The following is a 142,834-nucleotide window of genomic DNA, read 5'->3' as shown; positions in this document are numbered from 1 at the left end:
TGTTCTGGCTAAGGACACTTCAGAGAATGGCTTTGCATCCTTTCCCATCCTAGCTAATAGCCATGGATGGACCTATCTTCCATTAACTTATCTCACTCTTTTAAAAAAAAATCTGCTATAGTTTTGGCCTTCATAACATAGTCTGGCAAGCAGTTACACAAGTTTACTGTGCATTCTAAGAAGAAATCATCTTTTTTCTTGTTTTAAAACAGCAATTAAATAGATACCAAAGCCGAACCCTGAAGTAATTAATGAGCTAATTCAGTTTAAACTAAATGGAAAGATAAGCAAGAACAGCTCTGCAATTAGGGTGCATCTGACGAAGCAAGACTGCCCATGAAAGCTTATATCCAAATAAATCTGTTAGGGTACATCTATACTTGCTCCCTATCTCAAGATAGGGATGCAAATGTGGTGTACCGAAATTACTAATGAAGTGCGGGATTTAAATATCCTGCACTTAATTAGCATAATCGTGTCCAGGCTCCATTTTGAAATCATGTCATTGCAAAATAAAACGCCTCAAGAAAACCCTTCTCTCGAAATAACTGTTACTCCTCATAAAATGGAATAACAGTTTATGGGGAGTTACAGTTATTTTGAGAGAAGGGTTTTCTCTCATCACCCAGACACGATTATGCTAATTAAGCGCAGAATATTTAAATCCCGCACTTCATTAGCAATTCTGGTACACCACATTTGCATCCCTGTCTCTAGATAGGGAGCAGGTGTAGACATATCCTTAGTCTTTAAGGTGCCACAGGGCTACTTGTTGTTTTTGTAGATACAGACTAACATGGATACTTGTTATAATGAAAGGAGCTTGGGGTAGAGATGAACATAACTGAGGAATTAGAAGTAGAAATTACCACTTCAGATGTGGAAGTCAAACTCTAACAGCTTAATGGGACTGAATTGGGGAGATAGAAGAAAATAATCTCCAGCCAAGATTATCAAAGAAACTGAGACATGAAATTACAAGACCGACAGCAAGGATTTTCAATGTATCCATAAACTTGGGGCTTGTACCTATGACCGAATAATTGTTATTACAGTACCTATTTTTATGAGGGGGGAAGGGCGGGAAGTGATCTGTAAACTACAGACCCGTTAGTTTGATTTCAGTTGGATGCAAAATCTTAGAATAATTTTTGAAACAGAAAGTAAGTTAGTAAAATGGAAAGTGGGATAATATACAACATACAGGCAGTCCCCGGGTTACGTACAAGATAGGGACTGTAGGTTTGTTCTTAAGTTGAATCTGTATGTAAATCGGAACTGGCGTCCAGATTCAGCCGCTGCTGAAACTGACCGCCAGTTCTGACTTACACACAGAATCAACTTAAGAAACCCAGGTGTCCCCAAGTCAGCTGCTGCTGAAACTGATCAGCGCTGATTCCAGGAAGCCCGGGGCAGAGCAACTCTGCCTCAGGCTTCCTGTAGTCAGCGCTGGTCAGTTTCAGCAGCGGCTGACTTGGGGACGCCTGGGGCAGAGCAGCTGGGGTGCTGCTGGGTTGCTCCAGTAGCACCGCTCCTCGGCGCTACTGGACCAACCCAGCAGCACCCCAGCTGCTCTGTCCCAGGCGTCCTGATTCAGCCACTGCTGAAACTGACCAGCAGCGGCTGAATCAGGACCTGGGGCAGAGCAGCTGGGGTGCTGCCGGGTTGGTCCAGTAGTGCCCAGAGCGGGCACTGCAGGACCAATCGGCAGCGCCCCAGCTGCTCTGCCCCAGGGTCCAAAAAAAAAGCCTGGTCTGCTGGGGGAGGGGGGGCACTCTATCCGCACCCCCTCCCCCCCCAGCAGACCAGGGACACAGGGAGCAGAGCAGCAGCGGCAGCGGGGTGCCGCGCCTCTGAGGCTTTGCTCTGGCAAAGTCTCAGAGGCGCGGGACACCCCACGGCTGCGGCTTCAGTCCCGGTGCCTGTGGTCTGCTGGGGACGGTCCCCAGCAGACCACAGGCACCCGGACTCAAGCGGCAGCAGCGGGTGGGTTCCCACGCTTCTGAGGCTTTGCCAGAGCAAAGCCTCAGAAGCGCGGGAACCCGCCCGGTGCCCCTGGTCTGCTGGAGACGGTCTCCAGCAGACCAGGGGCACCCGAGCAGCTTACGAACGGGGCTTTCTCCCCCGGAGCTCGCAGGTAGCAATCCGCTACCTCGACCTCTGGGGCGAGAAAGCCCTGTTCGTAAGCGTGGATCCTACGTAAGTCAGGGACTGCCTGTAGTTCTACAAAAGTTAGATCTCACCAAACCAAGCTCACCACTTTCTTTGAGAAGATAATTAATGTTTTTAGACAGAGGAAATGCAGTAGATGTAATCTACCTGGATTTTATTAAAGCATTTCATACCATTGCACATGGTAAATTATTAGTTAAATTGGACAAAATGTGGATTAGCACAAGAATTGAAAGGTGGTCAAGGCCAAGGGACCAGTTAAAGGGGAGTCAATGAGGAGTCATAATGAAAGGTAAACTGTCAGGCTAGAGAGTGGTTATAGTGGAGTTCCTCAGGGTTCAGCCTTGGGATCAATCTTATTTAACATTTTCATTAATGATCTTAGCACAAGTGGGAAAGTGGTAATAAAATTTCCAGATGAAACTAAGTAAGGGGTATTGCTGATATGGAGGAGAACTGGCATGTCATACAAGAAGATTTGGATGACCTTCAAAACTGGAGTAATATAAATGAGATGAAAAATAAAAGTGCAAAGTCTCACACACAGAGGGAAAAATGACAATAGGTTATTGATTATTTTAATTTATTTCTTTAAAATCCTTTAAATTTTAAAAAAAGTGATTTAAATTTAAAAAAATCCATTTTTTTAAATAATCTATTTTTATCCACCATGGCGGGAATACAGAAAAGCAGGGTTTTGCTTAACCTGTCAACTCTCAGTTGAAATAACCTCAGTAAGACAAGGGCTGGAATGTCAGAGCACTGCAGAAGAAAGGGGTGGGTACAAGTCTAGCTAAGAGCCTGCCTGCACACCCTCAACAAGAGGCCTCTGTAAGAGTTGTTCAGCCTGTTTCTCCCCATTGTTCAAAGACTAGAACTAAATAGACTTCATCAGGAGCCTGTTTTGTTATTTTAAATTGCTCAATCAGAACTGAAACTACTTGTGATAAAACTGTTTCTACCCTGCCTGGAAATCACTGAGAGCTGCAACCACTTGTGGTGAGACTGTGTTTCTGCCCAGAGCTGGTGACCCAGTGACTGATGGGCAAAGGTCACAGAAGACAGGCCAGTGGTACCAGAAGGTGACTGACAGTCACCTGGTTATTGAGTGGCTGGAGAGATGTTACATGATGGCAAGAGAGAAGTGTGAGCAGCCAGCAGAATGGCTGGTGGAGAAGCTTGGTGTGGAGGTGGCTGGCAGCATGGTGGTGAAGAGGCTCAGTAAGAGCAGTGAGCAGGCAGCTAGCAGGCGTGACCAGTGAGTGACCAGCAAGGTGACTAGCAGCGAGGAGCAGTGAGCAGGTGCCCAAACAGCAGAGTGAATAAGGTGTGTTGAAATCCCGCCCCCCCCCCAGGATGGCAAGTGAGCTCTGTGGCTGCACCTCTGAACTCTGGGTCTGCACTGACGGAGGACAGCAACTGCGAGTGGGATGCAGAGAAGAGTTGGACATGTGAAGGGGACTTTTGGGTTACTGGACTTAAGAATCTGAGAGGAAAAGGACATTGTGCAGCCTATTGAGGTGGGACTGTTACTCATGGTTTTGTTTATGAACCCTGTCTGTGGTGTTTTCCCAAATTAATGCCAAGTTACTTCCCTCCCTTTTATTACAAGTTTCTTTTCTACACTCAGACTCTGCTTGGGAGTAGGGAAGCATTGCCTCTCAGAGGCACCCAGGCTGGTGTGTGAATTTCCCAGGTTCCTGGGTGGGGACTCAAGCCAGTTCTGTGTTGGCTGGATGGAGAGGAACCCCTAGATATTGAATCCAACCATGGATGCTGCTGGCTTCATCTGGCTTACAGTTTTGTTTAAAGGATTCCTTGTTTATTCTCATATTGTTAGCTATTTAGGCCAGTGTTTCTCTTAGCCTTTTTAAGGTGTGATCCAAAGTCCATTGAAATCAACAGAAAGACTTTCAATAGGCTCTAGATTAATGCCTTACCAGCAAAAGTTTGTGTTCCAATGTATTAACCTTCAGTGGGCATTTGTTCCAATTTGATAAAGCATGCTTTTCCAGACGACGTGTAATACTGCTTGTTTCTCACTTTTTCAGCTTCCTTTTTCCCCCAGGTACAGTACTCGTATATCTGTGACATATCTTACAAGATGTATTATATCCAGTTCCCTAGGTGAGTCTGTGGCTCTTCATTTCCACATGTTGAGGGTTCATCAGATGTGAGACTCAGGTATTTGGAATAGAGAGACCCCCCTCTGGACGGGGTTACATTGCAGTGACTTTGGTTTAATCCAAACTGGCACCAACTAGGGAAAGCCCTCAGTTACACTCAGTCCACTTCCAAGCAGTAAAGTCAGAGGCAAAATGCAGGACAATGTAGCACTTTAAAGACTAACAAGATGGTTTATTAGATGATGAGCTTTCGTGGGCCAGACCCACTTCCTCAGATCAAATAGTGGAAGAAAATAGTCACAACCATATATACCAAAGGATACATTTTTTTAAATTGTATCCTTTGGTATATATGGTTGTGACTATTTTCTTCCACTATTTGATCTGAGGAAGTGGGTCTGGCCCACGAAAGCTCATCACCTAATAAACCATCTTGTTAAAGTGCTACATTGTCCTGCATTTTGCTTCAGCTACCCCAGACTAACACGGCTACATTTCTATCACTAAACTCAGAGGGTGTGTGTACACAGCAAAATTATTCTGGAATAATGGCTGTTATTCCGAAATAACTATGCGAGCGTCTACACAGCAATTCCGTTATTTCAAAATAATTTTGAAGTAACAGATGGCTTATTCTGACTTCTGTAAACCTTATTCTACGAAGAATAACGCTTATTCTGAAATCATTATTTCGGAATAGGGGCTGTGTAGATGCTCCACTTCTGCTATTTTGAAATAGCCCCTCATCAGGTCCATTCTAAGTTATTCCTCCTGGGGCTCTAAATCAAGATAGCACGTCTACATTGGGGAAGCCTGCCTCGGACTCATTTTGAGGCATCCCTGCAGTGTAGACGCGCTATTTTGAAATAAGCTATTAACAGCTGCCTTCTCCTTTTACAGGTGCTGAGCCTAAACGGGTTGAGTTACACAGAATTAGCTCACAGCCTCCTGAGCTGCGGTGGCAGAGCCTCCTCCCAGGCATGTCTCAGACTGTAGGGCTAATGGGGCTTCTCCAAGAGGTGAGAAAAGCCTTTGAACACCCAGTCATAGAGCAAGTATTCCTTCCAGTTGGTTCTCATGTCCCATAGCGATATTTCAGCCAATTTATACTTGTGGAGCAGAAGTCACAGACCATTAAAGCTGATTTCTCCTAGAGCCCATTTGTGAGTATGTACCACACTCTAACTATGTCCTAGACCTGACCAGGCATTAAATCATGGAAGTTGAAGGTGGACAGGGCTCCAGTCAGTCATCTTGCCCAGCTTCCAAAATAAAGATGTACATAGTAAATCTTTACAATGCTGGTGTTGGAACTGGGTCCTACTCATGCCCAGGGTGAAACTGAAACATAAGCACTAGGGGCTCTTGCCTTGAGTGTGAGTTTCTGGAGTCATGGGACTGTATCAGAACCTCTGCTTTTGTAACTAAGTATCCAGTTCTCATGGCTATGAAGAAAGCTTGAAAATGGGAACCAAGCATAGCCAAGTACAGTGGCGTCTGCTTGAATTGCAGAGAACCTGCAAAACAATAGCCTGGCATACACCCAAAGAGAAATTGTATAATCTGCACCAGCCACCATCTGGTCGTTTTTCAGCATCAGAGCAGAGTGAGCTTTCTTTGGCAGGAAGAGCAACACCTTCATTAATCCTCTCAAGCACTTCTTTAAAAAAATAATAATAAAGAGGCAAAAATGTGTAAAATAAAGGGAATTGGATTGTATTTTATATCCCTAAAGCTAGAAACATTTGTATCAAAATATTTACAATGACTGTAGAAATAAACACTTACTCTGTCAAAGAAACAGCCGCGTACAGTACTAAAATATGTCCACCGAATTAACAAAGTCTATATGGAAAGAGAATGTAACAGAGAAAGCGTGAAAGAAAATACTGTTCCAACTAACCCTGCACCCATGAATTTCTTGTTGCCACCGAGCTCTAATTTGTGGACATAACCACAGTGAGTCCTGAGGCCTTGCCACTAGCAATCTCCATTTACTATTTAAGCTTTCCAAAGGGACAGAAATGTTTGGATTGGATACCCTGATGCAGACAGTAACTCTATTCCTGCAATTATGACACAACAATGCTATTTTTTTCCCAAACAGCCTTTTGTGTGAGGATTTCCTTGTATAGGCATTAATTAATGAAGCCTCTCAACACCCCCGGGAGGTAGGAATAACTAACATCATTTTACAGATGGAAGAACATAGTCACAAACAGGTAAAGTGACAGAGCTGGGAACAGAATGCTGGATTCCTGATTCTCAATTTCCCCACTTCCCTCTCCCCCCCTTCTAACTATTAGGCCTTATTTCTTCTGCCATTAAATGGCTCTTACTTTGAAGTGACTGACATTGACACAGTGGGGTTTGATTAATGACCCATACAATGAGGAGGAAAAATCTATTACCTACAGATAGTTATAAAAACCCAATTCAGTGTTGAACAGTGAGATCCCACAAGCCTAAACAGGCTGCCCCAGGGATCAGCTTGGAAAGCCCCTTCAGTCCCGTGGCTTATAGAGCACATGCATCACGAATCTGGCTGTTCATGGCTTCATAGGGACTCCCTGAGTTCTTCATCATGCTGCTGTGTTAAGAGATACACAGCCAACTATAGTGGAGAGACACCCCCCACCCCACCAGATTACTCCCTGGGGTGGATACCGCTGAGTTATAACTGCATCCTCTGTTACTATAATCCTTGCCTGTCTCCTTCCTTCCCTCTCTCCTCCCATCCCTCCACCTCTTCCCCAATTTATTCATGGGAATTAGTTTCTTTCTTAAGTAGGAAACAGGATGGCAATAAATTTGCAATGATAATATTTGTTAAAATTTGAAGTTTAGTCTAGTTGGGCTGTTTCCAGATATAATGTCTTTAACCTTTATAAAAATGTAACAAAAAGGGCCTATCCCATTGTTCTCTTAGGCAAAATGTCTTATCCCACACTGCCCCACCCACAACACATGCTATGGAGAAATAGGGAGGAAGGGGGAGGAAGGAAGATGCAGCTCTCATTTCCTTGATGTGCTGCCAAGTTGGTGATGCGGAGTCTGGTGGTTCCTTAAGGCACAGCCCAACTTTGCGAGGAAGGAGAGCAGCATCTGGTGACAAGGCCATTTGACTGTAACTTTAAGGCTCAGGATCAAGGAGGTGCTGGCTAGACAGGAGCTGTTTCTTGCTCTTTGGTGGATTCATTTGTGGTGGGCTTTTTTTGGTGTTATTGGCCAAACAGTTCTTCCAGCTGATTGATTCCTCATCTTCCCCATCCCCAATTCCTAACCCTCCCCCAACTCCTTGAACTCCTCTCAGCCTTATTTCTTTCTCAGGACAAGGTAAAGGATGCCAATGATGAAGCTGAAGCAAAAGCAGATCCAGGCCAGTATGAAGGAGTAGCCATGGTGGTAGGCAGGCTGCGTGAAGTGCGGTGGGAATCGGGCGGTGTAGATGGAGACAGCAATCAAAATGGACAACCCTGTAGGAGAAGAGGAGGGAAGAAAGAATTGGAAGATATTTGAAAACCTGAATCATTTCAGGACATTGCAGATACTGCAGTGAGTGATATTGTGGCATATGCCTGATGAAGCTGCCCTCCTTATGTTTATTACTGTGGGATTTGTGGGAGCCCACGGTTGTGCATTGTGGTAGGACTGCTCGTTAGCACTGTATGCTAGTTTTTTGGCATAGGGTTTCTTAAGAGCACAGGCACTGTGCATCCTGGTTTGGTACTGGACGGTTTCTGTGGAGTATAAGCTGGAGATATGCTAAGGTTACTGTAGTTATTCAGATTCCAGAGTTGTGGGAAATGGTATAAAAATGCAGCTTCTGGTGTACAGGGGTGCTGTCAGACTTGCCGGTCTCTGGGCAAAATGTAGGAACCTGGTTCTGTGCTCCTGGAAGGGGTGAGGCCTCAGTGGAAGGGGTGGGGCTGGAAAGCAGCCAGCATTTAAGGTCACCTGGAGCTCAATGTGGTCCCTCCTCCCCAGCCATTAGAGCTGCCTGGACCACTCCACACAGCGCTCAAGCAGCAATTCAAAGGGCCTGGGGCTGGACCTGCTGCTGCTCCTGCAGTAGCAGCAGCAGTGGCTGGGAACCCTGGGCCTTTTTAATCTCTGGTCCCTGGGACAACTGTTCCTTTTGCCCCCCCTGTTGGTAGGCCTGCTGGACTATTACTGTTGGCTCCCTCAGGAGTACTCAAGCTGCACCTACTAGTGCAGGGGTTTTCAAACTCTGGGTCGTGGCTGAGTCATGGCTTGCAAGCCACTAACTGGCTGCAAGGCGCTTTGTTTATCTGCACCTCCACAGGTACAGGCAATCGCAGCTCCCATTGGCCACAGATCACCGTTCCTGGCCAATAGGAGCTGCGGGAAGCAGTGCAGAGCAATAAACCAAACTGTAATCTGAAATGGAGAGTTAAATTGCCTCTGGGTGCATCTAAACTTTATGTAAATGTCTGATGCCCTCGGCCTCCAAAAGTATTAGGGATGAGCGGGAGCAGGATAAGAGGACTTCCCCTTTCACCACCTGAGGGTATTGGCAGTTTGAAAACATTATCACCGATCCCTGTTCTTTCTTGGAAAGACCCTGTTGTGCTCCAGACAATGGGTTGTGAATAACCAAGGCAGTGACTATGTTTCTGAAACAACCTTTTTGAATTTTACTGAACTGTGGAGCAAGATACTCTGGAAGTGTATGGTTTATGCAGTGGAGACCATTCTGCCCCAGAGCGGAGTCAGTGATAAAACCTTCAGAGATTTTGATAGGGCCCACTGAATCCAGAAGGAGGTTTACTAAAGCAGTTTGCAGACAATGGACACGGCCATCCCAGACAGTGTATACTACCATTGATTCCAGTAGCATTCTACTGGTACAGTAGTAGGGTTGATTGCTTTAATATATATATATATATAGGCTGTGTCTAGATTGGCCAGTTTTTCTGGAAAATCAGCCGCTTTTCTGGAAAAACTTGCCAGCTGTCTACACAAGGCCGCTTGAATTTCCGCAAAAGCACTGACTTCCTACTGTAAGAAATCAGTGCTTTTTGCGGAAATATTATGCTGCTCCCATTCGGGCAAAAGTCCCTTTTGCACAAAACTTTTGCACAAAAGGGCCAGTGTAGACAGCTGAGATTTGTTTTCCGCAAAAAAGCCCCGATCGCAAAAATGGTGATCGGGGCTTTTTTGCGGAAAAGCGCGTCTAGATTGGCCATGGACGCTTTTCCCCAAAAAGTGCTTTTGCGGAAAAGCGTCCGTGCCAATCTAGACACTCTGTTCCGAAAATGGTTTTAACAGAAAACTTTTCCGTTAAAAGCATGTCCGGAAAATCATGCCAGTCTAGACGTAGCCCTGGTGTGCGTGTGTGTGTGTGTGTGCATGCACACGCATGTGCACATGCACAATGGCTAGTTTGAAAATGGTAAATATTTGCAAAAGAAATGTAATCATTTTGATTTTTTCAGTTTTTTGAAAACTGAATTTTTTATGCTAAAAGTGTTTCAATTTTCAGTTTTTCAGTATAAAACTAGAAAACTTCAAATGAAAACATTCAACAAAAAATTCCTTTTAGGAAAGAGCTATTTTTTTGTTGGAAAAGTTTTGAGGGACACTTTTTTTCAGCCAGCTGCATAAGAATGGGCCAACTTTGGGGAGTTATGAGAGTTGTTGCCTCTCCCCCAAAATAACAGTATATGTTGAGGGTATGTCTACACTACAGTTTTTTCAGAAAAACGGTCATTTTTCTGAAAAATCTTCACTTACATCCACATTGCAATTGCGTTCTTTTGACAAAAAATCGAAAGTACAGAGGGGTTTTTCCGACATTGGTAAACCCCTTTCTATGAGGAAGAAGCCTTTTTCCGAGAGCTCTTTCAGAAAAAGGTGTGTGTGGATGGGGAAGAAGGAGTTCTTTCACAAGAAGAGGGAAGAGGAAAAAGCACAGGTCTCCTGGTGGCCTCTCCGTTCGTAGTAATTACAGCTTAAATGCGAGATAGCACCCATTCAGTGTGGATACACTATTTCAGAAAAAGTTTTTTTGGAAGATCTCTTCTGGAAAAGCTTCTTCCGAAAGAAGCCTGCAGTCTAGACATAGCCTGATAATAGGGAGGCACAGTTTAAAGGTTTGGATGCCCTCAAATAGCTTGAATCATGGCTACCGTAGGCAGGTCTCCCCCTTATATTCAGATTCCTTTCCCAGAAAGCCACACCCTTTCCCTGTGGTGCCCAGCCGTTGTTCCTGCCTCTCTCCACTGCATGCAATCCCCAGATCACCTGGCTTTCAAGGTCACTTGACTACTGGCTCCAGCAGCTGCCGTGTGGGAGATGGGGAGGGAAAGGGGTGTGTGTTACCTATGCACCCACATGAATGTTTAAGCCTTTTAGTAACACGACACACAGAGATTGGACTTACAGCAAATCAGCATGACGGCTCCGGTGATGTAGAAGCGTTTTCCTTTCTCCATGGTAAAGAGCTGCACCACAAACATGACCAATGAGATGAATGAGAAGATGATTGACAGGATCATGAAGGCTTGCACTGCCTTGAGGTAAGCTGGAAACATAGAGGGTTGTGGGGAGAGAAAGAAAGAGTGTGTATGTGAAAACACTATCAATAACCGTACCACAATGTATTATAGGGCTTCAAACTACACGTCATATCACGACCTAAAGAAAATATCTCTTACACATATCCCCTTCATTGAATGATACTGGAGAGCAGCGACTTTCAGTGCAGCTTAGCCAGAGTCCTGTTGAGTTCTTGGCATTTGCCAACCAGACCTGAAATGGAACAAAACAGTCATGTCAATCTTTTACTCTTGACAATTCTGAGAATGATTGTTCCAGCCTATCAGCTGATCTGGCCTAAGAAGAACAATGACTGCTGGAAGCTTCTGTAGCAATAAAACCTTGACTGAGTGCATGGAACTCAACAAAGACCTAAGGTAGTCTGGGATAAGAGATCTGAAAGACTTGAGATCGTTAGATGAAAAAGAGAGGGTTTTTTTTGAGGCGGTGGGAGAGGGGGACTTAATTACCAAAATATAGTGAAAATTGATCTTAGGTTCCTTTCTGTGCTGCCCTGTAATGTGGCAATAAGGAGCCACTCAATGAAATTAAAGGGAAGTACACTAAGAACAAATAGCATATTGAAATATTTAACCTGTGGAACTCACAGTCACATGAGGTCACTGGATGAATATTGGCTGAACTTTGAAAAGGCCTGGATGATTTCACATTTCTGTATTATTAGCTAAGGCAGCTAAGATGATAAGAGAAAAGCACATATGCAGTGGGGTACATCTCTTTTGTGATCACCTGCACATTGGGGTTGTTAACTAACGATTAATTTACTCGACTAGTCGATAGGCACTTCCTCATTCCTCCTTCCTCATTCCTCCCGTTGGGGCTCTTGTACATTTCAAAGGAGGAATGCGGAACTCCCTGTGCAGCCCAGGGCTAGTCCCAGCGGGGGCTTTTGTGCATTTCAAAGCAGACGTGCCAGCATGGTGCCTGGAGTCAGCGGGGGCCTTGGCGTTTCAAAGCAGCAACACATGGAGCTGACCCTGGGCTCCGTACAGTGCTGCCCCTTTGAAACACTGTGGCAGCGTTTCAAAGAGGCAGCGCCGCACAAAGCCTGGATACTGGCTTTGTGTGGCGCTGCCGCTTTGAAGTATCCCCTCCCTCCCATTTTGCTGCCTCTATCTGATAGAGGCAGCAAGGGAAGGGGGGATCGACTAGTCGACTAGTCTAGTTTTTCTCAGGCAGAAACCCTTAAGGGTACTCAAGAGAAATCTAGGGTGTACATCAACACAACTGAAATTTGGAGAAAACTGAATTTTTGTTTTAAGTTTTACAGTGCTTTATTGTTTTTGTACTTTTTACACCCAAAAATGTGTGGCTATGATTACGTTTTTTAAACAAATGTGTTACAATGGTAGAAAAAAATTGTGTGTGTCTGAAAACTATAGGTACTGGGGGTATTTATTTATTTATTGGAAAAGGGGTATTTTCTTTAAAAAAAAAAAAGGTTGAGAAACACTGAACTAGTAGACTGACTTATCGATAGTCAACTAGTCCTTAACATCCTTACTGCACAGTGGGTGCTCACACATGCTGCAGCTGTGTTGGCTTTGAAACCATTTGGGAGCAGTTTCAGTGTCTTGAATGGAGACTTAATTCACAAATGGAGGTGTCCTCAGAATAGGTGGACACTTGATTGAAGGTGGCAATTAGCTGGAAGCCGTGATGTGTCAGGAGCATCACACTGAAGCGTGAAGCTTTGAGTTTGTCATTGGTACGATGACCTCCTTAGGGAACTCTAGACTTTGCATATAAGTTTGCACACTTCTTAAAATGCGTCCAATTTTCTTTCATTAAAGACCCTAACTCCTCTTTTGGCTGCAGAGTCTACTAGGTGGAGCTGTCTATCTAGTTCTGCTGGGCCAGCCTCTCTAGACCAGAGGCTCTCAAACTTCATTGCACTTCGGCCCTCCTCTGACACAAAAATTACTGCCCCAGGAGTAGGGACCAAAGCCAGAACCTGCCCAAGTCCCACTGTCCCATTGTGGGGGCCTCACCGCTCTGGGCAGGGAGGGCCAAAGCTGACACTCAAAGGTTTTAGCCCCAGGCTGGCTCCTGCAATCTGAGCCCCACTGCCCAGGGGCTTGGGCTTCACCCTGGGTCCCAGCAAATCTAAACCAGCCCTGGCGAACCCATTCAAAGAGGGGTCCTGACCACCAGGGGGGGCAGGATAAACTGAGAGTTCACTGGGGTTTCTTGTGCTTTTAAGCTCTGTGTCTTCTGTCTTGTTGGTTTTCAAGTCTGCCCTTTCCATGTCGTTTGGGAGCTCTAATGTTCAGACAGGAGCTGCCACAAAGGGGCAGCATAAACTAAAGCACAGGAACCAGCTCTGTGTTACATAAATGGTGGTTGTTGCCTGTGCAGGTGAAGTCTCTGAAAGTCAGGAAAGCTCGTCACGTTTATTAGGTTCTGAAATTTGAAATGGAGCTGGCAGTGTCAGGAAGAAATTTCCCCTTGTGAGACAGGATTGCACACTGAGTTCCAATATGGAGTTTGCACTTTCTTTTGAACGATGAATGAACATTTTTTTGAGACAATATGCCCAACAAGATGGAGCACTGGGCTTTCCCAGGAGGTTGTTTCTGTTGGTATTACAGGGCACTGGACACAATGCACCCCTACCCCCATTTGCACTAATGTGACAGTATTTTTTCTTTAACAAGGATTTTTTTTAAAAAAAAATTCACTCAAATAAAGAGTTTTCCTTTTTGACTTAGTGAGTAAGAGCATGTTGGGAATAATTACCTCGACAGTAGTACCTTGACACCAAGCAGAATTTTTATCAGTTCTTTCCAGCTCAAGAAACTCTCCCCTGGAAATCTTTTCTGTATTCACACTGCTGTGAGTTACTTGGCCATTAGCCCAACAATTTACAATCACAAATCCCTAGCAATAATTGGCCTTTTTGTGCAGTATGGATATACTTTTGGATCACATGCTCTGTGTAATCTGGGGAATTTTCAGTGCATAAATTTTTGGCTGCCATCTACTGTAATCTGGTAGGAGATGAACTACATGTGTTATATAACTTTTTTTTCTCCTAGGTTTGCTATAATACCTTGTAGAATGTTAGTCACCTGTGATCAGTTATAGTCACACAGCCCAGCTGACTTTGGTGGCACTGCATGAAGTTATGTGAGGGCAGAATGCAGCCAACTTAATATACCTATTCCTTGGCCATAGGTGGCACTAATCTGCTCCGAAACATGTAAAACTGGTGCAGCCAATGAGATTAGAGTATTATCCAAAGAATCTTTATTTTTGTTTCTTTTAAATGAGATGCCATTATGTGTCAGGGAATGTGGAATGAACTGTATTAGTCCATTTTCACTATTTGGGGTGGGAGTGTTTTGGTGGTTGCAATTTTGCAGTATGTTTATAGATCAGTTGCATATTTCTGTTGCTATAAAGTGCTTTTGGTTTGGGCAGGGACCGGTCCTTATTTGTGTTGTGTGTAGTGTTTTAGCAATGAATGCTACCAATAACTGTATTTAGTTTTTCTCAGATAGCTCATAAAACACCTTTTAATTTCAGAAAGAGACAAGCACCCACCCTATAATTATACAACAGACTGTCTGGCAGATGGGATGATAAATTTGAGCTCCAAACTATCCTCCATTAATTTCACTTGCTCAACTAGTTCTTGAGTGGGGCGTGTACGGGTGTTCCCAATGCCTACTAAAAATTATGGGAGTGGAAATATCACCTTGAAGCTGCCTTTGTTTGAGTTCAAGCCTACGAGCTTTTCTGTTCACAGGGTGGCATCTAAATTAAAGTGGCTTTTTTTTTGTTTTGTTTTGTTTTTTTCAGAGATACATTTATTTCAAGGGAGTTACCCCACCATCAAATTGGAGTAACACAGCCATGAATCAGGCTCCTTATGGTTTCTGAGTTGCTCCTTTGCATGTTATGATTTATTGAAAGAGGGTGTCCTAATCCCTTAGAGGCAAATTAAGGTTTCATGGGGCTCTAGGCCAGAGCAAGTGTGTGTGTGTGTGTGGGGGGGTGCCTCCTCATGTGTTTTGCCTGAGGCCCTGTCCCCATTCTACACTTTCTGACTGTGGCTCCACCCACAGCCCACACTGTTCTGCCCCTCCCCCTGTGGTCCTCCCCCTGTTCCGCCCATGGTCCCACCCTATTCTTCCCACCACCATTGTCTGCAGCCCTCTTTTTGCTCCTTTCTCCCTCCCCACCCCCCATCCAGTGCGGCCTCAAGACCAGAGAAGCTCTGGCATTCCCACCACTAGGTCCCAGGGCCACAGCAGGGAGTGAGAGCTCCTCCAACCTGGCCCCGAAGTTGTGTCAGGAAGCCAAAGATCCTCCAGTCCTGGGCTACAGCTGGGCTTCAGGTGCTGGGGCGTCCCTTGCTGCCTGGTGCTACTTCCCCTCCATGCCTGCTGGAGGTGGGACACCCATGTTTCCAAAGTTCCCTGGTTGTCAGGGCCCCTGGGCAGAGGCTCCATGTCCCCACTGGCTAACATTTGCCATGGTACTCCCTAAATCTGGCAACTCTATGGCAGATCCTTTCAATGGTGTCTGAGGTTCATAGGGTATGTCTACACTATAGGACAAAGTCGAATTAAGAAATGCAACTTCAGCTACATTAATTGCATAGCTGAAGTCAAAGTACCTTAACTCAGCTTTTGGCGCTGTCCACAGAGCAGGAAGTCGAAGGAAGAACACTCTTCCTTCGACTTCCCTCGCTCCTTGTGAAAGCAGGACCGGAGTGCCCCTCTCACTTGGAATTAGCTGTCTTAACTAGACTACTAATTCGAACCCTGGAAGATTGACAGTGGCTGCTTTGATCTTTCTCTGTAGTGTAGACACACCCTTCCGTGTGGAAGAGTTGAATGTTCGGCATCTGAAGTCTATCTGGGAGACAAGGTGGGTGAGATAATATCTTCAGCTTCTGTTAGTGGGTGAGGCAAATTTTCCAGTTGCACAGAGACTGAGATAGCTCCAACCAGACCATCTTGTTCAGAAGCAGGATTACTTACGTTGGCAATGGTGGAGACAAACAGCATGATCACAGTGGCAATGTGGACCACAAAAATACCAGCCAGTAGCACCAACATCTTGGCTTCTCAGTCGTGTGTGGGAGGGTCTCAAATGCAGATGAGTCTGAGGGGAAAAAAGTATTGGAGAAGAAATAAAGGTGGGTGCTGGAATCAAGATTATTGTAACAATAAACCAGTATTTACATGGCTAAGAAAGTAGACAGGTTTGGTCTAAACCCACCTCAGAAACATTGGCCTTGTGTTAAAGAATGTTTCTAAAAATGCTGGTCACAGCACCGCCTGTCCCCCAAGCAAATCAGCCAGAGCAGTCAGAGAGGCTCTGTAGCCAGTCTTGTGGGAAATGCAGAGCAGGGTTTGAAAATACTGTGAGTAATTATTTAAAATAGGCGGAATATATGTCTGACCATTAATAAGGTTAGGTACAGTGCAGGGAAAAGTGATACTCCAGTTTCACATGCCAGGAAATTGATCATCTTGCCCTCTGGAGCCATAGACGTCAGCAAGGATTTCCTTTTCCTCATCCGCCACCCGACAATAGTGTTAGTCGGTTAGCCTGGTGTGTTATGAGTTGGTAAGGGCAGAGATTTGTCTTCCTCTGACATGGCTGTTTTGGGCACTTTTGGAGGGAATATAGGACTATGCAGGCTGGTGGTCTGATCTGTTTTGTTAAACGAGAATACCAGAATTGAGGAACCTCTGGGCTGCTCTAGAGGGAAAGAAAACAGACTGCTGCATTAGTGGCTTATTGGTTGGATCTGATAGGGTGGGAGATGGGATAACTGGAATCAGTGAGCAAGGATGGGTAAATGACGGGGTAAATGGATCAGCATTCATGTCATGCTACTCATCAGTACCCAGCCCAGGTTGGGGAAGTTAATGATTTAACCAAGGGAGCAAAAACGGTGATGAATCCTGGTCATGTGCCACCAGAAGCATGGTGTGCATATGCTAAGAAGAGCTGGAGTGCTTTGCTCAGATCCTTTATTCCTAAAATGGAAATGGTTGCCATTTCCTTAACACCCGCCGCCCCTCAAGCATTGGTTTGTAGTAGGGCTGCTCCTGATTTATTTTTAAATTCAAAGAAATCTGCTCCATATAGTACTGTGTGAAGACACCTTTCATGTGTAATGCCTCTGATTCCTTTGCTTTGCTCCCCTATATGCAAGAAAGACTTGACACTCTGTCGTGTTTCTAATGAATATGTGATTTAAAAAGAAGAGAGATTTAAGGATTAGCATTGGTGGGTTCAGACTACTGTAAACCAGGCTACTGTTTTCTTTACTGAAATAATAAAATCAAGGGGCAGAAGCATGATATTGAGGACAGAAGTGGCAAGTGCAGAGCATTAGAATTTCAGTCTAACCTACAGACAAGGCATTTATCAGTATTTTGTAATTAGAGCCACAGAAATAAGACACAGCAAAAATGTGTTGGGCCCTTTCGTTTATCTTCTTTGGCCAGTAGAACTGCTTCTGAAAATGTGGAGGTTAAATAAATGGACTAAATTATTGTCCTTCCTTCCCTCTCTCTTGTTGCTAGGTGAGAGCAGTGTCAAACACCTGCTTTGTATTTGCAGTTACTCTGGGCCAGGTGAGTCAGGTGAAGAATTCAGCTGTAGCTTTCTGGAGGGGAGCAGTGACAAGGCAATATAGAACACGGCAGCTATCTTTTTAAATAACGTTTGTCATACAGAAAGGCTTTTTAGAGTTACACAAATGGCATGCATTACTCATATACCCCACCTTCCTCACGTCTTCCCCTTTGCCTAATTGCAGCCTTGTGCGTGAGAGAGCTGCTTTTAAAGATTACGAGGTGGCATTTGCACTGTGATGATACAATTTTCCCACTCTCTCGGGGCTGCCAAACTTTCCGACTTGTTTGCCATTTGTCCAAAATCGGCATTAGCTCATAACCAACAGGAAATCCCAGAATTACAGAAACTGGAGAACAAAGAACATGGACTCCCAAGTGCTATTGGCTGTGAGAAATCATAGCTTCTTTGCTTCCTGATTTCAGATATCTGTGTATGGTGATCCAAACTGCATTCGTTTTCTTTACTGCCATAACACATAGGAAGTCATTACTGCAGGTCTTCACATTTTTTTCAACTAGAAAATATTTGTCATTGGAAAATATAATTTAAAATATTTTTGGGGAAAGTTTTTTTTTCAAGTTTATATTTGTTAAAGGACATAATTTTTTAAAATGGAATTTTTTAAAAAAATGTCACCTGACCAAGCTAAGTAGAATATTCATTTTAAAAGTTTCTTTTGTAAAATCTTGAAAATAACTGAACGATACCTTTCCATTATAAGAATGTTCCACCCAAAATGAAAAATACCCTCCAACCAAACCCAATCCACCCTACCCCAAAAGAATATCACTGATGAAACAGTCAAACAAAAATTGATTTGGGAATTTTCATTTTTTGTTTGTTGTGAATTTCTTTTTTCTGACCAGTTCGACTCACATCTAGTGTGCAGCTCATGCTTAGTCCTGGCTAGGTCACTTTTAGCATTCCTGTTTCCCAGGTAGGATGGCTACTATCACTAGACATGCTACCTAATGTGAGCTCCTCGGGGAATGTCAATTTGTATTTAGCTTTCAGTCTTTTATGACCATCCTCTCTATTCATTGTACCTGTGGCCCATTCAATATACAGTGAGCTCTGGGGATAGGGGAGAGCAAAATAAAAGGTCTTTTCCATTTCTGAGTGTGCTACCTGTGCTTTTCTTCTCAAGGCACCATAGAAAGTGCCTGGGTTGTTCTGCAGGAGTGAGGCATATGTCTCATCAGCAGGGCGGGGTCACATTGCTAGAGCAACACATGTACAGCCTTCTCCCTTCCCCCCCATCTGGTTGCAACTGGAATTGGAGTTTATCCGGCTTTTATTGCGCTGTGGTTCAGTTCCAATGTTCTTGGAGTTGCCAGTTTTTCCATTGGCTCATCCGAAAGAATTCAAAACTTCAATGACTTAAGCCTACAATTGCTCTGTATAGAGCCTGTCCTTTCCAGTGCTGCCTCTTGAGATCTGGGGTGGTGTCATACCCAGGAACTAGAGCCTGTGAAATTCTCAGGAAACCCTCCAGCAGCCCCCTGCAGACCTTTTATGATGGGAAATCAGGGCCTGGGCCTAGGTGAATGGGTAGAATGGTTACAGGAAGACGCCAGACTTGAAAAGAGAAGACATGAACCCACCTGCCTGGCTTTCGCATTGGATGGCTTGAGACGGAAGAGAGACTTAGTACTGGCAATGGTAGATGAAGAGCTTCCCCCACGCCACCTCTCCAAGATCATGGATGGAGTGAATGCTATCAATGCATAGCATTGAACAACAGCTGATATTCCCATAGCACTTTTTGTCATGACAGATCCTAAATTGCTTTTACAAACTCTGTCCATATGGGGATCATTTCACCAGCTGCTGCAAGATAGCTTCTTCTAGGGAGAACATAGGGGTTGGTTCATAGCACACAGCACTGCTACACAACAGTTTAAGGCGGGAAGACAATCATATTAGATTTTTTTTACCTTAAAAAAAAAAGTCACTTGCAGAGAGCATACACTTCTTTTGGGGGAAAAGTCATTGAATTCAAACCCAACTTTCTGGCAAAATAGCTTGGATGGAAAATTTTCAACCAGCACTAGTTGCCGCCTTGGATTGAGTGCACACCAAAGGGACAGATACCAGAGACAATGGCACTAATCAAGGCCAGGAGTGTTTGGTAACGAAGGTGAAGATCTGAAGACTACATCAGAAAACTGGATGGGTCACCCTACAGCTGGTACAAAGGAATAGCTCTGGCACCAGCACATCACTTAAAGCAGATCTGCATTGGGCAGTGCTAGTTAGGGTATCACCACAATCAGGGGGCTCAAGATAGAGCATCACCAATTGCAGATTCGTGGAGCTGCTGCACAGGCCTACTGTAGGTTTACCTAATATCTCAGCACCCCAACAGGCTGTTTTGTCAGGCCCTGTGATGCTCACATGCTGTCTCACAATGGATAGACTCAGTTGTCATGGCCCAAAGATGCAAAGGTCATCCTGCCTCGGTGAGATGATTATTTGGTCCCACTGAAAGAGTTGGTGGCTCCACAGATTACAAGGCTAAACGTCATAAAGGATCCATTTTTCTCTCTGGTCTGCTTCTTGTTTCAGATCTAAGTAAAGCCAGAGGCCCTGTTGACACAGGGCTTATACATCATTATGTGATGGTAGTGTAATGCTGACAGACCCTCACTCGTCTGTGTGAACTTTGGACCTCTGGAGTTTAGAACATGAGCTTTTACTGCAGGAGCTAAAAGCCAGCTTTCTATTAGCTAAGGCTACAGTGGTCTTGGAGCCACTAGATGGGACAGTGCACCACACCCTGAAGATGTGTGGGTTACAGTAGCATGCACAAATCAGACTTTGAGATTCTGCTTGTGATTCACCAGCCTGGCTCAGTTTGCAAATCAGGTGCCTTTTATTAAGATGTGGGTCTATTGCCAGATTTCCCAGCAGAGAGATCTCTTGGGAGTCTGTCTGTACATGTGCTTTTGGAGACTTTGGTTTAAGGGGTGTGATTAAAAAGCCTGATTAGTTGCATAGGTTGGCCTTACAATAACTAGGAGAGATATGCCAGCCACTTCCAATTATCTGATAGGTGTAAACATAAAGGAAAGAGTGGAATTGCACAGCATGGCCCAAGGGATTCTAACTGAGAGTGATGGGATGAAATTAAGCAAACAAATATTTTGGCTGAGGATGAGGAAATATTTCCTAGTAGTGAGGTCTGTTAGGCTGTGGAGTATTCTCACAAGGGAAGTGGTGGAAGCCCCATTGCTTGAGTCACTTATAACTGGACTGGACAAAGCCTTGGAGAATGACTCCAGGGAACAGTCCTAGACTAGGAAGAATAACAAAGATGATCTGACAGGGTTTTTCCTCTGTGTGATGTTTATGATTCATTTGAGAGTGGGTGAACCTCTCCCTGCTGAAGGCAAGTGCTGAGAAATTGGCATTTTCTCAGGAAGAAAAGCCCTGGAGCGTCAACCCATCTGACACCCTCAATAAAAACTCCAAAGCTCTCTTGGAAGGAGGGAGGGGAATAGAGAGAGAGAGCTGCCTGAGGTCTAGCAGGCTTCCAACAGCTGGAGGAAAATGGTGTAAGGAGAAAGGGAGGGGCTGAGTGCTTGAAAGGGGAAAGGAGAAAGACCAGGGGGGTGTAAGGAGAAACCAGAGTGAATGTTTCAGTGGCTTAGTGAGTGGTAAAGTAAGACATTCCATTCTGGTACTTCAAGAGAATTCGGGAAATATGGGTTGGAGCATTATGCATTGCACTACGTTAAGAGTCTCAGGCTTTCTATTCCTAAAACTGGTTAATTAAAACAGTAAAATGTTGGGAGAGCCTGGAACTTATCCTAAAATAATGAAAAGGAACACAGAGAGAAAAGAGCATGTTTAGACATGTACAATGGATGGGCTGGAGGCTGTATGTGTGTGTGTGTGTGCTGGCATGCACATGTTTATTTCTCTGCATGTGTCTCTGTGAGTCTGCTTGTGACTGCATGTGTGTGTATCTAGCATGACTTCTCTATGGGTGTGTCTGTGAACTTACTCGCTTGTGTCTTCTAAACTTTTTTTTATTTTTTACGTGCTCTGTGCCCCACAGGGAACTTTGCTTGAGCAGCTGATACAAGCCCATCTGTGTGAGTGTATCTGAATTTTGCTGCATGCGGATGTGTATGTCAGTGCATGTATTGTAGAAAATGGTTTACAGTCATGATCCCGTTAAACTGTCCATGAGTTATAGTACAGTACGCTACTATCAAAAGACTGATAGCGAAGCCTGTTGGAACACCATTCTGTTTTGTAGCCTCTAGCCGGAGGGGGGTGGGTAGCTTTCCCTCCAATTGTTCCTCTTTTTAAAAAAAGGGAAAAAAGGGGTAGGAGGACGTGAGGGCAAAGCCTGGTCTAATAGGGAAGATCTTTGTGAAACTTTTCTTCAAAGAAACTGAATTGAAAGAGAGAGAGAGAGAGAGAGAGAGAGAGAGAGAGAGAATGAGAGTGCTGTATCCTGGTCAGATGACCTCTCCTTTCCCCCACTACAGCAACAGTTTCGAGATCTCTGGAGGGCCATAGACTCAGTTGTAGAGTAACACATGTGCCCTGGGCAATTTGGGAGCCACTGCAGCAGGAGTGCTGGAATCTGTGTAAAATGGGCAGCCCCTCCCCGAGGCTACTATGCCCATGTTAAAAAGTAGGCGGGCATGGCCCTTTGACTTTTAAAAGTGTGTCAGACTAAGGCCAAGTCTACGCTGACACTTTACAGCGCTGTAACTTTCTGGCTCAGAAGTGTGAAAAAACACCCTCCTTCCCCCCAGTGCAGCAAGTTACAGCTCTGTAAAGCGCCAGTGTGAACCAGGCTACAGCACTGTTAGCTACACCCCTCATGGAGTTAGTTTACATTGAGCACTGGGAGAGCTCTTGCTGTGGTCACGCTTTCATTTAAAGTGCTCTTGCAGCTGTGCTTCGAACTGTTAAGTGTAGACAAAGCCCATGTCTTAGGGGTCCATGGAAGGTTCTTGGTACCACAGAACAGTGGTTTTCAACCTGTGGCCTGCAGAGCCCAGGGTAGTGTGCACAGACTATGCCTGTGATTTCCAAAGGGGTGAGCACATCTCTATTACAAATTTTTTAGAGGTCTGCAAATTTAAAAAAAGGTGAGAACTGTTGCTGTCACCAGAAAACCTGCCCTCACGTGCCCGTTTAGATATGGTGCCATCAAGAGCTGCTGAGTCTAAACTCTAGCTAAGGAAAGATTGTGCTGGCTAAAGTGCAAACTGTTCGCTAGCCCTCTCTTTTTCTAATATCCTCCCCCAATGTCAGAATAAGGGGGACATGTAGAAACGAATGGTGATTTAGTTTAGAACAAATTCAAGTGCATTACTTCATTATGCAGCGTATATGTCACTGCTGCAAGAGGTCATAAATGCTGTTTGTAAGAGGGCTGGGAGTCATGAACAATAATAACACGCACAGTTATTTGTAACAAAGGTAATTAGATCTCCTGTTCCCAGATTATAAACTGATTTCCACAAGGGTTAGGAAAGAATTTGTGGCATGTCTGATTAAACATGGCAAATGCTCTGCACCTGGATGTTTGGTGCAAACTCCTAGCAGTCAAATGGCAGACTTCAGCACTGCAGGTGATTGCCAAAGAAGGCAGCCGCACCTTACCAAACCCTTGATCGGCTTGTGGCTTTTTTGTCCCCCTCCCGAGACTCTTTTGCACTTCAGTCCCCTTGTCCTGATTGCTCCCCCCTTTCCTTCCATGTGGCGTAGTCTGTCCCTTGAAAGGGGCACAGCTCAGATATAACTCAGTGATGACAAGTGCTTGGACATTGGACTCCAAAGGTGTTGCTTTAATAATGCCCCAGCAGACTTTGGCCTGAGTGAGCAATGTGGGGAAGAAAAGGTGCTTGGCTCATGCACCTTCTAATCAGAAGGTGTGTTCCGGTGTGTTCCTACAGCACCAAAATAATCACAAGGGCAGCCTCCCTAGAGCTATCACTGAGGCTTGAAAGTAAAACAAGGTGTGGGCACCTGGATGATGAGGTCCCAGAAAACCTCCCAATTGATTTGCCAGCAAAATAAAGCAATGTGCATGAGCAAGCATGGCCCATTGATTCTGCATCTATCCCCGGAATGTCATGGTTCAATCATGCACTTCAACGATTCCTTAGACCTGTGGTGTCCAACATGCTAGTCACTAGCCACATGTGACTATTTGGCCAATTGAGTGTGGCGAGTTTGCTATAGCTGTAACCATTATAGTGGCTACTGCTTTGGAACTGGTTGGACACCACAGCATTAGACTCTTACTGTGGGGCTCTTGTCTCCTTTGCTGCACAAATCAGGATTCCTCTTTGGTGGGGAAAATCCTATACCTCAGACTGCAGCTTGACATACAGGACCATGCCTTCAAGAGGGGTGGGGTAGAGTGGGAAAGGCGGGGGGAGGGGAAGAGGCTGAATCTTCTTCATCTGGCCTGCAGTCCTTCTCTACCACGAAAGTGAAACAAAATAAAATAGGCCACACTTGATAAAAGTAGGAAAGCTGCTCTCAGAATGCCCTCTGCTCCAATGTGGATGAAGCTACAGCTTTGCGGAGGATTTTTCAAATGCATCATGGAAGTTAGTGTTTTGCATCTTGGTTGCTATAGCAGCTGAGTTTGTCTTATGTTCCAAAAGCTCATGGTTCCAGAGTTCATCTGGTTTCCAACTGGGGTCAGGAAGGGATTTGCCTTCCCTCCGTCTCACCCAACTGTATTCTGGGAGAGTTTTAAGTTTTGGGCTTTTGGGGGGGTTTTTTTGGGGGGGGGAGGATTTTTTTGCCTCCTTCCTCTGAAGCATTAGAGGTGTTCTGGTTGAAGATGGGACACGGGATAGGTTGAGCCAGTAGGGCTCAGAGGTGGCTCTGAGCATTTTCTCTCTCTGGTGCTTGGCTGGCTGATTCTTGCTTACGTGGTCAGGGTCTAGCTGATTGTCAGATGTGGGGTTGGAAAGGGATTTTTCCCCAAGTCAGAATGGCAGTGACCAGGAGCATTGTTTTGCCTTCTTCTGAAGCATGTGGGTGTAGGTCACTTGCCAGGGTTATCTAGATCTCTTTCACTTAATAATTTCAGGGGCTTCTGGGATTTATGCACCTGGGTCTCTCCTATTCTCTGCCTGTGGCATGTAATAGTCTAGTCTCTTGTAATATGTTGGTGGTTAGCATTAGTGAGCAGGTTCTGGGTCCTACTGGTGGCCTGTGATATCTAGGGAGGCAGGCTGTACTCCCTTCTGACCTTAAACACCATTAGTCTATGAGGCATTTTTCACAACAAGATTTATAGAAATCCAGCCAGCAGCTGCCATCTCATCCTGTTGTTCCTTCCAAAGGTAGTCTCAGAGCCACAAGCGTTGTCAGAAAAGAAGTGACCGGGAATGCTTTGTGCCCTGAAAGGAACTTCACACGAGCAGGCAAGATGGTGGTGATATGTCTGAAGAAGAAGCTCATTCAGCACTCTCTTGTTTGTTTCTGTGAGCACTTGAATTGAAGGGAAGATCCTTGAGAAATTAGGGATCCATCTTCGAATGGTTGGGATGGAAAGTGAGCCTCTACCTTGGTCAGGAGGAGGTAAAGCACCTCGGCTCTGGATCCCTCCTGCCATCAGGCTTTTGCCATGCTGGAAAAGTAGGAAGACTAGTTCCTGTGACCTGCCTTGCATTAATTAGCCTCTTTGCAGAAGAACAGAAGTAAGACAGAAAAGTAGGGAATGAAATTCTTTTAGTACTGGCCTGCCTTTCCTTCTGCTGCTATTCAGGTACAAGGTTACACTAACATAAATGCAAATGTATCTACTGTTGAGAAAGTCTTAGGTTTGCCAGCCTGTGGGAGATGGCCCCCCATGGGTATTTTAGTATAAACGCCCACCATTTGGATGCCCATTCTGGTTTCTTAGCACATTGCACATTGGGTACAATGCTTGGAAGATAGTTTCTGCCCAGCAAGCAGAGGGAATTTAGGGCAGGATTGGAAATCTGCCATTGTGCAAGAGACGTATGACACGTGGCCGCAGGGGAGGCAGTGTTAGCACAGAGCTCACTTGTCCTCAGTATGGAGAAATTCAGGCACACATATCGAGGAAGGCTCTGGCTGGCTGCCAGGCCGCAGTGCCATGGAGTCATGCAACACTTGCAGCCGCCTCGTGGACAAAGTTAAGGACAGAGTTAGGTCAGAATGTCCCTGCACTGGCTCAGCTTAGCCAAACATATGTCTAGATGGCAGCTGGAGACAGCTTCCTGGCAGTGGCTGAGAGACACGCACGAGCGCTGCTGGAGCCAGCGTGCAGCGAGGCCATTGGAGCTAGTCCCTTGAGTACAATCCTGCCTGACCCCCAGAGAACCGCCAACTCTCCCGGACCAGATGGACCAGACACATCTGTGGCAATAGCATCCAGTCTGGGAGAGTTGGCCGCCCAACCCCGTGCAGCGAGCGTAAGCTGCTGCTGCGTCCACACTGCTGGTTTTACCATGCTCGCTTTAGCAGAGCTCTCATGTGCCAGGAAGCATCTTCTCGGCAGCTGTCTAGACATACCCTGAGCTCCCTTCCTCGGGGCCTTGCTCGAAATACCAAAGAAGCCAATCAGCTGCATTTCATTTCCTTGAATTGGGTCTGTCATCCAGCTTTGTAAGTAGAGCCCATGCTCCAGTTCAAATCCGCCAACAGCAACAGTACTGTGTGGTCACGCCCTTGGATCGCTTCTGAATGGAACAAGTGGAAGGCCCCAAAGATACTCCTGGCGGGTGCTACACAAGCTGAGAAGACCTTGTGTGCACAGCTCACTCTGCTCAAAGAGGGAGAAGTGGGGTGTCAGCCACCTCTGTGGCACTGTATCCCACTTGTCCAAAATCAGAGGATTCTCTGTGGGGCCCACCTCCCTCAGGTTTTTCCATGGGAGGGGCTCAATTCCCTTCCTTATGAGGTCTGAAATTGTATGAACAAAAGGTACAGACTGTTCCCTGGTCAGTCCCACCTGATGTGCTGCAGGTCACACAGAAACTGTACAAAAATTCTGCAGGACAACCTAGGCAGAGGCGACTCCTACAGGACCTCTGGAAGAGTAAAACAAGCAGGATTCATTCCTTTCACTTGTGTTCCCTCGCTGAGTGTAGACGGTCTTTTACAAGAGGGGATGTTGTTCAGGGATTAAAAGGCTAGGCTGCCATTTTGGAGATCTGGCATTTCTGGGACCATGGGTATAATCTCTTTTGTTTTCCTGCCCACCTTGGTCTGTTTAGACTATAAGGTTTTGGGGGGCAGGCACTGGTCACGGATTGTGTCTAGTGGTTAGCACACCAGGATCCAGTGTTGGTTATGGTTTCTAGGCATTACAATAATAGAATAATAATTACTGCAAGACACTACAGCATGCAGTGGCATTACTACCCTATTTTGGGCCATCACTCCAGCAGCATGCAATTCGGTATCTTTCAGCAGGGCTGCTCTGCATTGTCATGTGAAATAATCTGCATTGAAGCACAGGAAAGACCTCTTTTCAGTCTTAGTGCTTACCCGCCCCACCTCGCAGGTGTTTGTGCAAAGTGTGTGGGTGGGAGGAGGAGGGTAAGTCTGGCACATTTGAAATTTTTTTTGGCAAACATTTCCGATTGCTGTGGAGGACACGTAAGGGGACAATGGAGCTACTCCAGGGATGAACAAGGCCCCATTTCTTCAGGCACACCATGTCCCACGCCCTTCTCAGCGTGTTCAGAAAAAAACCTTCTCTCGCCTCACTGCAGAGATGTTGAAATAGGGCACGCCTAGACAAAGCCACTCTCACAAGCGCCTGTGCAGGGAGTACCAGTGCCCTCCAGCAAAAGGCTCTTCAGCTTTTGTTTCCTTCCTGCAGACTTTCTCAAATCATGTATTTTAATATTAACACCACCAAAGGACTGCACTTACACTCCCAAAAGTGCCTTTCCCCTGGAAGGCTCTGTAAGAGCTCTATAGACTCCCTCTCTCTTGGCCACTTCACCCTCCACTGAAAGGCAGCTGCCTCTTGGGTGGAAGGCAACAGTTACAAATGTGCACATCAATGGGCTAAATGCCAACCTTCTGCAGACAGGCTGAGAATTAAATGGGAGTAGCGCAGATTTGAAATATATTTATGGGGAAATGAGAGAATTGCTGAAGAAGGGCGCTTAGTGTGGGAGGAGGGAGGTGTGGGAAATTTGCCAGTTTCTACAACACTCTACTTCCCACCAATAGCCTTCCACCCTCATTTATCCCCTTTATCTTTTCTGTGTCTCTCTCCTATTGTTTGCAACACTTCCCTTGTCTTTCTTGCTTTTATTCTCATTACTCCCAACCTCAAGGATTTGGCTGCCAAGAAGGTGTAACGTAACATGCAATTGCATTGTTCATATGTCTTTGGTTAGAACTTCTGGTAAGCTTCACTCTCACTAGCTAGGATTCTAAGATGTCCCCTCCCAGCTCTGACTTGAGTTGTGCCAACTCTTTTGCCTTCACAGACTTAAAAGTTTTCATTATGTTTTAAAACCACTGACTTGCTAGCCACCAATGAAATGAGAGAGCTTTGACATACACAAACGCAGGAGGGAAATCTGAAAAAAAAAATATCAAAGGACAAAGTCTGATCCGAGTCGAGTTGGTGTAAATCTGAATTAGCAACATTGATTTCAGAGACCTGCCCTCGACTCCAAAGCTTGCAAATGTGTCATTGCACAAAAATGTGCAAGCAACTCCCTTTCTCCTCACTGCACAGAAGGTTCCGCTGTCTCTCTCTCTCTCACACACACACATACATACACACCCTCAAGGCAATTGGCAAGAATAGCGTTACCTTAGCAAATGGTGTGCAATTGCATTCAGACCCTGTAATACTTTCTGTTGGTGCCTTGGCACAATGTGTAGTAGGATTGCAAAGCAAAATATAAAGGTTTAAAGTGTAGCCATGAGTGGGTCCCACTCGGAGGTATAGAGAAGCATGGGAATGAGGTAAAAGTGAAAAACAGAGCTGTGAGAGCAAAGGAATGGATGATACCGAATAGAGAAGGCATTGCAAAGGATTCTGTGAAGCGGTCTTACCCTGTCGTGGGGCTGGTTCTGGCACCTTTAGAAGAAGGAGCTTGTTTTGCCTGAGTCCTGCCTTCTCGACGTACAGCGCTGCAGTGGAGGGAGTGCCCTGCCTGCCAGGAGTTATAAGTTTCCCTCTGCTGCTGTGTCAGGATGTGCAATGGGGTGGTGTCTTTTCACTGCGTTTTAAAGGAGTTTCTATGAATCAGTCTAGTTTAAAGAAAAAAAATTAATAAGCTACGCCCTGCTTTCTTGGCAGCATGTCAAGAGTCACTGGGAGGAAACCAGCAATTCAAAGAGCTCTCTTGTGGAGTTCTGTCTGACTCAGTGCAGTCCAGAGACCACAGCTTGGAAAAAGGAACGACACTCATCCAGATGAGTAAGAGGAGGCGCCCAAACAGCAGCTGTTTACAAAAATGGACTTCTGGTTACTATTTTTTTTTTAAAATCTATAGTTACAAGTGTGGTAAAAGATACAATGCACTCAAACAAACAAACAAACAAACAAATGCCCCGGCCTAAGGCGTGGCAATGCTTGAGTGAGTCACTGCTCACCACACCCCTCTGCCACCTTCAGGAGAAGGAGGGCTTTCTGACAGGCACTGAGGAAAGGAAGACGGATCACTCCTGCAGAATGAGACTGGACGAGCCCTTTGGAACTATACTATCCAGTCCAAATCCCCAAATGGCAGTCCTGGAAGCAGTGAACACCTGTTTTCTGATGGGGGTGGTTTGCCTCCTTGTCTCTGGGCAAGAATGACAGAGCAGGCCAGAGGGAGAACTAAAACATGGAGACAGATTGAGGTTCTGCTTACTGAGGATAATACACTCATCACACTAAAGACATCCAAAAATACAGGAACACTTTTCCATGGCTGAGCTGCCTTGGTGCTGTTACACAGTTAGTCTGGGGAAGTAGAGGGGTCTGGGTGATGGTGAATGGCAAGGAGCATCGTTAGCACCCGCTGGGCTTCTCTTCAGCACCTTCCACTTGTTGCAGTTGGAAGCAGTCCAAGGGCGTGACCACAAAGTGCTGTCACTGTCAGTGGAGGTGTGCTGGGGCTCTGTTTAGAAAGCTTGCAGACAGGCCCAGTTCAAGGAAGTGGAATGTAGCTGACTGGCTGCTTTGGTATTTGGAGATGGTAAGGATGGCACCCGTACAATCTCTGTTGAAAATGTGGCCCCGTTATGAAAGAGTTGGAGAGCCTCTGCTTTAAGGAATAAGCCTGCGTTTGCGGAGCAGAACAGTGACAGATAAGATGACTGGAGAAGGCTTTCCCATCTCTCGTGACCAGGATGTTGGCGTATTCTCTTAAAAAGGAAGAAGGTGCTTTTTGAAGTCTGAGCTGGTGAAAAGAAATCCTGGCTGTTTCTCCAGGCTACTCCCTCTGTCTGGCAATGCTGCCTCTCCTGTGATCCCTCCTCCCTTGAGTTTTAGAGCAAAGCACCCAGTTTAAATGGGGCCGTACTGCAGTTGGCAGGAGTGAGAACTGCTCACATGTTCCGAGTGCAGTCCCGGCTCCACTGAAGTCAATGGGAATTTTGCCATTGGTTTCAGTGGAGTCAGGGGTTTGTCCTCTAGCTATCACATAAGGCTAAAGGGGCCTTAGCTCACCCTGCTCTGTTGGTGATATCCTAGTAGTCTCAGAAAGCAGAAGTGAAAGGTACATTTCCTTCCCTGCCCCATAGCGGCTTTTGGCGAGTCGCTCCTGCAGCCTTCCTCTGCTCTCCCTGTGCTGGTTGCTGGAGTGAGTGATGCTTCTCTCAGCATGGGGTTGGCGCACATGGTCATAAATCAGAGAGCTAGAGTATAGAACTCTTTGACAACTGAATCATCTCACCCCACCCAGAGATTTACAAGTGCCTGGATGACTGCCATCGGGCAGCTGGCAATGTGCTTGTGCCATGGCTTCTCTGAGACAGTGCTGAACCAGCTTGCCTCTCAAAGACACCAGAGTTGCAAAGAAGGGGGTGCTGGTGGCCATAGGAGACTCTTTGCACTGCCTCTCTATGCCCTGGCCAAAATTTTAATTGGTAAATGAGGTGCCCCCACGTACCTCCTTCCTGTCCCTTTGAGTGACCCTCCCTCTTCTTGCAGGCACCAGTCGCCAATGCTGGTGGGAAGTGACATGCAGAGAGATCTATGGTATATGCAGCCCTCTTTGTGCGGATAAAGGAAATTGGAGTCACACAAATTGCCATACCAGATTAGTGCATCTGTCTATCCTGTTCAGCACCAACTGCTTCGGGGGAAATCCAAGAACCCCTAAGTAGGCAGTTTCTTCTTCATCTGGAAATCCTGACACTGGATCAGTAGAGCAGAGAAATGTAACCAGCCAGGCCACATAGACAGTGACCAATGCACTAAAGGATGGTCATGGGAGGAATGTTTGTACCATTAGGGTTGTTGCATCATGACTGCCATCTTCACTGGCACTGACCCCAGGGAGTTAGACAAACTAGTTGGTAGCATGTTGGTTAGCCCTGCTCTGGCAAGCAGTGGTGCAAACACCAGCCTGCTGTTGGGAACAGGTCTGAGTGATCACATAGGGATGATGCAGGCAAGCTAGGGTTGGTACTCCAGAACTCTTGAGTGTGGGCAGGAGTTTTGATTTGTCAGTGCGAGGAGTGAGAGCTTCTCTCCATGTATACACGTCTGTCTTTTTAATCTGGCCATAAGGGTGGAAGTGAGTGAATGAATTCTCTCTTCCTAACTGTATTAAAAGGTAGAGATTAAATGAAATGTCTTTAAACTCGTGCATAACTAGAGGAACTCACTGCTTCAGGATATTAGTTTAATATATGTAAATCTAACGTAATTCTTTGCATAACAAGAACAGCTTCTGTAGTGCCATTAGCTAGAATCAAAATGAAGGTTTGTCAAGCCTAATTTTAAAAAATGGAAATCATTTGTCAGGAGATGAGCTGGATAATTCTCCCTTTATAGTTTATACTGCTCAATGAAGAACATTTTACTGGGGCTGGAAGGAAAAAGGGTGCTCATCCTTCCTTTGAAGCATCCAGCATTGCTCATTTATGGAGGGCAGGGTACCCGATTACAGAATCCAGTGGGCTATGCTCTTATTATCTAAGGATTTATCTTTAAACAAAGATCGGCTTGAATGATGTAAATCCAAAGATCATGCCAGATTTATCAGAACTGCTCAGCATGCAAATTAAAAGAGGAGAAATTGTAGCGCTTTTATAATTCTTCCTGACAAAAATACACTTCATGCATATATTGATCCCCAATTCAATAGCGGTCACTTAATGTTTTTGATCTCTGCATTGCATGCACGCACAAATCAGTTGGTCACATCATGTGGCACTGCTGTGGTAAATGTTGGAGGTCATCAAAACGGGAGGTGAACTCCATGAATCCTATGCACCTCTATTTGTCATTGCTTGGAGTTGGGAGCAATTTTAAGGTTCCAAATGTAAATTGGTGATGCGGCTATGCTAGAAATGCCAGAAGAAGTTACAGTAGGTCATTTGTAATGGGGCTTTGAAAGGTTTTGTGGCAGTGCTGGTTCTTTAATTGCATATGCTCTTTTCAGGCTTTACAAATGATGTGTATGCACATTCTGGGGATAGCCATGTGATATGGTAATTTGCTGCAGCACATGATACATTTCAGAACCATGTGATAAATTGTGTTTGCCATGCATGACTCTTCAGGGCTAGAAAGGGGAACATTCATATATGCCACTGGAAAGGAGACAATTCCAGTTTTCTAGTGGGTGTTGCACAAGACTTGCTTAAAGCTCTGCTAGGTTTTCAGGTAACAAGTATCTGACAACATCATCATGTTGCTGAAAATAATGTTTAGTGCCTTCTCAAATGTATTTTTTGTAATGTTGCTCTCCTTCAGAGGACTGTGCAGTTAGACTAATGGTACTTATGGTATGTCTACACTTGCAGCCTAATTCGAAATAGGGCTGCAAATGTAGGCATTCGGAATTGCAAATCAAGCCCGGGATTTAAATATCCCACGCTTGATTTGCATCTTCCCGGCTGGGAGCCATTTATGAAATTGACAAGCCCGGAATAACTGCTCGCATCTACACACAGCAGTGAAACGGGCATTCAAAATAAAGCCCTATTTTGAACTACCTGTTATTCCTCCTGCAATGAGGTTTAACAGGTAGTTCGAAATAAGGCTTTATTTCGAACGCCCATTTCACTGCCGCGTGTAGACGCGGGCAGTTATTCCGGGCTTTTCAATTAAAAAAAAATGGCACCTGGCTGGGAAGATGCAAATCAAGCACGGGATATTTAAATCCTGGGCTTGATTTGCAATTCCGAATGGCTACATTTGCAGCCCTATTTCGAATTAGGCTGCAAGTGTAGACATACCCTTAGGAAGCCTGTCTTTACAGGCTGAAAGATAATAACAGTCAACATTAAACATGCTTTCTCTCTCCAACAAAGTTCTGACTTTTGTTTTATGGTAGGGAGGGTCTATATGGTTTCTAGGCATTCAAAAAGGAATGATCGCTGAATAATGAGCTTAAGTATTTCTGCAAAACACATGAACAGCAACCATTTCAAGAATGCCTAAGTCCCATTTTCAAAAGCACTGAAGGACTCCCTCTGACCTTTTGAAAATGGGTCTTAGGTACTTTTGAGGTTTGTACCTGATGTCTGTAAAATTCAGGCTGGCGAGGTGTGGTATGATTAGCATTTATTGACATGACCTTCAATGACTCACTCTTGACTCCACCACTCCTGAGTAATATGATATGGCCATCTCAAAGTTATGGCAAAAATTTTTCCTACCACAGCAGACTCATGTGTTCTTTCTAAACAACATGAAACCATTTTACCAGAGGAGAAATGAACTTTCCCAGTCACTTTCTGAGTCACTAGAATTTTTCTTCCCAGAATGTGAAAATCACACCTTCATTCTTCTGTTATTGGGATTGAACTAGGGCATTTTGACTTCTCACATTATCTTGGAGATCAGTGACTTTGCCACTGAGGGTTGGATAATTTACACTGTTGCCCTCAGCTAGAATGGACTGTGGCTTTTGCATCAGGGAGTTGAACAGGAGACTAAGGAAATTATGGATTCTCTGAGTGCAGGCTTTAGAATAACTCATGCATAATAATGAGTGATATAACTTGCTAACATGGGACCTTAGGTTTTTGGCTTGCCCATCAAACTGAGAAATTGAATTAGGAAGTTATAATTTGCATTAGATTGAGATTTTGACTGCCCGGGAATGGCGAATCAAAGCTGATTTTGGAAGTCAAGATACAGCAGTTGACGTCTGAACTGGAGGGATTACAGCTCTCCTCCGTGCACTGGTTAAAGTAAATTTGAACTAGAAGTGCTTTCACTGCACCAGGTAAAGAGAAGGAGGTCTGGGCAAACCCAGCTCTCCCGGGTGCTAGAGAGGAAGAAGGGCTCTCCCTCTCTACTGTAGTAGAGGTGAGGGAACTGTATTCCCGTCCATGCCCCCCTTATTTTAACCTCAGCCCCAATGTTTTGCCACTGCAAGATATTCTGTTGAAGGAGTTCCCTAGCTATGCTCCAAATAGTACCTTTGCACTGGCTCTCCCATATGAGCTGGCCAGGCATCCTTCCCAGAAACTCATGCTTCCACTGTCACAGCGATGATGGATGGAGTTTGTCACAGTTCCTGTGCTGGAGCCCCTCAGTTTCCCATGCTGACAGTGGAGCAGATTGTCTTGATTGCAGCCTCCCAGCCCCTGGAATGTCTCTGCACATGCTGGCTCACCCCCTCTGGAATCTGGCATTGTGCCAAACCTAGGGAACATCATTTGTGTCTTAAGAGAGGCCTTAATTACTGAATTTGGGAGACATGCCTAGGAACCAATCTCCACCTCAATCCATTCCAGTACTTGCTGTCATAGATGGTGCTTTGACAATGCAAGCAGAGGTCCTCCCCAGGGTGTGGTGCAGGGCTGCTCTTATCAAAGCATTGTCCTCTCCTGTTTTCTTGGCTGCTTTACAAAGGTAACATTACTCCCATGGAAGGAAAACAGAGACTAGAGCTGCTGTGGATGAATCCTAGTCAATTGGCAACATAGGAGTAATAGCCTTATACAGATCATTTTGCAGATGTTAATTAACACTAATTACTCCTCACACTGATCTCATGGGATATAGATAGATGTGGGTTGCCACCTGGAGAAACTGAGGCTGGAGGTATCAGTGACTTGCCCAGGGCCAAAGAAGAAGTCTTTACCAGACCTAGGACCAGAACTCAGGACGTCCCTGTTTTGGGTGACTAGACTCAAGCTACGAGTCCATATTGTGAATTAGGGCTACCAGATGGTTTCAACAAAAATACCGGACATGCTTGACATTCCATCACAATCTACATTACATCTTATTTAGGAAATATGAACATTTATATTTTCTTATTTATGTTTTCTCAATTTGTTTCCTGAACAGAAAGCTCAAATACTGGACTGTCTGGTTCAAAACTGGACACCTGGCAGCTCTACTGTGAATATTGTGAACTAGCCTAGGATTCTTTCTTTCTTTCTTTCTTTCTTTCTTTCTTTCTTTCTTTCTTTCTTTCTTTCTTTCTTTCTTTCTTTCTTTCTTTCTTTCTTTCTTTCTTTCTTTCTTTCTGTTTGAATTGTGGGTGTGCCTTTCCTCATGTAGCTGAGCATTGCACAGCTAGCCAGGTGTGTTGACAGTTGACAAGAGGGCTGGAATGGAGTTTCATCATCTTTGCATGCATCAGGGATCAGCTGTAGTTTTTGGCGGGATAGTAGAATCATAGGTTAGCTCAACAGTAGGCAAGGCAGACGTGTTGTTTGTTCTGGGACTGACAAATCTGATGGTATGTTCCTATGTTAGTCGAGTCTAAGCTATTAACGGCCAGGAATTTCAAAGTTAATAGTGCCACATTATTCTCCTTACATTCAAACAAAATGGCTCAAAGGATTTGTAGCAACATTGTCTTCAACTGTGATTTTATCTCTTCTACAGGCTAAACATGTCCAGGCCTTGCCTCTATTTGGCTGGGAGACCAAAAATAACCCAGGCATTACTTGAGCTGATGCTGGTGGTTTAGTTAGTTGGGCTAGGTCTAGGCTACAGTCCTTTGTTGGAAAATGCTACACAAATTGCACTCCGCAATTTGCATAGCTTTTTCCGATAGCTTTTCTGGAGGAGGCTTTTCCACCATTTGGCCCCATCTAGATGGGGCCAAAGGGCACAAAAACCTCTTCTTTCGGAGGAGCCCTTATTTCTCGTAGAATGAGATATACAAGGCTCCCCGAAAGAGCGTGTTTGCTCTTCCGCAAAAAAGAGTGGAAGAGCAAACACATTCTCTGGACATAATGGAGTTTTTCCGGGCTACCAGAGGTATCCCAGAAAAACAAGCCAGTCTAGATGTGCCCTAGGTGGCATTCTTCTTCTCTGAGTTGGTGCTGCTCCACTGGAGTGTTAGCAGGGCTTTTCTCCAGTCCCATGGCTTTCCTTTCTAGAACGGGGATGTTACTCCTGGCATCCTGGATAGTTTATAAGGTTGCAATCTGGCTCTGTGTTTGGCAGATATGAACCAGGGATGGTATACGAAGATAAACTGCCCTCAATGCTCCCTCTCTGAACTGCTTCCCTTTTATCTTCAGATTCATTTATACCCCACAACAGCAAAATGTGCCAGGTGCTTTGCAAATGTACAGGAAAACATGGTCATAGCCTTGAGAGACAAGAAAAAGCGCTCTGCTGTGGCATGAAAGCTCGTCTCTCTCCCCGGCAGAACTTGGTCCCACTTTGTCTCTCTAAAGAGATAAGAATCAGAGGAAGGGTGGGGGAAAGGGATATGGTATGACATGCCAGCAATGTGACCAGGGCCATGCTACAGATAGGCCCAGGTAGTTCTGTGCTTTATTGATTTATTAATATGACTAGCATATTAAGATGGGTTTCTTTGATGGAGACGTTCACTTGTTGGGGTTGAAATGGGGGGAGAGGAATGGTGGGAAAGAAGGGAACTCCCAAAATCCTGTGAGCACCTTGCCTCAGTGACCTACTGCCAGGCTTCACCTAGCCCAGAGCTACTTAACACGTGGCCCATGGGCTGCATGTGGCCCGTTTGTTTGCAGCCCGTGGTGCAGTTTGGGTTTTCACTGGGCTCAACATACAGCCCGCGGGTGGGAACCAAAATAAAAAAGTAAACAATATAATGGCCGTCTGTTGATATGCATTTTAGTAGTTACATTCCTGGACTGTCATTGCTCATTAGAAGTGCTGTTATATGGGTGGAAATCGGGTAAATATTGAATTTTATTAAAATCAGCCAAACTGATTGAAATGGGGCCTGGGTGTTCTGTAGTCTTGCCTTGATCTTTGTATTCATGCCCTTCAGTGTGAACGAAGCTATTTGCATAAATTTGCATATATATTAGCATGACTATGCAACCACACTTAAGTTGCGGCCCTCGGCATGTGGTATGAGTATCATTGTGGTCCCCGGGGCTTCCAGAGTTGAATAGCCCTGACCTAGCCCCTGCCAGAGGGACAAATTGTAGTCTGAAATGGTCACTCATCATAGGCAAGGGGTGTGGACCTGCTGCTGCCTTCTGCTGCCGCCCTGCCACCGCACTAGTAGCCTTAGGACTTGCCTCAGGCCCTGTAGCCTAGGAATTCGCCTGGCTTGAACTTCCCCAGCTCTGCCTGCCTTTCCCCAGGCCTGCTCTGCATCAAGAAACTTCTAGCTATCCTGGCAGCTAAGTCCCACCTGCTCCACAGCAGGAGCAAGAGTGAATCTGTGTCTGCCCTCCATTCTAGGAGCCTTAATTAATACTCCCCTCAATGGGGCCCTAATTGGCTAATGCAGTGGTCCCCAACCTTTTGGGGCTGCCAGGCACCTGTGGGCGGGGCTGCTCACATGCCGAGCACTGAGGGGTGGGGCTGCGCACGCGCTTGGGGGCGAAGCCACCCATGCGCCGCACTCCCGGGGCTGGCACCGCAACTGTGCTGCATGCCCAGGGGTGGGGCCACCCATACGCTGCGTGCCCGGGGCCGGAACAGCCCATGTCCCGCACGCCCAGGGTCGGGACCGCCACCACCCATGCGCCGCACTCCCGGGGCTGGCACCGCAACTGTGCTGCATGCCCAGGGGTGGGGCCACCCATACGCTGCGTGCCCGGGGCCGGAACAGCCCATGTCCCGCACGCCCAGGGTCGGGACCGCCACCGCCCATGTGCTGCGTGCCTGGGGCCGGCGCCACCCCTATGCCACGCGCCTGGGTCGGCGACGCCCATACGCTGCATGCCCGGGGCCGGGGCTGGCACAGACCTCGCGCCACGCACCTGGGGGTGGGCCTGCCTAACTGCCACACACCCAGGGCTGGCACTGCCCATGTGCTGCGTGCCCAGGGCCAACACCGCCAATGCGCCCAGGGGCTGGCTCCACCCATGTGCCTGGGGGCGGGGCCGGCCCCGATCACTTGGCGGATGCACAGAAATGGCCCGGCGGGCGCCATGGCGCCCACGGGCACCGCGTTGGGGACCACTGGGCTAATGTCTGTCACAGCTGCTTGCTACACAGCCCCAGCCCTCTCCCACGGCTGGGTTTTAATCCTTAAAAGGCCAGTGTAGGGCACATGCCCCAGCACACAGGGGAAGAGGGTTGGGCAGCCAATGGTGATTAGGGTTGCCCAATGGTTTCAACAAAAATACGAGACACGCTTGGCATTACATCACAATCTACATCACATCTTATTTAGAAAATACCAGACATTTATATTTTCTCATTTATATTTTCTCAATTTGTTTCCCAAACAGAAAGCTCAAATACTGGACTGTCTGGTTCAGAACCGGACACCTGGCAACCCTAAGTGATGCAGGAGACAAGGAAACAAAATCAGAACTGAGTGAAGTGTGATGGCAGCAGGCAGAAGGGTCTTGAATCCTCGGCTCTTCCCAGGTGCCTCTGTTCACCACATGGCAGAGGGGAGAACTCAGTTTCCGTGTGAGTCTTAACCACCCCACCACCACCCGGCACAGTCAACAAACCACACACTCAGCAATAAGGGGACAGACCAAGAAATCACTTTACAAATATGGAAACATTTGTCCTTCCTTTTGTGAAGAAGAAAACTTACAATGTCCTGTGGGCCAGTTTCTGATGTCACTTACACCATGTAAACCTGGGAAAACACCACTGATGTTAGTGAAGTAGCTCTGGTTTGACACAACTATAGGTGGGACCAGAATTTCAACCAATGCCTCTTTTCCAGGAAACTAAAGGTAGTTAAAGCATTTGAGGGAAAACTCTAGGCTTTAAGGGTGTGTCTACACAGCACCCTTACCTCGAAATAAGCTACGTAATTTGCGCTATCCAAATTGCGCAACTTATTTCAATCTTATTTTGAAATAAAGCGCTATTTCAAAATGTCCCTTATCTTTTGTGCAATGAGATTTACAGGGACGCTGGAATGGTGAGCCTGTTATATTTTGATACATCAGGCTTGCTCTTAAGATGCGGAATATCTATTTCAGGATACCTCCGGAATCCTGAAATAGCTTCGCAGTGTAGACATAGCTTTACTCAGAATGTGGACATGGGTGGGCAGGTCGATCTCTCTCTCCTATATACCTCCCTCCTTCTTTGCCTCTTGTTCTCCCTCTCCCTTGCTAGGAAGCTCTCTAAATTTTCATGTTTCATGGATTTCTCCATTGTGAGATACTGTTGCCATGTTTGTGGCTCCCCTGTTGTTGAGGCAGGATATGGACAGGAAATATTAACATGAAAGTCAGTTTGGAAAAATGTGACTATATTATCTGGGGAAAAATAAACTGAAACGCAGATATTCAGTGGGTGGGAGATACTGGAACTTGAAAAGCAATGAGCTGAAAGTGACGTGTGGGGACAACAAGCAGACAGAAGAAGCTGTCTTGTTAGACTGGGCTCAGAGAGGTTTTACCATCATATTGTCTAACTGCTCTCAGGCAGGGTAGATGAAGTGATAGGTAAGTACCTGAACCTTGCCTGAGCTACAATCTCTGCAGAAGCTTCAACGGGGGAGCTTCACTGGCAGTGAACTGAAGCCAATGGGAAGCCTTGTGGAAATACCACTGGCTCTTTAGAGCCCCTAGAATACCGTGTGCAATGCTGGTACCTCGGTGCCCTACAGACACTGGCAAATGTGAGACAATTCAGAAAAGAACAAGCAAATGCTGAAGGGACTAGCATATGAAGGGGAGCAGAAGTAAATATACATACCATGCTGCAATGAGGATGAATACACCAAGGGGGAGAGGAGGGTCTATGAAGAAATGTCCTAAATAAATGTTCCGGGATAAGTGGATAAGCAATGGCATTTTAAAAACAGACACTATGTTTTAGCAATCAGCTGGCTGCAAATTAAGTAGCCCTGAAGTCGCTGGTGCTTCCTGCTCAGAGTGAGCACTCCCTGCTCCGGTACATGCAGCGATGCCTTGGAGTTCTAGATAAGGTACTGGTCAAAGGGAGTAAAAGGATGAATGTGAGCAAAGGGAAGTGTAGCCTGAGTCTCAGGAAACATTTCCTAATGGTCAGGTCTGACACTTCCCCTGGCAGACAATTATACCGTGTGACAGAAGCCTTCTTGCTGGAGTCATTTCAAAACGGACTGGGCAAAGGGCAATAGACTGTCGGGAGCAATCCTGCACAGAGTCGGAGAGCGTTAGGGCTTGTGAAGGGATAGTGGCAAGATTATCTAAGAAGTTGTTTTAACAGCCAGTTTCTATTGTTGTTATATCTATGGCATAAGTGGTAACAAAATACATGTTACCAACGAACATACATTAGTGTTTGAAATAAAGGGATAAGCAGAGGCCTGACCAAACGACCCCATCCTAGCTGGCTACAGCCTCAGCAGGACAGTTGTGAAGGGGTTCTTGTGGGTTGAGTGCTCTCTTCTGATAGGAGGGTGATGTTAGAGAAGCTTTGCCCTGTTGACACAGGTTATGGTCGAACCTGTCTCTGAAGTTCCTTTGCATTGTACAGGAACTGCTCAAGAGGACAGAGGAAAGGGCAGGGGATTTTCCCACTTCTCTTGTGTTGCTCCATTCTCAGTATGGAGAATGAGAAGGATGGTGAGATATTGACTGAGAGAACCCCAGAGAACATCTCCAGGCTGGACAGGGGCAGGCTGTATGAAGCATAGAGAAGTAGGGTTGGAAGGGACCTTCAGAGGTCATCTTCAATCCAAGGTGCGTCTAGACTACGGGGTTTTTCCAAAAAAACTTCACTTAGGTTCACACTGCAATCGCGTTCTTTCGAAAGAAAATTGAAAGAACACAGGGGCTTATCCAACATTTGTAAACCTCATTCTATGAGGAAGAAGCCTTTTTCCGAAAGAGCTCTTTCATAAAAAGGCATGTGCGGATGCAGAAGAAGCAGTTCTTTTGAAATCGGCATCTGCATGTCCCCAACCGCAAAGTCCTGCTGGGGGAAGAATGTTCCAGCCTGCAGTCTGTGGTAGAGACTAGAGTTCCTAAATATGTGGGCATCATGTGCCCAGCCCGACCACCCTACAAAAATGTCTGAAAACTATTCCCGGTGGTCAACCAGGGCCTGCAACACCATGGAGAAGTAGCCCTTTCTGTTTATATATTGAGCGGCTTGGTGCTGTAGTGCACGTATCGGGATGTGGGTCCCATCGATTGATCCTCCACAGTTCAGGAATCCAAGGACACCAGATCTTGTCACGAAGGGGTCCAGGTCTCTGAGGTGGATGATTCTGTGCAGCAGGATGGAGTTGATGGCCCTCACCACCTGCAGAAGGAGACATAAAAACACAGAAAACAGAGAATGAGAGGGGGTGCCCGAGCCCTTGGGAGGTGCCTGTTCTTCTTCCTCTCCCCCTCCAAAGACCCAGGAGCCACACCCTATGAGAGTGCCCTGCCAGCAGCAGGGCTGTGTGAGGGTGGGATAGCACAACCCCTCTCCCCCAGGGACAGGCCTTGCCCCCCCCCCACACTCCTCCTTCCCTTTCCCAAGGGTCCCCCTTTTCCATCCCCCACCATCACCAGGGGCAGGTCTGGCTCCATGGCAAAAAGAGAAAAAAATGCTGTGGCGTCCAACAAAGCTGGCCAACCAGAGCACTCACTGCAAAGCTTTGCCGTCCCTCAGAGAGGTAGGCAAGCACACAGCAGAAGCTGAGAAACGGCTGTCCGGGGGGAGGAGGGGAGGTCCTTTTAAGCATGCGTCTCAGCTAGCCTTAGGCAACAGCACCCAGAAGTAACTGCTGACCTAATGCCCTGGCTGAACTGGTTCCGGGTGGCCTTTCATGCAAGAGAGCGTCCAATGAGTGTGGGCGCTAGCTTTAGAAAAAGCAGATTTGCCTTTTCGATCCACTTTTGAAGTGTGGACGCTCTCTGTCGAAAGAAGCCTGCAGTCTAGATCAGTGGTCTCCAACCCTTTTAAGCATGCGATCACTTTTTGAATTTAATTGCAATCCAGGATTTACCTCAAACCCAAATACCCTTGCCCCTCCTCCTTCCTGCTCCTCTTCCAAGGCCCCGCCCCTGCTCACCCCATACTCCCTCCCCTATCCTCACTCACTTTTATCAGTCTGGAGGCAGGAATTTGGGGTGCAGGAGGGGTTGAGGACTGGGGCTAGGGTTCAGAATGCAGGTTCTAGCTGGGCACTGCTTACCACAGGTGGCTTCTGGGTGGTGCAGGGGGCTAAGGCAGGCTCACCTCTGTCCTAGCCCTGCACCACTCCCAAAAGCAGCCAGCAAACTCTCTCCATCCCTTCTCCCCTCTGGTCTGTGGAGGTGGGAGGGGCACCCTGAGATCAGTACCCTCCCTTCCGCCTCTTCCCATGTCCTACACAGCAAGCAGGAGGCTCCCACGGGGGAGGATGGGGAGCAGCTCCAAGGCAGAGGGCAGGAGCAGCACGGCATTGCTGAGAGGGGCAGCTGAAATGCTGGCACTTGATAGTCTCCTGGCCAAACCTCTCAGGATCACCTGTCAATGGCTTTAAGATCTACCAATAGATCCTGATCGACTGGTTGGTGACCACTGGTCTAGACGTACTCCCAGCTCTCCGTGTCCGGAGACAGGACCAAGTACGCCTAGACCAGCCTTGCCAGGTGCTTGTCCAACGACCTGTTCTTAATACCCTCCGGTGATGAGGATTCTACAGTGTCCCTTGGCAGAACTGTCCTGTCCCAGGCAGCTGTCACCTCTGTGAGCCCCTGGGCAAAGGTGTGTGGAGGGGGGCTCACTCTGCACTTCCAGAAGGGGCAGGACCTTGGTTGGAAGGGGTGGGGCCAGGGCAGCCAGGGCTTTAGTGCCACCCAGACTGTGGCATGCACCCCTGCCCACTGCCCTCAGCGCCGCCCAGAGTGTGCGGTACTCTGGCAGTGATTTAAAGGGCCCTGGGCTACAGCTGCTGTCACCACCACTGCTGGCAGCCAGGAGCCCTGGTCCTTTTGAATAGCAGCACCCCATAGCTGCCCCTTTTGCTCCCCCTATCCGTGGGCCACTGCCATCCACTCACGTTCGGCCCAGTGGCAGGGCTCTGGTCCCGTTATTCCCACTGTGTACTGCCACTGTCCCTCGCAAGCTGCCCAAGGGCTGCTGGCAGGCAGGCGTAAGTGGGAGGAGTCCCACAGAGCACACACTGTACCCAGATAATGTATGGGAAACAGGGATGGGAGTGTCCCAAAAGCAAGGAAACAAACATTAGCTCTCTGGGAACTCCTCATGACTCCAGGGAAGAATTTGAGCACAGGCTGCTGTGCAGTGTGAGGGCAGGCTGCTGATCAGCCCATCCCTGCCTTGCGGCCATGTGTAATTAGCACAATGGAGCTCTTAATTCAGGACGAACTGGTTGCGATTGTAGCTGGAGCTCTCCATTGCATTGTGGGGGCGGGCAAATGTCAACATGCAGTAACAGATAACGGGAGTGTTTCATGCGCAGACAGAGGCGTTCTTGTGTGCTGGCTCTGCCCGGTGATCAGTGCACAAGCTGGTGGCAGAGAAAACTGGCTCTGCAAATCCCCCCCATCCACAAGTACAGAAGGCATGTGAGGTGAAACGGCCAGGCCCGAATAGCCAGCTGCCAAGGGGACATGTGAGGAAATGGGCTGCTGAAACACCGTAGGGAGGGACTGGCAAGGGGCCCAAGGGAGGGAGGTAAACTCCTTTGGTGTGGCTGACACATTTTTAGATTGTTTGGTTTCCACCTGACTGTGCAATCAATATTCCAGCAGCGAAGGGACAGCTCTTCTGTTGTTGGGTTTAGCTATGCAGCGGCCTGGGTGGAAAAGAGAGAGGAGGAAATGGGTGTGGGAGACATTCCTAGCTCCAGAAAGGCTGAGGTGTTGAGATACGCTCCCATATGCTGTGCCCTGGAACGGCTGCATCTCACCCCAAAGGAGGCGTTTGGTTTCCTCAGAAATGCCAGGTCCTGTGACTTAACTCTTTTCTGTCATTTGCAGCTGCAGAGTTTCATGGTGACGCCCCTTCCCCCTCCCCCTGGCCAGCATTCCAGCCGGCAGCGTCGGGGGGGGGGGGGGGGTGGATCATGGAGAAAAGATGTTTTGGCACAGAGTGAGTGACAATGATCCGTGCGTGAGTTCTGCTGAACGATGGAGTCTAGGATTTGGCAATGAAGGCTGGCATGTGTTCTGCATACTGCTCAGGCTTCCTGCCCACTTCTGCATCGACTTTACAGACCAAGAGCTGGATTTTTCCAGCTGGCTAACACCACTTGGCCCTAGGTAAACCATGCATAGTGTCTGTGCAAGAGCTCAAGATGGCCAGTGAAGCAATTTTTGGTGTAAATCTGGCAAAGGCAGTTCACTTGCCTCCTCCACCAACCATCCTGTACCCCATTGCCAGTTTCCAGATCACATCAGAGAGCTTTCAGGGCAGGTCACAGGTGGAACAGGAGGAGGGGAGGTAGCATGGGGGAGTGAAGTGGAGCTATTGTCAAGCCTCCTCTGGCGTAAGGCCCTGCCAGTGACCAGTTGCCCCTGCGCAGCCCTAACTTGCACAGAGCTGAGTGGCTCGGAATGAGGAATCCGTAACTACAGCGGTGAAAGTAACTTAACATTTCTTACAGCTACTGTCCTATTGCATCCGGGTCCCTGAATAAGCTCTCTGCTGGCTTTTGCCGCAGCTCAACCAGCTCTTGCCGGAGCTGCGCACCAGGGTGCACCCGCTTACTTTCACCTCTGCATAAGCAATGCCCTGCAGCGACCCTTCTCTGCCAGGTCTGAGTGGCCTAATCTTAAGCTATGTCTTTTAGCATCAACACAGTCCTGTCACTGTACCCTGGCATGTGTGAACGCAGTTTGTCTGTACTTTTGCCAAAAAAATACCTCTCGCCCCCAGGGGTGGCTTTCAGTTTGTCGGCAGGAGAGCGCTCCTGCGGGCAGAGCAGCATTTACACTTGCACTGTTTGATATTGGGCGGGGGAGGGGGGCGGGGAGTTGTTTTTAAAGACTTTTGAATAACAAAAATTGTGTTGCTCAATTGCAAGTGTAGACATACCCTTAGTGTCCAAGAACCTACATGGATTAGGATCTGGATAACTGGATCTGGATAACTCTCGACCACCTTACCCCCCAAAAGCCCAGAGACCACTGATGCTAGAGAAGCATAGCAGCAGGTCTTGGGGGCTAGGATGGTTTCGGTGAGAAGACATGGGCTGTGGGAAGCTTTGCCAAAGGAGATCAGCCTAAACCATATCTGACTGTGATCAGAGCAAACAGAAAAGAACTCACCCTTTTGCTGCAGACTTCCCTCAGGGAAAGAAAGCATCTTTCTTGTGACCAGCATTTCATAGAACATACCGGGGGAGTGTGAAATAATGAGTGGGAAGAGAGCATGAATCACCACCATGTCAGCTGAGATCTCTTATAGACGTTTGTAGAGGTACTTAAATTGTTGTGGGCTACCACAAGGCATACGATCCCTTCCCACATCATCAGATGCCACATACGATGGCATACGATGAGGAGAGCAGCCTTAATGATGCATGGATGGGGACATGGGAGAGAAGGAGAGCAAATGCCATTTCACACCATTTTAAAATTGCAGAGAACCTACATCTGCAGTACAATAGATGCTCTCTAGCATTTTACAACATAAACAGGGCCCAAGTCTGCTCTCAGGAAACATGAATGATTTTCTGTGTAAGCCTGACCCTAAGTTACACCATCCAGTACACTCACAGCAAACTGCAGACTGGGAGTCTATTCACAGCAATAATTTAGAATGATATTCCCCTGGGGGAATTTAACAGGACTTGTGCTGGCCCTCTGCCCCAGGAGGAATTTCACCTTGGGTGAATAATTCTGAGTAATAAATACTGTACATCGGAGCAAAGGGCAAATTTACAGGCAAGCTTTAAGAGAAAAAAAATATTGTCTGCAAAAATATGCACAGAGCAGGCCTAGCAGCAAGCCTACATAAACACTGCTGTTGCTGTCTCACACAGTTTGCGCCATACTGTGGTCATGGTCGGAGTGCTTGCCCAAAAGTATCTCGGGGAGTTGCAGAATGTAGGATTCAATACGGCGCACCCCTTAGGGGGAGTGTGAACTTCCTGCCGGCAAAATTCCTTCCTGTTTCTCCCTTCACACTCACTGGGCCCATCCCATTTTAAATTGTTTGCAGTTAGATTTTTGGTGCCTGACGTGCCATATGAACTACTTAATATACACACAGGGGATATTATTTTTAACACAACAGACGTCCTGAATCGTTTAGCTGTAGCTCAGTCCTTCTCTTGCCTCAACTCCTCTTCTATTCCTATTCTTTGCCCTCCCCCTCGTCCCCACCTTCTCTTTCTCCATTTAGAATGTTTTTCCATTTGCCTGAAGAGACACACACAAGGCAGTCTCCTCCCCCTCCTGTGTGGAGGAGAAACAGCCACATCTGGAGGCCATTTACATCTGGAAGATCTCTTTTGACATTCCTCCCTTTGAAATCCAATCCATGGAACCTCCCAGCCAAAGGGGCCTCCGGAATGATGTGCAAGGCTGGAAAAGGGTTACCGGAAGGGGTCCATGATTGATCAGCAGGCATTAAATGCAACGTGTGTGTGCACAGTGACATTTAGTTCCTTAACGTAGTTGTTATATGGGGATTGGGTTTGTAGTTCTAAGCGCACAAAACGTGTGTTCTGAGAGTAATATGATAAACACTGAACCTGGCATGCCACAGGCAGGTTATACAGAAACGTGTTAAATCACATCCTCTCAAACACTGTGTAAATTAATTTGATTGAAAACTCTTTGGAGTGTGGGCTTCCTTTTTGTTCTATAATTATATCGAGAATAGCCCAGTGAGACCCTTGTCTCTGATTAGGGCTCCTTGGTGCTATTGCAATACAAATATTAACAACAGTGTCCCAATTACAAGTACTAATACAGGAATAATTTAGCTCCTGGGCCATGGTTGCTTTTTGGCTCTTTGCAGACAAAGTTAGTAGGTTCAAAAATGAGGTGCGGGCAAGGCAGGATAATCCCTTTGGCCATGATCCTGCATCTCAATCCACTACCATTGGATCCCTGCACCTGGGTGGAATCCCCTGTCTTCAACATTCAGGTATCATCAATGGTTCACTACTATAAATACCATAGGTAACAGCAACCCTTCATATACGAGCAAACAGCTTTGGCTATGTACAAACTGCAACACGCTGGGTCCCTGGGAGTTGCCAACCAAAGTGTGTAACGTATCACATTTAGGTAAACATTGTCTCTGATACTGAGCATGTGCCCGGTCTGAAACCACAGCTCTTGGCTGCTGCTCACAATGTGGATTTTGTGGTTTATGTTCGTCTATGTCAGTGTAATTTTTGAAGACTCTTCCCCTTTGGTTTGTTTACATAATTTGCTCCAAGAATACTTGAGCTTCTTTGCGTGGAAAGAAATTCCTTTTAGGCTGACTCCTATACGCAAGGAATGAGCATTGCAGAGGTACAGGGCCTCAGTAGAGAGAGGTCATGTCTCTGAATTGCTCCAGGTTGTATCATGACTCATGAGAGTGTCTGTAGCTCCAGGTTTCAGTAACAATAGGTGAGGCACAGGGTCCCTCAGAGGGATGGGTCATTATTCCTAAGGCTTTATATGCCCAAATAAGAACTTCTATGGCACTTAGGGTGAAATTTACCCTTGTGCAGGGGCCAGCATGACACCAATACATGGCTTAAGCCCTATTCTGTCAGGCTGAGCCATCAAGGCTACGTCTACACTGCAGAGTTTTTGTGCAAAAACTCGTGGCATGTCCACACTACTAGTGCATTTTTGCACAAGGAAAAGTACAGTAGATCATCAGAAGACAGGGCTTTTGCCCTAGGCTATGTCTACATTGGCAAGATTTTGCAGAAAAGCAACCGCTTTTGCGCAAAATCTTGCCGCCTGTCTACACTTGCCGCGAGTGTTTACTCAAGAACACTGACGTTCTAATGTATAAAATCAGTGCTTCTTGTGCAAATAAATACTCGGACGCTCCCACTGAGGGATAAGCCCTCTTGCGCAACTGTTCTTGCACAAGAGGCAAGTGTAGATAGGCAACTTTAATTTCTTGCACAAGAAAGCCCAATGGCTAAAATGGCCATCGGAGCTTTCTTGCGCAAGAGAACATCTACACTGGCACGGATGTTTTTGCTCAAAAGCACATCTCTTGCACAAAGGCACATGCCAGTGTAGATGCTCTCTTGCGCAAATACTTTAACGCAAAAACTCGTGTGTTAAAAGTATTTGCGCAAAATCATGCCAGTGTAGACGTAGCTCAAGAGTTATTCCTCTTTGTACGAGGAATAAGCCTTTTTGTGCAAGAGCTCTTGTGCAAAAAGGTGTGTGTGGATGGACAACAGGAAAAAGCACAGGTGCTCTGATGGCCATTCTGTTAATGGCAATCAGAGCTTTCTTGTGCAAGAGCTTCCATGGCAGTGTGGACACGCTCTTGCGCAAGAACTTTTTGTGTAAGATCTTTTCTGCAAAAAGTTCTTGTGCAAGTAGCCTGCAGTGTAGATGTAGCCCAAGTGTGATGCTTGTGTGACGGCTTACAATCACAGAAGTCCTCTTAGGGTGTCCCCTGTGTGCTGATCCTGCCACTGGCACCCCCCTTCCTGCCATTTGGGGCTCCTCATTACCCACCCTCTCCTGCTGGGTAAGATCCTCTGGGCTCCTCCAGACAAGGCACAGAGTTTGGGTTACTGCCCCCCCTGCAGAGAAACACAGACACTGAATCACTTCAGCTCTGGGAGGGCTCAGTTCTAGGGCTCAGCACCCAGGACACCAACCACCAAAAGGGACCAAAACCCCCAGACAAATCAGTTTCACTCTGTGTAAAACTTTTACACAGAAAAAGCTCATAAGGTCTGCCTACTTTATCAATGAAAGAAAGATATGCGCAACTGTGCCCCTCCTTCCCCGGAAACAATTATTTACACTGGGCTTGATATCAAACAAAAGTGTATCTATTAAGTATAAACAGTAGGATTTAAGTTGTTGCACAAAAAAAATTAGCTAGTTCTAATCCACTAAGGAAATTGTTACATGCAAATTCTTACCCTAAACAGCTGTTCTTATCTCCAGTAAAAACTTCAAATCAGAATTGGTTTTTTACTCTGATTTGATTTCTTCAAAGCTCCTTGTTGACAAGTATCCTCTTAGGGTGGGACAGGCAGTTTCAAAAGGCCAGCTGAAGACAAAGGACTGATGGCTTTCCATTGCTGAAATAGACTTTCCCTCAGGGAGGGAACCTTTTGTTTGGCACCCTCTATCCTCATGGGAAAATACCAGGTTCAAGATGGATTCTAGTACCAGGTGGCATGATTATATGTCTTTATAGGTCCAACCACAGTTTGGGCTTATAGGACAAACACAGCCATTTACAAGTTGTTGGTCTGAGTACTGAGTCATTACTTACTGGAGCACCAGTAATGGCCCTTATTAGAACTATAAAGAGAGCCACACGTCAGATGTCTAACGTCACATAGAAGAATGAGGCACACACAAAAACAGGGTATACAGACAGAGCAGACTGTAACATTAAAGTCAATATGTTACATGACCTGTTTTGCATAAAAGCATTTTCGAGTTATGCACATTCAACTTCATAAGCCAAGTTTCATAAAGCATGGGCGAGGGGGTGGGGAAAGTAACAGTTTAAATAATGGCAGTCCCAGAAAACAGGGACTTTTTGTGCTGGGCACTATGCAACCATACACAAAGAGACAGCCTTTGCCCCAGATAGTGTAGGCCCTGATGGTGCATTGCTCTGCACTAGTAAAATCAGGGGCAGCCCCTGGAGAGAATGCCTGGCAGTCCTCTCGCATGGTACTTATGAGAGTCCAGGGGAAAAGTGAACAAAAGAACCTAAATGGCAAAAAGTCATTTAGATTTTCCATATTCTGCACACTGAATAAGTCAGGCTTTATTATGGGCATGTGATGTTGACCTCATAAGCCTATCTGCTGTGACGTTTAATTCTCCTTTCAGTCAGTGTTGCATGTGCTTGCAGGTGTTATAATGGCTGCCTCCACCACACCCTGCCCCACTCTTTGTGCCCTGCCTTCCAGAGCCCCTGCAGCACCCATGGATTTTAGCTGGAATTCTGGATGCCCAGGAACTCTGCCAATCTGGCTTTTCGCTGTTAGAACTTCAAGCTTCCCTTTGCTTGAGCTGTTTACTTTGTAATTGACGCAGAAGGGTGTCTTTCTGGAAACCTGGGTTCTTTCTCAAGGCGAGGAAAGGGAAAGGAGAGGGCGGTAGAGGCACATGGGATTCACCAATTATTTTAGGTAGTCCAGGAAAATCTGGCTAGGAGTAATGGAATAAAATAGAGCAAAAGGAGACTTTCATTTGGCTAGCGGGAAATATTTCCTAACAATGAACACTGCCAGTGTGTGGAATAGATTCCCGAGCGGTCATGTAAGCCCAGTCACTTCATTAATTTCAAACTGGACTGGCCAGAGGACAAACTACAGGAAACTAGGCTGGGGAAAAGACTCTGGGGGTATTTCTACACTACAGCGCTAATTCGAAATAAGCTAATTCGAAATAACGCATCTAGACCCAAAAACCAATTCGAATTAGCGTTTTGCTAATTCGAAATAGCACGTCCACACTGACTGGACGTTGGGTCGTATTTAAGGGCAGCTGAAACCGGTTCCATCAGGACATCAGGTCGGTAGTTGCTTTGTGTGGCTGCTGTCTGAGGCTGTCTGAGGCTCGTGCTTAAACGGACCCCCGTGGACAGCTGGTTCTCAGCTTTTCCGCTGGCTTGCCTACTTCCCAGAGGGACAGCAAAGCGTTTTCCTCTCTGCCTGTCTGTGTCGGTTGTTCTCATTGGGGACACCACCGCAGTTGGCACCATGGAGCCAGAGCGTTCTGCTCCAGTTTTTGGACTTGCTGCAGCAAGCCTGCTAGCAATGGGTCGAGGCTGCCTGGCACCATCTGGTGCACGTCAGCCCCCTACCCTCCTCCTGGCCTCCCTGGGGGCCATGGAGGAGCTGCAGCAGCGCCCGGACACCAGCGTGCCCTGCCGCATCTGGCGTCTGGACACCAGCAGCAACTGGTGGGACCACATCATCCTGGAGCGCTGGGGAGACCAACAGTGAACCCAGAACTTCAGGATAAAGAAGGACACCTTCTTGGAGCTCTGTGAGTGGCTCATCCCTGCTCTGCGGTGACGGGACACTCGCATGAGGCCCACCATCCCCCTCCAGAAGCGTGTGCCCATCGCCCTGTGGAAGCTTTCCACACCAGACAGCTACCAATCTGTTGGGAACCAGTTCGGTGTGGGGAAATCCACCGTCGACGCAGTGCTCATGCAGGTACGGCGCACACCGGCCACTGGGTGCGGGGGTATCAGGGGGGGAGTGGGTATGGAGGGTGGGGCAGGAGGGACGGGGGGGGCGGACGAAGTGGGAGGGGGAGCAGTGGTGGGAGGAGGAGCGAGAGCTGGGGCGGCCGCAGGGGCTGGAGCAGGAGGAGGCAGGAACCTGTCCACCAGGGACTGGAGGTGACCTCGGAGGGCACGGCCCTGATCCTCCAGTGCCTCCAAGCTCTGCTGCCGCAGCCCCAGGTCCTCGCAGACCCAGTGGTCCTGGGTGCAGAGCTGCTGCCCCAGTAGCCGCTGGTGTCGCCGCTGGTACTCCTCCTGGTTGCGGGTGCGTCTGCTGGCCTGGGTGTGGGTGGCTGTTCCAGGTGGGGTGGTGCGCCCTGCAGGCCCAGGTGCTGTGGCTGTGGTGAAAGAAGAGCAGTGTTCTCCCTGGGGACACAGTGGGTGAAACCCAGCCCCCCTCTGCAAGGCGAGGTCAGCATGTGAGGAACAGGCCAGGGCCCCTGCATGACACCCAGCTGCTGCTCCATGGTGCGCCAAGGCTCAGGCGCGTGGTCCCTGGGCTCCCTCTCCACCCCCCATGGTCCAACATAAGGGGACCATGATGGCACTGACATGTGGAGCCCTCCCCAGCCTCAGACAACACTGCACATGTGCTCTGTGGGATGACTTGGGGGTCCTGGGTCCTGGACAGGCTCCCTACAGGCTCCTGGCTCTCAGCGTCCTCCTCTTCCTCCGTTTCTTCCCCGGAGTTGACCACCACCCGGGGGGCATGGAATGTGTGAGCCCCCAGGATGCAGCCCAGGGCCTCAAAGTGAGGGGAGGCCTCTGGGTCGGCCCCTGGTGGGAGGCCCTGGAGTAGGCCTGCCTCAGGTCCTTAATTTTGTAGCGGACCTGCTCCTGGGTCCGCGTGAGGCCTCTGGTGGCCAGGCTGGCAGCCATGAGGCTGTAGACGGCCGCATTCCTGTGCCTAGTGCGGAGATTGTGGACATTGGAGGCCTCCCCCCAAACCTCGATGAGGTCCACGATCTCCACACTAGACCAGGAGGGTGCATGTCTTTTTCAGCCCCGGGCAGGCTCCTGGGAGCCAGCAGCCTGGTTCTGGGAAGAGGTGGAGGGCTGGGTGGGAGCGGGTGGCTGGCTCATCCTGTGCCAGGTGCAGGGTCTGCTGGCTGGGTGCTGGCAGGCTTGCAATTGGCACAGGCACCGTGGGCAGACCGTGCCCCTTTAAGGGCTCCAGGGCTGGGAGGGGGGCAGAAGAGTTTTCCTGGCTTGGCCCAGAGTGGCCACCAGGGCAACCTGGGAAGGGCTAGCCTCCAGCTAGTTTGAATTAAGTGCCTACACAGCCCTTAATTCGAACTGCTCAATTCAAACTAGGCGTTACTCCTCGTAGAATGAGGTTTACCTAGTTTGAATTAAGCGCTCTGCTATTTCGAATTAAACTAACTGCTGTTAGTTCAAATTAACTTTATAGTATAGACATACCCTGGGGCTACGTCTAGACTGGCCCCTTCTCCGGAAGAGGCATGCAAAGCAGTCAAGTCAGAATAGGGAAATCCGCGGGGGATTTAAATATTCCCCGCGGGATTTAAATAAACATGGCCACCGCTTTTTTTCCGGCTTGGGGAAAAGCCGGAAAAGAGCATCTAGACTGGCGCGATCCTCCGGAATAAAGCCCTATTCCTGAGGATCTCTTATTCGTACTTGCAAGTGGAATACTTGCAAGTGCTATACTTGCAAGTAGGAATAAGAGATCCTCCGGAAAAGGACTTTATTCCGGAGGATCGCACCAGTCTAGACGCTCTTTTCCGGCTTTTCCCCAAGCCGGAAAAAAAGCGGCGGCCATGTTTATTTAAATCCTGCGGGGGATATTTAAATCCCCCGCGGATTTCCCTATTCTCACTTGCCTGCTTTGCATGCCTCTTCCAGAGAAGGGGCCAGTCTAGACGTAGCCTGGGTGTGATCTTGCTCCACCCAAGTCAATGGGAACTTTGCCATGACTTCAATGGGCAATACACAATGATTGTGCCCTACATAATCCAACGGTAATTCTCCATCTCTTCCAGCTGGGGTAGTCCAAATAAAGCCCAAACTCTCACATTCAGTTCTAACTCCCTTTCTGTAGGACCAGTTTTATTAGTAACCAGAAGATGCAAGGGGCTCAAAGTCATGCAAAATGCTTGGTAACAGAGGCCTATTCTGCTTTCCACAAGTAAGGAAGGGAGAGGACTTGCTTTTCCCCCTGGGTAACCCTTCCTTGCTATTCCTTAAATCCCAAGAGCTACACATTCAATTCACTAAAACACAATCCTTTCCCCCACCCATCCTACTCCACATCTGGCGGATTCTTGTGGATTTCCTCTCCACCAAGCCTCATTCCAAAATGCCTGGCCCTGCCTACCGCTGAATAATACAAATATTTCGTCTCCATGGACTTTTCTGGATAAGCCTCAGAGGGAAATCTCCACAGCCATCCCTTCTAATCTTTCCTAGTATTCCCCAGGCACACCTATTGCACTAGGACTAGGGTATCTTTGTGTCTGGAGTAGGCAGCAGGAGGGAAAAGGTGATAGCAAATACTGTGGTTTCATGAATAAGGAATTTATTTGAGCAACAGTAACTTCTCTGGCTCTCTCCACCCTGTTAATCACGCTGAGCAAACATTCCACATGTCAAAGTGCTGCTCTTACAGATAAGAGCTAACTCAGTAATCCTCATCCCTCCTGTTCTCAGCTTGATCTGAACTTTCAGCACTTGATACCACTGAGCTCAGTAGTGCTATACTTGCAACCTGGAAGGAATGCTTTGTTCAGCTAGCTGGCAGAGTTCCTGCCACACAATAGATGTTGCAGGGCCCCGTTCTAATTGTCAAGAGATCCCTTATTTTGAAGGACAGCTCATGGAACATTAGGGTCTAAATCTTCAAAATGGATTTGGTCTAAAGTCTAAAACTCTGCTTGCAGTTTAGAGCAATGATTCTCAACTTTTTTTTATAAAGTACCCCCCTTTAAAAATATATAAGTACGCTCCGTAACTTTAGTTTTCAGGTATACCACATTTGTTTCTACCATTGCAGAATAGTTGTTTAAACAACTTAATCGTAGCCGGAAGAATGATGAAATTTTTGGGTGTAAAAAATACAAAAATAATAAAGCGCTATAAAACTTAAAACAAAAATTCAGTTTTCTGCAAATGTCAGTTGTGTTGATAAACCCCCCGGACTTCTCTCAAGCACCTCTAAGGGTATTTGTACCACTGGTTGAGAAACACTTGTTCAGAGCACATGATAATTCACACGGAAATTTTTGAGAATCTGTAAACTCAGATTTGTGTCTGAAAATTAGTTGGGCATAGCTAGGCTTCTGCTTGATCTACATGTGCAAATGTTGCTTGCTGGAGTAAATCTACATCCAAGGCATACAGATGGATAGCCACAAAGGTGTAGTTTTAAAGGTGGCCTCAAAACTGTCCTAAAAAAAATTGGGGGCTGACACACCATCATCACATTGTGATGGTTGCCCAGCAACAAAGTGACAGCTGTGCTGAGTCTTTCACATATTTGAGCACTCCTAGAGGAGTAATCACTGTGGACCCAATGACCATTGCATTGCAACATAGTGATGTTTGCATGACTATGTGGAGACATCATGGGATGCTAGTGTAGTAATATGGTGACATTTGCAGTCTGCTGGGGTGCTTACGTGGCCTTCATTGCCTTATCATCTAAGTTCCTCATAAGCCTTAATTGGCTTTATTGCATCAACACTGCTGTGAGGTAGAGAAATATTCTATTTCAGATGAGGAACCGAGGGTAAATTAAGTTAAAAGGACACAGAGGAAGTAAGTGACTAAGCCTGGAACTGGATGCTGATTTCCTGCATGCCATTTCAATGCTTTAACCACAAGGCCATCCTTTCCCTTGTAATGAAGTTATTTTTGCTCTGTTGCATCACTAAAAGACTTATCTGGTGTCACGTGGGTCCTTCAGGGCAAAGGCTGGCAGTGTGGGGGGGGGGATACAGGAGTCAGGACAGGGCTTTAGGGATGTGGAGGGTTTGGGGGAGGAGGCCGGGCTCAGGGGGAGGGGCCTCAGGAGTCAGGGTGGGGGTTGAGGAGGGGCTAGGGACAGAAGACTAGGGTTGGGGGGTGAGGAGAGGTTCAGGGCAGGGTGTGATGAGAGGCTCAAGGCAGGGGGCAGAGAGTGCAGAAATCAGGAGAGAGGGAGAAGGGATCTTGGTAGGGGATCAGAATAGTCGCTGGCTTCTCCCTCAGGACGGCCCAAGGCAGCAGAGGGATCACGCACCCCACCCACTGGCTTGTCCCCAGGATGGGAGGGGGGCCGTGCATCCCACCCTCTGGCTTCTCTGTGGGTAGCCTGAGGCAGAGGGGGAGGGCTGCACACCCTGCCCACTGGCTTGACCAGGGAACCAGGTTGGGGGGGAGGGGCTGGACAGGCAGGAAGGAGATCTGGTGGGGCTTTCTCCCTCCCCCCTCTCTCCTCCCAGGGAGGAGGTGCTGTCAGGACTTTCTCCCTTCCTCCTCCTCTCTCCTGATCTGTGGTGCCAATGGGCACCAATCTGTGGTGCCAAGTCTGACAGGAGGGGAGAGAGATCTCCCCTTCTACTCTGGCACTGTGGCCAAGGGTAGGGGGGCCACCTACCTGGCCCGGTGGCTGGTAATATGCAAGCCAGATTCACAACTGGTCACTCTCTTGGTGGTGTGGCTGCCTCCAGTGGTCACTCTGCACTATTGCTGTCCTCTGATCAGCTCCCTCCCTTTCCATCTTATGAAAAACAATCCCATTCCTGGCAGATCCTGTTTTCCTGGCACAACCAAATCCTGACCTTGCTTTAAGTTATGATAAGAGAAAGCTGCATTATCAAATTTGGTGGTCCTAGCTTTTACCAAATAGAAGGAGACTTACAGATGGATGGACAGACAGACAGACAGACAGAAAAATGCACCATTCTGAAATATGTAGATAAGATAACAGTCAAAACGTTGAAATACAACTTTTTCCTGTGACAGAACATAAACTTTCTCCCCGACATCAAGATTTAGAACATGGAAAATATCAACTATATAAACCCAGTGTAGCCCATATTATATGGGTTAAAATCTGGTTAACTGGTAGATCTCAAAAGTAACTGTAAATGTGGAGTCATCAGCCTGTGAGCATGTTTCCTAGTAAGCTTCTGAAGAGATCTCTTTTTGGCGGAGTGTTGTTCCAATGTTTATCAATCATCTGTAAGAAAATTAAAATTGTTGCTAGCAAAATTTGCAGACCGTTTGATTATACAGGCTGATCTGAATTGCTTGGTACAGTGGGCTGATTTTAACAAAATGGGTTTTAATAAAGCCACAGTAAAGCCGAACATGTTGGAACAGACAATGCAGTGACCTTCAAAAAGTCTTAGGGCAGTGGTCCCCAACCAGTAGATCGGGATCTACTGGTAGATCTTGGAGCCTCTGACGGGTGATCCTGACTGGTTTGGCCAAGAGGCCATTATCAAGTGCAGGCACTTCATCTGCCCATCCCCCCACTGCTGCACATCTCCTGCCCTTTGCCTTGAAGTTGTCCCCTTAGGAGCTTCCTGCTTGTTGTGCAGGGCAGAGGAGGAGAGGAGGGTGCTGATGTCAAAGTGCCACCTCTCCCACCCTGTATCCTATCTCCACAGAGCAGAGAGGGGTCACAAGAGGATTTGGGATGGGGGGAGTTTGCTGGCTGCTTTTGGGAGTGGTGCAGGGCCAGGACATGGGTGAACCTGCCTTAGCCTCACTGCATCACCACTCAGGAGCCACCTGAGGTAAGCAGTGTCCAGCTGGAGCCTACACCCTGAAACCCTACCTCTGTCATACATCCCCTACTGCACCCCTAGCCCCGAGCACCCCTGCACCCAGAGTCTGCACCTAGAACCCCCTCCAACACACCAACTGCCTGCAGCTCAGAGCCCCTTTCTCACTCCAAATCCCTTAATCTAAGGCCAGACCTTGCACCTCACCCCTCTGCCCCAGCCTGATGAAAGGGAGGGGGAGAGGATGGAGTGAGCAGGGCTGGGGTCTCAGAGAAGGGGCACAAAGGAGGCAGGGCAAGGGTATTTGGGTTTCAGGTAGATCTTGGATTGCACTTAAATTCAAAAAGTGATCACAAGCATAAAAAGGTTAGAGACCCCTGACTTAGGGTTTATTGTTGATAACCATCTGAACAAATAAGGTAGGCAGAGGGTATTACCTCTGTTAACTTTTGCTAGCAGAACTAGTCCTGGAACACCACGTCCAATCCTGGTGTCCATCCTGCGAAGAGGACGTTGAACAATTGGAAAGGATTCAGAAAAGAACTACAAGAATGACTCAGGGAAATAAGGCATACATTTTTAACAGTATGGGTAATTAACCTTTGGAACAATTTACGAAGGGATATGACAGATTCTCAATCATTGGCCGTTTTAAAATCAAGTCCGGGTGTTTCTTTCGCCTAAGAGGTATGCTCCAGGAATTATTTTCGGTAAAGTTGTGTGTCTGTGTGGTGAGATAGAGATCAGACGAAATGATCACAATGGTTTTTTCTGGCCTTAGAATCTATGGGCTGGTCTATACTCCACACCCATGTCGATCTAATTATGTCAGTATCTGCACTATCACCTTGCTCCCGCTGACGTAACTACTCTACAACACTGACATCATAACTCCACCTCCACGAGAAGCATAGGGATTATGCTGGTGTAATTAGGGTGAGGCAGTGAGTGTGTAAACATTGTGTTACTTACATCTGCTGTTGTCTGTCTTGTCAATTTCATGGCAAGAGCCATGACATTGACAAGAAAGCTGGGCAGCTACATCCCAGCTGTCCCCACACTCCTGGAGAGCTGGGTTGCTAGACCTCACTCCCAGCTGGGAGCCAAGGTGAGGAGCCTGTGTGGCTGGATCCACTCCCAGTGGGGAATGGGGCACTCTAGGTGGCTTCCTCTTGCTCCTAGCAGGGAATGGGGAGCAGGAAAGGGGTGGAGCCTATTGGGAACCTTTGGGACAGCCGGGATCCCAACAGGGAGCTGCCATGGGAACTAATAACCCAGCCTCTCAGCTCTGAACACTGCCCCTCTTAGGTCAGTGGAAGCATTCGCACGCCGCTGACTGAAGTGTGGACATGAACTATGGCAGTCGTTATTGTCATGGCTTCAAATCAACTTAATATACATTGACTTACTGCAAGACATGCCTTATCCTGGTGAGAGGCGTAAGATGCTGAATCTGTTTAGTGTATTCAAGACAAAGTTAAGAGGTTACTTGATCATGGCCTGCAAGTACCTACACAGGGAAGAGATTTTTGATAGAACGTGGCTCTTCGATGTAGCAGAGATGGGCATTAATGAGATCAAGCAGTTGGAAACTCTGTGCAGTCTGTTCAGCCTATCAATAAGGCACATATTTTTGACCGGTGAGGATAATAAACCATTTGAATAACTTACCTTGGGACATGGTGGATTCTCTGTCAAAATGATACCCTTGAACTCAAAGAAGTTGTGGACTTGTGGCAGGAATTGCTGGGGGAGGATCTGTGGTCTATGCTATGCAGGAGAATGGACTTGATTATTATAATGGTCCCTTTAAAAATCTATAAACTCCGACAGTACAAGTTTGCTCATATTACAAAGGAAGGAGTGGTTATTGGGCTAGACTCCTCAAGGAATCCCTGGGGAATAGAAACAGAATAAATTCTCAACAGTAATTAAACAGAGCGTTGGTGAAAGTGCTCTGATAAAATCTCTTGACAAACCTGCTCCAGAAGATGTAAGCCATGTTGCCTGCAGAACCATCCTCTAGGAAGCACGCAGCCCAGGTATAGTCCGTGAGTAAAAAGGGTCTACAGAGCCCTTTAAAGGGGGAGAGAAAGCTTTCTTGGTGTGGATTTGGACATTGAAAGCAATGATGATTCTTTTCCAAGCAACGATCAAATAGCTGACCGGGTGCCTGAAGAAGTGAATCATTTTCTCTGGCTCTAAAAGTAAATTGTTCATCAGCAGTGAAGTATCTGAGCCACAGCCTTCAGGGATGGGCATGGGTGGGAATACTACAATAATCTGCCCAATCCCCACCACATGCAACATAGTGAGTGAGGCCAAAGGTCAGGGTTTCCCAGGGTTCCTCCCCTTTACTCACCAAAATGAGGGCGCCCTTGATCAACAAACAAATGTGAAGATAGTTAGCTGAAAAAATTGCCACACTAACTGCCCCCTATTAGTGGCAGGGAAACAATTTTTTTCCAATAACAACACTGTTGTAATAGAGTTCTCCAGCACTGCCCATCAGAAAGGATCCCAAAGCACCCTGAAGACTCCATATGGGCTTTCAGAAAAAAAGCTGCCAGTTTTCCTGACCTGGGGTAAAATGGATAAAACAGCTGTGAATGGGGCTTCATTTCTACCTCTGGGTAGAAACCAGATAATGGGGCAGGCACATTGGCCCTGATTCATCTAAGAGCTTATGCCTGTGCTTAAGGCATTGTTGGCCTGCGGACCTAAAAAAAATGAGTATATTCTGGCACAGTTTTGTTGTGACTATTTTGCTATACTATCCTGTAACAATCTTTCAAGCCTGCAGTAGTATTGTTGTAAGAGGGCGAGAGGAGGCGTTATTGTAGAATACCATATAAGTTCTAAAGACAAAGAACGCCAAGAGAAGGAACGGGTGCAGAGTTCTAAATGCACGTTGGCAGAGCAATGAGACATCCTTAGACCAGATATATCAGGTTTTCCAACATCACTATCGAGGTTATTTATTTGGTGTATGCAATCTGGTCAACGATGTTCAAGACAGAAAGACCTCCAGGAAGTTGAATCATTTTGCACTCCTCCATGTATATGTCGTGGTTTGTGGCCGCCCACACTGACACAGTGGACTGTCTCTAAAATGCCACCAAAATTCTGCTGCAGCACAAATTCCATGTCTGGTGCAATTATCTTTTGTGGTAAACCAAACCTAGGTTGATGTTGGGCAAGGGTTAACACAAGATAATTTTTTATCACTTTCTCGGGAGACATGAAGCTCACCACGAATCCTCTGCTAGTAAACTTATCCACAACAGACAACCTGAGGGCAGAATTATGTGGTGAATTAAACAAGGCTTTAATTACCAGTACGTGTGGCATATCACGTAATTTTGTCATAAGCTTTACTATGCTTTTTGCAATTATATCTGGTCAGAGCAATATTGCAGAGAACCAGTAACCATGGCAGATGAATAGATCTAAGTGTGCCTGAAATAATATTCATGGGAGAATTAAATTGTACGAGCCCATACTGGAGCTCATTACTGTGCTGCTGAATAACTGTGCTGAGGTTGAAGTGCAGAATATCTGGGTAGGAGCACCCACTATTGAGGTGCATTGACAGAGCTGAGAGCAACATCCCTGGCCTGGCACAGCAATGAGCTGGAATTCACTGGCAGAGCTGTTTGGTGTGTCCTCAGCTGGGTTACTAAAGGAGGGACACGTCAAATTTCTCACTGTAGATTTTAATCCATTTTTAATCCATGATTTAAAAGCTTTCAGAAAAGGGGGGAAATGATTAACAGTCCAGTTAACGGAAATAAAAATCATCTTAGGAAAAACAAGAGGTAAGAACCAGGCTGGGATGTGAGGGCTGAACTGTGCTTTCTCCCCTCGCTACAGCTCTCCCTGGAGCTGGCTCTGAGTCAGACTGAGCGAGGCTGGGGATCACAGCATCTGATTATGGGTATGTCTGTTCCCTGGTGTAGCTCTTGTAACAATCTTGTGACACTTCTTCTTGCAAGTCTTATTTGTCTTGCTCTCCATGTTTCATCCAACTGTGAACAGTTCCCCCCCCCCCCCCCTCCCCAGAGCAGCAGCCACAATGATTGCTGCCTCTCACCTCTCTTTTTGGACTTCTTGTTCCCTTCAAATAGGCTGTCTGGTTCCCCAGCAACTGCAGGGCTGCAGGCTTCTGACTGTTTACTCAGTAGCCATGCCCTCCCATCTTACTGGGTCACCTGTCTGCCTGTTCATAGATGTATTTTCTCCTTCCACCTGAGATTCTGTGGCTTATGCAGAGGAGTCTCAAATCATGGTAACTGTATTACATAAAACCAGCATATTGTACAAATTAGAGATGGGTCAATCCTGTTAGAGCATCTTGTCCAGCTCCCTATACCCAACCTAGCAGAATTGCTTCTCTGCAGCACATTTTTTTCCAGGGCTTTCTCCATTCTCTTTCTATATAGCTTATGCATTGGGGCATCCATCATTTACTTTGGGAGACTGTTCTACAGTTTCATTGCTTCCACTGTTTGGAAAAATGTCCTAGCTACTCTCTAGATTTTCATTTTAATTTAAATCCTTTGAAAGTGAATTTTCACATCTGGATGGAAACCAGATGTAATGGGATAAGAATAGAGGCCCTGACCCAGCAAAGCTCTTATGCATGTGCATAAGGGCTTTTCTGGGGTGGGACTATAAATAGAGCCCTGCACAGATACAAAATTTGTATCTGTATCTGTAGCTGCAAAAATGAGCCAAGGATATCCATGTCCACATCTGTGGATGCAGATACCCACAGATACAAAGTGGACATCCGCAAATTTTCTGGGTTCTGTATTCAAAATTTGTATCTGCAAAAATGAGCTGCGGAGCTCTGCATCCATATCTGTGGCTATAAATACCCACAGATATAATGTGGATATCTGTGTATTTGCAGGGCTCTAGCTATAAAGAACACCACTTTCTTCTCAGTTTTCGCCATGTTCTCTGAGATTTACCCTTGGTAGGACACTCACCAATTTTTCTCTTACGTTGTGTTTACACCTTGCAGATGTCTGTAAATACTGCGTATGTCTCCCACATAGTCTTTATTTAGTCAGGCTATTTAGTGTTTGGCTATAAAGTTTGGCATTTCTAATTAATGCCTCCCTTACAGCTGTGGTTGGGATTAATTAGTTAGTGTTTATATAGAACATGACAGGCAGGGCATTGCCTATTCTTAAGGTTGCCCAACAATTCCCATTAGGTGACACTGTTTTGAGTTGCATAGTACTTTGCCAACACTGACATTTTGGACTAAAAATTTCTATACGCATTGGGAATTGTTTTGGAAGATTTTGACCGCAACTGTTCACTCATCCTGAGAATGAGGGCAAGGAGAAAAATTGTTTTGCCTGTGTTAGCATAATTTGTCAACCTTTTTTGGAATAGCACTGTGCCACCTTGCTTTAAAAGAGGTCCTTGAATTCTGGCAGGGGAGTCTCCTTTGCCTCAGGGATACCACAGTGAAAACCTTGGAAGATTCTGCCCTCACTAAGCATGCTCTGGACTCTCTCTGCTCCTCCTTGAGAGCAGACTACCATGTTTGGGGAGGAGAGACAGATCTGACAAAGGCATTAGGGTGCAGTGGGGAGAAGTGGGCTGGGCAAAGAAACTGGGCCAAAGACATATGGACAGACTTGGGGTGAGGGAGACTGAAACTGGATGAGCCTAGGCCTGGGAATCATTGAGGGGAGGGGAGAGGCATGTCAGATGAGCTGGAAGGGGGAACTCAGATTTACTGGGCAAGGATACTGAGACTAAGGCCGTGTCCAGACTCAGGGGTTTTTTCGGGAAAAGTAGCCTTTTCCCGAAAAAACTTCCCCTGCGTCCAGACTCAAGCCGCGTTCTTTCGAAATTATTTCGAAAGAACGCGGCTTTTCTTTCGATGACGGTAAACCTCGTTTCACGAGGAAGAACGCCTTCCTTCGAAAGTTCCTCTTTCGAAGGAAGGCGTTCTTCAATGTAAAGAGGCCGTCTTCGAAAGAGAGTATCCAGACTTGCTGGGTGCTCTCTTTCGAAAAAGCGGATTTTTCTTTCGAAAGATCCGCCTGCAGTCTAGACGCGATCTTTCGAAAGATGCTCTTTCGAAAGATGCTTTCGAAAGAGCATCTTTCGAAAGAAGCCTGCAGTCTAGACATAGCCTAAGTGTGGGAAGGGAAAGAGGCTGGGAGTTGGGGAGAGACTGGAGCTATGTCTACACTGCTGGGAAAAGCTGCAAAAAGATACGCAAATTGCAGTTTTTTCCGCTTTTCTTCTGAAAGAGGCTTTTATGACATTTGGCCCGTCTACATGGGGCCAAATATTGGGAAAAACCACTCTTTTGAAACATCTCTTCTTCCTCGTAGAATGAGGTTTACAGGGATGCTGAAAAAAATGTGTCTGCTTTTCCTAATTTTTTTTCGGAAAAGCAGACGCGTTCCTTAGACATGGCAGAGCTTCTCCAGGATACCTCCAGTATCCCAGAAAAGCGCTGCAATGTAGACATAGCCTAAGTCTCAGACAGCAAGCCCAGAAAGAAAGAGTAGGATTAGCTGAGCAGGTACATTGTGATAAGCGGCCTGAGAAGTAGAGACTGGTAGATGTGACATTCCCCAGTGTACAATCTGAATGGTAGAACAGCTGTGTCTCCCAGCTCTCCAACTGGGGTGTGCCTTTTACACTGCTTTGCTGTGAGAACAACCGCTCCAGGTCTGTTTACACAGAGCCTCTAGCAAGCAAAATCACTGCCAGCTGAATGAAATATGCGCAGCAAACCAGCCAGTCCTGCATTATATTACAGAGTGCCACCAGCCAATTCCCAGGCCCAGACTTGTGCCTAGAAATTTGTATCTTGAACTTCCCAGCTCTTTCCTTATGTGCGGTATAAGCTCACAGAAATTTTTCATTTCATAAACAGAGAATGATATGCACAAACCTTGTTCTCTCCAAAGGAGACTTCCAAATACTTCAACCGAAAACATTAGTTTAAAAGGGTCTGGCACCATTGAAGTCTTTGGGGTTTTTTCATAGGCTTTTGCAATCCTGTCGAGTTAACTTGGCCCCTCAGTTAATGAGTTCCAGACACGTCCTCTAAGCCTAAGGTATGTCTGCTCTGCCACATAAGCCTGTGCTTGAGTCTGGACCCAAGCCCAGCTCCCCTCCCCTTGCATCTACTCTGCAGTTGTATTAACAGAGGGCTCAGATTTAGGGTCCCAGGACTTGTGCATTGTAGGTGTGGTCCTGCTTGACTTGGCTCCTGGGAGTCAGTGGTACGTCTGCACTGTGGCGCTTTTTCGAGGTACTATATAGCTATTCCGCATCTTGACAGAGCACCTGTTATTTCAAAGTATATTCAAAATAACGGGTGTGCTATTCTGATGTCCCAGTAACACTCATTCCATGAGGATTAGGGGATGTTTCGGAATAGCGGTTTATTTTGAAATTTGGTGCTGTGAAGTCCGTGCCAAATTACAAAATAAGCTATTTTGAAATTAATTAAAAATAATCTACGCAATTTGCATAGCTCAAATTGCATAGCTTATTTCGAGCTAAGGGTAGATGCACACAGACAGACATATTCCACAATTCCATAGGACAACTTCCACAGTCCTCTCTGTGCCAACAATCGGCAACCCACGCTAGTGAAAACAGAAGCCACCCTGCTGCAGAGCAGGCTGTAAGGTTTATTCAAGGTGCACTGCAAACCTGGAGCTAACGTGGAGAAATTTGGGAGAGTGGGAGATGCTAGGGGATTGGGTCTGTGAACTGCTATGTGGATGCCAGAGCCCTAGGTTTTAGCAGATGGTAGAAAAGTTTTAACATGGAGTTTAAAAACAATGTAGATATTGAAGCCCAAAGTTCCCTAACATGGGTCAGCTGACGTGAGTCCCACTAACCCTAGGCTTACATTGCAGTGTAGACATATCTAAAAAGAACCAGGGGTCTTGTGCTACTAGGCAGTGTGAGCCCCAGAGTAAGACAGTGACACATAATGCACACATCACACGCCCACATGGTGCTGCATAAAGAAATAATAATATTTCTCTCTTACACACGTACACACAGCTGGAAGGGGAGAGGGTGAATGAGAGGAAGGAGGGTTATGCAACAAAGACAATTATTACAGCAACCCTTCTCCCCCCTCACTTCCCGCTGGCACAGTGTGAGGAACTATGTGCTGGGTGTTCCCCTTCAGTTCACACACTCAGGACCAGCCATTTCCAAAGCAGCAGCAGCAGCAGAAAGCCCCTTTTGCCTGGATCTCTGTTTCCCAGCCTTCCAACTGATGCACACTGGCCTTTCTTATACCTTCATAGCATGATCCAACCCTCTTCCTTCCACTTTTGTCCAGCTGCACCTGAATTCTACTCTTTTGGGAGTATTTCTGCCCAGTCTGCTTTCCCTGCCCCCCTCTGGACACTGTCTGCCTTGGGATTGTTCCAGGAAAGCTGTTATTACCAGCCACAGGAAATGGAGAGGAGGGAACTCCTCCCCTCCCCATACACATCCATTTCAGCCCCCTTCTGCCCCCACCGACTAGTCAGGAGATTGAACGCATGTTCTCTGACTCCAGAATTCACAACATGTTCCATGTGATACTGGGGTTGCCCTGGCGACAGAATGGCTGGTTGTGAGGCAATTCCAGGGTAAACAGTGAGACAGGGAAATAGAGAGAGGGAGAGTGATGCCCCACCCCAGGACTGTTCCTTGTTCTCACTTCGACCAGTCTGTTCCCTTCCCAAGGCCCCAGTTCCCTCCCCCTGCATAAGCTTCTGGCCATTTCAGTCATCAGCCCACGTGAGGCGAGTGTGCTACAGGATGTGCTGAGGCAGGCGCTGGGAAAGGGGCAGAAAGCCATTCCTGCTCATCGCACCCTGCTGAGATGGGGACTTGCAAGCAGGGAGAGGAAGCTTCCCAGCTGTGCCTCTTCCCTCGGCTGGGGAAAGTTTCTCCAATTCTCTTTTGGGTAACAGAATCGTCTCTTCATAATAATGGAGAGAGACACCGAAAAGCCTGGATTTCTATAGCACTGAGCTAGACAGTTCCCAGCACACACAACCAGAGCAGTCCCGTCCATTGGATGGGTCGGGGCAGCCACCCTGGACCTCAGGCTTTGGGGGACACCGCAGGGCCCAGAACGGCCTAGGCAGTTACCACGGGGCCTGGTGCCGGGACCAAGGGTTAAGCCCACCCCCCCCCCGCACTCATCAGCGGCAACAGGAGCAGAGCGACCCAGCCCCAGCCACAGCCTGCTACCCTCCCCCAAGTGACGTGGCTGGGAAACAGAGGCATGTGGCAAGCTGGGGACAGTTCACTTCCCTTCCCACTGCCTTGGTGAGTGCAGGGGAGCCCAACCCCTGATGCCAGTGCCAGGCCTCCCAGTAATGCCTCGGTTCACGTCACTCATGGGAGGGGGCTTAGGAGAAGGGGTGCAATGGGGGTTGAAAGAGGCAGGGCAGGGGCAGAGTTGGGAGTTGTTCCAGGCCCTGTAATCCTTTAAGGACAGCCCTGAGCTCAACTTAGGAACTTCAACATTGAAGTTCCCCCTCCCTATCATGTTAACTTGGCCCCTTTGCACTCACAGAGGCAGTGTTCAGGGTTGTATTTGGTGCTGGTAAAGGTGCACTTGAATGCTGTGACACAGCACTAAGGAGGTTAAGGACTAGTCGACTATCAGCAGACTCTAGACTCTATCAGCAAGTGGCAGCGCCGCACAGCTGAGCCCGGGATCAGCTGAGCGGTGCCGCCCCTTTGAAATGCCATGGTAGCATTTCAAAGTGGCAGCGCCGTGCGGAGCCCGAGGCCATTGCCTTTCCATGGAACCCAGGATCAGCTGGCAAGCTGGGGCATTTCAAAGCGGCAGCACAGCATGGAGCCCAGGGTCAGCAGGGGACTGTGAGTCTTCCCACTGGCCCCGGGCTGCACACAGAGTTCCACATTCCTCCTTTGAAATGTACAAGAGCTCCAGCAGGGGCTCTTGTACATTTCAAAGGAGCAATGTGGAAGTGCCTATGGACTAGTAAATTAACCAATATTTAACATCCTTACATAGCACATGGTATTTACCAGCCCTGGAGACATTTCATTAATGAGCAGATGACCTCCGAGAGCCATGTAAGAATTACAGGTAACTTGAAATCCTCGTTTAAAAAAAGCAACACCCCAAAACTGTAGTCCTACATAATTAACAGATTTTATTAGTTAAAATGTGCTGTAACAATACAGTAAAATCTCTGTTACCCAGCATGTTGGGAGAATGGGGGATACCAGTTAATCAACTATTCTTGTTAACTGAGAATTGTACGTTACCAGTGGAATACCAATTTTCGCAGCATTAGGATACAATAAAATGAATAAAGTATATTCCTTTTATACAGGTACTAGTATACATTTTATAGCATACCAGTATACAGGTACTCACCAATCCAGTCGTAGTACTGCACTGCACTGTGGTTGATTTCTTGAAGTGTTTATATGTATACAGTTAAAGTTTTCTATACAGTAGGTTATCTTACGACACTACATATCACTATCGGCAGTGCATGGTGTACACCCAGATCACTAACAATACACCTAACACAAAACTATACTGACTATAATTTAATCTTTCTTTGATGATTCAGAAGGCACTTAGGAATCTTGCAGTGCCTCAGGGCCATCATTATCAATATCAATTATCACTGTAGATGGAGAAGATACAGAAGATTGAGCTGAATCTGTAATGATTCTATGACACACCTGGTGTTTTGAATAATCCCTGCTATCAGCTTGCTTTCTTGTCTTCTGCCTCTTTTAATAAAAGTAGAGTGCAGAATGTGCTGTTGCATAATGTACTGGGTTGAATACTAGCTTGAAGATTTGTATTTGGAGCAATCAGAAATGCTGGTTAATAAAGCTTTCCTGTTGGTAAAGTACTAGCTAACACAGCTTTAACTATATTCAGCACCTTTTTGTTTTCAAAGCAAGCTGTAACTAATCCTCCATCATCTCTGCCATCTCTTTCTTATTATGACACTTAGCATATGTCTACATTGGGAAGGTTGGATAACAAGAGATCTGTCCACATGCAAAAGTTGCCAAAAGTAAAAACTGATCAAACCATTTTTTCTACTTCCCATTGTCTACATTTCATGGCCACAATGTTAGCACTCTGTTGACAGTAAGAATCAGTCAAACCGGTTTTTCTGTCTCTTTTTCCCCCCTGACATTTCATGGCCACATTGCTAACACCCTGTTGACAGACAGAGCCAATGAGGCCATGAGCATACCACAGTGCAGTGTTGCGGGAAGGCAGAACTGATCCCAGTACTTCTTGTTGATTCCTTCCAAGTTCTTCCGTGGGGTTCTCAGCTGTATCATGAATAGCTCTGTGAGCTCTCATGCTGAGGAATGGCAGAGTAGCACAGCAGTCTCCCTAGCCCTCCACCTGCAGCAGCAGTCTGTCTGCCACTGTGCTTTTAGTGTACCTCTGCTATCATGCCTATATTCTCTCATTCTGATGATCTGGAGAGAGGAAACCATACCCAGTGAGATCAGAGACTCCATCATAGTGACCATCTTTAAGAAGGGTGACAGGACAGACTGTGGAAATTACCAAGGGATCTCCTTGCTCTCAACCGCAGGTAAAATTCTCACCCGAGTCCCTCTGAACTGCTTCCTTCCACTGGCTGAAGAGTCCTTCTGGAGTCACAATGCTGTTTCTGACTGGGGCAAGGAATTACCGATATGATCTTTTCTGCTCACCTAATACAAGAGAAGTGTCAGGAGCAGCATCAGCCTCTGTATATGGCATTCTTCAATTTGACGAAAGCATTTGACTCTGTCAACCACGAGGCCCTCTGGAAGATCCTGTGATACTTTGGCTGTCCACCAAAATTTGCCAGTATTATACATTTCTTACACAGCAACATGCAGGCCGTGATTCTCAACAATGGTGACGCAACTGAACCAATCGACGTAAAGACTGGAATCAAACAAGGGCGGGTGGTAGCATCTACGCTATTTAATATCTTTTTGGCAGCCATGCTTCAGATGATTGGAGATGACCTCACAGGTGGAATTGAAATAACTTATAAAACGAATGATAACCTCTTCAATTTGGGCCACTTCAGAGCCAAGAACAAGACTGCAACAACATCAGTGGCAGAACTTCAGTACGCTGATGATGCCCAGGTTAGTGCCACCTCAGAAGATGGGCTCCAAGCAGTTGTCAACGTTTTCGCCATGGCTTACCACAGTTTAAGACTGACTCTCAGTGCTCAAAAGACCGAGGTTCTCTTTCAGTCAACCTTTATCCGAACCAAACATTACGGCAGATGACCAAGTGCTGGAGCTATCTGTCCAGCAATGTTGACATCAATGATGAAATCCACCATCGAATCTTCAGTGCCAGCACAGCTTATGTACATTTACAGAGCTGAGTCTTTGATGATGATCATGACATCAAGACGCCGACCAAGATTGACGTCTACAGTGTTGTAGTCATCCCAACATTGCTGTATGGAGCTGAAGCCTGGACTCCCTATAGATGACATATTAAAGATCTGGAGAAATTCCACCAGTGGTATCGGAGGAAAATATTGGGCATCACATGGCAGGACAGATGGACCAACATTAGTGTTCTTGCAGCATTGAGTCAATAATTGCCCACAGGCAGCTACAATGGTCTGGTCACATGGTCAGGATGCCTGGCACACATTTGCCTAAACAGATTTTTTATGCTCAGCTGGGGACCAGGACCAGGTCTCAGGGTGGGCAGAGGAAGCATTATAGAGATGTTCTTAAGAACACCTTGGTAAAGTGTGGCATTGATCCTGACACCCGGGAGAGGCAGGTGAAGGATTGGGTAACCTGGAGGATCAACATCAAGAACGGTTCCCAACACTTTGAGATCAAGTGACATCTCCATGAAGAAGATCAGAGAGTCCGACATAAGAAGCGTGCCTGGGCCTGTATTGGCACCACTGTGTTGGCACTGCTGGACACAGGGACCTCACATCATGCAGCCACTCCCAGAGAGTGTTCCTTGCCAGAATTGGCCTAATTTCTCATCTATGTACTCATCAGTTATAGGCATCAAAGGGGAAATCTTACTCACTTCAAGGGATCCCAGAGAGACTGAGAGAGAGAGTGCAGGGCAGAACAGGAACATTCCAATGGTTTATTCTTTGTTTGTTCCCCAAACAGAGCAGCTCACTCAGCTCTCAGATCTTTCCCGGAACTTTGAAGGCAGGGAGGGGGAGGCACATGCCTGCAAGGCAGCAGAGATCAAAGCTGAGCAGGCATCAGGGCAGGCATTGTGTGTGGGATACCCTCAGAAGCCAGTTCTGTCGACAAAAGAAACAACAGTCTACACTGGCTATTTGTCGACAAAGGGAAGGGAAAAGACAAGTCTCTCGTAAGGATGGAAGTGTTTTGTTGCCAAAACTGGGTGTTTTTCCTGACGAAATTTCTTTGCAGTGTGAATGCTCTCACAGTTTTGGCAACAAAAGGCAGTTTTTGGCAACAAAACTTAATAGTATAGACAAAGCTGTAGGCCTATAACTCTGGTCTTGTCTCTTGTACTAGCTGCCTGCTTTGTCAGTTCTGCCAACCTCAATACCTTTTTTTTTCTTTTGGCCATTGCCTACTATTGAAGTCTTTACACAGTTTTCCATGATGCCTTTTATGCATGGACACCCCACCCCCCAATAATTTGTATTAAAAAAAGGACAATAACAACCTCCCATGCAAAAAAAACCAAAACCCTAACCTTCTACATTATGTTCTCTCTGAATTGTAGGAGCATCTTCTGTGAACTCAGAGTATTTCTTTGAGGGCTAGATCCTGCAAACACTTATGCATGAATGTAACTTTAATAACATGATTACTCCTGCTGATATCAATGAATAAATTATTCGCATGAAGACTGTGTCTTTAGATTTCAAATAGAGCTGTTCAATACAAGTTGGATGAAAATTGATGGGGAAAATTCAGAACGGATTATTTCAACTTTCTTATTCCATTTCAATAACATGAAATGTTAAGTTTTGATAAGATTCATTTTGTGTTGACTTTTATATTGTATTTAAATTACTTTTCATATTACATGCAATATTGTATATTACATGTACATTACATGTATATTACAATGGTTCAACAATATATAAATGAAACAGTTTTATGGTTCTGAATCAAAAGTTTTCAACATTTCTGTTCTGTGGAAAATTTTGGGTTTTCAGTCTGATTTGTAATGAAAAAAAATTGAAATGTCAGAATTCTCCATGCAGTGGAAATTCTGTTTTCTGACCAGCTCTAATTTTAAGACCTTGGATTAGGGACAATCTTTGCCTTTGTGTTTTGTGTCTCAGTGAGCACATTTTCAATGCTAATCTGTAAAAAATAAACAATAATAATTTTGAAGACTACATAACTGTAGGCAAAGATTAAATCCCAATCTTGCAATGAACTCCATAGGGATGACAGGAAGAGCCCTTTTGATTTAATTGAGGATCCACGTGGAATAGGGGTGAGCCCACACATATCTCAATGTAGGATTGTGTCTAAATTACTTAGCTATCACCATAGAGTCAGTGTCAGCACAAGAAGCGGAGCTCAGAAAGTTCCCTGCTACACCATTAGCTCACACGGTGCACCTCCAATAAAATGCATTTATTTGTGACATTTAAAATAAAATATTTAAAATAATTTTATTGCAAGTTTAGGGTTTTGTATCTCCTGTGGCACAGATGATGATAGACATAACGAATTCCAATGGTTGGAAACTAAGGCTAGACAAATTGGGACTAGAAAGAAGGCATACATTTTTGATAGGCGAGGATAAAAGACAAAATTACCAAGGGGCATGGTAGATTCGCACCCACCTGCAGTCCTTTTAAGTTAAGAATGGATGTGTTTCTAAAATATCTGATATTGCTCAAACAGAGAGTATAGGCTTGATTCAAAAATTAGTGGCTGATATTTTATGGTCTGTGTTACACAGTAGGTCAGATTAGATTATCAGGTTTTAAAATCTATGAATCTATGACAATTCTTTGCTCTGTTTATGTGTTTGTTGACCGTTCTATTTACACCTATTATGGGATCCCATCTAAGAATAAATATCTTCACAATTAATTTTAAGAGAATTTCTAAATGCAAAGAAAGACTTTCTGCAAAAGTAGAAATCCTGCAGATTCTGTGACATATTACACAATTCATGAATTAGCAAGTTTAGAAAGAATTATCCCATCAACAAAATGACAAATGTGGTGCACTTTAAGGCAGCTGGTCAGATTACCCGGAGATTCATGACTGATGAATCCTGAATGAAAGAAAAAGAATGCTTCAATTCTTATCTTTCATACTTGCCATTTTGGGTATTGTCCCCAAAGAGCAGATGGAGATAAATATCTAATTGAATGTAGCTGTCTATAGTCTTGTATGGCTCACACTATGTAGTATCCAAGTGTGTTGCTCACACAAACAGGATCTGGATATTATTTAATATAATAAACACTGTGTTTTCTTTTCTCTGTAAGTTGGCCTAAATTTTTAGAAATGACTGATGATTTGGGGTTCCTCAATTTTTGAGGCACCAGATTTGAGCCACATTAAAGGGGCCTGATTTTTATAAATTGAGATCCCTTTAAGATGTCTTAAGTTGGAGATTTAGAAATCAAGGCAACAAACCTCCCTTGTGAATTACGAAAGTTTAGTCTGCTGCATTTAATTCTTGTGTGTTTCTTGAAACCTTATGTGTTTCTTAAAATAGGTCAAAACCATAAAGGTGTAAGCAAAGAAAAAATAATTCACCCTCAAAAGAACTGCAGGAACTTAAAGTCAGATCCTAAGAGGTGTAAAAGCTTGTTTATTCACCTTTAAAATATATTTGGAATGTTTACAACAATGTACATGTTACATTTATATTCCGTTAGGGTATGTCTGCACTTGTCCCCTACTTCGAAGTAGGGGGCAAGTGTAGACATACCCTTACTGAGCTTGTGTCTCTAACAATATAATCAATTTTAATGGCTTTAAACAAAAATTTACCTTTAAATGGATTTAGGATCCAAACATATGTCTAATTAGTTCATTGCAAAGTAAGAGTTAATTCATGAATACAAACAGCTAAATAAAGGTTGCAATTTGAGTAGAATTATTTAGGGCTCAGAATGAAATCTGGCATTTGCAGTCTGTTACTCGTTTTAAAAAGGCTGGCTCTACCACCCGGAGATATCCTGCTGTGAATGTGTCACTGAGGAAGGGGACCACTTCCCTGGACTTTATTCATATAAAAGCAGAAGTAGGAGCTGTAGATAGAAGGTAACACAGAGGTATACAGACTGAGGAGCCTGGGGAATGGTTCATGGGTATGAATGAGCATCTCTGTGAGTTTAGCTGAGTGAAAAGGCGTGTTTTTGTTGATATTGCCATTTTCCCCAGGACAACTGAAGAATTCATGTTAGACCATCACACAGCACCTTCCCCCTGAGAAGAGAAGTACATCCTGGGCTATGAGGAACCATGTACCTCTTGAGATCCACTGGTTGAGTATCACTGTCTTAGGGTGTTATCCAGTTTTAAATTAAGCACCCTCAAATCCCACTGCAATCCTTGGGCACTGAGGCTGCTTGTCTCCTTACAGGATTTGGCCCTGAATGTGTATGTGAGGTGGGACTCAGCTAAAAATGCTGCGAGAAACTTAAATTTAAAGGACCTGACTTTAAGATGTTGCACTAATATTGTGTCTTGCATTGAAGTTCCTCATTGTGCTCATATAAGAAAAACACATGATTGATTACATAGTGAAATCAGGGTGCTTCATGTGTTAACTTCACTAAGTTTAGGCAACCTTTAAAATACCCAGTGATGTGAAGTAGCAGATATTCAGAGGAGAAAACAGGAAGAAATCATGCTTCCCATGGCATGCCAAGACAGCAGAATCATTTAGGATGACTGGGAGGGTATTTCTAGGAGCAATGGCATGAAACTGAGCTAAGGGGATTTTAGCATGAATACCAGGAAATATTTTCAAAAGGTTGAAATCAACTGGATGGTGGAATAATCTCCAAATGGAAACCCCCTTGTTTGATATATTTGAATTTAAACTTGACCACATATTGGAAAATATATTAGAGGAGCAATCCTGTATTAGCAAAAGATCGAGCAGATGACCTATTAGATCTTTGCCATAGATAATTTTCATTGTTTTATAATTCACCAGGGGTTATATTTTTCTAAGCAACTTAGAGAAACTTGAGAGAGAGAGAGAAATTGTTCTTTGAGAGAAGGAAGAAAAAAAAACAGAGAGAAAATTGACATAAACTGGGATGTTGCTTCCCTCAATACACATGATACAAATTAGAGCAGCAAATGAAGCTTCCAAAAAAAAAAAAAGAGTGAGGAAAAGTTGCCACCTGGTGGTAGCATAAATTCTGCCACCATCAAAACCACGAATGGCTGGATTTTTAAAGATGTTTAGGCACCTACATACTTTTAAAATTCTGGCACATAAGTCAGTATTTTTAAAGAAGGGCACCTAAAGGTGTGAGCCTAAAATCCGTATCTACACACATAAATAAGAACTTACTTCTGCAGCATAGTTAAACATGCCCAACTTTAAGCATGTGAGGTGTTCCATGTACAATAATGGGACTACTAATATGCTAAAAGTTAGATGCATGCTCCATAGCTGACGTGTGGCCAAAAAGAGGATTGTCAGAGATGCTGAGTATCTGTCATACTCACTTCTCTGAAAATCAGGCCACATTTATTTAGGTCTGTAAATATGGATTTAGATGCCAAACTTTACCTACTCTCATTTGAACATTTTTGATGTATGGAAAGAATTGCCTCTCTCACTGGAAGAAGGCTCCTGACTAGTATTCTATAAGGACCTGGCCATCTTCAATCAGACAAAGGAATCTGCATTCAACACAATTGTATAGTTTAAGAATCTAAGGATGGTGGTTGTGGTTGTGGTTGTGGTGTCCAAATATACAGTACTGCTGCCAATTAACCTCAAAAGAAGTATATACATAAGAGCAGCCTCTGCAATAGCTAGGACTAAAGTGAGCTAAGGGCTATCCATCCTCCTGCTTCAAGATATAAGGGATCAGGAGGAAATTATAGTATTGAACATGTAGAGGCATTGTGGCATTTTTATTAACATCACTATGGTAGTTTGGACATGGAATGTGCCATGCACATGCCACATATTATTTTACTGTATATCTACCTCTCCAGCATGTAGCGATGTGATTGGTAAGAACTGAGATCCCAGACTAGCTAGATAGGCCATGGCTTTGTTTGGAGGCAAGAGAGTGGGCTAGCTACACACAATCCCTTTTGATGCCCCTGGGCAAAACTGGAAGACTCACCCACTTTGTACAAGGACTCCTCCTTACCCTCAGACAGACAGATGAACATGGTGTGTTCAGGCTGATGGGTACTTTTCTGTAATTAAGTTCTACCTTAAAACAAGTTCCTTATGTTCTTTACTGGCTGTTTGACGTATTCCTTCTGCCGTTGAGTTATTTCTTTTAAATTAAAATTGGAAGAGGTTGTGAAAGGTGCTGAATTGATGTCTCTTGGAACCTCAAATCTTCCATTCTCACAACAAGTGCAGAGCACCTCTGTACTCTCTCCCTGCCCTTTTCCCTCCACGTGCCTCAGTTCTGCCAAGGAGAATAGAACTCTAAGGATCAAGGGAGTCCCATTTCCAGGCCCATTCAGTCCCTTGTCACTCTGTTGTGATTGCCAACAATGGGACTAGTTAGTGCCAATGGTGGTGGTTGTAGTCTGAGAACCTCCAGCTCATCTTGTATAGGTACCAAACATCTATCAGACAGGAGTAATTGGAAGCTCCTCTGTATTATATTGAAACGTGTTCCCCGCTGAATGCAGGTCACTCTTTGCGCTTAATCCCAGCATGCAACACCAATCTGTTCCTGTATAATCTCCCAGAACAGCTGTGCCATGATTGCATTGTGGATTATAAAATGTCCATTTATCTCAAAACAGCTGCTGGCTGGAAGGGAGAGCATTTAATAATCACAGGGCATTGGGGGGCTGGGTGAATTTGGGAGGAGATGAAGGAGAAAGAGCATTAGAAACCGTTTGTTGTCTTGAAAATCTAGCTGATAGATGCAGGAGAGAGGGAGGCAGAGTCCTACAGCTGTACCATCCACAAACTTACAAGAGCACTTCAAAAATCCACCAGCAAGGTAAATTCTCCTCTGCTTTATCTCGGGAGGTTAGATACAGAGGCTGTCCAAATGCCAGAAGTTGTCTGACCAGTTATTGGCAATAAGTATTTGGCTTTAGTAGAAAGAAAGTTTTCTGGGTGTGTTTGTTTGAAGTTGCCTTCTCACTTCCCTAATCAATCCCTCTCACTTCTCTTTTCTAGATCCCCCTGTCACCACCATTTTCTGCCCCTTTTCCTTCCCTTTGCCCCAGCCCTAAGGATTTTAGAAAATTATACAGATTCTAAGATACTGACTTTTTTTTTCTCATGGAAAATTTGGATGAAAACAAAAAAAATTGTTTTTGCCAACATTCTTGCAATAATAATGATTGATTTTATATCCCATTTTAGCAAGTGTAAACAGAATAATTTTTACCAAAAAAAAAAGTGCTGAAAACTAAAAACTCGGTTTTCAGTGGAATATTTTCAGTTTTTAGGTTTTCTATTTGCAGATGAAAAACAGGATTTTTTGAGGAAAAACAGACACTTTCCACTAGCAAACAAAACAAAACAAAATAATAAAACCTATTCTCTTGATAACCTTATCTTCATCAGAAAAAAGTGTTACTGGATTTTTTTTTCTACTAGCCTTGGCTACAAACCCTTAACTAATTCTGCACAGATGTCAGTCATCTGCTTCCTGGACACGGTGAAGTCAAACATACCTTCAGATTACAAGATTGAATGAATAATGTTAGGGATGGCAACACCTTTTCTAGTGCCATTGACGAGGCAGGTTGCTGAGTGGAGTCACTCAAGAAGAGGGAACAGAAGCTTGAGCAATAGATTCTGAAGGGCGCAGGAAGGCATTCTCAGAAGTAGGGTAGTTTCTTACCTTTGCTCAATGCATTCTGCTTGGGCACATTTGTGCCTCCAGCAGTGTTTTGAGGCTGCTATACACAGTGGCATGTAGTGTACAAACATTGCACATCCATTACCACAGGGATACATGGCCATGGATGTGACGAGGTGCAGCTTAGGTGAGTAAAGACACACCAGAACCCGAGGGTACGTACTCTACTCAGTCTCTTCAGGCAGTGCCTCCTACGTCTACACTGTAGCCTCCTTCTACTCAGTGTTGCCAAAGCTCTTCCCCACCACAGAGAAAAACTTGGACACAGGGGAAAGTCTATTTGACAGATCTGTCTGGGTTGAGGTAGACAGTGCTTGTTCCTGCTGTGAGTGCAGAGGACTGGACTTGATGACCTCTCAAGGTCCTTTACGGTTCTATGATTCTATGAACTCTATACATGGTAAGCAGCACAGCTGGAAAAGGTCTTTGAAGCGGGTCTTAAACATGGAAAGGTAGGAGCCCTGTCAATAAGCAGCAGAGGTGCCACAGAGAAAACAGCATTAAAGCAATTATGTGAGAAGCTGGCATCTGGACAGATAACATCTAAGTGGTCTATAGAATGTTTTGATGGGCGACCTCAAGAGAAACCTCCAGACTCTGAGGGAAGTGGGGAGGATTATTCAGCAGGGGTGCCCTTCCTTCAAAGAGAGAAGCAGCCCCATGGTCAGACATGCTAAGATCATAGAATCATAGAATCATAGAATAATAGGACTGGAAGGGACCTCGAGAGGTCATCGAGTCCAGCCCCCCGCCCTCAAGGCAGGATCAAGCTCCGTCTACACCATCCCTGACAGATGTCTATCTAACCTGTTCTTAAATATCTCCAGAGAGGGAGATTCCACCACCTCCCTTGGCAATTTATTCCAATATTTGACCACCCTGTCAGTTAGGAATTTTTTCCTAATGTCCAATCTAAACCTCCCCTGCTGCACTTTAAGCCCATTACTCCTTGTCCTGCCCTCAGAAACCAAGAGGAACAAATTTTCGCCTTCCTCCTTGTGACACCCTTTTAGATATTTGAAAACCGCTATCATGTCCCCCCTTAATCTTCTTTTTTCCAAACTAAACAAGCCCAGTTCATGAAGCCTGGCTTCATAGGTCATGTTCTCTAGACCTTTAATCATTCTTGTCGCTCTTCTCTGTACCCTTTCCAATTTCTCCACATCTTTCTTGAAATGTGGCGCCCAGAACTGGACACAGTACTCCAGCTGAGGCCTAACTAGTGCAGAGTAGAGCGGCAGAATGACTTCACGAGTTTTGCTTACAACACACCTGTTGATACAACCTAGAATCATATTTGCTTTTTTGCAACAGCATCACACTGTTGACTCATATTCAACTTGTGGTCCACTATGACCCCTAGATCCCTTTCCGCCATGCTCCTTCCTAGACAGTCGCTTCCCATCTTGTATGTATGGAACTGATTGTTCCTTCCTAAGTGGAGCACTTTGCATTTCTCTTTATTAAACCTCATCCTGTATGCTACTGGAGTCACTGGCATTCAAATGAGATGTCACACAGAGGCTTTTAGTGTCATTTAAGAACTTCATTAAACTTTTTGTGAGAGCAGGGACATTGCCATCCTAGTGCCCCACTCAATTTCTGATGTAAGGGCTGGTAACTTCCTTTGAGGGAAGTACTGTCTAGAGCAGTGTTTCTTAAACTTTTTAAGACGGAGGAACACCAAACAATTTTTTTTTTAATGGGGAACACAAAAGATTTTTTTTTGCTCAACAAAAAAAGGGCCGTGGGGAAGTTATTGACCAAAAAAAGAAAGGTTGCCTGTCCCTTTAAGGGTGGCCATTTTGAACTTTTTGAACTCCGTTGTTCTCCACGGCACACCTCCAACTGCCTCGCAGCACTCCGGTGTGCCGCAGAAGAAACACTGGTCTAGTGGGGCATCAGGCTCAGAGTCAGGATTCCTAGGTTCTCTTCTTGACTCTGGTTAATTCAGGTAACCTTTCTCTGCCTCAGTTTCCTTATTTGCAAAATGACTGTAATCATGTTTACCTCTCCCACAATGTGGAGCTAAATTAATTAAACATGTGAAAAAAATGCTATGCAATCCTTTAATAAAATGTGTTAGGGCAGTGCACATTTGCTTTTCTCTGGGATACCATCGTCTTCACCTCTTATCCTAAGTTAGCGCATGGTGTTTCTGGGAGCTGAGTAACTACTGCAGCATGCCAACTCAGATGTGATGGCATTTCAGGGTCCAAATCATCTTCTCAGTTTTGTGCACACTACTCTCACTGGGGAGCGAGATTCCAGTCACTTTGCCACTGAAGGAGTATTCCCATTAGTATATTCTCCAGTACCTTTGTTCAGTCCAATTTTAAATGGCTAAAGCAACCACTTATCTCAAGTGACTATTCCATAGTCTAAGGGGTCGTTCTGTGAGGAAATGGTTCCTTATTCCTGAGTGAAGCAATGAGATGTCCGGTTTCTGCTCCTTTTTCTCTCACACCCCCACACTGGTAGGACATGACATAGGCTTAGCTTCTGTAAGGTATTTAGGTTCTGACTGCCAATGCAATCAGTGGAAATGAGGAGCCTACATACGGGCGGGTTCTGAGCCACTGTGCACACTAAGGCTGCGTCTAGACTGGCATGATTTTCTGGAAATGCTTTTAACGGAAAAGTTTTCTGTTAAAAGCATTTTCGGAACAGAGCATCTAGATTGGCACGGACGCTTTTCCGCAAAAGCACTTTTTGCGGAAAAGTGTCCCTGCCAATCTAGACGCACTTTTCCGCAAAAAAGCCCCGATCGCCATTTTCACAATTGGGGCTTTTTTGCGGAAAACGAATCTGAGCTGTCTACACTGGCCCTTTTGCGCAAAAGCTTTGCGCAAAAGGGACTTTTGCCTGAACAGGAGCAGAATAGTTTTTCCACAAGAAGCACTGATTTCTTACAGTAGGAAGTCAGTGCTTTTGCGGAAATTCAAGCGGCCAGTGTAGACAGCTGGCAAGTTTTTCCAGAAAAGCGGCTGATTTTCTGGAAAAACTGGCCAGTCTAGACACAGCCCATGGGAGATGCATTGATGGCATGTGAATCTTTCATGTTTATTTATTGCAGATGGAACTGCTGAAGATCCTGCCCTGGCGTCGTGCTGTCTTGGCAGTGGTCCTGAATCTACTGGCTCTCTGCCTTTCTACCACAGCCTTGCTCGGCAGCTACTGGTGTGTTGGGACCCAGAAGGTGCCCAAGCCTTTGTGTGGCAAGGGCAAAGCTACCAAGTGCATTGGTGTGCATGTGTCCATGGACGGAGGTTCTAGCAATTCTTCATCCCACGATGTAGTGCACTACAGCTGGGAGACCGGGGACGATCGCTTTGCCTTCCGATACTTCCACACGGGCATGTGGCTTTCCTGTGAGGAGAACATGGAAGGACCAGGTAGCATCTCCCTCAAGGCAGCCTCAATCTCATTCTTATTCTTATTACAGCAAATGCCTTTAGTGCCAATGAAAAGTGCTGTGCCAGGCTGACAACAGTGGGGAAAGATGCCTTCTCCACAGCCCCGGAATAAGTTGAGTTGGGGCAGTGCTCACCTCCCTCTGCCCACTCATACCCACACACGGCCCCACCACACTCCATCCCTCAGTGGGAGGAATGTTGGGAGGAACTGAATGGGCCTTGCAGATGAGATGAGACTGCTAACAAAAAAGGACATTAGTGCTATTTGTGGTGGACTGTGGTTTTGTAATGTCTACATCTGTTGTCCCTTCCCATCAGTTTGTGTCATGTTCAGTAGGGGACAGAGTCTGTGTTGTGAGAGAGAGGGTGATGGCTTTATGGACTGACAACTGTTGCTGTGTGCATTGCAAGTACCATGACAGGAGGGTTGTTTTTTTTTGAAAGCCCTAGGCCCTGGAGTCCTGTGAATAAGAGAGAATTTCAGCTGTCATGTAGGAAAAAAAAAAAACCTCAGAGTGGCAGAAAAAAGTGTGCAAATATAAACCCCAAAGGTGCAAAAGCCAGATTGAGTACGTACACGTGGCTTATCTTTAAAAGTTCGTAGTTTGCTATGTGTGAGAGAAAGGACCAAATTATTGAATTTTGAATGTTTGGCTCTGGCATCATGCTTTATGCCCTCTTTGTGCCACCAAAAATCTGCTTGTGCTGGGGGCCGGTATAGTCCTCCCCACCCTCCAGTGCAATTTAGAGTGGTGGTGGCAGGTCTAATTTATGGCAACATTCCCCCAGCTGCCTATGGACTTCTCTGTAGCCCAGAACCTTTTAAACATGCCTCCTATCACCCCAACTTGCTCCCCTTCCTGTCTCAACTCCTGTGCTGGGGCTTTTGTCAGCCCCATGTCACACCTGTTCTGGGGGAATTCTCCCCAAACCACTCTTTATGGCCTGGCATATAGGGGTCAGAACTAGCCTCAGAGGCAGCAAGCAGACAGATTGAAACTAATAATACAGAAATGAAAGATTGTTTAGCCCTTCCTCATTTCTCAGTGACAGGCAACATGCCCCCCACCCCATGCCTCAAAGGCACTTATCACAGAAATTGCTAGTTAAAGAAGGGATCATATGTACTATTTCTCCTTCTATGATCAGTGGGGTCAGTATTTGAAATCAGAGAGGTCACAAATGAAAATAAAGATTGCAATAGAAAAAAACTTCTGTCACTTTCAGGTCTTGATGATGGTTTGCTTTGGGCATTGTCAGCATGGTTCAGAGCAGGGTGCACCTAGGTGGGAACGGGTAAAGTGGTGATTAATTTCCATGGCAATAACGGGAACGAGTTGGGAATGAGACTACATCACTTGACTGAGTTTGAAGGGTTTGCAGAGATGTAATGTGCTTCTTAGCAATATTGGAATAACAGTGATCTGATAGCTTTGGATTTTAGTAATGCATTTGGTAAATATTTTCATGAAATCAGACCCTCAAAATTCATTCAAATTCACTTGAATGTAGCCCCTGTTATATGTCTTTGACTGCAGGATGAAGGACCAGAAACAAAGGATTATGATCAAAGTATTGATTTGGGGGAAGATGCCCCATGGGGAGGGGGCACTGCAGAACTCAGCATTAAAGCCAGTGTTGTTAATAACTTCATTAAAGTCTAGATAAAGTAGCAAAGAGTGAGTTAATGAAATTTGCAGATGGTACTAAGCTGAAAGGAATCCACTGAGAGGAAGGAAATAATACAAAGGGCTTACGGAGATTAGAATTGTGGGCAGAAAATAACAAAATGAGATTCATCTAGGGGGAAAAAAATGCTAGCTAATGTGTCTGGGGGGGAGAGAGAATCTGCCCAGGGAAGATTCAGTGGGAAAGAGAACTCTGGCAAGCAGTAATGCTAAAAGAGACTTTAAGGGATTATAATGGATATGTGGATTATACAAAACTTTGCACTGGGATATGGCAGCCAAAAAGGCCAAAGCAATTTTGGACTGTATATGCCTAAGAGGTAGTATGGAGGGGGGATTCAGAGCTTATTTGGGGGGGAAGGTGTCTTATTTTTAAGAGAAGGTGCATGCTTCATTGGGAAGCAGCTGTGCACACAACTTTTTGCGGTACTAGTGGTGAGTAACAGTTCCATGTGCTAAGTGGGAGCTGGCTCCTCACGTGCCTGTTGCATGAGCTCTTTAGTATAGTGGTTTTTAAACTTTTTTTTTTCATGACCCAGCTGGAGGGGCTTACCTTCAGCAGCTCACGGTCAGCAGTGCAATAGGGGTGCTGCAGCAGGCGTTTGCTTTTTCTGCCACCGCAAACCATGCTGCATCCCAGAAGCAACCAGTAGCAGATTCCTGGCCAATGGGAATGCAGAGCTAGTGTTCAGGGCAGGGAAAGTGCGTGGAGCCCTGTGTTCTCTCTCCCCCCACCCAGGAGTCAGGCCTGTTGCCGTCTGCTTCTGGGGCGCAACAGAGTCTGTGGTGCCAGGAGAGGCAGGTAGCCTGGCTTAGCACCCCCACTGGTTACCTGTCTGCAATGAGACCCAGTGCCTGACATTCCATGACCCTGTACTGGATCACAACCCTACGGGGACATCTAGTCTATATATGAAAAGAGGATGGGTAGTTTAGAGTTTCATATCTCGTAGTGAAAGAAGTAGCTGCACTGCATGTGGAGATTAGGATATCTATTATGGTTTCCTTAGGATAGTTGGAAATTGGAGTTGGAGAAGAGGCACCTCTCTGGGTTGTTTATGAAGAGTAGGGCTATGTCTACACTATGTTTTTTTTCCGGGATACCGCCCAGAAAAACTCTTCTGCATCCAGGGAACACGTCTGCTCTTCTACATTTTTTTGCGGAACAGCAGACGTGCTCTTTCAGAAGCCCTGTCTTCCTCATTCCACAAGGAAGAAGGGCTCTTCTGAAAGAGGAGGTTTTTCCGAAATTTGGCCCAGTGTAGATGGGCCAAATTTCAGAAAAGCCTCTTCCAAAAAAAAAATCAGAAAAAGGTGCACAAAATGCGGAGCACAATTTGCCTACCTTTTTCCGATAAAACCTTGTAGTCTAGACATAGCCTAAGTGGTGTGTGTGGTGAATAGCAGGCAGACAAATGGCACATGAGCCACATCATGAGTTTGAGGATTTTTAGCCAATACTGGAAAATCATGAAATAGGATACTGGGATGGAAGAAAATTTATGATCTTTGAGTTGAAGCTAGGAGGGGTGAAGTTACAGAGTTAATGCAGCTTGTGGAACATCTATGAGAGCCACTTTCTTTCATCACAGCTTTTTACTAATGTCTTGAATGTATAGCTATTTACTTATACCAACTCTATTTAATCTGCTGTGAACATACACCAGCTTCCTCATAAGTACCCCATTTGCACTTAACATACAGGCCATTGTTCTTCCTTACATACCTTTGTACACAGGACTCCCAGAACAAATCAAAGAAATCATCTCTTTGGTCAGAAAGACAGCAGACTCCAGAAGACCTTAAGATAGGTAGATCTTGCAAACTTGAGAAATGAAAGAGGCAACCAAGATAGAAATTCTTCCACTCCCTCTCTCCTTAGTAGCTTTTGAGACTCCACATAATCTGAGCCTGATTTGTTTGCATTTCAGAGGAGAAATGTCGTAGTTTCATTGAGCTTTCACCGCCTGCAGAAAGAGGTAAGAACAAATCTCTCTTTTTTCCTCTTAGAGCTGCTCAATGCACCTTCTAGAAATTGGGGGATGTATGCAGTTGAGAGGGGGCTGTAGGCACCTAAAGGTTTGGGTGAAATCTTGTCTTATTAAAGTCAAAGTACTGAGGATTTCACCTCAAATGTTTACCCAAAACATCTGGCATCAGCTCCAAAAAGCTAGAAATCTCAACCTTTCTCACATGATTTCTTGTACTCACTGCTATCAACCCAACTGGAAATGTGGCAAAGACAACCTTTTTTGTTGTATTTCAGCATGTCCTAGCCTTGTCAGAATTCAGAATGCACATAGGCAGTCAGTGTAAATCGTTAATATAAATTAAACACTGCTGTATCATTTACTCACCATACGATCTTGGGCATGTCACTTCTGTCAGAAATTTGAAACCTGGCCACATTTTGGGTCCCAAACTGAGGCACCAGAGCTTGAATTTCAGTTATTCTGAGCATCTGCTACTCTAGCTGAATAGGAGTGGTGATCAGAACCTCAATAATTTAAACCTAAGGGTGAAATCTTTGCCCCACTGAAGCCAATGGCAAAACTTCCATTGATTTCAGAGGGACCAGAATTTCATCCTATGTGTCTCAGTTTGGCCACTATTTTGGAGTGCCCCCTTTTGACAATGTTGGCCCTCCCTTCTCTTTACAGTGGTGCTAATAATGCTTCCCTCACCTCTGTAAGGCATCTTGAAATCTACACAAGCAAAATGGAATATGTAAGGAAAGCATTCTTAGTATTAAGAAGCTGCACGCCCAGAAGCATGCAAGAGACCAGCTTTCATTCTTACTCTGAGTCAGAAATCTCTACTGTAGTGTCAAAATCTAAAACACAGACTGGGCTTGTGGCCAGATTTCCATGGGCTGCTCTGCAGGGTGTAGTTAGGATCTGTGGGTTAGGATCTATGCAAGGGAGGGGCATTTTGTATGTTATTGTAAAGGGATTGAGTTCCGACAGAGGTCAGGGAGAGGGTAAGATGCTGTTTCATTTTATCTTTGTTCTTGCAACTTATGGCAGTGGCACCCAGAGCCTGGGCTATATTATATTAATTGTAACTAATTGACTATAATTAATTATAATGATAATTATAATTATTATTAATTATAGTAATTATAATTTACTTTATTATATTATATCCTGTTCTCCTTGGGAGAATAACAAATCTGTATTATTCCTGATGGTACTTGGTAGTTAAAAAATGAACTGCAGTCATAATGGGAGCTATTCCTACAGGGTAACTTAAATGTTTGTGCTGTGCCTAACCCCAAGTCTATTTTGTATGGATACAGTATTCAAGCATAAGATCATCTTCATAGTCTTCCTGTATCAATTAGGTGTAACAGAATAGGGTGTGTTATCCATGGTCCCCTACTAGGCTCAATCCTGCCTCACAGTAGGATTCTTTACTACTATAAAGGTATAGCCAGAAAGTTTGCTGTATGCAAATAACAATTATTAATTATTCTAACAGGTAGAGCTACAGGCTAAATCAGCTCTACAAGAGATGGACCAAAAATAGGAGTGGGAACTACTTGTGAACTTACAGAATGGAAATGGTACCCGGAAACCATTTAGATGCTTCCTAGTCCCTGTCTAAACCTAGAGGCTGTATCTAGACTGGCCAGTTCTTCCAGAAAATCAGCCACTTTTCTGGAAAAACTTGCCAGCTGTCTACATGTCAACATTCCTGTGGTGGGAAGAACACCTCAGCAGTCCAGCACCCTGGCATTTAATTTCAAAAAAGGGAATTATGCAAAAATGAGGAGGTTAGTTAAACAGAAATTAAAAGGCACAGTGACTAGAGCCAAATCCCTGAAAGCTGCATGGAAACTTTTTAAAGACACCATAATAGAGGCCCAACTTAAATGTATACCCCAAATTAAAAAACATAGCAAGAGACCTAAAAAAGAGTCACCGTGGCTTAACCACCATGTAAAAGAAGCAGTGAGGGACAAAAAGGTATCTTTTAAGAAGTGGAAGTCCAATCCTAGTGAGATAAATAGAAAGGAACATAAACACTGTCAAATCAAGTGTAAACAGGTAATAAGAAAAGCAAAAAAAGATTTTGAGGAACAGCTAGCCAAAAACTCAAAAAGAAATAACAAAATGTTTTTTAAATACATTAGAAGCAGGAAGCCTGCTAAAAAACCTGTGGGTCCCCTAAATGATCGAGCTATAAAAGGAGCAATCAAGGACGATAAAGCCATTGCGGAGAAACTAAATGATTTCTTTGCTTCAGTCTTCACGGCTGAGGACGTTGGGGAGATTCCTGAATCTGCACCGTCCTTTGTGGGTGATGAATCTGAGGAACTGTCCCGGATTGAAGTGTCATTAGAGGAGGTTTTGGAACAAATAGAAAAACTTAATGTTAACAAATCTCTGGGACCAGATGGCATTCATCTAAGGGTTCTAAAAGAACTCAAATGGGAAATTGCTGAGCTATTATCTGTGGTTTGTAACCTATCCTTTAAATTGGCTTCCGTACCTAATGACTGGAAGGTAGCCAACGTGACACCAATATTTAAAAAGGGCTCTAGAGGCGATCCTGGCAATTACAGACCGGTAAGTCTAACTTCAGTACCAGGCAAATTAGTCGAAACAATAGTAAAGAATAAAATTGTGAATCATGTAGAAGAACATAATTTGTTGGACAAAAGTCAACATGGTTTCTGTAAAGGGAAATCCTGTTTTACTAATCTGTTAGAGTTCTTTGAAGGGGTTAACAAACATGCGGACAAGGGGGATCCAGTAGATATAGTATACTTGGATTTTCAGAAAGCCTTTGACAAGGTCCCTCACCAAAGGCTCTTGTGTAAATTACATGGCCATGGGATAAGAGGGAAGGTCCTTTCTTGGATTGAGAACTGGTTAAAAGACAGGAAACAAAGGGTAGGAATAAATGGTAAATTTTCACATTGGAGAGGGGTAACTAGTGGTGTACCCCAAGGGTCAGTCCTGGGACCAATCCTTTTCAACTTATTCATAAATGATCTGGAGAAAGGGATAAGCAGTGAGGTAGTAAAGTTTGCAGATGATACCAAACTGTTTAGGATAGTCAAGACAGAAGCAGACTGTGAGGGACTCCAAGAAGATCTCACCAAACTGAGTGATTGGGCAACAAAATGGCAAATGAAATTTAATGTGGATAAGTGTAAAGTAATGCACATCAGGAAAAATAACCCCAACTATACGTACAGTATGATGGGGGCTAATTTGGCTACGACAAATCAGGAAAGAGATCTTGGAGTTATCGTGGACAGTTCTCTGAAAACTTCCACAGAGTGCAGTGGCGGTCAAAAAGGCAAATAGGATGCTAGGAATTATTAGGAAAGGGATAGAAAATAAGACCCAGAATATCTTACTGCCCCTGTATAAAACTATGGTACGCCCACATCTTGAATACTGTGTACAGATGTGGTCTCCTCACCTCAAAAAAGATATTTTGGCCTTGGAAAGGGTTCAGAAAAGGGCAACTAAAATGATTAGGGGTTTGGAACAGATCCCATATGAGGAGAGGTTAAAGCGACTGGGACTTTTCAGTTTAGAAAAGAGGAGACTGAGGGGGGATATGATAGAGGTCTATAAAATCATGAGTGGTGTGGAGAGGGCTGATAAAGAAAAGTTATTTATTAGTTCCCATAATAGAAGAACTAGAGGACACCAAATGAAATTAATGGGTAGCAGGTTTAAAACTAATAAAAGAAAGATCTTCTTCACACAGCATGTAATCAACCTGTGGAACTCCTTGCCAGAGGAGGCTGTGAAGGCTAGGACTATAATAGAGTTTAAAGAGAAGCTAGATAATTTCATGGAGGTTAGGTCCATAAAAGGCTATTAGCCAGGGGATAAAATGGTGTCCTTGGCCGCTGTTTGTCAGAGGCTGGAGAGGGATGGCAGGAGACAAATCGCTTGATCATTGTCTTTGGTCCACCCTCTCTGGGGCACCTGGTGCTGGCCACTGTTGGTAGACAGGATACTGGGCTAGATGGACCTTTGGTCTGACCCAGTATGGCCGTTCTTATGTACACTGTCCGCTTGAATTTCCGCAAAAGCACTGACTTCCTACTGTAAGAAATCAGTGCTTTTTGCGGAAGTACTATGCTGCTCCCATTTGGGCAAAAGTCCCTTTGCGCAAAACTTTTGCGCAAAAGGGCCAGTGTAGACAGCTGAGATTTGTTTTCCGCAAAAAAGCCCCGATCGCGAAAATGGTGATCGGGGCTTTTTTGCGCAAAAGTGCGTCTAGATTGGCCACAGATGCTTTTCCGCAAAAAGTGCTTTTGCAGAAAAGCGTCCATGCCAATCTAGATGCTCTTTTCCGAAAATGCTTTTAACGGAAAACTTTTCCGTTAAAAGCATGTCCGGAAAATCATGCCAGTCTAGACGTAGCCAGACTGTAAACTAGGGAGAACAGCTCATTCTCAACTTCTTCTGCATTGGGTCTCTGTGGCTGATTTGGGGACAATCTAAAGTTCACGCTTCTTTCACTGGAGTAGTAGCTGGAAGGAGATGGGCACCTGCAGTCTTGAGCCTTCCTTAGCTTGAGATTTACAAGGCAGCTCATGCTTTTCCTATATACTTTCCTCAGCCCAAGGAGTGGGAGCTCACATTCTTGGCTCAGAGCCAGACTCCTAGTACAGCTTCTGTGCTGGAAGGCAATCCAGCTCCAGCCTTGTTATTTAGCCAGGGCTGAAAAGAAGCTTCTGGAGCATGCGTTCCTGGTCTCCTGAGTGATACTATGATGTCACCTGTCAAGTACATGGCTAAGATTCCAAACTTCCTAGTTGCACAGGGGATGAGACAGAGGTCCTGAATGTTTGATTTTCAAATAGTTTTGTACAAATCCCAATTAGTGTCCATAAGTGTAATTGGAATAGCTTAGAATATCCTGTAGGAGAGTAAAATAACGTCTCTAGAAGTTAGGGTAGTGTACCGTGTATCTCCTACTTCACACAACAGCCACAGCTGTTGTTGTTATATAGTACAATATAAAATAGGGCCCGGGGGGGAGGCGGGGGAATCTTGGCTGTATTCCATCCCTTTTTCACTTCAGGACGCAACTGGTCCTCTCCCATTTGGAAATGGTGAAGGGAAGGCTCCTTGGGTGGCATACAGGCTCTATGTTGCATTCTCCCCATAGCTCCTGACCTAGGGTCATGCCAGAGGTAGGTATGTTGGGGGAAGGCGGAAGTGTAGCTGAAATTCACCAGACTCTGTCTGTTTGAACTCTTTGACAGTTCTAAAGCCACCTCTCCACTCCCTGGCATGAAAGGTACAGCTCAATTTGAGGGCGAGGATGTGTATTAGTAGTAGTAGTGGTTAGAGCAGGGGTCAGGGAGGCAGGAGATATGAGAACAGAGATGGTACAGGCCCCTGGGCATAAGTTTGTTTTCTGAATTCTACTCAGCTGCCCTAGAGGTAGCTGTGTAGAGGACCCACGTCAGACCTATGCATATAATTTAAACCCTAATTAGAAGGTGTAAGTGGTACATACATTCTCTTCAGGCCATCTTCACAGGCTGCATGACACCCCTGCAGAACAGCCGCATTCTTTTCAGCTGATGTTCGTATTCGCTCCGCATTGTTCAGTGGGGAACATCTGGAGTCTTCTCTCTCTTCCCAGTTTACGGTGGGAATCCTTTGGGTCAGGGTAGGGAGGGCTGTGGCAGGTCATGACCCTTATTTATGCTGACAGAGTTCTCTTCTTTCCTGTTTTGTGGCAGGAATCCTGTGGCTGTCACTGGGGTCAGAAATGGTCTACATCAGCTTGCTGCTCATTAGTTTCATCCTACTGCTGGTTGAACTGCTGTACACAGGGAATCCAGTCTGTGGGCTGAAGCTCAATGCCTTTGCTGCAGTCTCCTCTGTGCTGTCAGGTTGGTGCCCCAGTTACAGGCATGGGCTCATGAAGGCATTTTTGGGTGGTAGCATGAGCAGCCCTGGGCAGGGAATGACGCTCATCAAGGAATGGGTTCAAGAAGTCCTTAGTGCGGTCAAGACCTCATACATTCATTAGCCTCAGTGCATCAGTGGTGGGGGTGGGAAGGGGAGGCAAAAGGGCCAGAGTTGGGGAGAATAAAGGGGAATCAGAGGAAAGACGATGACATTGAGAGGGGGAACAGGGCTCAGGGGCAGAGGTTAGTTAGCTGCTGAACCTGCTGAGCAGAAGGATGAATTTGGTCCTAAACCTTAGCTCCTAGATAGACCAACAAAGCACCTGGCCCTCGGCTGTGCTAGGACAACTTTGCCTTCTTGTCATCTTGCTTTAGGTTTGCTGGGGATGGTGGCTCACATGATGTATTCACAAGTCTTCCAAGCGACTGTCAATTTGGGGCCAGAGGACTGGAGACCACACTCGTGGGACTATGGCTGGGCTTTCTAGTATGTGCACTGTGAAGCTCCCTTCACATCCCTTTGGCTGTAGGCCTCAGTCACAGTCCACCCCTTCCAAATGCACCAACTTAGCCCCTTTACCCCCAAAGACAGCTCCTGTATAGCTTCATCAGGGCTGCTGCTTTGCCATCCTTGTCTTTGCCTCAATGTGTGATGGAGGGTGACCATTAGGTCTCATCCTGTCCATTCCCCTGATTCTATGCAGGATTGCTCCCTGAAACATGTAGTCCCCAGAGTTTTGTCTTGTCCCATTTTAAATGACACAAGATATGGAGGTTCTACCAGATACCTTGAGAAATCATTCCACTGTTTAACGGATCTTCCTATTTCAACAAAAATGATAAAAGGGTTAGAAAACCTAACCTATCAATTCTGGAAAATGAAAAACAAACTGGGCATGGTTGGTCATGAGAAACAAAAACAGAGAGGGGAGTCTTCTAATTGACTTCAAATATATAATGGACTGTTATAAGCAGGGCTTGACTAACGGCGGTGAAAGCTGCTTGCCAGCTCCACACTGCGCATGCACAAGAGCCGCATTGCGCATGCGTGCGTCGCCGGTAAGCGGGGCGCGCGGCTGAAATCTACTTGCCATGGGCGAGTAGATGCTATAGTTTGTCGAGCCCGGGTTATAAGGATGGTGATCAAGTAGGATAAGGAGCAATAGGCTTACTCTGCTGCAAGTGAGACTGAGGTTGGATATTAGGACAAGCTTTTCAACTATAAGGGTAGCTAAGTTCTGGAATAGGTTACCAAGGGAGGCTGTGGATTTTAAGAACAAGTTGGATGAACATCTGTCAAAGATGCTCTAGGTTTCCGTGATCCTGCCTCAGTGCTGGTCGAACGGTCCCTTGAAGTCTCTTCCAGCTCAACATTTCAGTTCAGTTTTAATATAAACAGGTGCAAGCTTAGGGTTCAGCCTCCCATGACATAGGGATTTAAGTGACTAGTCAATTATCTGATAAGCAAAAGCTTATTGGATAATCGATTAGTCCCTTGACTAGTCGCTTCCCCCACACCTTCTATCAGAGGCAGCAAGGTCGGGGGAGCAGGAGCTGGTGCTGGGGGGAGCTGGCGTAAAAGCTGGTTCCCCCAAGCACCATCTCTGTGGAGGGTAAGGGAAGCAGGGGGGTAGCAGGAACTGGGTGCAAGTCGGAAATCAGTTGATTCCTGGCTCACGCCCAGTCCTAGACGCTGCACCTCTGCTTTTTAAATGTATTAAGAGCAGCGGAGGGCACCTGGCGCGAGCTGGGACAGCTGATTCTCGATTCGCGCCGGGTCCCCCAGCTGTGCTCCAGCCTTTTTACAGTTAAGGCTGGTGCACAGCGGGGGGACCTGGTGCAAGCTGGGAATCAACTGTCCCAGCTTGCGCTGGGTCCCCCCACTGCACTTCAGCCTTTTAAATGTATTAAGAGCCTTGCTCTTAATACATTTAAAAGGCAGAGCCACTTTGGATTTAGCTCCCAGGGCCAGGAGATAACCCTGCTGCAGCTCCCCTGTTTATCTACTAATTGACTAGTCAATGGAAAATCCATTGAGTAGTTGATAAACTAAATTTAACATCCCTACCATGATATCCCACATGGCTGGCTGCACCCACCCACGAGGGGTGCCAGGTGTGCTATCAAAATGATTCTGCAGAATCCCTCTTTCGTGGTTTCACAGTCTCCATTATTACACTTTCTCTGCAATGATGGGCCTGCAGTTCTGACCATAAACACCTTAATACTAAATCCAACTTACTTCTCCATATGCAGCAGTATGACAGCTCTACAAATTCCCATCACCACGGCGTAAGAGGATCTTCATAAGTGTAGCGAACATGTATTAATGCAGCTGGCACTCGTGCATCCAAGATACTGAGCACAGTGCCTACTGCTCACTATTGGCCCTATACAGACAAGAATCACAGGATGCACTGTCTCTTCCACAGGTTAACAGGAACCACCTATTTAAGCTGAAAATAGGCAACAAGTTGTCCCTCTAATATTGTTTTGAGAGTCCCTGGGTATGGCTCAAAGAGGTGTTGGGAAATTCTGGGATCGGGGGACAAATAGAATACAAAATCTTTCAGACGTGACTGGTACCTTAAATTTGGGGTCCTTCTTCTAGCAGTGGCTAGTACCTAATGTTCTGGAGGGACAGAGAACTCTAATAAAAACATCTGGCCAGTGGTGCTATGTTGCAGAGCTAAAAGGGAGGCAGAAATATTCTTTCCTGACCCAGACAGTAATCAGCAAATAGCCTGAAGCATGGGTTTAGTTTACCAGAACTACATTATGGGCCATAAAATGATCCAGGCCTTATTAAATCTAGTTGCAATGTTTGGCTTTGGAATCTTCTCTGCATTGTATTCCACTGACTGGTTACTGTGTGAAGTATTTTTTTCCACTGGTTTCAATTTTACTTGTCATTAACACTAAGGGACTTTTAATCAATCCCAGTTCAAGACTGCACAGTATAAAAAAGAGGGCCTGATCAGTTTTCACTGTGCCCTTCTTAATCTCTTCTCTGATCAGCTCCCTAACGTCTGCCACACTAAACAACCTTATTTACATATTTCTCCTTCTCAAGCCTAGCTGCTCTGATCAGGAGTTTCTTAGTTTCAAGTCTATCTTAAAGTAATATGATCAAAACTGAACACAAATGATTAATATTATTCTGTCCATTATGATGTTCTCCAAAATACCTTTTTTCAGTTTAACTACAACTGCATGCTGGGCAGGTATCCCCAAGGACCCATGATGAGTCCTGAATATTTATTCCTTGGAAAATCTTGCAGTGTCAAACCTAGACAGACATACACAGCTTTTTATGTTTTGGGTGGTTTTTTTGGGGCCAGTGCACATAACATCAACTAACTTGAATATGAAGGGTGATTTTCTTTCTACAGTGATCTTATGAAAAAAGCATATCAAAAGCTATTTGAAAACAAGCAACATGTCCAACAAGGTTATAGATAGTGGTTAATGTAACTGAGGAGGACTGCAGAATAAATAAGAGCCTCGGGATCTCCCTGGCTGGCCTATTACTCTATGGAGTCTGCTTTGTCATCATGTTTTCCAGATGCAGGTTTTCCAGAGCCCTCCTGTCATTTTCTCATGCCGCATCTATTTTTTTCTTATGGTATTTTCCCCTACATCTTTTTCTGTAGTGTAGGTTACAGAGCTATCAACACTTTTCCCCCACTGTGGGAGGGGGGCAGGAAGGGAGGGGTAATGGAGGCAGGATAAAGCTCTAGAACCATTTGGGTCAGAGCTAGAGCTTTGATCTATTTAGTTCAGTGTTTCTCAACCAGGGGTACTCGAGAGAAGTCTGGGGGGTACGTCAACAAAACTAAAATTTGGAGAAAACTGAATTTTTGTTTTAAGTTTTACAGCGCTTTATTATTTTTGTACTTTTTACACCCAAAAATGTCATCGCCCACCCGGCTAAGATTAAGTTGTTTAAACAAATGTGTGGCAATCGTAGAAAAAAAAATTGTGTATCTGAAAGCTGTAGGTACTGGAAGTACTTTTTTTTTTTTTTAAAGGGGTACTTTTTAAAAAAAGGTTGAGAAACAGTGATCTAGTTGATGTCCATTAGCTCCCTGCAATGCATCTGGTTCATTTCTTGACCCTGACACACTTCTCCGACAATAGAGGACTTCATTAAGATCCTCATTGCGTATGCTGTACTCTTTCCCCTCTCATAGCATGGCCTGGGCCTCCTTCACCTGCTGCATGGCTTCTGCTGTCACCACCCTCAACACCTACACCAAGACTGTGCTGGAGTTCAAGCGTAACCATATCAAAGGCTATGATGGGAGCTTCAAGGACCAGTCACAGCATCACCAGTGCTTCATGCAGCAGCACAGGGAGCAGATAAGCAGCTACTACCAGCAGCGAGACAAGCCTCTCCGCTCCGTCTCAGAGGGCGTTGACTTCTACTCTGAGCTGCAGCAGAAAGTGCTACACCAGGAACCTGAGCTGGAGCTAGATGAGTCCATTGGGGAAGATCACTGCTAGGGAGGGGGGAGCAGGCTGCTTGGGAAGCGATAAGAAGATCGAGTTCTCAACCAAATACTAATACCATTGTTAACAAAGTTTGCTGTGGTTCTGGTTCCTTTAACACTTCTGGAGGGAGGGGGAGAGAAAGGGAAGGCATGGGTTCACTGCTATCCGTGTCTCTGGGCAGCATGGCAGGGACATTCAGTGACATCGTGGCTTGTGCCTCTGGAGCTGGTCTGTTCTGTTGAGGGCAACGTTATCACATCGGTCATGAATGGTAAATGCAGAGGCTGTTTTTACAGGAAACTGTTATGCCACCTGTATCCCAAGGCTCCTGCGCTGCCACCGGGGGTGCTCTGAGACCCATTCCAATGCCAACAGTATCACAAAAATGAAATGGGCACATCTAGTGAGTACAGCATCAGGCTGTGAGCAGTTATAACCGTGAGAGTCTGAGCATTCCTTTATATCACAGCATTTTTACCTCCAAGTTAATAAACCTCTGAGATTTGGGCTACGCATGCCCTGCTCCATTTGCCACACAACTTGGAATTGTTCTCATTTTTCAAAACGCCTTTTTGCATTTTACAATAAAAATCCTTTTAAGTTTAACTGGCTTCTGACCCTCCCACAAAACAGCCAGAGAAATCGCTGGACATTGACTACCAGGCCTAGGAGTTTAAGGATGACCCTCAAAAGAATTACTCCATCCGGTAGTGGCTTGCCAGCTTTTCCCAGGAAGGTGTGGGGGAGGAAGCACATCTCTTTAACTAACACATTTTTCAAATCATCTTTTTGCATTTTACAATCAAAATCCTTATATGTTTAACTGGCTTCTGACCCTCCCCCAAAACAGCCAGAGAAATCACTGTCAGCCAGGAGTTTCCCAGTGGAACAGGAATAGAAAAAGGGTGCCATTCTGCATTCGCCTCCCACGATCTCCCATTTACCTCTTCCCTCTTTCACCCACCAATCCCTCTTTCAAAGCATCCATCACCTGTAGTATCCATCACCTCTGTCCAAGTCCTGTCTACTCCTGTCTCCCTGAGGCTCTCCTCTACACTGTACACCATAACCCCCTTCGCTTTGGGGCTCCTGTCTGTGTTCTTTGCTCCATTCTTTCCCACTGCAGGACCTCTGCCCATTTCATTCCCATAAAGTCCCCTCAGAGGTACAGTGGTGAGGTCCTGCTTGTTCTTCATTCCTCAAATGACCTTGAGGGAGCCCGTCCTGACACAGTTTCCCTCCCAGGCTAAGGAAAACAAGGGTCACACATAAAGAGGATGTCATACATGATATTTATTTTTCGCACTGCATTTCATAGTTTCCAACAAATATACAGACAGTCTTTATTCACAGTAGGAATGCAGGGGAGAAATTCACATTATGGGGGAATCAGCATCACTAGACATTGACTACCAGGCCTAGGAGTTTAAGGATGACCCTCAAGAAAATTACTCCGTCCCGTAGCACATTGCCAGCTTTTCCCAGCAAGGTGTGGGGGAGGAAGCACATCCCTTTAACTAACTCGCTTACTCAGCCACTGGTACTTAGACATTTAGCCACCACCAACCAGCCCGATTTACAAACCAGCTAATACATATAAACACCATGTCCATTCAGAAGAGAGTAAAGGCCAGGCAGGTACCAGGACCAGAGCTCCTTGCTACAGTTGTGCTAATATTTACAAAGCTATTTACACACAAATACCATTAAACATATGCAACGTGTTCAAAGGCTCTGGCATGGATAAGGAGAGGCCCGAGGCCCAGCCTCGGGATTGCCCCTGAAGAGACTGCACAGAAGCATTTCACTGGAGAGAGGGCAAGAGAAACAAGCAATGAGGAGCTGGGCCAAGAACCCAGGGTACAGAGCCAACCACACCCAGGGCTTATGTGCCCCTTTAAAAGGGGGTGCCAAGCTGTGCCCTCTCCTCAGCACTAAGGAAAAACTGGAGGAAAACAAAGGGGACAAACTAGCTGGAGGAGAGAGAAATGCACCAGGTGGGAGCCAACTGGCCACTTGTGTAAAGGGCCAGCCCCAGAGAGGCATGCTGGAAAACCAGTTCCTATACAAGGGCACCCTGCAGTGGGGAGACTTAGCAGGGGCATTGGCACTATGTCACAGGAGGCTTCACATACCCGCTCCAGAATCACAGCACAGGCTGTCGCATGTCCTGAGACAGAGAGATTACATTTCAAAGAACTGGGACAGATCCTGGCTTTTGCATTGGGAGGAAGACGGGGGAAGAGCGGTAATACAAAACCCTCCTTAACCCTCTCTTGATTGTGTGGCAGCTGTGAGTAGCACATGTCCCCATTGTCATGAGCAGCCTTCGGATTATTTTAACTTATGCCACCTGGTAATGGCCACAAGGGACCAAAACTGCAGCTGAGGATCAGTTCAGAAAAGGGTCTCCTGGCTCTACCCCTGGCCTCCAGGCCCTTCTCCTATGCAGGAAGCGGGGGCGGAGGGGGGGAGAAAGGATTTGACACCATCTAAGGAACCATTTCACAGTAGTGAAATGTTCCCGGGGCCACATATCCAGGCCAGAATCTGCTAGAGGCACAGCACAGAGTGGCTGCACTTTCCTATACCTCAGGCTCTGGTGCATTTGTGTTAAAATAAGTGCTTAGGGATACAAATGGTGTGATATTGTGAGTACTGCTGTTTCTATGGAGTACGGGCCCGCAAACAAAGCAAGGAGAAAGTATGACCCAGGAATGGGGAATGAGTTGGAAGGGGAAACTGACAGGCTTGGAGTTAAGAGTGGGGATGTGGAACCTGCCTCCTCTGGAGCATATTCCCAACCTGCCAATGTCCCCGAGGGCTGGATGGTTCAGGAGATTGGGAACAGGACATGGAAAAGGGGAGTGCCCTGGTGACTGTAAAATAGAGAGGTAGGACAGCTGGCAGGGCCTCTATGAGCAGCCCAGGCATAGATAAGCCAGGCAGAGACTCTACTACAAAAATAGAGAGATTACAGCAGAATGGCAGGAAATGCAGGTTGGATGTAAATGGGAGCTTCCTGGAACCAGTTCATAAGTTAAAACATACAAAAATATACACACGTCTCTATTTGCAGCTCTACCTCCTCTGCCTTCTCATCACTACCTTACCTGGAAGGAAGCATGCAGACAGGATGTGGGGGAAGGGGTCTCACAGGTTTGCTTCCAGTGGCAGTATCTGGCAATGGCAAACTTGTCCCTGCTGTTCCATCACAAGCAGAGGGATGGGAAGCATGCTCAATCCCCACTCTCTGGGCACTGAGGATGTCCTGAGGAATCGTCGACCAGCTCTCCGTACCCCACCCAGGCCACACATCCACAGCTATTGAAATCTGAGGGGCCAATGTGCTAGAACTGGAGAAAGAGAGAGAAAATGGCTGATAGTCAGGACTTACTAGCCCAAAGCCCAGGCCGGGAACCCCTGCACCGACACCCCCATGTCCGTGCCCCTCTCCAACTATCATCCCCTGTCCCTGCCTTGCTCCCAAGACTTCTGCAGTCCATCATACCCTCACTATAAAAGCATGTTCAGACCTTGACAGTCCACGTGGTTTACGCTCAAAGGGAGGACATCCTGGGAATCCTGCCCCCAAAAGATCCCTGAGGATCTGTCCATGAGGGGAGCAGACTTACACCCTTAGACTCTCCACCCCCCGACTTAGAAAAGGATTCCCTCTGAGTCATCTCACCTTGTGAGGAAAATCAACAAACTTCAGCCTGGAAAGGAACCGCCTCACTTCCCCACGGCTGATTTTTGGTGTGGTCTCTATCAGCGGCACCATTCGGCTCTGAGTGAGCATGGCCCACCGCAGGCCCAGCTTGCTGACCACTAGGAGGCCCAGCTGGTTTTCGGAAGTAGAGCTCGTTGTCATGGTGATGTAAAATGCATCTTTTTGGAGATCGTTAATTCCAACTGATTGATAAGAAAAGGAGAGAAAATACAGGAGAGCATTGAGAAAATTACCCTTCAGGCAAAAACTTACAGTCTTCACTCTACCAGGATTTCCATTTACTTCAGTGAGTCATGTCTGGAGGCTCTGTCTACATTGCAATCAGAGGTGTGATTGCAGCACATGCACACATCCCCCAACTAGCTTTGGTCTCATTGGCTCCAATAACAGCAGCGGTGAAGCACAGGCTAGCCGCTTGAATACACACACAGGGTCCCACCTTGTGCTGCCACGGTTTCATTGCTACTGATGCTGGAGTTAGCTGGATCAGAGCTAGCTCAAGTGTGGCTTCATGTGCTGCAGTCACACCTCTGACTCTGCAGTGTCGACAGACCCTGAGTAAAGATTGTGGATCTTTAGGCTCCCATATATTTGGATCTTTCTATTAAAAAATCTTGAAGATAAAAATCTGCAGAAGAAATAAATTGCAATGTGGATAACAATATGAAGTTTGCAACTGAACTAGCATTTTTGAGTCTCATACTGGCAGCTAAACATGCTTACATAATGTAACGGGCCTATAAAGAGCCTCCCATGCCCACATCTTAAGGCACCTTACAAACATTAAATACCCTCTGCATTCTAGGAAGGAGGCATTTTAGAGAGACAAGATGGGTGAGAGTATCTTTAATTGGACCAGCTTCTGCTGGTCAGAGAGACAAGCTTGTACGCTTAAACAGAGCTTATCCTCAGGACAGTAGGCATGTTAATCATTTTAGAGATGGAAATGGCACCGAGGAGGAGTAACAGACTTGTCCAAAGCCACATAATGTATAGAATGTCAACAAAACACAGGAACAATCATCTCCAATTCCCTGCTTCAGCAATGAGTTTACATTTACTTCCAAGGCAGTCATTTATTTCAACGGTGCTATGAACATTAGAACTACAGTATTATATCGCAGCAGACTTGGTTGTGGTATAACTAGCATTGGGCCCCGTCTCCTGACACACCAGACTCAAAGCCAGTTCATCTAATCCCATATCTTGTCTCCTGCAATAGCAGACAGGCCATTGGGTCTGGTATGCTCCCTTGGGTGTCCATCTGATGCTCTTAGGAGGTAGTTTTAACTCCCACATTCCACTTTTCCGATTGCATAATTTTGTACAAGGGCGAACACAGGTTTAACCATCAAAGAAAAACTAATATTTAAACAAAGCACTTAACTTTCACTTGCCTCTTCAAAAGAATGAGGAGGAAGTAAAGCAGGTTCTACCACATAGCACAGAATAAGTGACTACTTAGGGCACAGTAACGGGGGGCAGCAAGGTGATTGGGTCTGATTCCCCTTGAACTGATGTAAACTACGAATTCTGAAATCAATGGATCTACTCCAATGTAAAACCAGTCTGGGACTGAGAATCAGGCCCTTAGTGTTTATCATCTTTTAAAGAGTGACTGGGTGGGTTTTCTACTTGTCAACCAATAGACGTGGTGTTAGGCAAGAGAAGGACTGGGGAGTTGAACCTTGGTTGCCGTTTTCACTAATTTTCTGTGGCTGGCCTAAGTCTCGTGGGCACCAAGGGTCCTGTTTATTCTGAAGCACGGCAAGGCCCCAGCCCATGTCACAGCCAACTTTTCCTTCAGAATTGGGAAGGGAGTTTAAAATCCATTTGGCCTTCCTCAGTTTTCCTCTGAGATGAGACTAAGAAGCACTCCATGCCCTTGCGTACTTACTGGCCGAAGCAATCACTGTGTCTGTTACATTGGTAAGGTCCAAAAGGAGGGTAGGAAAGGCAGGGTGCAGGAGGTAGAGGTGGTGTAGTCCTGGGCGCTTGATTCTTAGGCCAGGTTCCTATTGGAAAGAAAGGCAGAAAATGGATGCCTACATCTTCCACAACAACCCTGCTTGGGAAGGAGTCCTCCTTTCTATCTTACACTCACTGGCACGGGCTACAGAAATCATCCATGAACGGTTGCTATGAAAAGCTCAGTTCTATTCCAGGGTGGGCCCTCCGGCTCCAGAGAGAACCAGTCACACCCGGGGTCTCTCCCACAATGCCTTTCTCTCAGCAAGTCTCCCCTATGACTGCACAGCTCTTCCACAACTGCCGTCCCCAAATGGAAGAAGCTCTTTCCCAATATAAAAAGGAGACGCTGGAGGATATCTAGCGCAATGTGTGAGCCAAGTCAGCTTCTCTATGAACTGCTGCCAACAAAGGAGATAGGGAAAACAGGGAGACACTCTGAGAACCCCTCTCTCCTCCAGCCAGGGAAAGGTAGTGAACTGGCCAAGGGCCTGGGACCACTGCTGTGAGGCAAGGGGGTGGCAGGTGAAACTTTGCAAATGCTACAAGAACTAGCACAAGTGGCCAGTAGGCAGGGACCAGTGTAAGCCCAGCTCCTAAGAGAACAAGTCCTGGAGCAACTAGAATCCCTTCTTCAGAAAGCAAATTGTCCACAGGCTCCTGTAGGCTATATCCTGCCTGACAGGTGGCTCTGTAGAAGCTGCAAGGCAGCAGTTATCAACTTCTTTTGGCTAAAACCCCTTTTGTGAGGCATTCCCCCTTCCATCCCCATGTCCCTTCACGTCATGTCCTGCCACATTTCTTCTTTCTTTTCTTTGGACTCTCTGGTCTTTTCCCACCTTCTTGTCTATTTTTGAGTATTTTTAAACTTCTATTTGCTCTTGTTCTTTTCCTCCCTTGTCACCCTCCATCTCACTCACCCACCATCCAGAAAGCTACATTCTCTTGGGTGTTGTCCTCCACTGGTGGCTCCCAGGCTGCACCTGCTCTTGCAAGCTTGCTGAACAGCAGAAAAGGGGTATGTGGCTTCTTAGGCTGCTCTCTGAGCTTGTTCATGTGAGCTCTTCATGGGGCTTTCTCCATTAAGAACTGTCACAGGCGTGTGTGATGGCCCCGGTTTTGATCCAAGATCATGCAGCTTTTTTTTTACTCTACTAGTTCTCCCTTCTACACTGCTTTCCATCCTCCTGGGCCAGTCTAGCAGCTGCCTGTGAAGCTGTGGAATGCTAGTATAAGCTTTTATAGAACCTACACTGTGGTGTTCCTAGAGAATGCATGTTTAGCTGAACTTCACACACTCCATGTACAAGAGTTCTGGGCTTAGGAAAACTGTACTTTAGGAGACAGCCCACTGGCACTCTGTCCCAGTGGAACACAGGCTAGTAAAGGCTTCTGCAGCATCCCACAAAACTTTCTCACTGCTTTCTCTACTAGAGAAAACACTGCAGTCATTAGCTACAATCACCAGGTTAAGAGACTCAATTGCTATTGACAGTCACCACAGAATTTAGAGAGAAGGCTTAAAGGCCTGTGTGACAAGATGTAGGGACAGTGCAGGGAAGACAAGGGTTAAATCCAGGCGTGGGAGAGGGCAGGGGCTATAGAGCAAGCAGTTGTGGTAGATATTAGACAATCAGGGCCCAGCTGAGCACAGTATAAAGGCTCCTGGAGGGGAGGAAAGACTTGCTCACTCTTGCTCCAACTGTGGAACAGGAGGGACCTAGCTTCCAAGGAAGCCAGAGCTTCCCCAGCTCTGCCTGCCTTTCTCCAGCCCTGCTTTGTGTCAGGAAGGCTCTTGTTTCCCACGCTGCAGTGTCTGAGGCAAGGCCTGAGGGTACCAGGGCTGCAGGGAAGCAGCCAGGGCAGCAGGTCCACACCCCCTTGCTGATGATGAGTGGCCATTTCAGACTGCAGTTTGCCACTGAGGTAAGGAGCTGGATGACGACTGGCAGAAGGGTCACTGAGGCAAGGTGGATATCAAGGATTGGGGATTCCCTGACCCCAGGATGTGGGGGCACTGCAGCAGGGCAAGACCCAAAAGGGAGAGTGCTGCAATCTGAGAGGGACACAGGCCCTAATGTAAGGTGGCAGAATCACTAACACATAAACTTGATACAGCGAATGAGACACCGGCTGGAAAGGGGCATTCCAGGGTTGAATTGAGCTAATTCCCCAGTGACCAGCAGCAGGCACCCTGTTGGCGAGTCACACCCTGTTACAGTCTGGTATAGCTATTCTCTCCCTTCATTTAGATAACATGACAACAGTTGACTTTTCCAGACTTGAGGAGGATGATCTCATTACATTATTCCTCCTTGTGTAGATGTGGGTGGGCATAATGCCATCTACACTAGGAGGAATTTCCTTCACTTCCTATTTTGTTCTCCCTCTTGGCCCACATACACTGTATTCCCACCTTGTCTTCGATGTCAAAAACGAATACTTGAGGAGTTGGATTACGTTCCACCTCATTACCAGTGACAGTGTAGATCTGAACTGCTGAACAGATATAGGGGAGCTCACATTTATATTACCTACAAAAACAGCAGCTATTTATGGGACAACATTAATAATATAGTAGTAGATTTAATAACAGACTGTGTGTGCGTGGACACACACACATGCGCGCGCGTGCATGCAATTCAGAATTTAGATCCAAGAGGCCACCTCATCTCACCACTCATTCCACATGGATGGTTTTAAGTTCGGTAATATTGTAACTGAGGGAAAAAATAAGAAAAAGGGGAGAGACTGAACATTTGTCAGGCAGAAAGCTTCCAAGTGGGAACAGGACTCTCACTTACCAAGTTTTGTAATTCAGGCTGCATTTCATCAGCCCAGAAAAGAAAAACAGATTTCCTCTCCAAAGTCATCACTGACAGTACATCAGATTCCTGCAGGTGACACGGGAGATCATAGCTCCAAATAGAGAGGCCTGATTTACCATCTACTACCAGCATCTGAAAAAAGGGAGGGACACTCAGTATGAGTCATGGAAATGAGGAGAGACAGATGATTATGGCAGAGACTTGGGACCTTACTGCTAGCACATATCCTGCCCTCTCTCCTGTCCCACCACAGTATCCCCAAGTGTTAGCTTTTCCAGGATTTACCTTTTTCAAATTGTCTCTGCTTTGAGCCTGCACCATGAAGTCCAGGGTTTGGTCAGCACTGAAATAGCCAGGGGCAGGCTGGCTGTAAATAATGAGAAAGTAACAGTGACCAGAAAAAGCAACAAACACAGCAAGACAGAGCACCCACTTTTAGGTAATCTTTCCCTGATTGACACTCATCCCGCTTCTGCTAACACAGGATTTGCCAAACCAGATCAGACCTTTAATCCACCAAGCACAGTCCTTGACTGGTAGCAACCATTCACCAATACATCAGAGGAGGGAAAATAACCAGAGTGCTTCTAAGTAATTATTTGGTGCCATAAACATAGGGAGAAATTCCTGGCAGATTCATATGATAATCAATTTACCAGAAGGCAGCCTGACATTTTATTACCATTTCCTTAGCATGCACAACTACACTTTTGTATTAAGTCATAAAATTATCTAGACAGTCTAAAATCCATCAGCAGTTTTTGACTGTTTGCCGGTCTGCAGGAGTAAGTTTCACAGACTGATTATATGATGTGTGGAGCAGCACTGCTTATAAATATACCTACCATTAATTTTATCATATTACTCCTTGTTCCCTTATTATGGATCAGTGAGTTAACTAAACTCTTCTTAATCTTAATAGTTCAGTTCGACTCTTCACTCTTCTCCTTCTATGCCATATAATTCACGATTTGAATCTCTATCATCATACATAAATTCCTGAGTTTGCTAACCATCTTGCTTGCCTCTCTGCCTTTTTGAATATGAGTTCTTTCTTTCTTAAAGTGGACAGCTCTGGACAAAATGTTCCAAATAAGAACATTTTTCAATATATCATCATCACAATCTGTTCTGTATTTGCTTATGCCCTTTGCTTATGCTTTTTCACTGCCTCTGATCCCAGTGGCAGAAATCTTTAAACTAGCATCAATATTTCTCAAGTTATTTCCTTTGAAGGACCCTGTATCTCTGAAGTATATTGACATAAACAAGAAGTGGAGACTACTTTTTGCCTGGGCATATTACTATATACTTATTTAAGGCAAATTTCCTTTCCCATCAAGATTGCTGATTTCCTCTGTGGATTTGAATTCATCTGTAGTTTCTCCCAAACTGAAAACATTTTAGCTATGCATCAGTCAACATCAACTCTCTTTTCCAAATTAGTGGTTTAACAAACCAATTCAGCCACCACGTTCATTACTAGGCTAGCTTGCTATTAAACCTTCTCTCCTCGAAAATTTACAATACAATTTTCAATTGCTTAACCAATTTCTATTCCACCAGACTGTGTCCCATACCTTCTGATTACTGATATTCCTTTAAGATCTTAAAGGATCTTAATAAAAAAATTATTTGAAAATCCAATAAAATGACATCGGACAGGACACCTTTATCAGTTATTGTATTTTGTTGCATTTTTCCAAAAGGGAAAGATTGTCCCAAACAGAACTTAGGAGGGTTTGACACTAATGAATGACACTTATCCAATTGTACTACTAGTCTATCCTTAAACCTTATCTATGCTGGGAAGTTGTGCCGATTCCAGTTACCAGTGTAGCTGCATTTGTACACAAACTCTAATGTGAACAGGCAAAGCACTATAAACTGTGGAGCTTGTCCAAGATGGAACCTGGGGTACGATCTGTGCTGGTCTGGCTTTACTGGCAGCTGTAATCGGCACCAATCTCCAATGAAGATAAAAGCATTGCCATCACTATCCCCAGCAGCGACGTGAGGCTTCCCAGGCTGTCCCCAACTTCCTCCTCAGAATCCTCCTTTGTTCCTCTATCCAAAATTCTTTAGCCCTCAGGAATAGGCGTTGGGCATAAATATTGCATGTCTGATACACCATCCATCCTGCCATTTCATGTGTGTCACTTCCTGGCACAGCTTGTACTTCGCACTGTGTTGTTTAAGCATGATTTTTATGTATTAAATGACACTCTTTTAGCTCTCAAACTCATCCCTTTCTCTATCTTATGATGCATGTTTTATTCTCAGTTTTACTCCTTGTAACTGCCCACAGAGGAAAAACAGCCCCTCTGGGCCTTTCCCACAGTTCTGTACAGGCTGCAAGATGATTCTATGATGTAACTATTTTTCCATCTTTGTCTTTCATTTCATCTTTATCATTTTCCTGCATAAGTTTTGCAATCTGACAGTTTCAAAGTAATCACTGTGTCCTCATTGGGATCTTGCCTTCTATTAGGATATCACAACCATTAGTCCAGTGCTCACTGCAATTAATGAAGATTCTGCACTTGTCTCTTGTATACATTTCTGCCTGCTAGTTAACATTAAGTTCAGAGTTGTTTCCACCTTTCTTGGTATCAAAACAAGTTTCTTGTTTATGCTGTCAGTAAATGATTTCTGTCAACCCCCTCTAAGGTGTGCACCTTCACGGGCGTACACCAAGAATTTGAGTCCTGCCCACCTCTTCAGCAGAGTTGCGCAGTAGCTGCTCAGCTGCTCCGGGGCAGGGTCATGTGGCTGGGTAGCCACCATGTGGCCCCAACTCCAGCTTCACCTCTTCCCCAAGGCTGGAGCTGTGGCCAGGGAGGGCTGCATGGCAGGCAGCAGCTGTTCCTGCATCAGGAGTTGTGTGGCGAGCGGCAGCTGCTCTGGCAGCTGGGGCCTCGAGCCACGTGGCAGGCGGCAGCTGCTCCAGTGGCAGGGGCTGGGGTCAGAGCCACATGGCGGACGGTGGCTTCTCCGGCAGCCAGGGCTGGGGCCACAGCTGCATGGCAGGAGGCGGCTGCTTTGGAGTCCGAGACTGCATGATGGGCAGCTGGGGCCAGGGCCCAGCCGGAGCTGCATGGTGGCTGCTCTGGCAGCCAGGGCTCTGATGCAGCAGGGGGGTGCCAGGGAGTTGCTGTGGCGGGGGATCAGATTGCTGTTCATCTGCCATCATCGCCGGCAGAGGGGTATGGGAGAGAGCAGGCATGAATGATGCTGGAGACATTAGGCCCTTGCCCCAGCCCTCAGGTGAGTCTCCTTTCCCTGCTGCTTCAGGACTGGGGAGCTTTCCTGAGGGGAAGGTGCATCACGGCGCTGCTCAGTGCTCTGATGTCACTGCGGGCTCGCCGCCCCAGGCCCACTGCAGCCCATGCACTGCTGCCTGCCATTTGTCCTCCTGCTGCTCTGCTGCCCTGTGGTGACAGCAACCACACGGCTCAGACACTGGCGGGAAGATGGGGGAGGAGGGGAACAGGACAGGGACCCAGCCAGGAGGAGGAGGGGGTGATGTTGACTCCTCCAATAGTGTGCCACAGGCTCCCAGCACCACTGCAAAGGGGGCAAAGGAGCGCCCTGCCCCAGATTCTGCGTGGCTGTGCCAGTGGGAATCCATCCTATTTGTGCAGCATTATGCACATCAAGCAGTATGGCCATTTTGCACTCCAGTGATCTCACTTCCCTATTTGGGTCTTACCCCCAGTGTAGGTAGGGGACTCCCTATCTTGCTTAGAGCCAATGAAATGGCTCTGTGGTGTCCCTCCCTTCCAAGCTCGTGAGCTAGGGGCATTCTGGAGGAAAACTAGAACAGTGCTGCATTGTGCTTATTCTTGGCCTCCTATGACTTCTATGGAACTGTGGGCAGTGTAGACTTACAGCAGCCTTGAGGCTGGTCTAACATACACCAGCAGCTGGACTTGCTTCTGGCTAGATGGAAAATACAGAAGGCACAAAGGGAGCTTAGATACATCTTTCACTCTTTCAGCGTTCCTGCATTCATGCACTGTGGCCATGCCTTGGTATCCTAATAGAAGTTGAGAGATGCTGTAGTTCAGACTTTTCTGCTGGATCTCATACTTCTGATATTGCTAGCAAACCCTCCAACATCCCTTTGGTGTTTTGAATTCCGACAGTAATCCCAGGACTACAAGGGAAATCATCTAGTCCAGAAGGGCAAGGGTCTGGGAGAGGGCTATAAACAGAGGAAGTTGGCTACTGAAAATTTTGCGGTATTAATTTTCTTTTTATTTGACTTCATATTACATAAACATTTGAAGTCATGCACCTTGTTAATTATCCCTTATTTTAGTATTCTTTCTTCCTTAATATATATATATTTTTGTTAATAACCTGGGTGCCACGGTGGCACACATTCGAACAAGCGCACATGACCTCAATACTGGGGCTCAAGACAAAACTCACTCCATTTATAGATGGAAAATCTTAGCGGGAACACTGCTGCCAACTAAGCACAGGTATACATTCAATCAGTTAATACTGGGGTGGCTGTCATGTCCTGTTATTGTCCCACAACATTTTGCAGCTTCCTTAGGTTCTTTGAATGAAATATACCTCTGTGCAGAGGGCCAGCACAGAACATATGCGCCATCATCTTGAGGGCTTAAGTGCTGCCCAGACCACATGCTGGTTTCTTGCACTGGGATGAATTTCCCCCTTTCAACTCACTAAGATGTATGCTACTCAAACTATTCAATCGGTCCCTTTCTTCCATTCCTTTTTCCTCCAGTTATTCCCTCCCCTCCCCTCCCCTTCCCACAGCGCGCGCGCTCTCTCGCTCTCTCTCTCTCTCTCTCTCTCATATCCCCACAAGCTTGAGGAATAATTCCAGGCTATACCCACCAGAGCATGTGTGCCGGGAGGAGAGAGACAGAAAAAGGACACACAGAAAAAACCAAAGTGTAACTAACGTGTGAATGTCCTGCTGCTCCAGGTTCCAGCGGGGCTTCAGGTCCTCTCCTCGCAGCAGAGTCAGGCTGTGTTTTGTGGTGATGAGGAGGTCACTGCAGTTGGTATCTGAAGCTGTCACTATCTGCAGGAACTCAACGCCCCCACTACGAGAGGCAGAAACCTGACATGAGGCAATTGGGTTTCCCAGGTTTTGTTTGCTTATTTAAATAAAAACAGTCAATGCCGAGCTCTAAGCACTTTTGAATATGAGAGACTCTAATCCACAGAAGTTTGGGTTCTAGGGTTTTTCCTGTGACTGAATCCCCACTTCACTCTCCCATCTAAACTGGGCCCTGCTACTTTCTTGCCTTGTTCCCAGCCACACTGAAGAATTTCTCAAGTCCTGCTGAGCAGTGATTCACTGCATGGTGAGTGAAGAGACTCTAGGGGTTACATGATCCCAGACCACTCTGCTGTCCACCGAGTTGCTAATGTGGACTCATTATTTAGAAACATGCCTTTTCTAAGGGCAGGCATGCTTCCCTGGACATATGGTTGTAATGGGGGCTCAAGGGCTCAGAAGAACAAGCGGTTCTCTTTATAATACATGGTATTTGGCCACTGCAATCACTAGGACAGTGGAGGAAGTTGGAGTTCTTTATGTCACAGGCATTGCCCCGGCAACTCTGGTGGACAGAGATATTCGAAGGGGAAGGGGAATGGCCAGCAGTGCCCAGGTAGAACCACAGCATAGCCTGAATGGTGAGAGCACACCCCACCTGTAAATGTCAATGAGCTCCGATAAGTTGACAGATCTGCGCTTCTCCCACTCTGACTCCTCCTGCTGCAGAATAGGAGGGAAGCTGTCACGGTTTCTGGCTTGGGCAAAGATATCCCTCAGGGCGACTGCCTGGACATTACCTAGCAGATATGTGACAGGGAGAGCAAAGACTGAGATTCTCACTTGTAGGATGAGTCCTGACAGCATAAGAGTCAGAGACTACTTGCAGGTGGATAGCAATCAATAAAAGCAGGAGGAGAGTCTTGGCCTCTCCCAGCAGGATATAGTGAAGGAAGAGGTGCAGGAGCAGCAATGAGGAGATCCAAGCCACTCCAGCCCTAGGAGTTGCGAGCAGGTATCTGTGTTTCGGTGCTGTTCCATACACTGACTGTGCAAAGAGCCCATCTTCTCCAACCTCAGCCTTCACCAGTAGGAGGGCTGGTACCAATGTCCTGGCAGAACTCATAGCTATTCCAGCTTTAAAGTGCCTTAGAAAAAGATCAAATGGAAGTGGCAAAAGTGGCCCATCTTACCAAAACCAAACAGGATATAGATGGCTCCTCGACTGGTAGTGTGGGCTTGGGGACCGATCAGTTTTCCTTCTCCATTGATGCTGTACTTCACGGGCCCACCCAGAGGTTTTCCCGTCATGCCCGATACCAGGATAAAGCATAAGTCTGGCTGCAAAGGTTAGAAAGATGCAAGGAATTCTGGGAGCTGTCTCTCACACAGTGAGAAGCCGCTTTGCCCCAGAATGAAAAGCTCTGTCATTCCCTCCCCACACAGCAGCATATATCGGGTGACAAATCATTTGACATCTTTCTCCTTCCCAGCCACCTTCTCTATTTGGTTTCCCACGTGAGCTAATAGTCTTGGTCTAGCGCCTTATGTTAAGATGTCCTTGTCAGAAAACCCCTCAACATTCTGGGCAGAGGTGCCAGTGAATGAATGTACTTCGGATCCTGAACTCCCCCATCAAGCTTAAAGGCAGTAAGTCACTGTGCAGGGAGCAGCACAGGGGAACTTTGCACCATTATTGTCAGACAAGGACTTCTCTTCTATAGCTAAGCCCATTCTCCAGGGTTGTCAAATAGTCAGCTTTCACTAGCGCTAAAAATTCACATTAAAAACAAAAGCAGTAATTGCTAAAGAGAGACGCACAGGAAAAAGTGAGTGAGTCTCTCATGTCTCAGTCAGTGAGCAATGATTAATTCTACAATGACATTAATTTGCCAGCTGATAAATAGGGATGTAAGCACCTAGTCCACTACCCGATAAGCAAATGCTTATTGGGTAGCAGAGCAGGAAATTGACTAGTCGCTTTTCCCCCACCCTCCTCCCGCCTTGCCTCTATCAGAGAGAAGTAGCAAGGTGGTGGAGCAGGAGCCGGTACTGGGGGGAGCCAGCTTAAAAGCCAGATCCCGCCAGCACTGTCTCCACAGAGGGCAGGGGAGGCAGAGGGCAGTTGGAAAACAGCATGAACAGGTACTGAAACAGTGCCGTTCATGCCTGTCCCGACTGCTACTCCTCACCCTTTGAGATGTACAAGAAAGGGGTGCAGCAGGATAGCGAGCACCTCCCTTACTGACTAATCGAGCAGTCGATGGAAATTCCATCGACTACTCAATTAGTTGATTAATCGAAATTTAACACCCCTACTGATAAAAAAATGACAATGTAATTACTACTTGATTCTGTGCTGCAAAGCAGGAGAAAGAAGCCAGGTTTGTATCTAAAAGGAATATGAGGTAAGGACACTACTTGGATGTGCCATTCCGCCACTACACTCAGTTTAGACCATGTCCCTGCTCCCCCTCCAAAGATTCAGGTCCATTCAGAGCTCTTGTGTGGATGTATTATACCTGGGTCTCTCCGATAGCCAGAACTACCAAATCTCCAACTTTATCCCCATCCAAATCTGGCAAGAGGACAGCTGGTGCAGCCAGGGTCCCACTCGGCAGGTGGGCTGGGTTCAGTGTCCAGATGGTTTTCCCTAAAGGAGGAGAGAACATCTGAGCAGTGCAGCACTTCAAGAAGGTAGAATTCATGAGAATTCCCAAGGTGTCTTACTAACCAACCCTTCCTGAAGGAGGAAGAGAGAGAAGGCATTACCACCCAACAGGATGAGTACCAAACCCAACCTAGAGCAGGCAGCCATGGAATTCATACCCAGCAGAAAGAGGGATTATTCTTTCCCATTGCTTTGAAATGCTCTTGAGTTAGTCTGCCAATGCTTCGTTTTATTAGCATTCTGGCATCTCTATCCGGGCCTAATTCCAAACCTGCAACACAACTGTCAGGATCAGGTCCTAAATAAGAGAGAGGCTTTTGCAGGACACCAGCTGTCCTAACTGGCCAATGGTAAAGCCTGATTGATGATGTCACAGCTAGGCAGACACTCCCAGGGAAATCAACAGATGGGAACTCATATCTGGAGGGACAGATATTGGAAAAGGAAATCTGTGTCTTAGTTAAACTTCCAACAGGAAACAGCCCCATTGCATCTTCATCCTCTCCACAGAGGGGATAAAGGCATATGATTTTAAACACAGTTTGTCAGTCCAGTAAGGGACCTGAGCAGGTGCCCAATAAATAAGAATTCACACATTTTTCTATTCATTAATGATTAGATCATCTTCTGTAGTACTCTATAGTTTTCTTTTAGCTATGGACTTCTTCCTAAGTTGCTACCATCAGGTGCTGAATTATTCAAGGAGGTCAGTTCATCCACACATTTATGCCTGGAACTACCTGAGGAGGCATGGAGAAGGCTGAGGAATTTGGATGTTCCAGTCACAAGGCAGACAGGCTCAGCTGGGGCTGCGAGAGTCAGTCCTTTACACTGCACACTCCGAATCTCTTCTGGAATGTGGCTGGACCAAAGGGTGCTGCCATTCATGCCCGAAAGGGCCATCACAGTTACCGATGGCCTAGAAACACCTGCAGACACACAAAAGGGAAGTGAAGTCCCTTGCAATCAAAGGAGAGAGATGAACAAGGTACAGTTATCTCAGGGGGACATGCTGTTCAGTTATGCTTCTACTCTGTGCTGTGCTCAACTGGAAAAGAGTAAAACAGTCACATTCACAAGAATCCCATGAGTTTGGTTATTTCAGTCCCTTGCTAGCTCACAGGAACTGCCCATGGAAACTTGTGAAGCTACGTTTCTGTGCTTGGATGGCAAACAAACATATTATTTGCCCTACCCAATCAACCACAGGTCTATTCACTTCATCATCCTATCTGCTGTCATACCAGACTAGACTATTGTTCCTTTTAACACTTATCCTTCTGCTGGCCAAAGGTTAATGCTTACAAGAAGTTGCAATTACCATTCTCTTAGGTAGCTGGCTAGTTAGGCACAGGGCCCTGCATGGTCTGTGATTCTGTGGCAGAAGAATTTGGCTCCGCAATCTGAGCTTTTTCCTTTTCGGTAAAAAAAGGAAAAAAAACGTCCCCCCATGTTTCTAGCTTTAGATATTGTGGAAAACACCTTGAAAACATACAATCAGTGTCAAACAGTATAATGTCTTCCTGAGTCAGCAGATAGCACAAAATAATAGCTAAAATGAGTATGAAGAGCCTCAATTTGTTTTAATCAAATGCCTAATGATAAGTTTAATGTCAGCCTAACATCAGACACTCTGTTAATCACTTTAACAGAAATATCCAACCAATGTGCTTATGTCGCAACCACAAACTCGCTCCCTGCATCTTCCAAGGTGCTAAGAGTCCCAAAGGTATCTTATCCAGAGGGCCTCTCCCTAACAGCATCACTAACTATGCAGTTAGTTCTCCCTCCTCCCCTATTTGTTTTGGGTCTGCACATCCTAAACTCAGAATTCTAGTCATCTGAGGAAGTGGGCTGTGCCCACGAAAGCTCATGATACCATCTACATGTTTTGTTAGTGTAGAAAGTTCTAAGAGACTATTCGTTGGTTTTTTAAATTTATCCTGTACAGACTAACTTGGCTACCCCCTGAAGCTTCTGTGCAGTTAATGTGAGGTTAGTACAAAAATCTGCTTCCTGCAAAAACTGAAATTCAATACCTTCACAATTTTTAATTTAAATTAATCTACCATCAGATTTTCTATCTGCTGCACCAGAATCCCTTGGACTCCAGAGACCCTGCTGTGGAATTTACATCTTGCTTGTAATGAAGTACATGGGGCCTTTCTTACGCAGCCCTATGCCATGGGGAAGGGAAATTTTCCTTCCTATCTGTATTCATATTACTCCAACCATTGCAATACTCAAGCACCATAGATTGCCAACACAATCCAATAAAATGGGCCCTGACTCCCTGACTGTGCTTCTGGGATTGGAACATATTTCACGTCACTATGAGGTGAAGACAGGCTGTGGAGATGCACTGAAACGGCAGCTGGGAAGCTGTAGAAACATGAATCTTGGAGCAGTGGGAAAACAGCAGGACTTAGTGACAAGCCAAGTTATTTTGATGCTTCTGATGTGTTATCCCATGTGTTCCCAGGCAAATGTTAGCAAAGAAACGAGAAACAGCCTGCTGAGGTTGATGGGACTGTTTCACATTAAAGAGCTTGGTGCAGTAACATTACCACTGTCAATCAATATATCAGCTGGGATTTTCACAGCAGAAGTGAGCTGTTTTATGGAGAGGTCTGAAAGAGGACAGTATGGCAGCTCTGCAGATGGTATGGGGAACTCCCATGCATAATGGTTGACAGGGAGAAAATACAAAAACAAAATTGGACAACCTGACAAAAGAGCCATCGAGGTTGGAATCCCTGATGAAGTGAAGTTGGCAGTTGTGAAGACGTGGGTTGCGCCCACAAAAGCTTATGATATTATTTATATAGTTTTGTTAGTCTCTAAGGTGCTACAGGACCATTCTTGTGTTTTAAGTTTTTTTAACATCTTACCCAATACGCTAGCATTCATCAGGCCTGTGAAGGAAAGCAGGATGTCCGGGAGCCCATCACCATTCACATCCGAGAGCTCCAGTGGGAACAGCAACCCACCTGTGACATTCAAAGCAAATAAGGAGCTGCTATCAGAATGGCTGCCAATCCCATTCTGCACCATGGAGAAGAGAACAAGCATGAAAGAAAAGGGGTCTGAATAACCAATCATCAAGGAATCCAGAGGAGACCCACTGAAGCGGTACTGCTCCCCCAGCTATGTCCCTCCCCATACAGCACTGCACAGGCCTGTTTGTGGCCTCAGAGCACTTGCAGTGAAGGGGTTTAAAGTTGCTGCTCCTCTTCTCTAAAGTGACTCTTCCAAGTGAGTCTTTCCCCCACACTGAGCCTGTGAGCTTCGCCCTTCCAATCTCACACTGCTGCTGTGCCCAATGGTCTCTCACCTGCTTCCTGACCGAGGTTGCGGTTCCAGGTATTATGCAAATCTCTAGGAGGACAGGGAATGAGAAAGGCGCACACCAGCACCAGGATCATGGAGATAACCATGGTAAGCAAAAAGACTGCTGTGCGTAGGTAAGGCATCAGGGAAGAGGCTGTCTTGTGCTCCAGACTGCCAGTGGCTTCGGCAGGGTACCCATCTGGGGCACTTTCCGACAGCCGCTGCTTTGTCACCTCAACCTCCACGTCCGAGTCTGGGTCCTGCACTTCTTCCAGGGCACTCTTCCCATTCTTGACTCCCCCATTCTTCTGTAAGTTGAGTACAAGGTCATCTTCACTTTCATCACTGTCAGCCTGAGTGAGAGGGTCATACTCCCCTAGGTCCGGGCTCTTTTTCCCTGAGGAGAGAAATGGGGAGAGTCAAGCATGGCTGGCGGGAATGGCAGAAAGACCAAGCTCTCTGTGCTTTCAGATACCACAGAGAGTGTGAGAGAGAAGACAGGATGCCTTTGTGTCTACTCAGGTGATGAGTGTGGTTGGAAAGGATGAGGTATAAGTGGAAAAGCAGGGTCAATGCTTATCCACCAGATCTCAGTGAGATGCTACCAAAAAAACCCAATTCCAACAGTTTAGTTTCCCAAGGTAAAAAAAAACAAAAACAAAAAAAACCACCTCAAGGATTTGCTTAATTTCCTCTAATGCTCTCTGGGTCTGTAATGAGAAACAGTTTTGGAAGGATTAGAGTCTCATTGGCATATGTCAATAAGCGCTGGTTTTATTGTACACAACAACCCATGAAAAAATATTTCCATTCATAATAATTAACATTTACAGAGAGAGAAAGTAAGAAAAATTCTACTTGTGAACTTACTAGAGTTTGATTTAAGGATACTTATACCTTGTGTATTTTTAAATGTGATGTTCAATTTGTATTTGAATAACCAGTCTTAACATCTAGTGTCAAACAATTAGTGATGAACACCTCACTACTGTCAGATCTCCCTATAATGTTGCATAACTGTGAAAATGTAAATTGATAATAACATCAATGTTTAAGCATTTTTATCTGTCAACATTTAAAGAAAAATAAAAATTGAATTCTGCCAAGATGCCTTATCTTCATGCTTAACTCTCTGCGTGCCTAAGTCCTAGACTGTCCTCTTAGCAATCTTTTAATTCAAAGCTCTAATCATGTAGAACCCTTCCTCAGTTGCTCGCCTTTGTAGTGTATCCAAGCAGGGTCCTCTTTCTCTCACCTTTTATCTCCTCCTCCTCCTTGATCCACTCAGTGATGTCACAATCTAAGTTTCTCTGACATCATAGTTGCTTCCATGGGAACAAGCGGTGATGCCACATTCTAAACTTGTGCCCCAAGGTGTTTAAAGGAACACTTGAAAGATATAAATACTATATAAAGTGGAAATTGCAGAAACGTGTATTATATGATAAATGGGAATGATTCAGAGGAGAAATGAGAAAGTTTTAGGTTCCCATGATAACGGTAATTCAATCATACTGCACTGAAATAGTTGTTCCTATTTCTGTTTTTCTCTTTAAATGTACAGCTTAGTACATAACTGTTGTATTGTTAAATGTATAAAATATCCAGAGGTAGCATTGCAGCAGCCAAACTTCGAATTCTTCAGTTTGGAAAAATGTTAGCAATTTGAGCAGCCTAATCAGTAATCTCTCTCCCAACAATAGAAATGTTGCAAGTGTACCTGGAATATCACAAAAGAACCTTCACTTTTTCTTTTCTTCTCTTATGCTTGAAATAGTAACTTTAATGTAAACTATCCAATATTTGTAATGTAAAGAAGACAACACAGTTAAGTCTCATTTAGTCCTTAACTGCTTCACTATAAATGGAAGCAGACTTAACTAAAGCAATGGTCACCAACCAGTAAATCGGGACCTACTGGTAGATCTTGGAGCACCTGACAGGTGATCCTGACTGTTTTGGCCAAGAGGCTGTCAAGTGCCAGCACTTCAGCTGCTCTTCCCTAAACTGCTGCACACCTCTTGCCCTTTGCTTTGGAGCTGACACTTCTGGAGCTTCCTGCTGGCAGGCACGGCAGGGAGAGGAAGGGGTGCTGATGTCACGGTGTGCCCCTCCAACCCTGTATCTTACCTACACAGAGCAGAGATGGGGCACAACAGGACTTGGGATAGAGTTTGCTGGCTGCTTTTGGGAGTGGTGCAGGGCAAGGACAAAGGTTAGCTTGTCTTAGCCCCTGTGCACCAATACCCAGGTGCCTCCTGAGGTAAGCAGTGCCCAGTTGGAGCCAGCTCTGAACCCCCGCCCTAGTCATGAAGCCCTCGTGCACTCCAAACCTCTGTCCCAGGCTCAGCTCAGAGCCCCTCTCACACTCCAAATCCCTTAGCCCAAGACCAGAGCCTGCAGCCCAACCCTCTGCCCCAGCCTGGTGAACAAGTGAGGGGCAATGGAGGAGGGAGGGAGAATGGAGTGAGCAGGGGCGGGGCCTCGGAGAATGGGCACAAAGGAGGCAAGACAAGGGTGTTTGGGGTTGAGATAGATCTTGGATTGCACTTAAATTAAAAAGGTGATCTTGTGCTTAAAAAGCTTGGAGACCACTGAGCTAAAGCAACGTTCTAGGGACATAGCAGGGCTGCTATAGTTGAGGCTGCAACTCAACTTCATTTTAAAGGTTGACCTTTCTAAGTCCTCTAAAATCTGTTTCATCAGCTTTCTTTAAAATCTGGCGTACCTCAGGAGAGTGCAGAGCAGGGATGTTAAATTGCAGTTATCTGACTAACTGTGTAGTTGATTTGTATCGACTACACGATTAATCAATAAGAACTGCTTTGCAGAGCCGCAATGGGAGTACAGGCAGTCCCCGGGTTACATACAAGATAGGGACTGTAGGTTTGTTCTTAAGTTGAATTTGTATGTAAGTCAGAACTGGTACATATTGTAGGGGAAACTCTAGCCAAACATTTTTCCAGAGCTCAGTTTTATTCTCCCACACCTCACTTCCCTCAGTCCTTTATTCTCAAGCTGAAGTGTCTGCTGAGAAAAGCCACTCCGTGTCTCCCTGGTCTGCTGGGGGTGGGGCGCTAGCTTCGCGTCTCCCTGGTCTGCTGGGGGGAAGCAGCTAGTGCCGGGTTGCCTCACCCCGTTTGTAAGTAGGGATCCGATGTAAGTCGGATCCATGTAACCCGGGGACTGCCTGTAGTTCCACGAAACAGCTCGTGCTGGCTCCACATTTTAAATGTAGTAAGAGCTGCCAGACTCTTACTAAGTTTAAAATGTAGAAATGCAGCGCCTTGGGCCAGTGCGAGCTGGGACTACTTGGTCCTGGCTTGCACTGAGTCTAGCAACCCCTGTTCACGGCAGCCAGCATTGTCCGCCACAAACAGGCGTTGCTCCAGCACCAGCCCCTGTTCATGGCAGCCAGGGCTGGCCATGGACAGGGGCTGCTGCCAGAGCACCCCTATTCACGGAGGTGGGGGGGCAGCTCCCACTGGGACCCTCATGGTCAGCTGCCAGAGTAGCCTCTGCCCACAGAGAGCCTTGGCCAGATGTGGGCAGAGGTTGCTTCGCAGCAGCCTCCCTTATCCCTCCCCGCTGCGTCTATCAAAGGCAGCAGGAGGGAGAGGGGGAAGAATGGACAGACACATGGCTCCTTTTTCCTCCTCCCACCTTGCTGCCTCTCATAGTGCAGAGGTGGGTTAGTGATCCAAATTTGGAGTCATTTGATGGAAGGATTTCTGACTTACAGGCTCTGCCAGAAACTCAGTTTCCTTCTGCTGCCTGATAATGTTAAACTGAATCACAGACCTAATTGAAACTGATGGCTATGAACTCATCCTTCAATTAACATACCTCAGGATAAATTAAGCACAAGCCTCCTCCCAAGAAGCTTTGGACTGAATGGCTAGAGATTGCTGCAATTTGAGAGTCACAGATGGCATTTTTAATTTGGAGGAAATATTATGGAAGTTTGAGGGAAAAAACAGACATGTGAATGCTTCCTGGAAGAAGAGAGAATGGTAGGGGAAAGGGACTCGGGGCTGCAGGAAAGAAAGGGAGATTATAGGGAGGGAACTAAATGAAGACAAGTGGTAGGGAACAATGGAGAGAGATTGGGGGCAATGTTCCCTCTAATCTTTTCCATCCGTGCGTAGAATACTAGGACTGGAAGGGATCTTGAGAGGTCATCGAGTCCAGTCCTCTGCCCCCACGGCAGGACCAAATTCTGTCTAGACCATCCCTGATAGACATTTATCTAACCTACTCTTAAATATCTCCAGAGATGGGGATTCCACAACCTCCCTGGGCAATTTATTCCAGTGTTTAACAACCCTGACAGTTAGGAACTTTTTCCTAATGTCCAACCTAAACCTCCCTTGCTGCAGTTTAAGCCCATTGCTTCTTGTTCTATCTTCAGAGGCCAAGATGAACAAGTTTTCTCCCTCCTCCTCATGACACCCTTTTAGATACCTGAAAACGGCTATCATGTCCCCCCTCAGTCTTCTCTTTTGTAACCTAACAAACCCAATTCTTTCAGCCTTCCTTCATAGGTCAGAGAAGAGCAAAAAGAATGATAAAAGGTCTAGAGAACATGAACCCTCTCCAATTTCTCCACATCTTTCTTGAAATGTGGTGCCCAGAACTGGACACAATACTCCAATTGAGGCCTAACCAACGTAGAGTAGAGCGGAAGAATGACTTCTCGTGTCTTGCTCTCAACACACCTGTTAATGCATCCCAGAATCATGTTTGCTTTTTTTGCAACAACATCACACTGCTGACTCATATTCAGCTTGTTGTCCACTATAACCCCTAGATCCTTTTCTGCCATACTCCTTCCTAGACAGTCGCTTCCCATTGATTATTCAATTAGTTAATCTAAATGTAACATCCCTATCCCATATTTGGGAGTGAAAACTTCAGGAAAATATTTTCTTTGTTTGTGGTGGGGGTCCTGAGTATAGTAGTGGGTTAAAAGCTAGGCTGGAATGGGGAATGCAGCTAAAGGTCAGGGCATGGCTAGTGAGGTCTGGACTGGTAGTGTCTAACTGGTGTGAGAGTGTGGAGGCCTGCTGACACAGAATATAAATTGCAGGATGCAAAACTGCCTAAATAACTAACAATTCCTATTACCAGCATATCTTTTCCTGGTAAATAAAAACCTAGAAAAAATTAATGACAAATCTATCTGGAGGAAAACGTACGATTGCTTGGTGGTATATATTGTCCACTTACAGAATGCTGAATTTAGCAAGAATCAGAATTTCTAAAACACCAAAGCAACCTTCATTCTGCCTTCTTTCAACAATGCCCCAATACAGTACATACAAGTAAACACCTTTGAACAGCTGTTCCATCCTCTTTAATCAAACAATAGCCTATTGAGAACTACTCTGTAAATGGAAACAAAGCACTAGAGTAGATCTTCAGTTTGATAGAAGACCTTACCCTGGATTGATTAATTCTCAAAATGGGACCTTATAGGAACCATCACAGTCCTCATAGGCCAGTGGGGGAGAGCGATGTCAACTGCCTAGTGGGTTCCACTTCAAAGGTATGGGAGTACAAAGAAGCTGGTGAAACCTACCAGTAGGGAGGAGCCCGAGGTCAAGTCCCAACCACCAGTAGCTGGTGTACTAGTTCTGCTCCAGCGTTTTTCTGTGTACAAGCAATAGACACGAAGGTTGATGGGGCTGTTTCCCATTGGTTTAATATTGCCATCTTTATTGGCTCCACCCATCCTCTAGCACAGTGGTCCCCAATACGGTGCCCGCAGGGCCATTTGTGTGCGCCCGCCAAGTGCTCAGGGCTGGCCTGGCCCTGGGCACATGGTGCATGCATCGTGCCGGAGCCAGCCCGGGCGCATGGTAAGCGCCGGCCCCGGGCGCACGGCGCTTGGAGGGTGGGCGGAGGGGGGGCGGCGCTGGCCCCGGGCGCGCGGCGCTTAGGAGGAGTGCCGACCCGGGCGCGTGGCGCTTGTGGGGGGGGGGGATGGGCCGGCCCTGGGCACGCGGCGCTGGGGGGGGGGGGCGCGCCGGCCCGGGCACGCAGCATTTGGAGCGGGAGCCGGCCCCCGGCGCTTGAGGGGGGGCTTCCGCCCCTGAGGCTATGGGGGGCCCCGCCCCCGAGCATGCGGCTATGGGGGGGGGGCGCCCGCCCCTGGGCGTGCATGTGTCCCCGCCCTCTGGCGCCCGGCAGGCGAACAGCCATGCCCCCTGGCGTCCAGCAGCCTCTAAAGGTTGGGGACCACTGCTCTAGCAAAACCTTGGAAGCCTGCTCTACAATAAAATACACACTTCAGAGGTGTTTTCGGTATAATTCTTTTTTAATGTTCTCACAGAAATGTATGGTTGGCTGTACCTATGCGTTGGAAATATGTGCTTCTCCAAAAAGCAACCCCTTTTTCTGAATTCACTATTACCACGGTGTAGATATATTTCCTTTCTCCCATTTGAATACAGTGATAAAACACATATTATTGGAAATTACACACATTTGGCAGGGTTTTCATATTTACCCAGATAAAGGCAAGACAGAAATTGAATTTGGAGACTGGGTTTCAAGAGTAGGTTATTTATATGACATACTAGAAGATGAATCAAACATTTCTTTATTTTTGCTATGAATTAGTTGCTTTCATTTTCCTACATTGATTTATGTTTTAACACTGTGCATCAGTTTACTGCAAAAGGTATTTAAAAGACAGCAATTTAAATGTTATTCTAAATCTGTTCAAAATCAAATACATTCCATCATAATATGAGCTGTAGGAAATGGAAAGTAAAGCATTGCAAAGTGGTTGCAAAAATGCACTGTTACTTCATCTCAGAATAGCACGCTGGAAGAGTGCATGACAGGGTGGAGAGAGACTAAGATACTTAATAAAAGCAGTTACCGGCTCTCTGAGAGCGACCCCCACCATCTGCTTCCAACTTAACTCCTACTTCCCCCCCAACCCCAGCCATAGGGACGGCCTTCTCTCCCCTTCCCCCCACCCCAGGAGCAGTGACCCCCCCGCTCCCCATCCTCTACACAGGTGCAGTGACCCCCCCTTCCCCTACCCCAGGAGCAGTGACCCCCCCTGCCCTTCCCCCACCCCAGGAGCAGTGACCCTCCCCCTCCCCTACACAGGTGCAGAGACCCCCCCCACCCCAGGAGAAGGGACCCCCCTCCTCTCCCCTTCCCCCGCCCCAGGAGCAGGGACCCCCCCCCTCCCCTTCCCCCGCCCCAGGAGCAGGGACCCCCCCCTGCCCTTCCCCCGCCCCAGGAGCAGGGACCCCCCCCCTCCCCTTCCCCCGCCCCAGGAGCAGGGACCCCCCCCCCGCCCTTCCCCCGCCCCAGGAGCCGGGACCCCCCCCTGCCCTTCCCCCGCCCCAGGAGCAGGGACCCCCCCCCCGCCCTTCCCCCGCCCCAGGAGCCGGGGCGCCCCCGTCAAGCTGCCCGGGCCCGGATGTCCGGGTGGTCTCTCCCTCCCCGCACAAAACCCCGGATGTCGTTGGCCCCGAGGGAGGCGCGGGTCGGTCCCGGCGCGAGGGGCGCCGCGAGCTGTCCCGGCGCTGCCCCGCCCTCCCCACTCGGCTTGACGCAGCGCAGCGGGCTCCTACCTGGCAGCTTCAGCGCGCGGGACAGCACCGTGGCCATGCTGGAAGCGCCCAATGCGCATGCGGCGGCGACCCGAGGTTTGCTGGGAAATGTAGTTCTCCAGCGGGCCGGTCACAGCGGGCGCACGGAGCCCTCGGGTCATTTCCCATTGCCCTTGCGGGCTGCCCTTCGTCTGTGTCTCTTCCAGTGCTAACTCAAAGCTCGATCTAGTACAACTGGGGGGGGGCGGCACCAGTTAAAGTGGGGCTCCTCTGTATGAGACATGGCTCTGAGTCAGCACTGTACACAGGCTGGGGAGGGCACCCGAAAATTGGGGGCACCACTGGATCTCAATGTGCACTCGTCACCTTTTCCTGACCCTGTCCTGTGGCTCTGTTTCCTCCTGAGAGGATCTAGTTGACTTCAAAGTGAAAAATCCTGCCAGATTTGCAGAACACTAAACCCAAGAAAGAGCCATTCAAGTGGATATAGGCCCTTAACAGGGATTTGCTAATTCCTAGTATATGCTGTGAGTTTCTGAATTGACTGTGTTAGTCAACAGGATCTTAGTTTAAGATTTGTTTAAAAATATTTCATTAATGTGTTAGTGAAGATTATACAATCACATATCTTAAAAACCAACCCTCTCCCCCGTGGGCTGCAATTGGGCATAGGGTCATCAGTTTAATAGTTCAGGAAACCCCCGAGTTGCGACTGCCCGAATTGCGACCCCCCCGACCCTCACACACACACACTTATAACTATTTTTTAAAGTGCGGAAAGGGCTGAAAACCCCCGACTTACATCCCCAGCCCACATTTACGATGGCGCATATTGTCAATGAGAGTTCGAGTCACGACGCCCCCAACTTGCAACGCTTCCCCGGGAACCAATAGCGTTGCAAGTCGGAGGTCGCCTGTACTGTGTAGGGCCTCATAAATCCTAAGTATGGCCTTGGCTGTACAAGGTGCAGAGGCAAAACCACTGTTCTCTGCCCTATACACAGAGGCAATGATCAGACAGCAGACACACTAAGGGTGCGTCTACACAGCATGCTTATTTCAAAATAAGCTATTTTGGATTTTTTTCCCCCAAAATAGCTTTTTTCAAAATAGCACATCTATACTACAGGGAAGTCTCAAAATTAGTCCAAAGCAAGGCTTCCTTAATGTGGATGTGCTACCTCGAATTAGAGTCCCAGAGGCAATGGAAATTAATTATTTTGAATGGCTCTGGGGAGGAGCTATTTCGAAATAGCAGCAGTGGAGTGTCCACACTACTGCTATTCCGAAATAGCTATTTCAGAATGAGCATTATGCCACATGGAATGAGGTTTACAGATTTCAAAATAAGCTGTCCGTTATTTCAAAAATTATTTCAAAATAACAGAATTGCTGTGTAGACGCTTGCATTGTTGTTTCAAAATAACTTCAATTATTTCAAAATAATTGTGGTGTATTATTTAATAATTAATAATTGTAACACTCTAAGAGACCCCCCAGGATCATGCTAACTGACAACAACATTTTTTTTCCCATCAGTCAGCATCGTCAGACCCAAGCATTCAAAAGTCACAGGATTGTGCTTGAAGTCATGGGAATATGAGGTTCTTTGAGATCCCCTTTGGGCTGTCACTTGGTGTGCTGATCATGCCACTGAGCCCGCCTACTTGACTTCTGGGGAGCTCTCACCACCCTGTTCTGCTGGCCAGATGCTCCAGTTTTCCATAGCAAGGGCACAGAGTTTGGGTAACATCCCTGGAGCAGAACAACATAGATGCTGAACCAGCTCAGCTCTGGGAGGGCTCAGCTATAGGGCCTTGACAGCATCCAGGAACACAATGCTCAAAAGGAACCAAACTCCCTAATAAATCCATCTTACTCGGTATAAAAATTTAGTCCATATGTTCACCCCCTTTATTAATGAAAGAGAGATATGCACATCTGTGTCTTTCCCTACCCCCAAGGAAACAGTTATTTACACTGGGCTTGATAATAAACACACATGTTTTTATTAAGTATAAGAAATAGGATTTAAGTGAATGCAAGTGAAAATAGACAGATCAAAGCTATTTACTAAGCCTAAATAAACAAAACACGCCAATTAAGCTTAATACATTAAGAAACTTATTACATGCAATTTCTTACCTTAAGAGTAGTTCTAATAATCTTTTTCACAACTTAGACAGCCTCTTAGCTTGTGCCTGATCCTTTCCCCTGTTCAGTCTTACGCTGCATCTACACTGGCAAGTTACTGTGCAGTAAATCAACCTATATTGCTGTAAATTTCATGGTGTCTACACTGACAAAGCACTTAGTGTGCACTAGCTCCTCAGTTAGGGTCCGTCTAGACTACATGGCTCCATCAACGGAGCCATGTAGATTTGTTTGTTCAGCAAAGGGAAATGAAGTCGCAATTTAAATAATCGCAGCTTCATTTAAATTTAAATGGCTGCAGCGCTGAGCCAACAAACAGCTGATCAGCTGTTTGTCGGCTCAGCGCGCTAGTCTGGACGCTCCCCTGTTGACATGAAAGCCCTTTATCGACCTCCCCGGTAAACCTCATCCTACGAGGCATAATGGGGAGGTCGATAAAGGGCTTTCAGGTCGGCGTGGGAGCGTCCAGACTAGTGCGCTGAGCTGACAAACAGCTGATCAGCTGTTTGTCGGCTCAGCGTGGCAACCATTTAAATTTAAATGAAGCCGCGATTATTTAAATTGTGGCTTCATTTCCCTCTGCCGATCAGCCTAATCTACATGGCTCCATCGACGGAGCCACGTAGTTTAGACACACCCTTAGTGTGCTCTACATGGGGGGGGGGCAATCAGTTACAGACGAACAGCCAAAATAGCGGTGGATAGTGTGAATAGCAACGTATTGTATATTTATTTTTATAAATCTATATTTAGAAAGATAGATAGATATAGTACCAAAATGTAGTGATAAAAATAACATTACAGGACATTTTGGACAAAAAATAGTAAAAAAGTCTCTAGTCACTTAAAAAATTCACGGCCAGTCCATAGATCTTCAGAGAACTTGACAAGGAACAAACATCAAAAAAAAAAAAAAAAAAAAAAAAAAAACCCTTAAAAAATACAGTAATATTCTCACACTAAAAAAAAAAGGCATCCCCACCATGTATTTTAAATGTAACACTACTGCACTATTATGTCCTGTGAGGTTTTTTTTTAATTAAATTGAACTGAGAAGTAAATTAGCAGAATTTGATGTGCCTGTTTCACTCTAGCTTGTTGATTTCTGATATGGTTTCCTCGTATTTTTTTACTTATGAAGATTATGGCTTTTTTATAGTTCTAAAAATTCAGGTCTATCCCAGACTGCAAATATGAGAGGTTCAAAAACAATAAGGGAGACACTCATATCTCAGAATAATTGCTTCAGCCTGGAAAACAACAGCCTTTGAATTTTCTTTAAAGAAATACAGTGTAAACCAGGCACATGCTGATTCTTTTTTTGCCCTGGAATTTAAATATGACATCTGTGTTGGCTGCCTTATTCTGCATCCACGAAGACTGAGTTTAAGGTGCTTCAGCCTCCCTCCACGCCATTCTAACCCAATCCCTTTCCTCTCCCCCAGAGCCAAGCACCCCAGCCCCCGTTCTACTCCAATTCCTCTCCTCCTCCCCCAGATTAAAGCATCCCCAGTCTCTTGCTCTAACCCAATCCCCATCCTCTCCCCCAGAGCCAGGCATTCCCAGCCTCCCTGCTCTAACCCAATGCCCTCCTCCTCCCCCAAAGCCAGGTACTTCCAGCCCCCCGCTCTAACCCAATCCCCCTTCTCTCCCCCAGAGCCAGGCCCCTCCCCCCCACTCTAACCTAATGCCTGGGTCCCGGAACTGCCACCACTGCCACGTGCTTCTCCATCCAGGTGCTGGGGCGCCGTGCGCAGAGGCCTGCTGTGAGCATTCCGGGTGTGTGGCTCAGAAGCAGCAGGAGCCACATTTCCTTAATCAAAGAGCCATATGCAGCTCGAGAGCCATGGGTTGGCCACCCCTGCTCCAGGTAAATCACTTCTGCAAGAAGTGTAGAGCTTGCTGCACTCTGGATAGAGCACTGGGGAGCCAGTGTGGACACTGTGGTGTAATACTGCATCCTGACTGGCCTTCAGCATCCTTCCCACAATACCTGTTCTTGCCTCTCTGCAGGGACAGCCCGTGCCTACAGACAAACGCCTAGGGCACCAAGTTGCATGGGGCGCCAAATTCCAAACCCTGCCCCTTCCATTTCCCATGCCTTACCTGGATCACGGCTTCCCTGTGGCCAGGAGGGGGGTAAGTCCTGGGAGAGGCAGCGCGGGGGGGAGGGGTTCCCCTGTGCTGCGGGACGGGGGGGGTCATCCCCGGGGGAGGAGGAAAGTGTGAGGGTTAGCTCCGGGGGAGGAGGAACATGGGGGGGGGGTTCCCCTGTACCACGGGGGGGATCGGTCCCGGGGGAGGAGAAATGCGGGCGGGGGGGGTCCCCTGTGCCGTGGGAGGAGGAACGCGGGGAGGTTTCCCCTGCCCCACAGGAGGGGAGGGTCGGCCCCGAGGGAGGTGCATGCTGGCTTCTCTCTCGGGGGGTGGAATTTTGGGAGGATGCGGGTGCAGGGGACTCTCTCCCCCGACTGGCACCCTGTTCCCTCTCCCCAGCCGCCAGCCACAGATCTCCATCCCCAGCCCCCTGGCCCCCAACCCCCTCAGCCCCCAGCCACAGAACTCCATCCACAGCCCCCCTCTCCCCAGCACAGAACCAAAACTCTCAGTCGATATTTGCATGACCAAAAGTGGCCATGACCAGGATGTTCTGCAGTGTAGGGTCAAAGTGAAGGAGCTGCAAAACACCTACCCCAAGGTATGAGAAGCAAACTGCTATTCCGGTGCTACACCTATGGCCTGCAGGTTCTACAAAGAGCTGGATGATATATTTGGAGGTGACCCCACCTCCACTCCGAAGACACCCATGGACACCTCGGGAGCTCAGGGGACATCCAAAAGAGAACCAAGACAGAAAGGAAGTTGTTGCAGAGTGTGCTGAGGGGAAGAAGGACCCAGAGCCAGAGGAGGACTTTGCATCCATAGAGGCTTGCAGTCCGGAGCCGTTTTGTACCCCCAATGAGGCAATCCACCTGCAGCCCTCAGAGGCTGTGGATGATGTGCCTGGTAAGTGGGTTGGGTCTCAAGAATGCAAGCGACTTGTTGGGAGCAGAACGGTTACAGAAAGGAAGCTTTTTATTTTATGTGAGGCTGCTATTGGCCAATCTGGACTGTCTCTGCAACAAAGGATAAATGGACACAAATCAGACATTAGAAATGTTAACACACATAAACCTGTAGGGGAACATTTTAACCTGCCTGGGCACTTAAGCATGGATTTAAAAGAAGTCATCCTTCTACAGGAATTTCACCAGCCAATTACAGAAAGAAAGTATGGCATTGGTTTTCATCTCCAAATTTGACACTGTTTCCCTGGGCTTGAACAAAGACATTAACTGGATGTCACATAATAAAGCAGTCTCCCCTGCCACAAACACTGCATTTTTATATCAAAAGCTAAGTATGGGACACTTCCACTCAACTTAATTAGCCTCATTTCCATAGGTCTTACAATTGACAGGTACTTTTTTCTGTTATAAATAACTTGGTTTCTGTTATTTCTACTCCAGCTCATCATCTGAAGAAGTGGGTTTTGCCCACGAAAGCTCATAGAATCATGGAATACTAGGACTGGAAGGGACCTTGAGAGGTCATCGAGTCCAGTCCCCTGCCCTCGTGGCAGGACCAAATACTGTCTAGACCAGCGTTTCCCAAACTATGGGCCGCAGCCCGGTACTGGGCCGCGGCAAAAATATACCGGGCCTCAGCGTGGCTGCTGAGGTGCTGCATCCCGGAGCCCTGGCCCGGGCTGCACGGAAGATGCAGCTGGGAGTTCCCACCTCCCAGCTGGCCCATGTGGCGCTGCGTCCCCAAGCCCTGGTCCAGGCCGGATGGAGGAAGCAGCCGGGGTTGCTGGACAGTGGTCTCCATGGGTGAGTGGCGGACTACTTCCTATGGGATTTCATTGGCTCCTCCAGGGGGCGGGCTCTCTGGGGCAGCACAGTGCTTTGGCAGTGCTGGGGTGCGCAGGCCACCTGACAAGGGCAGGGAAAGGGCTTCATCTCCCCAGAAGCACGTGTATTTTCATGCAGCCAAGCTTGTGTCATTGGTTTTCCTATCATGTGATACATCAGCCTCAGCTTGTTTCTGCACAGTGGTACACATCCTCTTAGGTTAACTGCTTAAGCTTTCTTCATTTATTTTCAATAACATACCCTCTCATTTTCATCTTCAATATGGATAAATGGCTGAAGAATGTGATTGTAAATACAACTAAAAATGTTTGAATGATGTGCAGCCTCGTACAAGTGAGAATAAGAAGATAAAAACTCCTTGGACCCGCAATTATTCTGATGAGTATTTGAAATTTGGTTTTATAAGTGCTGGTAGTGATAATCATTTGCCATTATGCCTAATCTATCATACAGAACTATCCAACCAGTGCATGAAACCATCAAAACTGAAACACCATTTGGAATGCAAACATCCAGAATAAGTGAGTAAGCCCATAGATTTTTTTTCATAAATAAGAGAAATGAATTAGCTTTTGCTAAAAAAAAGCATGAAAAGTGCACTTTCAAAGGGCTCTTCAAATGAAAATTTTGTGTTGGCTTCATATGACGTTTCAAAACTAATAGCCGAGACAGGTTACACGCATACTGTTGGTGAAAGGTTAATACAGTAAAACTCTATTAGTTTGGCATCCAATGCTCCGGGACTCCTGATGGTCCGGCACCATCAGGAACCCAGAAGTGCTGGGGCAGCCGGACAGGCTTCCCGCATTCAGCTATTGCTGAAACTGACCAGCAGCTGAATCGGGGAAGCCGGGAGCAGAGCAGGTGGGGTGCTGCCGGGTTGGTCTCGTAGCGCTGCCCCTCGGGGCTGCGGGACCAACCCGGCAGCACCCCAGCTGCTCTTGGGGACGCCTGGGGCAGAGCAGCTGGAGTGCTGCTGGGTTGGTCCCGCAGCGCCAAAGGACAGCGCTGCAGGACCAACCCGGCAGGACCTCAGCTGCTCTGCCCCAGGGGTCCCCTATTCAGCCGCTGCTGAAACAGATCAGCGGCTGATTACAGATCAGCGGCTGATCTGTTTCAGCAGCGGCTGAATCGTGGACACCTGGGGCAGAGCAGCTGGGGTCCTGCAGAGTTGGTGCCATAGAGCCGCCCCTCGGTGCTGCGGGACCAACCCAGGAGCACCCCAGCTGCTCTATTGCAGGCATCCCCGATTCAGCTGCTGCTGAAACTGACCAGCAGCGGCTGAATCAGGGACGCCTGGGGCAGAGCCGGACTATCGTTAGGGGGGGCTATGAGGGGTCTGGGGTGGCATCCCCTCCCACCCCACTCCAGACCCCTCATAGCCCCCCCTTCTGATAGTCCGGCATATCTGATAATCCGGCACCCCCTGGGTCCTAAAGATGCCGTATTATCGGAAGTTTACTGTACTTCCTGCATTGAATATTATTACATCCCGTATTTATGGAGGAAAAACGGGAAATCTGTTGGGTTCTCTGTCTTTATCCAATAATACAGTGAAACATAGAATTGAAGAAATGGCGAAAAATATTTAAGAAACGCTCATTCATCGACTACAGAATAGTCAGTTTTTTGCATTACAAGTGGATGAAAGCACTGATATAGCTGACGCTGCCAATTTCATGTGTTTTGTTAGATATGATTATGAAAGCTCCATTCAAGAAGAACTCTTATTTTGTAAACCACTTCCAACAAGAACAACGGCTGCCGAAATTTTTAAGCTAATCAATTATCTTATTATTCAAAGTGATATTGACTGGAAAAAGTGTGTTGAACTGAGCAGTGATGGGGCTCGAGCAACGGCAGGGTCTCGCACTGGGCTTGTCCCGCGGATTCAAGCTGTAGCGCCTGACTGTGTATGGGTGCACTGCAGTATTCACAGAGAGGCACTAGCTGTGAAAACTATGCCATCACTTTTGAGTTCCACTCTTCAAGAATGTGTGAAGTTTATAAATTATATAAAAGCTCGTCCTTTGAATTCCAGAATCTTTACTGCTTTGTGCAACTAATTAGGAAGTGAACATGAGCATCTCTTACTACACTGTAAGATTCGATGGCTGTCGAAAGGAAATATTTTGAAACGACTCTTTGAAATGAAGGATGAAGTTTTATTGTTCTTGGAGTGACACCCTCCATCGGCAAAAGATGTTATATTTACATTTAAAGACAGGTTTCATGAGTTTGATTGGTTAACAATGGTGGCTTACTTATGTGACATATTTTGTCTTTTAAATGATTTAAGTTTGAATTTACAAGGCACTAAAATTTATATTTTCAAAGTTCACGAAAAAGTTGAGGCAACAATTAAAAAACTTTGCTTATGGGCACAGCGAGTTAACAAGAGAAACTTTAAGTCTTTTTGTATTTTAACTGAATTACAAGAAAAATATGCTGAAACTAATATTGCAGATGTGATTTCTGCAGCAATCCAAGAACACCTCTTGGGGCTAACATCAAGTTTACATGAATATTTTCCTCCATCTCGGTATGTCTACACTACAAAGTTAATTCGAACTAACGTCCGTTAGTTCGAATTAACTTTGATAGGCGCTACACTAGCGCTCCGCTAGTTCGAACTTAATTCAAACTAGCGGAGCGCTTAGTTCGAACTAGGTAAACCTCATTCTACGAGGACTAAGCCTAGTTCGAACTTACTAGTTCGAATTAAGGGCTGTGTAGCCCCTTAATTCGAACTAGTGGGAGGCTAGCCCTCCCCAGCTTTCCCTGGTGGCCACTCTGGCCAACACCAGGGAAACTCGTCTGCCCCCCTCCCGGCCCCGGACCCCTTAAAGGGGCATGGGTTGGCTACGGTGCTCGTGCCAGGTGCAAGCCTGCCAGCACCCAGCCAGCAGACCCTGCACCTGGCACGGCTCGAGCCAGCCACCCGATGCCCCCCAGCCCTTCCCCTCTTCCCGGGACCAGGCTGGCAGCTCCCGGGAGCTAGCTCAGGACCGCAAGAGGCGGGCGCCTGCCTGGTCCAGTGCAGACATCGTGGACCTCGTCCACGACCTCCACATTAGGCACAGGAAAGCGGCCGTCTAGGGCAGGAGAGCTGCCAGCCTGGCCGCCCAGGAGCAGGTTTGCATGAAAATCAAGGTGTTCCACTGAGACCCCCGACCCTGAGCCCTGAGCTTAGAATGGCCGTACTGAGTCAGACCAAAGGTCCATCTAGCCCAGTAGCCTGTCTGCCGACAGCGGCCAACCCTAGGGATCCTGGAGGGGATGGACCAAAGACAGTGACCAAGCCATTTGTCCATCCCTCTCCAACCTTCCAGAAACTTTGGGCAGGGATACCACTTCTATCCCCTGGCTAATACCACTCCATGGACCCAACCTCCATGAATTGATCTCACTTCTCTTTAAACTCTGTTCTAGTTCTAGCCTTCACAGCCTCCTGCAGCAAGGAGTTCCACAGGTTGACTATTTGCTTTGTGAAGAACAACTTTCTGTTATTAGTTTGAAGCCTGCTACCCATTCCTTTCCTTTGGTGTCCTTCTATTATGGGAACTAATGAAGAACTTTTCTGTATGCACCCTCTCCATCCCACTCATGCTTTTATAGACCTCTATCATATCCCCCCTCCATCTCCTCTTTTCTAAGCTGAAAAGTCCAGTCTCTTTAGCCTCTCTTCATATGGAACCTGTTCCAAACCCCTCATCATTGTAGTTGCCCTCCCCTCTCCCACCCTCTCTCTTCCCCTCTCCCACCTCCTTTTCCCAGTCTCCCCCAGTTTTGTTCAATAAAGAGAGATTCTATTTTTGAACACAATTGTCCTTTATTTTGTACATCAGGAAGGGGGCTAGAGAGGGTTAAGTGGAAGGAGGTGAGGGAGGAATGGGGTACGAGCCCCTGATGGGGAGGACTGGGCTGGCTCTGCGGGCTTCTGGGGGTGGAACCTCTCCTGCAGCCCCCCAATTGCCCCCTCTCCCTAGATGGCAGCCTGCGGCAAGTGCAGCCGGTCTGATGGCCGAGTGCTGTGATGTGCCCAGTGTGGGTACTCCGGGCAATCCAAGCCAGGACTGCTTTGCAAGCGGGGCACCCCTGAGAACTGTCTGTCTGGGGTGGGGGTCGGGTCCCTTTAAGCACAGCCCTCGGCTAGCCTGAGACACCAGCTCCACACTCTAAGTCCTCATCTGATGCCCTGCCGGCCCTGCTTCCGGCTATCCTTAACCCCGGTTCAGGGTCCACCCTGTGTGGACATGCTAGTTCGAATTAGCAAAACGCTAATTCGAACTAGTTTTTTAGTCTGGATGCGTTAGTTCGAATTAACTAATTCGAACTAAGTTAGTTCGAATTAGCGCTGTAGTGTAGACATACCTTCTGACACCAGTAAAATGTGGATTAAGAACCCATTTACTATTGACACTGAAAATGAAGAAATACTACAATTGAGTGTATCAGATGTAGATTCATTAATTGAACTTTCCTGTGATTCTGCCTTAAAAGAGAACTTTGATAAACTCTCCTTGATTGATTGTTGGTTGAGCTGTAGAAATGAATATTCACATTTATCTGAGAAAGCAGTCAAATTCTTAATGCCTTTTGTCACGACATATAAGTGTGAATCTAGTTTCTCATCTTTGGTTTTCTTCAAAAATAAATATAGATATAGATTGAATGTTGAACCAGATTTGAGGATAGAACTTTCTTCTTTTGCTCCTGACATAAAGTTGCTATGTGATGCAAAACAACATCACCCTGCTCATTAGTTCTCTTTTTAGTTATTTAAAAGTTATAAAGTGCACATAAATGACTTATGTTCAACTCATTCAATTATAAATAAACAAACTTTACAACTTTTAAAATTCTACTGGTTAAATTGTAATTAAGATTTATGTTATGTCTGTTATTATTGTGAATAAATAATACACAGTGAAAATGTATTCATTTATTCTTTTTCTTAATATGCATTTATATTTTTGGGCTGCAAAAAACAGTACTAAAAATGGATTCCAACTAAAGTAAAAAGTTTGGGAAACCCTGGTCTAGCCAGCTTTCTATCCATCTTACAGTCCACATATCCAATCCATATTCCCTTAACTTTCTGGCAAGAATATTGTGGGTGACGACTTTGGGAGGACCAGAAACTTATTTGCATGTTCATCATTTGCTTAATGAATATGCAAATATACAAATGAATGTTACCGGCCCTCCAAAAGCTTGTAAATGGATTTACTGGTCCCTGTCTCAAAAAGTTTGGGAACCCCTGGTGTAGACCATCCCTGATAGACATTTACCTAATCTACGCTCAAATATCTCCAGAGATGGAGATTCCACAACCTTCCTGGGCAATTTATTCCAGTGTTTGACTACCCTGACAGTTAGGAACTTTTTCCTAATGTCCAACATAAACCTCCCTTGCTGCAGTTTAAGCCCATTGCTTCTTGTTCTATCCTCAGAGGCCAAGATGAACAAGTTTTCTCCCTCCTCCTTATGACACCCTTTTAGATACTTGAAAACTGCTATCATGTCCCCCCTCAGTCTTCTCTTTTCTAAACTAAACAAACCCAATTCTTTCATAATACGATGTATATATTCTATTAGTCTCTAAAATGCCACTGGACTACTCGTTGTTTTTCTAAAAGACTGGCTGCACAAGAAGTAACACTGAATAGGCTGCCTGGGCTCTAAACATTGTTTTATTTTCGAATGAAGTTATTTTGGTACATAATTCTACATTTGTAAGTTCAACTTTCATGATAAAGCGATTGCATTGCAGTACAGGCAGTCCCCGGCTTACGTACAAGATAGGGACTGTAGGTTTCTTCTTAAGTTGAATCTGTATGTAAGTTGGAACTGGCGTCCAGATTCAGCCGCTGCTGAAACTGACCAGCGGCTGACTACAGGAAGCCCGAGGCAGAGTTGCTCTGCCCCGGGCTTCCTGGAATCAGCCGCTGATCAGTTTCAACAGGCTGAATCTGGACGCCAGTTCCGACTTACATACAGATTCAACTTAAGAACCCCAGGCGTCCCCAAGTCAGCTGCTGCTGAAACTGATCAGTGGCTGATTCCAGGAAGCCCGAGGCAGAGTAACTCTGCCTCGGGCTTTCTGTAGTCAGCGCTGGTCAGTTTCAGCAGTGGCTGACTTGGGGACGCCTGGGGCAGAGCAGCTGGGGTGCTGCTGGGTTGCTCCAGTATTGCCGCTCCTCGGCGCTACTGGACCAACTCAGCAGCACCCCAGCTGCTCTGCCCCAGGCGTCCTGATTCAGCCGCTGCTGAAACTGACCAGCAGCGGCTGAATCAGGACACCTGGGGCAGAACAGCTGGGGTGCTGCCGGGTTGATCCAGTAGCGCCCAGAGTGGTGCTGCGGGACCAACCGGAAGCACCCCAGCTGCTCTACCACAGGCCGGAGAAAAGCCTGGTCTGGGGGTGGGGGCGCACTAGCTGCGCCCCCCCTCTCCCAGCAGACCAGGGAGACGCGGGCGGCGGACCGAGACACTCCACGGTCCCGCCGCCCGGGTCCTCCATGGCTTTGCTCCGTGTCTCCCTGGTCTGCTGGTCTGCATGGGGAGCACAGAGCCCAAACGGTCGCTTGCGCCACTTGCTCCCACGCGGTGGCCTGGCTGAGCACGCAGAAGTCAGCTGAGAGCCACGGCAGGCGGCGAAGGGGGGTGGGGCGATGATGTTCATGGCCAGGGGGCGGGGCCTGGAGCCACTGTCACGCTGCACGTCACCGGCCTGCCCCCCTTCCCCTCGCACCATGGCACTTGGCTGACTTCTGCACCGCTCAGCTGGGCTGCAGCGAGGGAGGAAGCGGCGCAAGCAGCCGTTTGGGCCCTGCACTCCCCATGCAGCACGGGCCGCCCAGAGGCAACAGCCAGCATTTCAGGCAACAGCGCCCCCCAGAGGGAACAGCCAGCATTTCGGCGTTACAGACACAGACACTGGGCTACTATATATATAAGTTATTTTGAAAGAATTTCTTAGTGTAGACATGTCTATCATGTGCTAGACAATATCCACCCACACACACAGGAAGACAATTCTTGCCCATAAAGTTTAACAATCAAAGGCCCATAAATTATTCTATTTGTGTAACATATAGATATCCTACTATCTGAGCTTGGGAAGTTCATGGTTGAAAGAAATTTAATTTCTCTATTTTGTTTTATTTTAGGGAATTTTTCTTAGCATCATAATAATATATAACAATAGAGTGCTTTTCGTGCATTACATAAATAATTTTCACAACAGCCAGCTTCACTGTCCCCTCTTCACAATGAGGAAATAGAGGCAGGAAGGATGTATGGCTTGCCCAAAAATCACAGGAGACAGTGTTCCTAATTCCCAGGCCTGGACTGAATCCACTACAAGACAACGTCACTTCATGGAAATGTGACCAGTTTGGTAGTTATCAAGTTGTTTTTGTCTACTAAAGAAAAGGTCAGTTTTACAGCCAAATAAAAAACAGCAGTTAGAGCTGCTGAACAGTCTAACAGCCTCAACTATATAGCTTTGGATGCTGCTTTCCTCAGCTTCAAGCTCTCTGTTGACAACAACAACAATTATTTAGTACCATTTCATTCAAACTGTACCCTGAAATGCTATGAATAACAATAAAAGAAGAACATAGGGAGAGAGAAGCCAAGCTGTCTCTGCAGTGGAGAAGATGTTTTCCAACACAGTTTGGAAAGAGATGGGGAGCTGATCCAAAGCCTATTAATTTCAGTGTCCTTGGGATACTTTCCAGTGATGTTAGTGAATTTTTAGGATCAGAACCTTCATGAGGTAGAGGCATATGGAGTGTGTCTAGACTACATGGCTCCGTTGATGGAGCCATGTAAACTAGTTTACCCGACATAATCAATGAAACGGGATTTAAATAATCCCCGCTTCATTAAAATAAAAATGGCCGCCATACTGTGCCAACAACCAGCTGATCTGGCACAGCACGGCAGTCTAGACGCGGATCAGTCGACAAGGGAAGTCTTTGTTGACCGTTCCCTTATGCCTCGTGAAACGAGGTTTACAGGAGCGATGGACAAAGGCTTCCCTTGTCGACCGATCTGTGTCTAGACTGCCGCGCTGTGCTGGATCAGATGATTGTCGGCACAGCGCGGCGGCCGTTTTTATTTTAATGAAGCGGGGATTGTTTAAACACACCCATGGTGAGGCTGTTCTAGACAGCAGACACTACATAGTCAAATGACCTTTCTACCAACAGTAGTTATTTGTCCTCTCCTTTTCAGTTCTCTCTGGATAAGAAAGATCCAGAACACATTCAGTTTCAAATGCTCCTTCCCCATTGCCCTCTTGATTTAAGAGCCATGATAACTTGAGACTATGCAAGCCCTTTAGAACTATAGAAATGTAAGGCTTTGTTGAAGAGAATCTGACAGCTTCAGTCTTGTACCCATTAAGGAAACTTGTGATAAAAGAGGTCAAAGGCTCCTGCAGAGAAATATTTTCTAAAAAGCGTCTGGAACAGATTAGAGCTGAAAACAAGAGGGCAGCAGAAGGCAGCCAGACGGAGGAGTCAGAGAATCTGGACCCTTCATTTCTGTGTTCCGAACATCTGGCTCCTATATACTCAGCAACCCCCTGGTGTACAATCCTTTTAAATTTATAGAGCAGCATCCCAAAGTTTAAATAAATGCAAACAAGCATTCACTCCAACCTCAGAGTTATGCAGGGGTGCCATGTGGGGTCAAACTCCAGCAAGAGCAAATAGTTTAATGCTGCATATTCATGCAATTTGATGCATGAATGGCAGAGCATAGTGTTGGGGATATTAGGGATATACCAAGCATGCAAAATGAAGTTTACCTCATTTTGAGCTAGTGATATGCACCGATTTACATATAAATTGGACATATCTAATTTACCAAGCCCAAGCAACAAACTTTGCTAAAATAACACTAAGGTTGCAAACAGACCATTAATTTACAACAATATTAAAATGTCATTCAAAAAAAGTCTGAAAGTCAAGAAAAGTGCAGTTAAGCTCAAAGAGATAAAAGTTTCAATGTCAGGAGTATAGAAGGCAGTTCATAAAACTAAAGTGCCAGAAAGTGTGAAAATATTTGCTCAAGTTCCATCACCAGTGCTCACCTTCATCCTTATCCTTTCTTATTCTCTTCTGCTTCGAGGGAAGACCCTCATATTGCACATGAAAGAAACTGAGTCTGTCCTGACAACTGAGTTTGGTTTTCAGGGGTCATAGTCTGTGCCCTTTGGCATCACTCCAAAACCAGACCCAACAAGAGCTGCCATCTCCCCCTTTGTTTCTTTCCAGGGATCCACAGAGACATCTGCTTGCTCACTTCAACTGCTTAAATCACAGCCTTGTTGCAGCCCCTGTGTTTGGAACCTGGAAAATCCTGTTAGGTCCACACTCCCTCCTCTGAGACTAGGCCTCCAGAGATAAGAATGGATCATTAACCCATGTGTCCCATGTGTCTTTGCTGACAACTCAGGGGCAGAGACCTGCATTGAATTCATACTGCCTCTGGTTTCTCCTTAGAGAACTACTTAAACAGCCCATAACTGCTACTACATATCTCTTTCATAACAGATGGTCTGATACCCCTATGTTTGGGATCATGACCAAAAAGTTTATCTCTGGACTGTAGCTGAAGTTTGACGTCTCTGACCAATACTGGAAATGTAGAGGGGGTTGAACAGAATGATGAATAAGATCTGAACCATATGTGAAGGGTTATATAGAAGAAGCTGAGCTATTCAAAGCAAGAATAGTATATTTCATGAAAACTTTGACAAATTAAATATTTCACTTCATTCAAGAAATTCAGTTGGTCAAATATTATTTTTCAATTAAAAAAATAAAATTAAAAATTCCATTTCTCCCCCTTCCCCCCCAAACAGTGTGCTTTCTTTCGGTGCATACTAAACCACTTTCTGACATTTTTTACTCCTCCTCTGTCCCCAGAAAAAGAGGGAGGAGGAAGTGAAAGCATGATAAAGTATTTATTTCCCTCCAGAAACAAAACACGAGTGATTTTTTGGGGGAAGGGACGGGGGGTAAATGGATTTTTTCAAGAGGGTGGGAAGAGTGGTTGTAGAAGAGGTACATGGGGAGCTCAGAGCTTAAAGACAATAGGCAGAAATTGGACATTTTGGCAGATTTTTATATAACATTGATGTAGGTGGAATTGCAATATTTTGGAGCAGAGAGGATGGAACCTATGAGATTATAAACTCATTGGGTGGCTCTAGGATGTTTCTAAAGACTTTAGTAGTCCTTGAGGTTCACATAAACAACAAAAGAATCTTTGTGGAATTTATCAATTCTGTAAACACCCTTGGTGACTCATGAGTGGACTTTTAAGGAGTGTCCAAGCCTGTGGCTGTAGACATCTTTAACCCTGTTAAACCCTCGGTTCATGTGGGGTTGTAAGAAGTACACAGCCTGTAACTGCAGACAATTCTCCCTCATATAGGTTGCACCATATATGAATTCTGCAGTTGTTATTGTTTAATATTTATATTAAAGTAATTCCTGGAGGTGCCTGTCAAAATTTGGGGCCTGACTGTGTTAAGTGCTGCACAAACACATACAAAGACATTGGTTCTGCTCTGAAGAGTTCACAGTTTAAAATTCTCCCAAGTTCTCATAGATTGGGGGAAAACCCCATACAGATTAACTTCAAACTTAAACCACAAAGGATTAGGAAAACAGCCAGTCCACTTCTCACTGAGGAGAGCAGAACAAAATGTCTGGAGTTGCTATGCAACACCATTTTCCAGATGCGGCAAAAAACATGGAGGTTTTTTTTTTTTAAAGATCCTTGACCTCTCTGCCAGGGCCGGCTCTAGATTTTTTGCTGCCCCAAGCAAAAAAATGTTTGGCCGCCCCTTCCCCTTTTTTGTTAGCTTTTACACGTTTGCACTTTGCAATGTTTTGTTTTGTTATTTGACTGTTAAAAATTAAAAAAAAAAATGAAAACAGAAAATGTGCAGTTAGTGAAATAAAATAATTTCCTACTAGTGTAGTCATTTAATTTTAACAAAATCACAATTACAAACAATTTGGGTTCAACTATACACTGTAATGAAAAACAGTAGCACTAGCACCAGCTGCACTGGGCCGCTGCAGAATGCCAGAGGCTGCTGTGGCCTGGGCTGTACAGGAGGGCGGACCCCCCCCCCCCCCCGCCACACACACACACACACACACACACACACACACACGCACTGCGGCCCGCCTGGCCTCACAGGAATCAATGGGCGAACTCCTGGGTCTTGGGGAAGTCGAGGCACCTGGGGGAGAGGGGGGCTTTTGGCCTGGCTGGGAAAAGGGGCCCAGCTCCTTCCCCCCGGCAGCGTTTCTCAGGCTGCAGGCCCACGAGCCTGGTTCCCTGCCCCAGACAGCCAGAGACCATTCGGTAGGAAACCTTTTCAGAACCAGCAGAAGCAGAGCAGCCCCTGGCCATTGCCCTGAGGTCTGGCCCAGGCCAGGAGGGGGCGGGCCTCAGGCTCTGCCCAACCTCCTGGGCACTAGGTGAAACAAAAGGCACGAGAGTGTCTCTCTCCTCGCGCCCCCATACCCCGACTAGAGCAAGGCCAGCCCCAGCCACGGGGGGCAGCAGCTGCCCTGGGGAAGCAGGACTCCAGGGCGGGAGCCGCACAAGGAGCAGGGAAACCCAGCCCCAGACTCCTGGCAAAGGGAGGCCCCATTCCTCATCACCCCTTGGGACCTTCCCCACCGGACAGCGCAGAATCCAGCCCCCCCGGAAGCCCCGCTGCAGGAGCAGGAAACCGGGGGACCCACCACTCTCCTGCCCCGCCAGACTCACCAAGCATCCGGGCCGGGACGCTTTGGGGTCCGGGAGCCGGGCTGGTGAGGAAGGGGCCACTGGGGAGCCATGTGTGGACCTGGTGCTGCCGCTCTTCCCTTCCTCCCTAGGACCTTCCTAGCCCCGGTTCCCCGGTCCGCAGGCAGACGAGGCGGGAGAAACTCCCAGAGGCCGCAAGGCGGCAGCTGGAGACAAGTGGAGCTTGTCCTTGGCGCTCAGGCAGCAGCCCCCTCCAGCCTCATGAGGTACCGGCCAGGGTCCCCACTCCTCCCCCTACTGCCACGGAGTGGAGTTCAGGCCGAAGTAGGTGGCGAAGCTGGGCAGCAGCAGGAGGCAGAGAGCGGCCAGCAGGCTCCAGGCGCGCATGGTGCCAGCGCTGCGCAGCAGGTAGTGGCGTATCCCGCGGCCCTTTAAAATCGGCGGGGCGTGGCGGGGCGGGTATTGCCGGGGGCGGCTGCTTACCTGGAAATGCCGCCCCTGCAAATGGGCCGCCTCAAGCACGTGCTTGATTTGCTGGTGCCTAGAGCCAGCCCTGCTCTCTGCTCAGACTGTTTATGATTATAGAGTCAGGTTAGTGATGTATAACACAGGGCAACAGATCAGGGGATTTTTGTAATGTGGACCCCCTGCCCACCTGCTAAGAACTGAACTGAGGCCAGGTCTACACTACAAAGATTGCTAATCAGGAGCGGCCTGAGGCTGGCTGCGGCAGCTGGCGCCCCAGGAGGAACGAGTGATCGGAGCCCCTGCCTGCACGTCTGTCAATAGACTTGCAGGCAAACATTTGCTTTTGACTTGGCCTGTCTATTACTCATAGTATACCTCTTGCTTACTTTGGTTCAAACACCAGGCCCGTGCTTCAGGCTCTTTCTTTCTCCTACAAACTCATTTAGATATTTGCCTAGTTTTACAACAGGCTAAATAAAAAAGCACTAGCAAAGTCAGTACAAATTAAAATTTCATTCAGCTACTGACTTATTTATAGTAATCTAAGGTATAAGCTTTTGTGGGTAAAGCTCACTTCATCAGATGAATTGGAGATATCAGGAATGGTAATATAAATAAACCTGTAGGGGAAAACGTTATCTTTCCTGGACAGTCAGTAAGGGTATGTCTACACTACCCCGCTAGTTCGAACTAGCAGGGTAATGTATGCATACCGAATGTGCAAATGAAGCCCGGGATTTGAATTTCCCGGGCTTTATTTGCATAAGCCGGCCGGCGCCATTTTTAAATGCCGGCTTGTTCGGACCCCGTGCCGCGCGGCTACACGCGGCACGGGGTCCGAACAAGCCGGCATTTAAAAATGGCGCCGGCCGGCTTATGCAAATAAAGCCCGGGAAATTCAAATCCCGGGCTTCATTTGCACATTTGGTATGCATACATTACCCCGCTAGTTCGAACTAGCGGGGTAGTGTAGACATACCCTAATAGATTTAAGAGTAGCCATCCTACCACAAAAGAACTTTAAAACCTGATTACAAAGAGAGACAGCTAAACTTGGAATTAATTTGTAAATTCAATACTATCAAGTTAGGATTGAAATAAGGATCTTAACTGGTTAATGCATTACAAAGGCAATTTCTCCTCTCTTGATATCGCCATTTCCATATCAACTGCTGTGAATGAGCCACTTCCACAATGACTTGGTTAGCCTAATTTACACAAGTATCCTCTCTGCCCTAATAAATCTTTTAGTCTCTAAGTACTGCTCATTGTTTTTGCAGATACAGATTAATATGGCTCCCCTCTGAGATTATGAAAAAATAGTGATCAGGATTTGGGTATGTCATCAGAACTTTTCAGGGACCCTTTCCCAGTGTACTGTACCATCAAGTGCCTGCGCCCTGAGCCAAGTGGTGAGTCCTTCCAGGAGTTTGTTTCCTCTTCTTTCAACTGAAGTGTCCTGGCAGCACATCTGGACTGTGCTAGTCCCTTCTCAAATGGGAACAGCTGTGAGCAATCCATGTAATGCAGATTACTGTTAGAGTTATAGCTGTAAAATTTATGTTTGTTTTTATCCCTGACAACACAGGTTGCTAACATTTCTGGAAGCGTCTGTGTAGTCTTAATATTTCCTATTATGAGTTGCTTTATGTAATTGCTGTTTTATAACTTTGTAAGTACGTGTCCCACTATTTCAGTGCTATGAACAATAACAGTTACATAGAAACCTCACTCTCCCATGCAGGCACTTTTTTTTGTTAAGAAATGAAGTGAGATAAACAGCTGGAACCATGTGTCTCTAGCACTGTCTAGCTGTCAGAGCAAATCTTCTGTAATCACAATCCTCTCTCTGCTGGGGCACCTCTCCACTAGAAATTAGCACATTGAACTGCTGACTAAACAATGGTAACCATAATGACTGACATTTATAATGGCTTCACCCAGAAGAAGCTGAAGTACTTTACTGATTTACTACCTATGGGTTAAGTATCAGAGGGATAGCCGTGTTAGTCTGAATCTGCAAAAACAATGAGAAGTCTTGTGGCACCTTATAAACTAATAGATTTATTGGAGCACAAGCTTTTGTGGGCATATCTACACCAGCAACACCATCACAGGACCTAACCACATCATTCACCTGCACATCTACCAACGTAATATATGCCATCGTGTGCCAGAAATGCCCCTCTGCCATATACATCGGCCAAACTGGACAGTCCCTATGTAAAAGAATAAACGGACACAAATCAGTTATCAGGAATGGTAATACAGGCAGTCCCCGGGTTACGTACAAGATAGGGACTGTAGGTTTGTTTTTAAGTTGAATTTGTATGTAAGTCGGAACTGGTACATATTGTAGGGGAAACTCTAGCCAAACATTTCTCCAGAGCTCAGTTTTATTCTCCCACATCTCACTTCCCTCAGTCCTTTATTCTCAAGCTGAGGTGTCTGCTGAGAAAAGCCGCTCCGCGTCTCCCTGGTCTGCTGGGGGGGGGGCGCTAGCTTCACGTCTCCCTGATCTGCTGGGGGGAAGCAGCTAGTGCGGGGTTGCCTCACCCCGTTTGTAAGTAGGGATCCGATGTAAGTCGGATCCGTGTAACCCGGGGACTGCCTGTATACAAAAACCTGTAGGATAACACTTCAATCTCCCTGGACACACAGTAGCAGATTT

At 46.3% G+C, this 142,834-nt stretch overlaps 3 protein-coding genes and 1 long non-coding RNA gene across 8 annotated transcripts; 1 reads left to right on the top strand and 3 right to left on the bottom strand.

Annotated features, from left to right (window-relative positions):
- Nucleotides 1-5,993: 5,993 nt before the first annotated feature.
- On the bottom strand, nucleotides 5,994-28,713 carry EMP1 (epithelial membrane protein 1). Its single transcript, XM_006110410.5, has 5 exons — nucleotides 28,533-28,713; nucleotides 15,872-15,995; nucleotides 10,979-11,072; nucleotides 10,705-10,845; nucleotides 5,994-7,774 (listed from the first exon to the last, which is right to left on the bottom strand). Exons 2-5 carry the CDS (start codon nucleotides 15,947-15,949, stop codon nucleotides 7,614-7,616), a joined length of 474 nt encoding a protein of 157 aa, XP_006110472.1. The 5' UTR covers nucleotides 15,950-15,995; nucleotides 28,533-28,713; the 3' UTR covers nucleotides 5,994-7,613.
- A 24,542-nt stretch (nucleotides 28,714-53,255) lies between these two features.
- On the bottom strand, nucleotides 53,256-70,139 carry LOC112543816 (uncharacterized). 2 transcript variants are annotated; one of them, XR_012905614.2, is made up of 5 exons: nucleotides 67,528-70,139; nucleotides 59,087-59,183; nucleotides 58,779-59,002; nucleotides 57,545-57,606; nucleotides 53,256-56,557 (listed from the first exon to the last, which is right to left on the bottom strand). It is a non-coding gene; the product is annotated as an uncharacterized LOC112543816 (long non-coding RNA). The 2 variants fall into 2 exon arrangements; XR_003087071.3 differs by lacking the exon at nucleotides 67,528-70,139 and having other exon boundaries at nucleotides 59,087-59,460.
- GSG1 (germ cell associated 1) lies at nucleotides 59,037-95,267 on the top strand. Of its 3 annotated transcripts, none has more exons than XM_025178670.3 (6): nucleotides 59,037-59,149; nucleotides 80,262-80,580; nucleotides 84,221-84,268; nucleotides 90,019-90,171; nucleotides 90,565-90,676; nucleotides 94,383-95,267. In XM_025178670.3, the coding sequence occupies exons 1-6, from the start codon at nucleotides 59,108-59,110 to the stop codon at nucleotides 94,693-94,695; spliced, it is 987 nt and encodes a 328-aa protein (XP_025034455.1). In that variant the 5' UTR covers nucleotides 59,037-59,107; the 3' UTR covers nucleotides 94,696-95,267. The 3 variants fall into 3 exon arrangements, with proteins under 3 accessions (XP_025034455.1, XP_006110471.1, XP_025034481.1); XM_006110409.5 differs by lacking the exon at nucleotides 59,037-59,149 and adding an exon at nucleotides 76,158-76,312; XM_025178696.3 differs by lacking the exon at nucleotides 59,037-59,149 and adding an exon at nucleotides 79,020-79,139.
- Nucleotides 95,268-95,956: 689 nt separating this feature from the next.
- Nucleotides 95,957-121,922, bottom strand: FAM234B (family with sequence similarity 234 member B). 2 transcript variants are annotated; one of them, XM_025178618.3, is made up of 14 exons: nucleotides 121,856-121,913; nucleotides 119,839-119,909; nucleotides 114,262-114,654; nucleotides 113,819-113,917; nucleotides 111,668-111,856; nucleotides 110,779-110,909; nucleotides 109,450-109,597; nucleotides 108,915-109,056; nucleotides 108,156-108,299; nucleotides 103,498-103,579; nucleotides 103,189-103,344; nucleotides 100,314-100,431; nucleotides 98,375-98,598; nucleotides 95,957-98,039 (listed from the first exon to the last, which is right to left on the bottom strand). In XM_025178618.3, exons 3-14 carry the CDS (start codon nucleotides 114,398-114,400, stop codon nucleotides 98,034-98,036), a joined length of 1,578 nt encoding a protein of 525 aa, XP_025034403.3. In that variant the 5' UTR covers nucleotides 114,401-114,654; nucleotides 119,839-119,909; nucleotides 121,856-121,913; the 3' UTR covers nucleotides 95,957-98,033. The 2 variants fall into 2 exon arrangements, with proteins under 2 accessions (XP_025034403.3, XP_006110470.3); XM_006110408.4 differs by lacking the exon at nucleotides 119,839-119,909 and having other exon boundaries at nucleotides 121,856-121,922.
- Between the last annotated feature and the right edge of the window lie 20,912 nt (nucleotides 121,923-142,834).

This window comes from Pelodiscus sinensis, chromosome 1 (genome assembly GCF_052426305.1).
Source record: "Pelodiscus sinensis isolate ZL-2025 chromosome 1, ASM5242630v1, whole genome shotgun sequence".
NCBI classification, from domain to species: domain Eukaryota; kingdom Metazoa; phylum Chordata; order Testudines; family Trionychidae; genus Pelodiscus; species Pelodiscus sinensis.
The sequence above is the reverse complement of the archived record's forward strand: the minus strand, read 5'-3'. Positions and strand labels throughout refer to the sequence as shown.

Bases quoted from the DNA above. Each gene is read 5' to 3' on its own strand.
- FAM234B (XM_006110408.4), bottom strand. From the start codon at position 121,892: ATGGCCACGGTGCTGTCCCGCGCGCTGAAGCTGCCAG. The intron at 113,918-114,261 runs GTGAGAGACCAT...TGAATGTCACAG, and splicing joins CAACCTCGGTCAGGAAGCAG to GTGGGTTGCTGTTCCCACTG. The intron at 100,432-103,188 runs GTAAGTGAGAGT...TCTTTCCAATAG, and splicing joins AGCCTGAATTACAAAACTTG to GAACCTGGCCTAAGAATCAA.
- EMP1 (XM_006110410.5), bottom strand. From the start codon at position 15,949: ATGTTGGTGCTACTGGCTGGTATTTTTGTGGTCCACATTGCCACTGTG. The intron at 11,073-15,871 runs GTAAGTAATCCT...GTTCCATTTCAG, and splicing joins TTGTCTCCACCATTGCCAAC to GTCTGGTTGGCAAATGCCAA. The intron at 10,846-10,978 runs GTAAGAGATATT...CTATGTTTCCAG, and splicing joins ATTCAATGAAGGGGATATGT to CTTACCTCAAGGCAGTGCAA.
- GSG1 (XM_025178670.3), top strand. From the start codon at position 59,108: ATGTTGCCTGCAGAACCATCCTCTAGGAAGCACGCAGCCCAG. The intron at 80,581-84,220 runs GTAGCATCTCCC...TTTGCATTTCAG, and splicing joins GGAGAACATGGAAGGACCAG to AGGAGAAATGTCGTAGTTTC. The intron at 84,269-90,018 runs GTAAGAACAAAT...GTTTTGTGGCAG, and splicing joins TTCACCGCCTGCAGAAAGAG to GAATCCTGTGGCTGTCACTG.